This window comes from Ambystoma mexicanum, chromosome 10, assembly GCF_040938575.1.
Source record: "Ambystoma mexicanum isolate Mex_15411 chromosome 10, UKY_AmexF1_1, whole genome shotgun sequence".
Lineage (NCBI taxonomy): Eukaryota > Metazoa > Chordata > Amphibia > Caudata > Ambystomatidae > Ambystoma > Ambystoma mexicanum.
The window spans coordinates 1,436,264,664-1,436,408,842 of NC_090932.1; positions in this window are offsets into that span (position 1 = coordinate 1,436,264,664).

Here is a 144,179-nt window from a genome sequence, read left to right on the forward strand (position 1 = left end):
AGGCGCCATCTCTATCTCTTCATACAATATTTCCCATTGATTTAAAATTACCACAACCCTGTGTACTTAATTTGCCATTCCCCTAAATATACTCACCATTCGGTCGCTTGACTCAAGGCCTTCGGTATCATCTCCTCCTCCAACCGACCACTTTCGCAAAGCGCCTGTGGAAACCACGTAGGGATTTTGTCAAAGAGGGACCCTGCCCACCGTCTCGATTTTCTTGCAAGATTTCTATTTGGCCGCTCTCCACAGGAAACCCTGCGATCTTCCGGCTAGATTGTGGAGGATGTACGATTGTCCGAAGCTCTGGAGCATAACAAGTAGATGGGTATTTAACCATCCAACAGTGCTACCACGTGAACATAAGGTCCTTAATCCGTAACCTGTCATGCAAAGAATGGGATGCAGACTAACTCTGACACAAATAATCAGACCGACTCAGGAAGTTGGCAAAGTCTCATTCGGCTGTTTTAATATCAATTGTCTAAAACAGGGAGTTACAATGGACATCAACGGACGTTCGATCGTGCTCTCAGCGCAAATCACGTAAAAACATACTTAAGTACTAAAAATATGGCAAAGTGATGTCATACTAAGTGGCAAATAGGAAAAACCTATGGGGGATTGTGGTTGGCTCAAGGGGAATATCTAAGTATACCTTCCATAGGGACTGGGAGTGTGATAGGAAATCTACTGTCAGGTGGACAACCTAAGCATGACTCTAGTGCAATCATCCTCAACACTTATTAAGTACACAGAATACTATTGGTTCTTAAACTATAAGGCCCTTCATTATGTGAACCTCTATACTTGGTTGTCATGCTCCTGCCATATCTGGAACATTCAGTTCACTAGTAGCATGTAAGCTGATACCCAGGTGCCAGGTGGGTGAACTTGACTTCACCTACCTATCCAATTATCTCTCACCTTCCATGCCTTCTGCTATGCAGACTGTCTTTGAACTTGGCCTTGCAGTAGATTCTCTTATCTCTGGGAACATAAAGGAGTATGGGTATATGCTTATCACAGTTCATCGCGGTATGGTCACAACTGCTGGTTTCATGCCCAACTCCTATTTTCATCCTCTGCTCACGTGACAGGAGACCGCAATTCAGTTAATTTTATAACATTTAATTGTCTTGAATTAATAAACTTGGCACTTGTGGTGTTCCTTCCTTGCATCCTGACGAGGGACATTTCAGCTTCTCAGGTTCACTGTTCTTTGAGGATAGATAACCAGTTCTTGGCTGCCTTCAGTATTGACACCAGGCCAGCCAGCCCTTCTCGCTTCTTCCATGCTTTCAGCTATTCCTTGCTGCGACACAGAATTTAATCCTTCTTTCTCCATCGGTATGAGTTTACTAAAATTGTAACACCGATGTCCAGTTTCAACATATATAATGGCAGCTTCACCTGCAGTCTATTCACTACATATAGCTCGCATCTAGGATTACTTAATATACTTACGTTGCTGCATCTGTACATTCATTGAACGTCTGCATTTTCTGCAGTGTGTTGCACACACATGCAATCTTCTTTTCTGCATAAGGATGTTCACTCGATTCCTTATTTCGTCATCAGCTTCTATAAGGTCCATACATCATCTTCTTCTTCTTCTTATCATCTTAGTGCATTACTCTCAACTCTTGTGATGTCACCAGCTTCTCTTTCTCCTTTTTTCATATTCCTTCGGGGACCTCTTCCAAGAGACTGTCATCTCTTCGTGCATACATCTGGTATGGCTTTCTCAGTGCATACCTTTCCTCGAACACTCATCGCGGTATGGTCACAACTGCTGGTTTCAAACACGGTGCATTTTCAGGCTTCAAATATACAGGCAGTAGGGGGGCGGAACTTTCTGCAGAGGCTTCCGGCTGCTCCTCTACAGAGGTTTCCCCATACACCCAGAGGTTGAGTAGCATTACCAGGATGAAAGAAAAAGAGCAGACTGCCACATTTATGAGGATGAGGGTGGTGGGTGAACATACAATGGCCACAAAGGGCAACGATAATTTGAGATGCAAGTTGCCCTTGTTAATATCTGGGATGGCAAAAAAGATCTATGAGTTAGAAAGAATGACAGTGGGGATGACGTTATGAGTGTGCAACATCAAGAGCCTGTTGCTGCCATTATTGGGGAAAGGGCAGATGACATTTGGAAGCAAGTGAGGTACCCAGAGGTAACTGCACAGAATACGGCACATGACAGAGCGCCATTTAATCATTGCAATGCAGCAGTGTGGAGGGCGCTTACAGTACAACACCCCGACACTTTAGACATGAGGGTGATAATGACACACAAAATCTGGGAAGATGAAGACCCTGTTGCTTGTATTCAGGAGCATTGGCGCATTGAGACTTGTGAACCGTGGGGCAAAACAGTATTCCTCTTTTATCACATACTGTGTCAAGGACTGCTTGGGCCAGTTCAGAGGCAGTGTAAGAGACTAGTGGGGATGGAAGGGAAATCATGGCGAGAGATACAGTTGACTGTAGTTCACCATTGCCGGTTATAAAAAGACAAAATAAGAAAGAAGGCAGAGGAAAGGAAGCAAAGTTCGTTCAGATAAAGTTATCAAAGTATGCAATGGAAGAGGCTGTGTTGACAAGTGGAGAGGGAGTGGTCAGTCAATGGATGGAGGGAGCTTTGAATGAAGGTAAGAATACAATTCCTGGCCCCATGGAAGAGCAGTTGTGCACAGAGGGTGAGGGAGTGGATTTCAGTCCTTGTAAGCAGGAGGATTGAATGGGGACAACCCAGTCCCATGGGACCACCTCAGCAATGTTGGGCATATGGGGAAAATGGGACACATAGCTCGAGTGTGTAGGAGCAAGGGAGGGATGCATCAGAATTGGCAGGACCCAAGAGGGGGGGACAACCTATCCACCACCATACAACACCAAGCCACCCGACAATTATGCCCAATATCACACACAGTATTCGACGTATGCGCCGCAATTGCAACATGCTCCCCAAACACTGATGCAACCACAACAGCCCACAAGGCAACCACAGCATGCACCCACCCAGGCACAACAGACTCAGATGCAACCACCAACACCAGCACAATAGAATACTGTGGCCATGTGGAATCCAGGTACTGAAGTAAAGACCCCCACACCCAGAATAGGCAGTAGGAGGGACTACTTTCACCGGGACTGGGATGAATTTCAACCCACAATAGGACAGCCCACAGACTGACTTGATGTGTTCAATCCTACCCATTACACCTGACCTGCAAGAGGAGACACAAGTCGGCGTGAACACAGATGACAAAGGTTTTCTTTCCTTGTATATACAGGGGCGACCAGATCATTTGTGAGGGAAGGGTGATACCCAGTATCAGGTGTTGCCATGAATGCACAAGGTTTTTCTGGGGCTACAAATGTGGTTCCATTTAATGACGAATTGCCCATTACGATCAGGGAATACAACCTTATAATGCCACTATTGTACTCCCGCTATAGACTGGTCAACATAATGGGCAAGGAACACAATGGGTAAACTCAACATGACCATATTATTTACTGATCAGGGAATAGTATGCTCCACTCCAGGGATTCACTGCATAAATGCATGAGAGTTTGTATTAGCATTTTGTGGTCAGAGAGCACAGAGGGGCGTGACCCTGGAGTATTCCAATATGGGGTAAATTTTCTCATCTGACTCTCAGAAGTACCTTGTAACAAATAGTGGCCCTCCTCAATGTTATCAAATTTTTACTTCTTTAAAAAAACTCAATTTTATTATACAATTCATAAATGCAATGATTTTACCACACTATACTTCAATGTAGAAAATGTTAAAAAAAACATACATCAATTCTACACATCAAATGGTACCAACATTAGCACCGTAATTATACACTGTTATATGCTTTTCACATTAAATCTCAAGTCGCTATCACCTGATTACTCATTGTGTTAGTAATCTAAACTCCTTTTTTATCTCGACTCTGCCGGACATTCTTCAGGGGCAGCATTGTGTATATCTTTAAGTGGCTTGGGATGAATTCTACTGTTCCATCACACGTATCTTCTTGAGGATCCATACAGGGATAAAGACATGATTTAAACATAATTAAATGGTTTTATGACTAGACATAGTGCAACAACCCTTCACCCCAATGGTAACAGGTAAGAAATACAATAATCTACAGGAGTGGTATAGCAGCTTCTTAATGCTTTGGACTACTATGCAACCATTAGCGTTGCTCTAGCCTTTTCTCACATGCCAGCTTCTCCTCATTCGCCCCCCTATAAGGCAAACAAACCCGCACTTGCAAAGTTGACATTTAAACAGTTGTAGTTTAAAAAGACTTCAAAATATTGCTATGTATATTGCCATCTCTTTCCTCTTACCTTACTCATGGTGGATGGTTCTTATATTTAGATGTATATGGCCCGATCTCTCGCCCAGATCATGGTGTCATTGTCGAATTGGAATGGATACTTCTTATTAGAAAACCCAATGTCTTGGAGCTACAAAGATATATAAATATACCTAATTGTAAAAGCAGTTTTACAAAGTTAGCGGGCGCCCCTCTCTCGCAAGAACAGACATGATAACCTGTTCAGTGGTTATTAACCACTTGAGAGTTCGCAGCCACTGCTTTTACTCACTGTGCCTTTCACAGATGGGAAATATCCATTTGCATATCAGTCTTTGTCCTGCCCAGGGGCAGTCCAGCACCGAAATACAATGGCAATTCCAATCTGAACGAGAGTACCACCAGCAACCCCATACACGTGTTTCACCCTTGTTGGGGATCATCAGTGAGGTGAAGCTGATGCCTCTCTAAGCACAGTGAGAGGGAGACCACGTCTGGTTGCCCCCAGGAGACCTAGGGTTACCAATCCCAGGTTCCTTAAAAAATAGTTTTATAAAGTTAGCGGGCGCCCCTCTCTCGCAAGAACAGACATGATAACCTGTTCAGTGGTTATTAACCACTTGAGAGTTCGCAGCCACTGCTTTTACTCACTGTGCCTTTCACAGATGGGAAATATCCATTTGCATATCAGTCTTTGTCCTGCCCAGGGGCAGTCCAGCACCGAAATACAATGGCAATTCCAATCTGAACGAGAGTACCACCAGCAACCCCATACACGTGTTTCACCCTTGTTGGGGATCATCAGTGAGGTGAAGCTGATGCCTCTCTAAGCACAGTGAGAGGGAGACCACGTCTGGTTGCCCCCAGGAGACCTAGGGTTACCAATCCCAGGTTCCTTAAAAAATAGTTTTACAAAGTTAGCGGGCGCCCCTCTCTCGCAAGAACAGACATGATAACCTGTTCAGTGGTTATTAACCACTTGAGAGTTCGCAGCCACTGCTTTTACTCACTGTGCCTTTCACAGATGGGAAATATCCATTTGCATATCAGTCTTTGTCCTGCCCAGGGGCAGTCCAGCACCGAAATACAATGGCAATTCCAATCTGAACGAGAGTACCACCAGCAACCCCATACACGTGTTTCACCCTTGTTGGGGATCATCAGTGAGGTGAAGCTGATGCCTCTCTAAGCACAGTGAGAGGGAGACCACGTCTTGTTGCCCCCAGGAGACCTAGGGTTACCAATCCCAGGTTCCTTAAAAAATAGTTTTACAAAGTTAGCGGGCGCCCCTCTCTCGCAAGAACAGACATGATAACCTGTTCAGTGGTTATTAACCACTTGAGAGTTCGCAGCCACTGCTTTTACTCACTGTGCCTTTCACAGATGGGAAATATCCATTTGCATATCAGTCTTTGTCCTGCCCAGGGGCAGTCCAGCACCGAAATACAATGGCAATTCCAATCTGAACGAGAGTACCACCAGCAACCCTATACACGTGTTTCACCTTGTTGGGGATCATCAGTGAGGTGAAGCTGATGCCTCTCTAAGCACAGTGAGAGGGAGACCACGTCTGGTTGCCCCCAGGAGACCTAGGGTTACCAATCCCAGGTTCCTTAAAAAATAGTTTTACAAAGTTAGCGGGCGCCCCTCTCTCGCAAGAACAGACATGATAACCTGTTCAGTGGTTATTAACCACTTGAGAGTTCGCAGCCACTGCTTTTACTCACTGTGCCTTTCACAGATGGGAAATACCCATTTGCATATCAGTCTTTGTCCTGCCCAGGGGCAGTCCAGCACCGAAATACAATGGCAATTCCAATCTGAACGAGAGTACCACCAGCAACCCCATACACGTGTTTCACCCTTGTTGGGGATCATCAGTGAGGTGAAGCTGATGCCTCTCTAAGCACAGTGAGAGGGAGACCACGTCTGGTTGCCCCCAGGAGACCTAGGGTTACCAATCCCAGGTCCCTTAAAAAATAGTTTTACGAAGTTAGCGGGCGCCCCTCTCTCGCAAGAACAGACATGATAACCTGTTCAGTGGTTATTAACCACTTGAGAGTTCGCAGCCACTGCTTTTACTCACTGTGCCTTTCACAGATGGGAAATACCCATTTGCATATCAGTCTTTGTCCTGCCCAGGGGCAGTCCAGCACCGAAATACAATGGCAATTCCAATCTGAACGAGAGTACCACCAGCAACCCTATACACGTGTTTCACCCTTGTTGGGGATCATCAGTGAGGTGAAGCTGATGCCTCTCTAAGCACAGTGAGAGGGAGACCACGTCTGGTTGCCCCCAGGAGACCTAGGGTTACCAATCCCAGGTCCCTTAAAAAATAGTTTTACGAAGTTAGCGGGCGCCCCTCTCTCGCAAGAACAGACATGATAACCTGTTCAGTGGTTATTAACCACTTGAGAGTTCGCAGCCACTGCTTTTACTCACTGTGCCTTTCACAGATGGGAAATATCCATTTGCATATCAGTCTTTGTCCTGCCCAGGGGCAGTCCAGCACCGAAATACAATGGCAATTCCAATCTGAACGAGAGTACCACCAGCAACCCTATACACGTGTTTCACCCTTGTTGGGGATCATCAGTGAGGTGAAGCTGATGCCTCTCTAAGCACAGTGAGAGGGAGACCACGTCTGGTTGCCCCCAGGAGACCTAGGGTTACCAATCCCAGGTTCCTTAAAAAATAGTTTTACAAAGTTAGCGGGCGCCCCTCTCTCGCAAGAACAGACATGATAACCTCACTGATGATGCCCAACAAGGCTGAAACACGTGTATGGGGTTGCTGATGGTACTCTTGTTCAGAGAGGAATTGCCATAGCATTTCGGTGCTGGACTGCCCTTGTCGGTGGGACAAAGACTGATATGCAAATGGATATTTCCCATCTGTGAAGGTACAGTGAGCAAAAAACAATGGCTGCGAACTCTCAATGTGGTTAATAACCAATGAACAGGTTATCATGCCTTGTTCTTTCGAGAGAGGGGCGCCTGCTACCTTTTTTGTATTTATGAAAAGAACTTGGGGTTGGTCACCCTAGGTTACCTGGGGGCAACCAGACGTGGACTCCCTGCTCACTGTGCTTAGAGAGGCTCAGCTTCACCTCACTGATGATGCCCAACAAGGCTGAAACACGTGTATGGGGTTGCTGATGGTACTCTTGTTCAGAGAGGAATTGCCATAGCATTTCGGTGCTGGACTGCCCTTGTCGGTGGGACAAAGACTGATATGCAAATGGATATTTCCCATCTGTGAAGGTACAGTGAGCAAAAAGCAATGGCTGCGAACTCTCAATGTGGTTAATAACCAGTGAACAGGTTATCATGCCTTGTTCTTTCGAGAGAGGGGCGCCTGCTACCTTTTTTGTATTTATGAAAAGAACTTGGGGTTGGTCACCCTAGGTTACCTGGGGGCAACCAGACGTGGACTCCCTGCTCACTGTGCTTAGAGAGGCTCAGCTTCACCACACTGATGATGCCCAACAAGGCTGAAACACGTGTATGGGGTTGCTGATGGTACTCTTGTTCAGAGAGGAATTGCCATAGCATTTCGGTGCTGGACTGCCCTTGTCGGTGGGACAAAGACTGATATGCAAATGGATATTTCCCATCTGTGAAGGTACAGTGAGCAAAAAGCAATGGCTGCGAACTCTCAATGTGGTTAATAACTAATGAACAGGTTATCATGCCTTGTTCTTTCGAGAGAGGGGCGCCTGCTACCTTTTTTGTATATAATTGTAAAAGCAGTTCGTCTCAATTTATCATTGCCAAGGAACTGTGTCTGTTTAAAACTTACTGGAGTGGATATATCTCCCAAGAATGTGATATAGAGGACTCCTAAATTGTTTGCCCCACCGCTGTGCCGGCCATATTTAATCTGTAACAATTAAATAATTGTTAATATAATAACATAATATAAATTAGCACCTTGCTCCTGAAGAGGGGGGTGTTTGGCAGATTACAATTACCAACTACTCCCTTAGTTGACATGTCATCAGGGTATTCTCTTATCTTATTCAGTCGGGCAGTATTTCTCTCTAGTGCTCCGCGGTAAACAAGTTGTTCCCTGATATCTGTATTATAAGGACAACACCATTATGATGTAATCGCGTTATGTGGTGCAAGGTAGACAAGACCAAGTTACAATATTGTCAGGAGTAGGTTCTGTACATCGGACAGATAATATAACCTGAAGGCAGGAAGCAATTCGAAATAGCAGAGGCAATTATGAAAACGCCACAGCAAAAACAGAGAGATGCAGCAATTTTAGGGACTTTGCATCTATTGCAGGGCATAGGTCTTCGATTACAGCACATATGTGAGGCCACTCCTAAAGGGACTCAATGAAGTGAAGAGAGATGACAGCAAAATAGCCTGGACAGGGGAAATGATCAAGGTATTTGACAAACTGAAAATAGCAATATGCTTGGCAACCGTTCTAGGGATCCTTGATTACAGTACAGAAATGTACTTGTTCTCACATTCGAATGGGATGGTAATGACAGCAGTACTCACACAGAAAACTACTTTGGGACACAAGCCATTAGCGTACAACAGTGGGATCCTAGATCCCGTGATGAAGGGTCATTATCCCTTCGAGCAAGTGATGGCTGCAGTAGCTTTTGAGATTAAGAAGTAACACTATATGTGGAGCATGCCCCATTCGCCATTCATGAAAAACCCAAAAGCACATTGACAACAGAGAGAGCATCAGGGAATGAAGTGATAATTTCTAATCCAGCAATTAAAATAGTATGATGCAGAGTAGTGAACCCAGCAACATTCATATCAGAGCCAGTAGAGGAGGGAAATTATGCACATGACTCCACCAAATACCATACCAAATACACAGAGTACCATAAGGATATTCCCCAATACTCTTTATTGATGGTTCCTCATCGATTGATCAGAATTGAGGGGAGAGGCACAATGGAACTGCAGTTGTAAAACTGAGACAGAATGGGAGCTTTGTGGTAGTGGTGAGTGTTAGTTTTCCTTTGCATTTTTCAGCGGAAGCAGCAGAATTAGTGGTACTTGTTGTAGCTGTAGAAACACATGAAGAGGTAGAGATCACAGTGTACTCTGACTCGGCCTATGTGACATCAACAGTACACTCAGGACTGTCCCGTTGGAAAGGCAGGGCTTCCTACACGCTGATGGCACACCAGTGGAACACGTGCCATTATTGGACAGGCTCACATACGCACTACAACTCCCATCGGTCATTGCCGTTGTGAAGTGCATGACCCATACAAGGGCGAAGGACCTAATCTCACTGCGGTAACAATGCTGCCAAGACAGAGGCCATAAGAGCACAATATTTTCCTGAAATATCTGAATTTGACCCACCACCTAATAAATACATGCAAGCGCACATGATAATAAAAGAAGGCTTTCATTTTTTGCCCATCACCCAGATAATAGAGCTGCAAGGACATGCAACATAAGAGGAGCAAGAGCTGTGGAAAAGAAGGGGGTGCTCAGTATCCCCCACCAATGCAATGTAATGACAGGACAGCACCGGCAAACCAGGTATGCCTCTCGCATTTCTCAAAATAGCATTAGAACAGCTCATTATCCGACCTATACAATTAAAGAGAGTCTTGCAGTGCAGACTGTGGAAGATTGCTTCACTCCAAATTTGGCAGAGCATGTTGTTGCCTTCATTTCCATTGTATTGTTGCGAGTAGTAAGAGGAGGAATACCCTGCCCTATAGTACCCTTCCAAAATGTTCACATTGTTTATGTAGAGAGGATTCAACATTGTAACGGCCACCAATACTTGCTGGTAGTTGTAAACTCATTTTCCTGATTCATCGAGGCCGGTCCATGCACACACCCCGATGATGCCACCTGTGCTGCAAAATTCCTCGTAAGAGTGGTATTTCCAGGATGCAGGGTGTGTGAAGTAATTTGGTCTAACACTGGACTGCACTTTGTGAACAAAGTGTTGTAGCAGATCACAATCCTACTGGGGATTAGGCATAAGTTCTCCTGCACTTACCACCCACAAGCGAATGGAATTTGTGAACACCTCAATGGCCTGCTCAAAGAGAAAATAGCTAAACTAAGAATGGATGGCTCCACTGCCTGCCCTTGGCCCCATTTGAAACCATCCCGGCTCAGACCACCACTTGACTCCTCATGAGCCGGTGAGAGGATGCTGTATGTGCATACCACTTGCTCCTCCTACTAGAGTGCTAACTGATGCCCATAGCTCCACTGTTGTTTTGGGTTCTGAAATACATGATTACCTGGTGGCAATGATGGCTAGGGTTTCTTTATTTTCCAGCTGCTTCAAGCACGGCACAAGAGGTCAAAAGACCTTCTCAAACCCCCTCCCCTATACCCTGGTGATACTGTCCTTTCAAGGAATTTCAGACGATCCTGGCACAAGCCCTTGCTGGAAAGCCCATTCATCATCGAGGGTGTCACCGCCACACCTGTAAAAGTACTAGGCAGGTGCACATAGATACACATCGGCGACGTCAGACCTTGTAAAAGCTTGACCCCTCCTTCCCCACATCCCAGAAGATGCAGCTGGAGAAGAAGGAAGAGGCATGCAGATGTGGTCCATGACATGGATCAGACGGCAACTCACAGAGAATAAACAAATGCACTGCCCTTTTTTACACATGCTTATAATCTGCTCACACAAAATGAGTCCCTAAGGACCTTTTACCTGCAGCGTAAAAAGGAGTACTTTGATAAAGCAAGAGACAATTAATAGATGCTGCCTTTCCAGACATTTCTCTATGCTTTCCTCGCATTCATAGAGAACAGTTATAGTTGGTTTAAGAAAAGTAGAGCACCAATTTTTGCCTTAATGACAACCCGAAGACGCAGTATATTTTTGAGCCCATTCTCCTAGCAATAGTAATACCATTTTTCTTGTAGGTATTCAGAGTTTGGAAATCGACATGAAAGTATCATTAAAAAAATGAAGAACTTAGTGTGTTTTGCTAAGCACAGGCTTTTGGCTCACAGACAACACAAAGAGAATGCTACTTTGCAGCATATGGACTCATCAGCAAAAAGAATTGTAGCAGTATTTTGTGCACTCTGCTGTCTCTACCTCTTTACCCTCCTGGCATTATGTAGAATTGTTCCCTATCACATGTCTAAAGATGAATATGTTAATGTGACCTCTGTTCTCCTAGTAAATCAACTAGCTACCCAACCCTTCACCAGTACCACTAGAGGCATGAAAAGGCTTAAAAGGAGTATCAATAGCAACTTCAAACACAAACAAGCATGCATGACCAATTCGGCTCAGATGACTAATAATATGCGGTTCCAGCACATGATTAGGGTGAGGAAAGAGACATCAAGGGAGAGCTTCTATGTGTGTTCTCTCATTCCAAATGCCATGACAAATTTCAGGACATTCATGGCCACTGAAATTGCACCGACTAGAGCAGTGTCTAATGCATTTGGTAATTTGCACGACAAGGGGCCAGTTTCAAGGTAAATGGGCCATGTTGCAATGGATGTCACAAAAAATGTTCCCCTGCAAGGATAGCTACATAAAAATAAAAGCAATGATAGAGTACTATTGGAGAAAAGATAAAATGATACTGTCATGGCCACAGGCCCCCAGAACACAAAAACCACACCATCCCTTTGGACCCATAAACACAGAGGCCCTGGCTGGACTCAGTCCTTGCACCAGGCTCATGTAGAGATGTGAGCAGGAACACTTTATTTCAGTGCAGTAGTGCTTTTATTTTACAAGAACTTTCCAGGAGCTGAAAGCCTTTATTCCAGAGAACATCCTCATGTGCTGACTCATCGGGTGTGGCTCCCTAGGCCTGGTCTTCATGTGCTGACTCATCGGGTGTGGCAGGGTGTGTCAGGCAGGCTGAACCTGGTGGGCGTGGCTTCAGAAGCTCAGCTATATAGGCTGCTCCATCCTTAAGGCCGGTGCTTAGAGTTACTGTGCACTCGCGTGCAACGTGACACTCGCCGCTGCTTGGACCAGTTTACTTACTTTGAAACAAGGCATTCTCCTGCATACTCACCTCCAGGAAACCAGTGCTTTATTGCTTCATCTGCAGACTCATCTCCTGACATTCAGTGATCTTGATCCCGACGCTGCAGCACCTCACTCCGCATCCACAAACTCGGACCCTGTGAAGAAGAATAAAGACAAGGTTAGAACATCCGTCCTAGGGGCACGCCGCATTTGAACCCTCTGTGCACCCTAGTTAACAATTTACCAGCTACTGTACTGCTGCAGCTTCGTTCCTCATTCCCTCCAGCTGTCGCCTCGAGCTCTGCAGCTTCTACTGGGCCAGCAACATCACATGCAAGGGAAGAAAGCAAAAGAGCAAATATCAAAAGTAGAACGGACAGCAATGCAAGACAACAAACTTTACAATACAACAAAGACAGACGAGGAAAGACAAAGGCAAACAGGAACACTTACCTGAGGTATAGTGGCTTAGTCGCAGCAGGGCTGGACTACCACGTGAAAGGGACCAGTGAAGGAACTCGGTCCAGATCATACAAGCGCCCCTGCAGAAGCAGCAGGATGGAGTGCTCTCCAAAACTAATCAACAGGTGAGCTTTCCAGGGACAGCACATCCCACGGGCACCACGGTTTGGGAGAAGGGGTCTGGAAGGGGTTCAGGCGCACAAGCTGGCATACTCATGCCCCCTATTCTCCATGCAGGAGCAGTCACGAGCAGCATCACCTATTACCACCAGTCAGCACATAAGCGCAGAGGGTGAAGTCAGACCAGAGCGACCTCACCCCCCGGGAGGGCTGCAACCATGCCCCAAGGCATCCGCAGAGACCAGGTGAGCGTAACAGATCAATATAAACTGGGTGGCCCAAATAGGGGAAGCCACAATAGTAAATCAAAAGGAGTTACAGTGCACAAAAAATGGGAGAAGAGAGATGGGGGAATGCCTGGGTGAGGGAGAGGGTGCAACATCTGGTATGTGAACAGGTATTTACAGGAGACGATGGGTTGAAGGGCTGATGGAATGCAAAGCACAAACACTTTTGACAGTACCTGTAGAAGTAGTGCAGACAGAGTATTATGAGTGCCTCAATGATTGGGCGGAGTAATCAAAGTTGCTCACATGGGTAGAAAATTAAGCAGGCCCCGTGCCCATAATCCCCCTCCCAAGAATGAATTGCTATGTTTCCACAATGATGGGCCGGTAAAGGTTGGAGTGAATGAAGGGTGCAAACGCATATCAAAAATAGATGTTATGAAGCTCGGCACTGTGGTGCTCATGGATCACTATTGGGCCTGTGGCTTCAAAGCATACATGCAGTTGCCTCCAAACTGGGGAGGAATATGTTCCCTAGTACTACCTAACACACCAGCCCTGGCATTACCCTAGAAAGACATACATATAGATGGGTTTCCTAAAATGCTTGCACACCATGGAAAGAAATGATCCCTGGAAGCAACACTGGTAAAAAGAGATAATTATGTCTGTAGCAAGATGGAAGCAGCACTCAATGAGATACCAGAAGAGCACAGACTGTTCAGTAGAACAGAGATGTCCTTTGCTCCTGTTGTTCCTGGGAGACAAGCAATTGTAAATGCCAAATGGTTATAAATCATCAGTTGGGAGCTGTTGCAAACAATTAACTCAACATTCAAAGGCTTCAACGCCATAAAGGAGAAGCTCAGAGGTGTGAGGCTCATGCCTTTTCAAAATAGGTATGTCCTCAACCTCATCACCAACATGGAGGGCGGCATATGCACAAAGATCGGTCCAGCCTACTGTACCTACACAACTTCCCAAAATGAAGAAAATGGGACCCTCACAGTAGGTATAGCATTGCTAACAGACTTGCATGCGAAGATGGAGGAGGAAACAAAGGCAGCTGAGCAGGATGAAGATTGGCTCGCATATCTATTCTCATGGATCCCCTCCTGGATGGCTAACTAATATAAAGTACTTAAAGCTGCACGAGTGTCAGTATTATTTGGATTCTGTGTCCTGAGAATAGCCATAGCCCAATGTAAGAACACTGCCCAAAAGACGGTAGGGATGAAAATCCTGGTAATTGTAGACACTAAGACAGATGAGCAAACACAAACTGGTGACATACTTCTGTTTCATGTCAAACAAAGACCCAGAGAACATTCTGTTATCCCTGCGACCCTCGTAATTAATGGGACATTGGGTGTTTTCCAAACCGGATGGAGAGGGTCCTCCGAGGCGTGTGGTCCAGGAATCGACCAAGGGGGAAATGAAGACAGGCAAATGAATGGATCATTCATTATGTGCCCCCCCCGGCTCAATGCTATAGGAAAGGGATATGCACGTCACTCATGGCATATGACTCCTCCCTGCCCTCCATACTGCAGGTACGAGAGGTGGTACTCACTTAGACAACCCTACCGACCCTACCTAAGAAGAATCACAGAAGAGCTGAATCTGCAAGCTATGGATGATATGAACATGCTATAATCAAGATGACATAAGCAAATGAAGCTGCTGCTGAACACGGATACACATAGGCGCATTAGACACAAAGCACACACACATCCACCATGAAGCTACATGAACAATCGGTCAAATCGCACTTAGACATGAAGAATATGCTTGCATCCAATAGGTTAGACCACATATACTCCATTTATGCTGAAACGCAAGACGCACACCCTATACACCCTATACAACCAAAAACTTGGTGGCCACGGGCTCAATACATAAGAATGATGCTAGGAAATCATTCTGATGATAACCCAGAAAGTATTACTTGCTGAATGATTCCAGACATCCATGGGAAAGGAGTATGTCACCTTAGGCATGGACCCAAAAATCATGTATTTTTAAAAATGGGTATGGGCCTTGCTCAGCATTGATGCTGATGATCCTGCCCCCTAGCTCGTACTGTGCATCCTGTTAACTTTTTTGCTTTTTCGGCCATGTGTAGGGACCTCAGACTCACGCACCCTATTATACAGACCCAGAAATGTTTTTGGACTCAGAGAGTCAATAAATCACACTTAGACCAATAGTTGGTAATACGCAATGGCTCGTTACAGACCTTTATTCACACTTTATATATATATATATATATATATAGACATATATATATACATACACATATATATACATATATATGCATACACACCACTAACACATACCATATAGTCGATTATACATAAATATAGAAAAAGAGCATCACCGTCAGTATGGTTGCAGAAGACACCTTCACCTCGACCAACACAACACTGTTTAGTCCCAGAGCAGTTAGGCAGAGAGATCACTTGCGCTAACGGGGTCTGGAGTGGAGCGTCCTCCCTCTCAGCGAGACTGCATCACCAGGGGTCCAACTTCCCTGTTTTCCATGAGAAATACCTCTTCTCTTTATGGGAAAATCCCTGCCCCTTCATGGTTACCAGACTGCCCTCGGCCGAACGGCAGACAGCAAGCATTGGGAGCAAAGAGTGGAAACATCCAGTCAGAAGTGGAAAAACCCAGCTTCTCTCTCTCTCATTTGTTCCCAGCACCCCTCATCACTGCACCTGCAAAACTCTGACTCCCTTTTTGACTCGTCCTTCAGTGGACAATACAAGAACTATCCTCCAAAGTTAGCTCATCTGAAATTATGTGACCTTGCAACCGTTGCAGAATTCACGTTTGCTTACTGAGCCCACGAAAACGTAGGCTTTCATTGCGGTAATGGAAGTGAATGTCCAAAATGGCCACGCACGCCATGTTTTTTGCATTTTCGCACATGCACTACACGCCACCCCTTGGACATTCAACTACCATAACCCAATGCGCGAAAAGAAGGTTCCCTGAATTTATGAAACATCCCCCATAAATTTGGAACACACGAAATAGAGCAACAAAAACAAATCAAATCAAAAAAACAAAAGCAATAAAAACCCAAATGAAAATACAACACAATGCTTCTGGAATCCATGCAAACACCTGATACCAGCAGCCCCCATCTGGTCTTGAGCGACTTGAGCAATTAGGTCTTTCAACCCACCAATATGTTTTTCAATGGAACGGGAACGATCATCCAAGCTGAAGCAAAACATCCCTTCCACAGCATTGCAACCCAAATTATGCTTCAAAAACAAATAATCATTAGCAGCTCTATTTTGCAAAATAGCCTTTCTAAAATGTTTACTATCTAACAATAGCTCTGTCAAAGATTGAGAAGTCTCATTAAGCCCTTTCACTACTACACAGGTGAGCTTAATCATAGTTTTATATCCTCCAACCGCTAAACTGAAAATCCCTATCAACGTTATAGCCAGGGCCAATACTTCCCCTTCAGATAATAGATGTACATTAGAATCACAATCAGGTGACAAGGCTGTGTAATGACTAGACCGCGTAGAACGCTGAACAGCAGGCTGCAAAGGAAACATCATTGAGCTAAGGCATGTCAAAGCACAGGGGCCACCGAAAATGTTAGCAGGCATATATGAATATGTATAGTTTCCACAGGAGGAAAACCAACCTGTAGGAAGTTTCACATAATTCATGCGACTGGCCATGAAAACAGTATAGTTACAAAACATATTATTGGGTACATCAATACACACACTTGCTGGTCGAGGCAGAAGCATTTTTCAAAATCAGTTCCTCCTTGATCATCGTTCCAATACAGTTATTGACATTTACCCATATAGTTCGCATAACAAGTCATTTGATAACAAACATCAGCAGGAGCAATAGTGCAAGTGATGATGCGTGTCATGTTTCTCCACTTGCGGTCAGTGTCCGCACAGAACTTACTATACTCAAACGGAAAAAGAACTCCTTACATCAGATTCCTCTACCAAGGAGTCCTCATGCAACACCCCAAACAGATGTCGTAGCACAGGATTCGTGTAAAACCGCTAAGCAGAAACATGAGATGTTTAACACCCACCGAGCCAGAAAAACCCATATATTCTTGGGTTGCTCAAAACTGGCTGAATAGCCATGCTGCACAAAGGACACTGAAACTGCAGAAGAGGGTACGGCATCACGCTTATGCCCGGGTTGTTTTCTCAAGGCACCACGATACTCCGCAAATAATGCATCATCCGGTGCAATGGTTGTAGCAAACTCGTTAGTAATCATCCAGATCCCCGATTTCATCTGCAGGATGGAGACATTTGCCACCTCTTCTGGCATATCCCCTGACCCTCCCAAAGATATTTCACACCTGTCTGCATAGGCAACCAGCACACTCAGGATCTAGAAAATCAGAATTCAGAAACAAGATATCAGTGGAGTACATCACTCACGCAAATAACATTTGTCAGCTGGAACATGAGTACATTTCCTCTTGCAGGGTTCCATCACAAGAACCACCTGATCCCTTCCTGCTGCAATTACATCCACCTGGACGGGCTGACCATTAGGCTTCTCCACCCACACCTTAGCTCGTGGAACCATTGTATCAGACGAGCCAAACCCCTTATCCCTGAGAGTTGTTAATACAGTGGGTGGCTCTCCTTTCTTCACCATGGACAATTTTACGGGTACAAGAATCAATTGTGCCACCCTATCGCTCTCATGGATGGGCAACACATCCTCTCCACTGTTATCACTTTTATCTCTCCTTGATAGTCTGCATCCACAATCCCTCCTAATATCTGAATACCTTTTAGTGCTAAACCCTATCTAGCGGCAATTAATCCCATATGTCAGATGGAATTTGTACTCCAGTCCCTGTATTGATTATAATAATGCCTCTGGGCTCAAGTGGAAATTTCTTCCCTCACATGCAAATCCACCCAAGCAGACAAAGGGGTGGCTCGATAAGGAGCCAAAGCCCCAGGAGACATGTCCCAGTACAATAAAGTTTCCGTAGCTCTGTTTGGTTTGATTTGCAAGCTGGCATTACCATGCGCATTAAAGGAGTCATTAGCAATGGGGCAATTGCTTAATGTCTGCACCACATCTGACACACACTCACGCCACCCTTTCAGGGTGCCTTCACCAGTTTTGGACAACTGTTCTCTCAATAATCTATTAATTCTCTCAATGAAGCCTCAGGGGGATATGGGACATGAAAGACGCTTGGCTTGGGAGGATAGCTCAGGGGCAACATGCTCGCCTTGGAAGCAAGATGACTCGGAGCAACGCAGGTTCGATCCCTGAGTCCGCACTTAGAAACCTCTGGGTATTAAGCGAGTTATAAATAACCTATCATATCATATATATCACTCAATGCCTTTCTCCTGGCAATAATCTAGAACCAATTTTCCCTTGAAATGTGACCCATTGTCACTCTGAATCTGTAAGGGTACTCCACAATACATAGCCACTTGATCCAATAATTTAATCGTATTCAGTTGTGTGGCTCTTTTGCATGCCAACACCATCAGGTAACCAGAATACGTGTCCACAATGGTGCATGCATATTGACATCCTTGGCTAATGGACAGTAGACCGATATAATCGATCTGCCAAATCTGTCCGGGCAATTTACCTTGTTTCAATGTGCCTTAAATTACATGCAGAATAGATCTCTGCTTCTGATGTTGACACACAGGCATTGTAAAATCACTGTTTTCACAATCTCTAATGGATGGCTAATCCCCCTATCTTGTGCCCACCTGAAAGTAGCCTTTTCTCCAAGATGCCCACTTTTCTGGCGGGACCACTTAGCAATCCCTTCAAGATCATCTTCCTCATGTCCATGACAGAAATCTTGGCATGTTCATCTGCAAAAGAATTAAACCATCGCTCTGATGAATCTGTTACACAATGGGCGTCTACATGATACACAGTTACTGCGATATGCATCAGCATCTCAACAATATCTTGCCACAGTTCCTTTCCCCATACTTCTTTGGCATGACTCTTCCATCCATTCTTCTGCCATGTAGGCAGCCAAACAGCCAGCCCATTTGCAACGGACCATGAGTCGGTGTAGATATAGCAACAAACAGGCGCCTCTTGCTTCAAAGCCTGATACACAGCATATAATTCCACAAATTAGCTACTTTTCCCTCTTCCGGGTGTGGTTAACACTTTCTTTAATTTAGGATTATACGCTACTGCTTTCCAGTGCCACTCAGTCCCCACATATGTGGTGGAACCATCAGTAAACCAGTCATGTTCAACTTGTTTATTTGTTAATTCCCCATACAGGATTCCTCATTTTACTGGAGACTCACCAATTTCAGTCTCCTCCATGGGTTCCAGATCTACTAACGGAACCCCTGCCACTTGCTCATGTAACTTGGCAACTCCACCCTTCCCTGTCTTGGCACAATCTTAAACGTACCATTTCCATTTGATGATACTGGCCTCTTGTGCATGCCCTATCCGATGTGTCTTAGGGGAGCTCAATACCCACTGCATGATCAGAATTTCTGGTCAGATCGATACATCATGACCCACTGTCATTTGTTCAGTGCCCAATAACAAGCTAATAGCTGTTTTTCAAAGGGAGTGTACCAGTCACCAGCCCCCAGCAGCTCATGACTACAAAATCCTAAAGGCACCCCCTTACTGTCCTGTTTTTTTCACAAACTCCAGTTGGCATAATTATCCTGTACGGATACATTCAACTCCACCTCCCTTTCCCTTAAGGGCCATGAATCAAGCACTCTCTGGATGCTATCTTTCGCTAGCTGGAATGCTTTCTCTTGCTCTTCACCCCATTCAAAATGGAATTTCTTGTCGCTCTGTAAAGGGGTATATTGTCATGGGTATCAAGCAGTTAGTTGGGGCAAGCTGGGTGGAGGCTTGGCAGGCCTGGCATAGGCACACAAAGAACCTATAACAAATCCCTGCTTTCATTCCTTCCTAGTGTCTGTAGTAACTTCCTGGTTACCACTTCCTGTTGCCCAACAGGAAGTGCATGATAACTCATGAGCTCTCTAGTGTTTGGGTGTGGCTGGCTATATAAGCCACACCAAAGATTCTTCCAGTGCTTCGTTTTGCTTACTGTGAGCTGTATCAGCAACACACTTGCCGTGTTCTGGATCAGCCAGCATCTGCTTACCTGCTCTGGATCATCCTGCTTCTGCTTACCTGCTCCGGGATCATCCTGCTTCTGCTTACCTGCTCCGGAGCATCCTACTTCTGCTTACCTGCTCTGGATCATTCAGCTTCAGCTCACCTGGTTCTTATTCCATGCCGCAGCTATCTCCAGTCGAGGGGACTTCTACACCGGCACCTGTAAGAACAAAGAGGAACAGCGTTAACACGTGCACATCAGTAACGCTGCGCATATTCACTGAATCTTCCTGTGATGCTGAAATCCAGATTAGTTGCACGAGCGCACAAACCCCTGTAAGAAAGAAGAGACATTATTAATTGTGCTCGCTCCAATAACGCGGACACTTATTTCACTGCGCTCTCTCTCTCTACACGGTGCATACTTACCAAAAGCCTCAGTGCAAACTTACCTAACCACCAAGTCTCATATAGCGCTGAACCTGGACTCAAGGTGCTAATACCACATAATTTCTCCTGCAAGGGAAAGGGAGAGACATTACCAGGCGCATTCGAATTGAAGGCGCTGCGCAAACCTACCAGCAGCTAGCTTCTACACGCAGCGCTACTCACCAACAAAAATACTGGCAAACAAAGACAATACGGACAATTTTGGACACTCAACATTCTCTGCGCAACTTTCACTTGTGGGTAGGAATTTCTAGCCAGTGAAGAAACTGGCGCCTTGAACTCTCGGCCTCACTGTGAAGGCATAAAACAGCGTTTGGCATCTGAACTCAGCCTACAGAAATTAGCACCAATCACATGAGTGAATCATGCCCCTGCAAATGCAGGATGGAGTGCACACCCTACTAAAGATCAAGGTAAGCCCATAGGGGGACATCACAGCACAGAGTAAATAGAAGGGAAGGGCCCGGGGGAATTCAGGTCTGACAGGTATTCCTCCGAGTGAAACAGGGGAAGTGAAGGCTCGGGGCCAAGGGAGGCTCGTCCATCGCTCCTGCAGAGACACAGGTGAGTGTGACAGAAAACAAAGCCATCCTCAATACCTCTGCCCGACCGATGGAAACCTCTGAGGTAGACCAGCTTTCCCTATTGGTAGGTGAACTACGAGCCGACAACAGGGACAAAACAGACGATTTGGCAAGACAGCTCCTACAGACCCAAGCTGGTCTAGCACCCCTACCAGGTGGAGTTCCACAGGGGCAGCCTACCGTGGCACCTGTATCCACACCCATTCAGGTATTGCTTCCAGGCAACATCCCCTTAGCACCCCCGGAACGCTTCTATGGGGATCCCAAGAAATTTGGAGCGTTCATGAATCAATGCCAGCTACATTTCATATGCAAACCAGACACCTTTCTGAACGACCAAGCTAAAGTAGCTTTTGTCCTCTCCCATTTAGGAGGGCACACGGCGGACTGATCTGTCCTGTTAGTGCTTAGAGATGACCCTTTACTGACAAATTACCGAGGTTTTCAGCGTGAACTGGAAAAACTATTTGCCCATCGGACTCGAGGTCAGGCCCTGGATGATGAGCTACTCTCTCTGCGACAGGGTGGTCAGGATCTAATCTCACATGTCGCCACATTCAATCACTTAATAGCCGAATCAGGTTGGCCAGAGGAGAAACGAATAACGTTATTTTATCGAGGACTTAGAGGAGAATAAAAATATGTCTTGGCACAAGTAGTTAATCCTCCCGAAGATTGCAGTGAATACATCAACCTAACTATGCAACTAGACCAACAGTTACAGGATCCCAAGGCCGACCGAACCAGATCAGAGCATAGGCCAGTGTATGTCTGACCAAAGGAAGCGTCCCATCGACAGGGCTCAGAAATTGTTACGCTCACCTGGCTCCCACAGAGGAGTCGATCTGAACTGGACAGCTGCGGTCTCCACCAATGTGACACATTGGGCCGAGATGACGGACTGGACTGTCCCACATAGCTTTGTTTGCTTGGCCCGTAGGTATATTCTTCTGCAAATGGAGAAAGGGAATTAACCACCCGTGGAGTTGAGTGTAAATCCCCCCACCCCCGCTGTTCTCCCCACAGATCACCTTTGATGTCCCCTCTTATAGTCTCACCTGATGGTTTGAAAAGATGAGCTCTCCATCCTATATTGAGCGCAGGGGCGCGTTGATACCAGTTGCTTCACTGGCTCGAAGGAATTGGTGAGTTCCAGAACAATATTAACTCCGAAAAGTATGCAGTTTGTAAGAGTTCAAATGCCTGACTTTCACTCTTGTCCGATTCCTTGCAGGTTGCAGCTTGACCCTACTGAAGAGTTCCTCGTGCCAACCGGTACTATTCTGTAAAAATGTCAATATGTAACCTGTTGCTGTCTCCCTTATTCAGGCGCTGAGAGAAAGTATGAAGTCTCGGGTAATAATACCTCCGGCGGTAAAATCAGGTAAGTCGATTGTGGTGAGGAGGGTTCTCCTTGATAGTCCCTTTGTTTCACCTTGCTGTCCTTTTGTTTCCCCTTAGGGGCCGGGGTTCGGCGAAGATGCAGTGGAAACTGCGCCGACCCGTGAAGAGGAATAGTACCCCCGGTGGTAAAAGCAGGTAAGTCTATGGGGGGGTAACTAATATTCCTCTGTGTATTCGCTTGGCTCACCTTGCTGTTCTTGTCTTCTCCTTAGGTGCCGGAATGGGGTGGGAACATGCAGGAGGATGCGGTGGAATGTAAAGATGCTGCGAAGGCCGGTGAGTTCAGTGCGGCGCTGCAGCAGGTGAGGCGACTCGCATAAAATAACTTCTTTCCTCCAGCTCGAAGGCGCGATGGATCGGGAATTCAGGTAAGGATCAAAGGTATTGCTCTTGTTCTAACCTTTTCTCCTTCTTTCTCCCTTTTTCTAGGAGCTCCAAACTCGAGTCGGGCGTGCCAGAAGACTGGATGCAGAACAACACGAAGCGTGTGCTGCTCTTCGGGCGTGGTTTAAATAGCCTCCAAAGTAGTCCCAAGTAAGTATTCCTCCCCAACCCCACCCAAGTAAAAAAATAGTCCCTAAGTAAAATAGTCCCTTCCAAGCCTCATTTGGCTTGGAGCTCTTGCAGCATGGTCTGCATCAGGTAAGCTTGCAGCATGGTCTGCATCAGGTAAGTTCTATCTATGAGCCTGGCGCCTATGGCACCAGGACTGACTCTCCATATGAGCCTGGCGCCATAGGCGCCAGGACCGCACCCAAACAGCCCCTAGCAGGGTTTTTTGGGCTTGCTCAAAATAACTTGATGCCTGCTTCCGGGGTTGCTGGACCTGGTCTGGGCCCCCGGGGGTAGGCATCATGACAGCACTCCCCCCCCAAAGGCCCCTCCTAAAGTCGTTCTTCCCCTTGGCTTTGGTTTGTCTGGGAAATTCCGGTGGAATCTTTTCACCAATCTAGGTGCATGCATGTGGTCACTAGGTTCCCAAGACCTTTCCTGTGGTCCACTAACCTTTCCAGTCGATTAAATAAAAAAGTTTTGACTTCACCATCTTGGAGTCCAGGATGTTCTTAACCTCAAATTCGGGTTCCCCGTCTATAAGGATGGGGTCTGGTAGCTTGGTTAGTCTTGTCCCTGGTTGCACTGGCTTCAAAAGTGACACATGAAAGAAGGGGTGAATTTGCATATTAGCAGGTAAGTCCAACTTGACGGCCACCGGGTTGATAATGCCCTTAATAGAGTAAGGTCCCAAATATCTAGGGTTAAAGGTCCGCGTCCCCTTGAGAGGTATGTGTTTTGTGGCCAACCATACTTGATCCCCTATCTGGTACTGTGGAGTATCACTTCTATGCCGATCAGCATCTTTCTTATATTTCTCCTTCGCTTGTTTTAAAGGCTAGTGTAATCATAGCGTGTAGATGGTCCACTGCGGGCATTTCTAAGTGTTGGGGTGAGTCAAGGTCTGAGGTTCGAGGATGTTCCCCATATAGGGTATAAAAGGGGCTTTGTCCAGTTCCAGAATGTACTGAATTATTGCATGTATATTCGGCGATCCAAAAGAATGTCCTTCCAATTACTCTCAGTCTGATGTAACATACAACGCAGGTATTGTTCAAGAGTCTGGTTGGTCCTCTCCGTTTGACCATCGGCCTGGGGGTGGTGACTGGTCGATCATCTCACGTCGATTTGCAACAATTGACAACATTTCTTCCAAAAATGTAAAATGAATTGACTGCCCCGGTCAGAGACCAACACGAACGGAAATCCATGTATGCAAACAATGTTTTCGAGGAATTCTTTGGCCAGGATTGAGGCTGAAGGTAATCCTTTTAAAGGAATAAAGTGGGCCATCTTGGGAAAAAGAGCCACAATAACTAGAATGGTGTTAAATCCACTATAAGGAGGTAGATCAGTAATAAAGTCTAAGGATAAGGTGTGCCATGGTGTAGGCGGAATGTCTAAAGGTTGTAAGAGTCCAGCTGGTTTTTTCTTTTGACTTTTATTTTGGGCGCAAATGCCACAGGATATCACAAATGATTTAATATCCTTTCACCAGGTGGGCCACCAGAATTGTCTTTTAATGTTAGCTTCAGTTTTTGCAATACCTGGGTGCCCCTCCATTAGGGTATCATGATAACGGGAAATTACTAGCTCTTGTAGTTCCTTGTGTGGCAGAAATAGCCGCCCTTGGTAATAAGGCAGATCATTGGTGACAGAGTAGTCCGGGCCTTTCTTTACCCAGTCCTGCAGGGCTGTAGGATCAAAGAGTTGCTGGATCTTTACCTGAATGTCCTCTAGTGCCTGTAGAGTAGTCATGCCAAGAATCCTTTGTTCGGAAATTATAGGTACTGGTTCCGAGTTCACTTCTGCCTCTCCCATCCCTATTCGGGATAAGGCGTCTGCTTTACCATTCTTACAACCTGGTCGATAGGTTATCACGAAATCGAACTCGGCAAAGAACAATGCCCAACAGAGTTGACGTGACGATTGGGCCTTGGCTGTTTTTAAATACTGTAAGTTCCGGTGATCACAGTAATGGTGTGCCTGGCACCGAGAAGATAGTGTCGCCAAGCCTTGAAGGCGGATTTAATGGCTAATAATTCCTTGTCGGTAACCGCATAGTTTAACTCGGGTGCCGAGAACTTTCTGGACCAAAATGCTACTGGGTGAAGCTGGCCAGTTTCAGGGTCCTTTTGAGACAGGACAGCTCCCATGGTTAGACTGGATGCATCAGTTTCCACTATGCATGGAAAGTCAGGGCGCTGGTGCTTTAATACAGGTGCAGACGTGAATTTCGCTTTCAGCTCTTGGAAGGCATTTTCAGATTCTTCAGTCCACATAAAGCGGTTATTTTTTCGCAAGAGTACTGTGATGGGATGTACGACATGTGAAAAATCTGGGATGAATCTGCGGTAGAAATTGGCAAAGCCGAGCATGCTTTGTACTACTTTAACTGAAGTTGGTGATGGCCACTTAAGGATTGCGTCCACCTTTCATGAGTCCATTCGGACTCCCTTTGGGGTCAGGATAAACCCAAGGAATTCAACTTCTGTGGCATGAAAAACACATTTTTCTAGTTTTGCATATAGTTTGTGCTGGCGCAATTTCGCAAGGACTGCTCGGACGTGCTTCACATGGTCAGATTCTGAAGAGGAGTATACTAGAATATCATCGATATATACGACAACGCAAACGTCAATGAGTTCACGAAGGACATCGTTCATGAAGTATTGGAAGGCTGCTGGTGCATTGCACAACCCGAAAGGCATCAAATGTTATTTGAATAACCCGTACTTAGTGCGAAAAGCAGTCTTCCATTCGTCGCCCTCTTTTACACGTACCAGATGGTATGCCCCCCGGAGATCTAATTTAGTGTATATACAAGCGTCCTTCACTTGGTCTAGTAGTTCAGGGATCAGAGGCAATGGGTATCGGTTCTTAACAGTTATCTGGTTCAATGCACGGTAGTCTATGCACGTTCTGAGGTCACCTTCCTTTTTGGGCATGAAGAACAAAGCTGAAGATGCAGGGGACTTGGATGGTCGAATAAAGCCATTGGCAAGGTACTGGTCTAAGTATTGTCGTAGGTGAAGGTTCTCAGGTTCCGTAAGGGCATAGATCCTGCTACAAGGGGGTTGTGCACCGGGTATGAGATCGATTTGACAATCGTACGATCTGTGAGGAGGTAAGGTGTTTGCCTGTTCTTTTTGGAAGACATCCTGGAATTCTTGGTATTCTGGAGGTAGTTGCATGACTGCTGTGGTTACTGTGGCCAGGCCTGCGTTCTGATTTTTCTTTGGGTAACAGGTTTGTGCACAATCCGCGAAGGTTATTCTCTTCTCTCGCCAATCATACAAGGATTATGTGTTTCCTACCAAGGTATCCCCAGTATTATTTGGAACTGTGGGGCTTTGATTAGATCAACGACAATAGTCTCTCGATGCCCATCCTGACCCAATAGTGTCATCTCTGCGGTGGAATGAATTACAGGCCCAGAGGCAATTTCAGTTCCATCGACTGTGGTGATGACATCTGAGGTGGTTTTTCGGCAGAGAGGTAGATTCATCCTGGAAGCCAATTCATAGTCCACATAGTTTCCTATGGCCCCGCTATCAATGTATGCCCTTACTGCGTGCATACCCGATGGCTGCCCTGGATCTACGAGGACCATTGGTATGATGAAATGCAAGGTCTGAGTATCCTTCTACAAGCTCGGCAAGCAGACCTCTACGCTTGTCGGGCGTGGTCGTTCCCCGAGTCTGACTCCATATGGCTTTTATCAGCAGCTCCTACCACCTTCTTGAGTGGTTTTACAGGGCAATCCCGTAGAAAATGCCCAGAAGTTCCACAATATAGACACAATTGCATTTGCCGTCTCCTTTCTCTTTCCTTCTGGGTTAAGGGTCCTTTAACCCCTCCGATTTGCATGGGTTCTGAAGCATCTGCTCCTTTGGGGTTAGCGTGGGTTTTGACCAACACCCGATTCTCAAACTTGGCTCGATCAGCCTTTCTGTTCTGAAGTCTGTGATTTAACTGGACCACTAAGTCTATATATTTAGCACAGTCTTAAGGTGGGTTCACGACTTGAGCCAAGACATCCTTGAGTTCTCCTCGAAGCCCTCAATGAAATAACGTGATTCGTTTTACCTCAGGCCATCCAGTTTCCACTATCAACCTATTAAAGGTTGCAATGTAGGATAGAAGGTCCTGGTCACCCTGTCGTAGGGACAAAAGTTTGTTATCCAGGGCCTGTCCTTGGGAGTGCTGGGCAAATAGTCTTTCCATGCTCATTTGAAAGCCCTGAAAATCCTGAAGAATTGGGTCATCCTGAGTAACTAGTGGAATTGACTAATCAGCTGCACTGCGCTGATATATGACAATACAAAGGCTACCTTTGCTTGATCGTTTGGGAAGGCTCCAGGTCTGCATAAAAAGTGCAAGCGGCATTGGTTGATAAACACAGCAAACCTTTTGGGATCTCTGGCAAAGCGTTCGGGTGAAGCTAATGGAATATTTCCTGGTAGGTTTATTTGCACAGGGTTACTTGATAACACAAGAGCTGGATTTCCCCCGGAACCAGGTAGGGGTGCTTGTCCAGCCTGGCTTTGCAATAGTTGCCTAGCAAGGTCATCAGTTCGCTCCTTTGACAAAATCAGTTCTCTCCTAAGAGCATTGTTTTCTTGACGGGCGGAATGCACTTCAGCCCTCAGTTCCCCTAGTAATTGAGCCAATTGGTCAGTCTCTGAGGTATCCATAACGCCCGGGTGGCAATTTGTGGGTAGGCTTCGCGTTCTGTTACGCTCACCTGGCTCCCACAGAGGCATCGATCTGAACTGGACAGCTGCGGTCTCCACCAATGTGACGCGTAGGGCCGAGATGATGGACTGGACTGGCCCACCTAGCTTCATTTGCTTGGCCCGTAGGAATATTCTTCTGCAAATGGAGAAAGGGAATTAACCACCCGTGGAGTTGAGCATAAATCCCCCCACCCCCGCTGTTCTCCCCACAGATCACCTTTGATGTCCCCTCTTATAGTCTCACCTGATGGTTTGAAAAGATGAGCTCTCCATCCTGCATTGAGCGCAGGGGCGCGTTGATAACCAGTTGCTTCACTGGCTCGAAGGAATTGGTGAGTTCCAGAACAATATTGACTCCGAAAAGTATGTAGTTCGTAAGAGTTCAAATGCCTGACTTTCACTCTTGTCCGATTCCTTGCAGGTTGCAGCTTGACCCTAGTGAAGAGTTCCTCGTGGCAATATTCTGTTAAGGATTTGCATTTTCCAACACAGTTCGATAAAATAATGTCAATATGTAACCTGTTGCTTTCTCCCTTATTCAGGTGCTGAGAGAAAGTATGAAGTCTCGGGGAATAACACCTCCGGTGGTAAAATCAGGTTAGTCTATTGTGGTGAGGAGGGCTCCCCTTGATAGTCCCTTTGTTTCACCTTGCTGTCCTTTTGTTTCCCCTTAGGGGCCGGGGTTCGGGGAAGATGCAGTGGAAGCTGCGCTGACCCGTGAAGAGGAATAGTACCCCCGGTGGTAAAATCAGGTAAGTCTAATGGGGGGGTAACTAAGATTCCTCTGTGTACTCCCTTGGCTCACCTTGCTGTTCTTGTCTTCTCCTTAGATGCCGGAATGCGGCGGGAACATGCAGGAGGATGCGGTGGAATGTGAAGATGCTGCGAAGGGCGGTGAGTGCAGTGCGGCGCTGCAGCAGGCGAGGCGACGCGCATAAAATAACTTCTTTCTTCCAGCTCGAAGGCGCGATGGATCGGGAATTCAGGTAAGGATCAAAAGGTATTGCTCTTGTTCTAACCTTTTCTCCTTCTTTCTCTCTTTTTCTAGGAGCTCCAAACTCGAGGCGGGCGTGGCAGAAAACTGGATGCAGACTTGCAGGCACGGTGAGCATTAGGCTGCTGGATGCAGAATAACGCGAAGCATGTGCTGCTCTTCGGGCGTGGTTTAAATATCCCCCAAAGTAGTCCCAGGTAAGTATTCCTCCCCAGCCCCACCCGAGTAAATAAAATAGTCCCTAGGTAAAATAGTCCCTTCCAAGCCTCATTTGGCTTGGAGCTCTTGCAGCATGGTCTGCATCAGGTAAGCTTGCAGCATGGTCTGCATCAGGTAAGTTCTACTCTATGAGCCTTGCGCCTATGGCGCCACGACTGACTCTCCATATGAGCCTGGTACCATAGGCGCCAGGACCGCACCCAAACAGCCCCTAGCAGAGGTTTTTGGGCTTGCTCAAAATAACTTGATGCCTGCTTCCGGGGTTGCTGGACCTGGTCTGGGTCCCCAGGGGTAGACATCATGACAGAAATACACTCTGAGCCCATGAAATTGGGTGTTCACAGGGGACCACTCACCAAGGCGGAGAGAGAACGGAGGCGTCAGAAAAAACTATGCTTATATTGTGGCCAATCTGGTCACTTCCTACAGAAATGCATGATTAAACCCCCATGGAAGACAATGGGGGTACTAGATAACATAGGGGAAGACACAGGTGCGGTAGCGGAAAACTCCAATGCCCAGCAGATGTAGAGGTTGGTCTGTCGAGCCAGGAACGGATCGCTCAGATCTCACATTTCAGTATTCCTGTGGTTTTGGTAGACCCTTCACAGCCCACCCGAATGCATGCCCTCAAGGCTTTCATAGACAGTGGGGCTATTGGGAACTACCTGGACATAAACACAGCAAAGACCTTGGGATTAGCATTCCACCATAAGGACACCGCAGAAAGCGTGACAGCTGTGGATGGCACACAGCTCATTTTGGGACCAGTAACACAGTGTACTTCCACCATCACCTTAATCTGCCAAGATGGCCACAGAGAAATTATTATATTCGACCTTATCGCTGCACCCCAATTCCAGCTGATTCTTGGGATACCGTAGCTAGAGACGCACAACCCAATGATAGATTGGCGAGCTCGAACCTTACTCTTTTCCACGGAATGCGCCTCTTGTTACGACATCAAAGGGATCAAAGGAAGCCCATTGTTAGCTTCACAGGAAAAGATAGCAGGTTTAGGCTTGGTGGGTACTTTACCAGAGGAATACCAGGAGTTCCAGGATGTGTTTGCGAAGGAGCAAGCTAATACACTACCACCACATTGAGTTTACGACTGCCAGATCGACCTGCAACCAGCGGCACAAGTACTGTGCAGCTGCATTTATGCATTAACCAAGGAAGAAAACACTCATCTACGGACCTATTTGGATCAATACCTGGCCAATGGCTTCATTAGACCATCTAAGTCACCAGCCGCCTCCCCACTCTTCTTCGTACTGAAGAAAGAGGGGGACTTAAGAACGTGTATTGATTACTGGGCCCTAAATCAAGTCACGATAAAAAATAAGTACCCATTACCTCCGATACCAGTACTCATAAACCAGGTGAGACAAGCGAAGATTTTCACCAAGGTAGACTTACGCGGCGCATATCACCAAGGTACGCATGAAGAAAGGGGACGAGTGGAAGACTGTGTTCCGTACCCGCTATGGCTTGTATGAATACCAGGTCATGCCCTTTAGGCTTTGCAATGCCCCGGCTGCGTTCCAGCATTATATGAATGATGTGTTACGGGAACTCCTTGATGTCTGCGCAGTCGTCTACATCAATGACATTCCGATCAACTCCACCACTCCCCAAGAGCACGTAACCCACGTGCGAGCTGTACTCCACAAACTGTGTGAAAACCAACTGTACGCAAAGCTAGAAAAATGCTCCTTCCACGTAACTGAGGTGGAGTTTCTGGGATATGTACTGACACCACAGGGGATCAAGATGGACAATAGAAAAGTGGAGGCAATCCTCACTTGGTCCTCACCCACGTCTGTAAAGGGGGTACAGAGTTTCCTAAGGTTTGCAAACTTTTAACGACACTTCATACCAGTATTCTCACATATTGTACATCCAATAATGTCCTTGCTGTGCAAGCACCGAAAGTTCGAATGGACACCAGCAGCGGAAGAAGCTTTCCGAGCTCTCAAGGAAAAATTCACCTCAGCCCCAATTCTGCAACACCCATAGCCCAATTTCCTGTACATCGTGGAAACGGACGCTTCAAACATTGCCATGGGGGCAGTATTGTCTCAACAAAATCCTGAAACCGGATGCCTTCACCCAATTGCCTTTTGGTCAAGGAAATTTTCTCCAGCAGAATTAAACTATGCAATTTCTGAGAAAGAACTAGCAATCAAAAGCGCACTGTGTGAATGGCGACATTACTTATTAGGAGCAAAACACACCATCACAATAATAACAGATCATCGGAACTTGCAATACTTACGCTCAGCAAAAGCTCAGTCTTCTAGGCAGCTCTGTTGGGCCCTACCCTTAATGGAATACGACTTTGTAATCACCTACCGCCCCGGAGTTAAGAACGGGAAAGCATATGCGTTATCCCGCATTGGCACAGGAGAGGAAGTCTACAATGCCCCTAACCCGGTGGAGATCATACCCAGCCATAAAATTCTTGGCCTATGCATCGGCCCATCTACGTTAAATACTCTGCAGTAAACAATAAATGAAAATATGTCTGAAGAAGACCTACTGGCTTGGGACACGAAGGGAGATTAGTTCTCCATTCAAGACAAACTACCATCTACCAAAAATGCCTCTACGTTCCAACTAAGGATCTGCAACAAGCAATCATATCAGACTACCACGACTCACTGTTAGAAGCCCATCCGGGTATAGCCAAAACCATGAAGAAAGTAAGCAAATCTTATTGGTGGCCAACTTGGCGAGAAGATATTGCCACCTACATAGGCACCTGTGAGGTGTGTGCACAATACAAAACATCCAGGCAAAAACCAGCCGGCCTCCTTCAGCCAATCACCATTCCGCCAGTGCCCTGGCACACAATATCAATGGACTTTCTCACTGATCTACCTCCTAACTCAGGTTATAATACCATCCTCGTAGTAGTGGACCTCTTCTCCAAAATGGCCCATTTCATAGCTCTAAAGGATATTCCCTCAGCTCAGACCCTAGTGCAGGTTTTTCTAGACCGAAGTGTCAAGTTACATGGATTCCCTACCATAATAATTTCTCACAGAGGCAGCCAATTTGTATCTCGTTTTTGGAAAAAATGTTGTGCCTTGGCAAGAGTAGAAGTCCGTCTGTCTTCTAGTCACCACCCTCAAACGGACAGCCAAACCGAGAGCACGAACCAGACCATGGAACAGTATTTGTGCTGTCTATTACACCAAACAAGCCAAAGCTGGACAGAAATTCTATGGATGGAAGAGTATGCCTACAACAACGCAACACATTCATCAACCCAAGCAACTCCCTTCTTTACTATGTATGGTCAAAACCCCAGAACATCGGTCTACAATCCGCCAGAAAAGATTGAAATGCCCGCAGTAAAGAATCTACATGCTAGCATCATGAAAGCAGCCAGAGAAGCCAGCAGGAACCTCCAGCAAGCCAAAGAAACACAGAAAAGAAAGGCTGATCGCCATCGACGAAAAGCTCCAGATTATCAAGTGGGAGACTCAGTCTGGCTGGCAACTAGACACATTGCTTTAAAGGGTCCCAAGAAATGTAAGCCTAGATACATCGGCCCGTATACAATAGAAAAATTAATTGAACCAGCAGCCATGAGACTGGTGTTAGTCAACATATGCGTACACATCCCATATTTCACGTGTCACTATTAAAATCAGCACACCAGGAACCCGAACTTCCACACCTCCCGCACCCATACAAGTGGGTGAAGAAGCACCAGAATATGAATTAAAGAACATATTAGATTCCAAACAAGTACGAAAGACCCTGTATTATTTGATTAACTGGAAGGGGTACGGACCCCAGGAAAGATCATGGGAACCCAGCACGCATGTGTATGCACCCTGATTGGTGCGGAAATTCCTTCGGGACCTTCCTGAGAAACCAAAGCCCTCATACACACCATTGAGAGGGGTCTTGAGGGGGAAGACTGTCATGGGTATCAGGCAGGTAGATGGGGCAAGCTGGGTGGAGGCTTGGCAGGCCTGGCATAGACACATAAAGAACCCATAACAAATCTCTCCTTTCATTCCTTCCTAGTGTTTGTAGTAACTTCCTGGTTACCACTTCCTGTTGGCAAACAGGAAGTGCAGGATAACTTATGAGCTCTCTAGTGTTTGGGTGTGGCTGGCTATATATGCCACACCCAAGATTCTTCCAGTGCTTCGTGTTGCTTACTGTGAGCTGTATCAGCAACACACTTGCTGTGCTCTGGATCAGCCAGCATCTGCTTACCTGCTCCAGATCATCCTGTTTCTGCTTACCTGCTCTGGATCATCCTGCTTCTGCTTACCTGCTCCGGATCGTCCTGCTTCTGCTTACCTGCTCTGGATCATTCAGCTTCAGCTTACCTGGTTCTTACTCCACGCCGCAGCTATCTCCAGTCAAGAGGGTACTTCTACACCGGCAGCTGTAAGAACAAAGAGGAACAGCGTTAACACGTGCACATCAGTAACGCTGCGCATACTCACCAAATCTTCCCGTGACGCTGGAATCCAGGTTAGTTGCATGAGCGCACAACCCCTGTAAGAAAGAAGAGACATTATTCATTGCGCTCACTCCAATAACGCGGACACTTATTTCACTGCGCTCTCCCTCTCTACGCGGTGCATACTTACCAAAAGCCTCCATACAAATTTACCTAACCACCAAGTCTCCAGTAGCGCTGAACCCAGACTCGAGGTGCTAATACCACATAATTTCTCCTGCAAGGGAAAGGGAGAGACATTACCAGGCGCATTCGAATTGAAGGCGCTGCGCAAACCTACCAGCAGCTAGCTTCTACACGCAACGCTACTCACCCACAAAAATACCGGCAAACAAAGACAATACAGTCAATTTTGGACACTCAACATTCTCCACGCAACGTTCACTTGTGGGAAGGACTTTCTAGCCAGTGAAAAAACTGGCGCCTTGAACTCTCGGCCTCGCTGTGAAGGCATAAAACAAGGTTTGGCATCTGAACTCAGCCTACAGACATTAGCACCAATCACATGAGTGAATTGCGCCCCTGCAAATGCAGGATGGGGTGCACACCCTACTAAAGATCAAGGTAAGCCCATGGGAGACATCCCAGCACACAGTAAATAGAAAGGAAGGGCCTAGGGGAATCGGATGAATTCAGGTCTGAGTGTACACCTTGTATTTGACAGGTATTCCTCCGGGTGAAACAGGGGAAGTGAAGACTCGGGGTCAATGGATGCTTGTCCATCGCTCCTGCAGAGACACAGGTGAGTGTGATATATATGCTGTCTCCAGAATCCAAACAACCCGATAAACTGCTGGGCTTGTTTCTTGTTCATAGGAGTGGAAAACCCAAGGATCTTCTGCTTAGCTTTTGGCACCATTTCATGATGCCCATTATGCCACTGAATCCCAAGAAAAATCACGGTCTCTGCTGGCCCTTGGGTTTTTGCCTTATTAATTTCCCATCTTTCCTTTCATGATCCTTCCATGATCAGCTCTAGGGGCATTTGCACGCTATGTTCATCTTTTCCCTGTATCAATGTGTCATCAATGCAATGCACAATTTGCGAATCAGGCTGCAGGGAATCTTGTCTATATGTTCTGCCACCAGCCGGTGACAGATAGTCGAACTATGCATGTATCCCATTAGCAGGTGTTGGAACATGTACTGCCGGGGCGCAATACACCGGCTTCAACATTTCCTTTAATAGTGTCTGAAATCTCTTTCTGCCCCCCCGGGAATCCGATATTGTTTCATAGATACTCATTTTGTGGCTAAAGGAACCTGCACCAGGGGCATCTTCAATTTTCCTATGATAACGGGGGTACAGGACAAAACACTCACCCCAAACTGATAGAATTTACCTCCAACTCTGAGAATCAAACCCTCCAAAATGTCAAATCCAAAAATATATTCAGGTATTGGAACTAACGCTTGATAAATATCCATTTTCAAATTGCAATTTTCACTTCAATTTTGGTCTGAATGGCAGCGGTCTCTTTCCCCCAACCCTGTGATCGTGAAATGCTGCTCATTAAACCTCAAAGGATTGCTGTGTATCAATGAGGCCTCTGCCCGGTATCAATTAAGGCGCGGACCTCTTTTATATTTCCTGATTGTCAAAATAACTTCACATTCACATGAGGCCATCTGTGTACCTTAATTCAGGCAGTTGTCACCGGAGTTTGAGCACAATCCTATTCGTACATTGAATGTGTGTATTTAGATTCTATTTCCACCATCGCACTCACCATTTTCCTCAAATCTGCATAAATTGGCTGGTATTGTGGGGACGTACCTGTGGACTCCTTGTCCACCTCCTACGCGGATGGCGCGGAAGGGATTGAGTCCCTACTGGGCTGCTGGAGCTCCCCCCTTTTTACTTGCTTATATCGCTCCTTCCCTTCCAGCCCTCGCTTCCTATATAGCTGATACATCTCCCGTGTCTCAAATCCATCAATGTCTTCCCGTGGCACCCTGTCTTTTAGTAGCGCCAAAAACATATCCTTTTGGGATACACAAGAGTCTCAGCTGTCAAACCTCTTGACAGGGCTATGCCTTTCACTTCGCCCCTCTTTCTTTCATTCTCAGGGTCTTTACTCAGCCTTTGCCCATTTACGTAGGTCTGTCAATTGCCTGTTTGCATCCACCACCTCATCTGTCATTCTAACGGTCATTCCCACCAACAGGGTCATAAGGACATTTTTATATGTGGGTGGAGCGGTTTGAATGATGGCAGTTCTAACTGAGACCGATAACGCTACCATCCCCATATGTTGGGGGTATCTAAATGAATCACTTCTTTCATGGCATGTTACCTCACTCTTTGTATGGCCTCTCTCAAGGTGTACCACTTGTTCTCCTTGTTAGGCCAGTCTGATGCAATCGGGTACGTGCGGTTACACCCTTGGGCCGCTAGCTGCAATAAAGACATTTGAACCTCTCCCCCATTGGCCACACTAAGGAGGACCTACATGTAACATCTCCTGAATATGTGTTTCCTGCGACAATGGCAGAAACCTGGCAGCATCTGTGGCATCTACCCAGAGACCCGCCGCCCCTCCATCAAATAATCTCACCATCCAAGTTAACAAAGTATCACCAGCCCGTTGTTTCAATCAGCTACTGATTTCCCCAACCTCATGCTGGGATTAATCCTCTAACGTGGTCAAATCCACCAACCCCACTTCAGGATTATTTGTATTGGGACCAGCTCACCTGCGCATCACAGGTTTAACTGTTACCTTCTTCCGACCAGACTCTGGCCTGGACGATACCTCCTGCTCTGAACCACACTGTACTAGTACTGTCAAATACATCCCCATGCCATTGGTCGGGGTCCCAATCAGCCCCTGCCGAGGCAATCACAGTGGCTAGAGTTCACCCTCCCTCTTCTCTTTTGATATTTATATTGAGCAACCCTTACAGCAGCTCGCTCGGCTATCGCTTGATATTTGTCTGCCTTATCATGATATAACTTCATCTGGAGCTGCTACATTAACACAATCTGTGTTTCAGCCGCCAGCTCCTTTTCCAGCCTCAACACACGCGCCTGCAATTCCACAGTCTGTTGATACACCTTTCGGAATGCATGCAACAGAATCCAGCCTCTTCTGCCTAGAGCTGAGCACTCTTTCCCTTTTCCACAGGCACCTGTTGCAGGCAGCCCATCACTTCGGCCGGATTCGCCTCCCCTGTGCTAGTACCCCAAGTCTCACTCAGACTTGCACCACATGCCCAGGTTTGTGCCACTTTGTCATACAGACTTTTAGTCCACCCTGGCATGGTCACTTCAGGACAGTCTTGTTGTGGAGCTTCCTTTTTTCCTAAATAGGGAACTCATGGTATCAAATGAATGTTTCACGTCCCTATCGCCAATACCTCACAACACACCACTATTCCTCTTCAAATATCCACAAAACCAAACTTGTCTCTCGGAGTCCAATACTTCACATTTATTAAATTGGCAGGGCTCTTTGGCATTAATATCAGCACAAAGACCCTGCTCACAGCGCCAAATGTTTTGCTTTTTCGGCCACGTGTAGGGACCTCAGACTCACGCACACTATTACATCGACCCAGAAACATTCTTGGACTCAGAGAAGAAATGAATTACACTTAGACCAATAGTTGGTAATAAACAATGGCTCGTTACATTCCCTTTATTCACACTATATATAAAAGCATACACACCTCTAATACATATCAAATAGTCAATTATGCATAAACATAGAAAAATAGCATCACCGTTAGTATGGCTGCAGAAGACACCTTAATCTCGGCCACCACAACACTGCTTAGTCCGAGAGCAGGTATGCAGAGGGATCACTTGTGCTAACGCGATCTGGAGCAGAGAGCCCTCCCTCTCAGCGAGACTGCATCAACCGGGGTCCAACTGTTTTCCATGAGAAATACCTCATCTCTTTATGTAAAATCCCTGCCCCTTCATGGTTACCCGGCTGCCCTCGGCTGAAGGGCAGACATCAAGCATTAGGAGCAAAGAGTGGAAAAATCCAGTTAGAAGTGGAAAAAACAAGCGTCTCTCCCTCGCCTTTGTTCCCAGCACCCCTTATCACTGCACCTGCAAAGCCCTGACTCCCTTTTTGGCTAGTTCCTCAGCAGACAATGCAACTATCCTCCACAGTTAGCTCATCTGACATCATTATGTGACCTTGCAACCACTGCAGAATTCACGTTTGCTTATTGAGCCCACGAAAATGTAGACATTCATTGCAGTGATGGAAGTGAATGTCCAAAATGGCTGTGCACCGGCGCCATGTTTTTTGTAGCTCATTTTCGCACGTGCACTACATTAACGGTGCATTTTAAATGTTGGGAGTAGCAGACATTTGTTTTCTGCATAGTGCGACAGCAACTGACGGGTGCAGTAAGGAGTTTACTAATAAAAAAAACCTATCTAAAATCGAATGACATGGCTGGGAACTGACCAAGATTGGACGCTTTGGGGCAGCTACTTCGATAAGGTATTGTGAAAAATAGTTGAACCAATATAAATACCTTGACATTCCTTCACAGGTGTAGAATTTAATATACATGGTTTTTAAGAGTAGTGTTTTGGGAGGCCCTCAAAAGGGGACATTATCCTGGTTGTGTCTTCCAGTTTCAATTTGGATGAGCGTTTTCATCATTTGGCGAGTTATGGGCATGTATATCAGTGATCAAAATTACCAGTAACTATTTAGCTCCTGGTTGTTGCTTGGAAGAGTCTAGTTAACTTGACACAACAGCTGCCAGAATTTACACATGACTTAACAGGACAACGGGTCCCATAAACACATACCCATGTGAAATTAACGATAGCTTTGGGATTGTATGTAAAGGAGGATTAAGAGATATCAAGGAGACATTAAAAGGATAATGGATGTTACATAATAATAGAGAAAAAGTTACATTTTGCATCTCATGTGTAAGGTGCATTTGTATCACACCATATAATAGCTAATGGTCCAGAAACAGCTCCTGCTTACTTTGTGAGGTCTGATACCCAGGAGCAACTTTTAGCTCTGGCTCATCAAATCTTTATTTTGAACCCAGTACATGATTCTGGAAAGTCATAGTTGGAGTGGAGATGAGCCTAGGAAAGAATACAACCACCCATAGCTTTAACTGCTCCTTTGTGGAATAGGCTTGACAGAAGAATAAGTTAATTTGTGCATAAATAGAAAATAATTGCAGTAAATCTCTGGGTTTTGCAAACAGGGTAGATTAGGCATTATATTCTAGTCCAATTGGGTAGGTTCCCACAGAGTAGTATTTATTTCTCCAGATGCGCAAGAGATAGCATATTGTGAGATACAAAAACTGTAGTCAAAATGAGCCATTGGGCAGGCTCCTCCATCTTGTCAAAGGTTTGTTGGCCTCTCAAAATATGTGGAGGATACAGGCCTTTGGATGCATAGGGACTTAATTTATTGAGAAATTATTTCTGCAGAAATGGATCATGAAGTCTTATCTAAAACATGCATACTTCTCAATCCCCATTCACAGGCAATATCAGAAAAAAACCTGGAGTATTTGAAGGCAAGAAAGAAGTCACAGCTTGCCTGCCCCGCCTCCAGACTTTCAGTTTGCACCTTGTTAGAAAGATGTTGAGACATGCAGTGGCTTTCCTTTGAGCAAGCAGGATCCTCTACATAGCAGAATCCTACCAATGGACCGACATCCTCTGAGGATTTCTGTGCTTTGGTGCCTGGGCATACTCACACCTAGCCTCTCCTTTCAGCCTATCCTCTTCTAAAATTCTGCATCTGAAGACCCCAGACCCCAATAAAGAGACAGATCAATTATACCCTCACATAGGAAGTTGAACATTGTCCAAAAGAGTATACATTGTTACAAACATTTTAAGTTAGGGTGAGTGTTGTGTAAAGTGAACCAAGTGTGCATTGTGTACTTAATGATTGAAGACTGCGACCTTTCATCAGAGAGACAGATATCTCAAGTATAAAGATCTGTGGTCATTCTTATGTTCGAAAAATACATTTGATTTTATGTAAAGCAGGCAGGAGTTATTGGTTCCCTTCCCCCTTTCTGATAGTGTTACTTTGAAGGAGTACTGCAAGAATGTGCCAGGCTGTCCATCTTGGAATGATACCCTTCTATCACAATATCGTTTCTATGATTGTTGTATGTTTTGTGAATGGGCTTTGCTCAGTAAGACAGTAAGACACGTGTAATGTTACTAATATGACCACAATATATACTGGGAGTGATCATTAGAAATGAAGTTTGTGAAATGTTCAAATGAATCACTTTACAATGTAAGTATGATTAAACAATTTCCATTGTTAACAGCTTCTTTAGCCAAGATCACACTGCTAAACCCGCACATTTGTTGCAGTATGCACAAACACTAATATTTAACAAAAAAATAAAATAAATAATGCAGTTGTGGACCCTGCAGCATTGTTCCTTAGAAGGTTTGTTAGAACCCTTAGCACCTCCTGCAGAGCCTCTCCATATCACTCTCTCCTCCCCATTAGGAAAAATGTGCCCTCACTTGATGGCAACATTCCTGCGGGACACATGTGATGGTCATGTATGTCTCTAAACATCAGGCTGGTCTCTACCCCAGGAGATGCCTCTGTCACTGCTCCCTCCCCTGTCTTCTCAAGAGATCTGTATTGCATCTGTGGTCCCACTGCTATCAGCAGCAGTAGGGATGGTGCTAGCAAATGACCACCCGACAATGACACTTCCAGCCCTAGATATGGAAACAGAAAAGTAGAGAGACAGATTGCTAAATCAGCATATGACACACCGGCCTCTGCTAGTTTGTATGATAATACATTTTAATAAAATAAACGATATCACTGAGCTTCAGATCTTAGAGACTTCGGCAACTGCTTTCAGGCTCTGGTGGCATTCAACTTGTACATGTGATAGGCACTATATCGTTTTCTAAATAGCCCATCTGAGTTTGGTGTTTATGGGTTTCTACCCTTCACAATGTTTCTGAGGATCATTCTGCATGTGATGAGGTGCAGTTACATACAGCACAGAGTATGACAACTTGACTCACACTATCATAGTATCTTCAACTCTTCGAACATTCTAGATTCATTTCAAGTGGACCAACGGAATGCAGAAAAGGCGACCAATCTGGCAATGATCCACGTGCAGTGAAGTAACCAGGTAGGAGTGAGGTGTCAGTGGGTCTTTGGCTGCATATTCAGACGTGGCTGCGCCCGTGTTAACAACAAGTTGTTTGTGACAGTGTTTCCAATAGAATGTCACGATTCTACCAACCGGACTTTGCCAACTACCAGATCTGATTGCTGAACACACCCACTGCAGCCGGAAGGTTCTCCGCTTGAACTTCCCTGCATTGGCGCATAGAAGCAGGGGAAAGTATGCACCCTGTGGCAGACAATGGTGACTGATAATTGAGTATCTCGTTTTTAGAAGACTGTCCTGATGTAAGAGGTTCCACCTAAATGCACACCACTGAAACCAGTAGACAGTGGTTGTTACGTGGTGGAGGCCATAAACTTGCTCTACCTGTACCATGAACAACCTGTTAGATGTTTTTATGTCTGTCCCACTCCCCGCCCTACTATCTAGTATCCTTCTAGGATGGACGGGTGGCGTGGGCATCGTTTGTCTTCATTTGAAACCTAGCTCACCCGTATTAGGTAGTACCCTCTGCAGAATATTAGTTACAAACTGCAGCAGAGTCTTGAGCTTCTTATTAGTTCTTAACCTTGAGCTACCCTGGGATGGCCCGACAAGTCTACGGAATAATAAAGTATTGTTGACCCAGAGTAGCATTTCGGTTCTCCGTTTCTCAGTCTTAGGTGTAAACTCATTTTTAACACCCCTTATGTTTGCTTTCAGTCCCCCAAGAGGACTTCAGTGACCTGGGACATACAGGAGTCTAACAATCTCTACATTGTTATGGTTTTTCAAAAATGGCTTCTCTTTACCTTCTTTTACTGTCCCCGTTTTTGTAAGCGTTGCACCAGCGCTTTCTAAGGAAAGTTTTTCCTACGATTGGGATTAGACAGGGACAGGAAGTTGTTTTCCATCTATCCTGTCTTTCTTACTGACACAGTATCTCCCCCGTCACTGTATATATGCGCACCTGACTGTATTTAAGGGACGTCTGCATTGCCTTTTGTAACTACATACAGTTGTGTGTTGCCCTCCTTTTCTGTGTTAAAAAAAAGTGTCAGTGGGTCTGCCACAAAGCAGACTGCACTAACTGCCCAGGGCAAAGGAAACACAAAAGTAAACCTGTATGTGTAAACAGTATGTCATATGTTCAGTTAGCCTTATGTTTTGCATTGTGCCCATTTCTGTTACGTATCAATGTAAGAGTATTGAAGTATCAATTTTCTAAAACCTAGATGGATAATATCATTTAATAAAGGTTTGCTATGCAGATGCTTTGGGCATTCAAATCAACAGCTTAAAAGGGTAATTCATAGAATTTCGCACAAAAGTGGCGCACGCGGCTGGCGCACAGTATCCCCGTGCGATACACTGTGCCAGCCGCGTGCGATAAAATTCATTTCATCGCACAGCGTATTCATGGATTTTAGCCTCCAAAACCAGCCGTGGCGCAGAGTGGCGCAGCGACCCTGCAGCAGCGCCAGTTATGCCCCCAAGAACGCCCTCGCGCAAGGAAAAGCCATCAAAATCCCCAATTCATCGCAAATGTCTGCGCTAACCCTGGACCAGTTCACAGGGCTGCCAAACAGCAAACACCAAGCGGGGTACGTGTATTCCAGGGGTGCGCGGGAAGTTTCACACGCGATTCCATCAGGGTACGTGTATTTCAGGGGTGCGCGGGCAGTTCCACATGCGAATGTCCTGTGTACGTGTATTTCGGGGTGCCCGGGAAGTTTCACACGCAAATTCAGCAGGGTACGTGTATTTCAGGGGTGCGCGGGAAGTACGCGATTCCATCAGGGTACGTGTATTTCAGGGGTGCGCGGGAAGTTCCACACGCGATTGTCCTGGGTACGTGTATTCCTGGGGTGTGCGTGAAGTTTCACACGCAAATTCAGCAGGGTATGTGTATTTCAGGGGTGCGCGGGAAGTTCCACTCGGGAATGTCCTGGTTACGTGTATTTTGGTGTGCGCGGGAAGTCTCACACGCGATTTCAGCAGGGTACGTGTATTTCAGGGGTTCTGGGGAGTACTACACGTGAATTGGCCGTGTGGGTCCTCCCAGGTGTTCGCTCTACAACCTCCACGGCCCATGCAGGCAGCCCACACCACAGGAGACTACCCTGCACCCCTGCTCATGTCCCGCAGGACGCCCATCCACCATGGGCATGCCCCCCAGCCATGCCACATGTCACCTTGCACTACTGTCACCTTGCACTACTGATCAACAACGCATGTCTCCCAGCACCCCCACCCCCCAGCACTGCAGGGCACCTGCCTCCAGGCCCCCACTCATGTCCCACTCATGTCCCCCTGCACTCCCACCCCCCAGCACTGCGGGGCACCTGCCAGCAGGCCCCCACTCATGTCCCCCTGCACCCCCACCCCCCAGCACTGCGGGGCACGTGCCAGCAGGCCCCCACTCATGTCCCACTCATGTCCCCCTGCACCCCCACCCCTCAGCACTGCGGGGCACCTGCCAGCAGGCCCCCACTCATGTCCCACCCTATGACATCCACCCCACAAAGAAATCACCAGCACATGATGCATCCCAAATGGCTAGTCTGCACATCAACATATATCCGTCAAACCCACACAATGACAGCATGTGAATGAAAAAACACACATTGCGACATGCATGAAACCAAAGAGAGAATACCACACATTGAAGTACCAAATGATAATGTATTAAACAGAAAAGCAAGGCAATGAAATGGAACAGAAGAAAATGGGAATAAACAAAGAAATCCAGCATGTCCAATAAATGAAAAACACGCATGAAATCCAAATGAAACGCAAGTCTACAAAGTGTCAGTCTGAGAAAATAAATCTAAGGTGCAAAAATAATAAAAAACATTGATCCATGGAAAAAAAAAATCAACAATCCAAATCCATTGTCAAACTATGTGCAAAGTGAACATCCAGTGTCCATGTGCCCAATCCTTTAAATGAAACGTATAAAATAAAATCCTACATAATGAAGAAATATAAACAAGAAGTTGGGGCATTGTCCAAGCGCCCCAAAACAAAACAAAACCGAAAGGAAACTTAACAATAAAGAACTATTTACAAGGGCAGCAGGCTAGTCCGACGGCTCACTTCTGGATGTTCCGGGCCAGGGCATCATCAAACTCCTGCTCAATGTCCCGGAGGCGGTCCTCTTCCATGGCCCTGAGGGTCCGCAGGGATGACGACATGTTCTCCTCCAACTCCCTGCGGATTGCCTCGAGGCACTCGGCCCGCCTCAGGGCCCTCCGCATGGAGTTCTCCGCCCTGACCATCGTGAGCCGTGCCTCTTCCGCCCGCTGCCGCTCCGCATCTATGGCATGGCCCAACCGCTGCCACACGGAAGACACTTCCCGTCCTGGGTCCTCCTGCCCTCCGGCCGATGCCTGCCCCTCCTATGTCGAAGGCCCCGAGCCACCATGGCTCCCACCTCGTTGCTGCTGCTGCTGTGCCTGCGCCCGTGCCCTGGCTCCTGCTGCCTGCACATCCTCCACCGGCCGGGGTGCAGTCGTTGATGTGGCCACCCCTGCTGGACGTCCGACTCCCGGCTGTGGCAGGGATGTGTCCTCCACCAGCCTGGCCCCACTGTCAGAGGCAGCTCCACAGGGCACCCAGGTGACAAATGGGACTAAAGATGGCACGGAGGACGACTGGCGCATAGGGTGTTCAGTTGAGGAGGGGATCGGAACAAGCTCAAGCAAACGGAGGAATCCGGCCTGGGTGACCTGTCCCAGTAGGCCGACGCGGTCAACGAGCCATTCGAGATGACGTGCAGTCTCCCCATGAAAAGACTGAAGGTCACCTCGCATGGCCCGTTGACGCAACGCCACACCAGTCAGGACAGGCTCAACCCGTACCTGGATAGCCACGTCCGCAAGCAGAGGAAGGCCAGTTGTTGTAAGCTCATCCCCTGCCTGAAAACAGGTCTGGATGTAGGCATCCCTGCTGGTGCAAGATGATGCAGTGACAGGATCAGGGACAGGATTGCACACAGGCACCTCCGGCCTGTGCTGCCTCCTGTCCCTGGTCCTGCACTGCACCACTAGCACCAGTGGAATCCCCACCTCCAGACCCCGTCTCTGTCGCTTGCACAGCCTCCTCCTCCACCAAACCCCCCACCAACCTGGATGACTCAGTGCCATCTTCCCCCGTTGGGCCCTGTGGGGTACCAGCTGCCCCTTCTGCTGCCGAGGAGTCCAACTCCGACCTCCGCCTCTTGGAGCTCCCCCCGGCAGCTGTGGCCTGGGACGCGGCACCAGACTCCTCACTCCCCGATGAGATCACAACCTGGGAGGGGAGCCGGCCCTTGCGTCTCCAGCTGGCGGTGCAATCCCTGCCACTGTGCTCCACAGCACCTTCTCCGCCCTCTACATCAGTTGACGCTGCAGACAGGGAGAAATCAAAGACAGGCATCAGGGCACTGTACAATAGACACATACACACATGACAGTTGTACATGAGTGGCATTGGCAAACCTCAGACATGGCATCACAATCGCCAACACACATGTCATTTCAACTCGCACACATGAGCCATACCACAGCCATATTGCAACAGCCAGCACCATCCATACACATACAACAGCATGAGCAGGCAAAGGTGAGCCAGACATCACATGCAACACAGGGAGTGCAAAACACATGCACACACACCACCACACTTGCATGCATGTGTACACCTCTGCCAACTGTCGCAGTGTTGAGATCGCCATCCATGTCACATCTGCCAATCAGTCTTCCACATCCCTGGGTCACATGCATCCATGTTGCATCACTGTTGCCCCCTTGTCAAATACACACACATGCACATGTACACAGTGCTGTAACGCTCACCTGATTCCCGTAGAGGCGCCGGTCTTGACTGGGCGTATACCGTATCTGCAAAGGTGATGTGTAACACACGGCTGGCTCTTTGGGCTGGACCTCTGTGCACTGTATGTCTGACTTGAAGGGTAGGATGTCTGCAGATAGAAAATATGGGATTAAGGAACTGGGTTATTGAATGTCTCTCTCTTCTTCCCTTTCTCTTCTCCTGTAGAACCCCAAAGGTTAACGCTCTCACCTTAGGTAAGTGAACGCCGTGCTCTCCATCTGCCTCGGGGCAGGGTGCTGTAACCAGTTTCTTCACTGGATAAGGGGAGCAGGCCTCTTGACTTCAGAGGACTGCTGTCCGTCGTTTACTGCACGAACGGTAAGTTTCGAGTAATTCTAATGTCTTTAAAGTCTTTAGTAATGATGTTTCTTGTTTTGCAGGGTTCCGGCGATGGCGGATGACGGGCTGGAGTGAGTTGAAGATGGAGCCCGTGTGATGAATAGAAGCGCCTGGAAGCACGTAAGTAAGCGCTTGTTGCCTGCTTCACGATGCGCTCTAACTGTCTTTTTATTTTGCAGGTACAAGTTCGGAGCGGCTGCAGGGTGCTGGAATACCCACTGGGTTAGATGTGGAAAGGAGTAATGGCACGTGAGTATTAAAGTTCCCCAATGTCTTTAAACGCACCTTGTTTTGTCTTTCAGATGCGGGATGCAGCGTGAGGCGTTGGTGACAGCCGATGGACCAAGTAAGTGAAGAGCTGTCACTGAAGACCGTAATGCTAACCTGTTCTTTCTTGTCTTTATAGGTGTTGCTGAAGACTGGATTCAGGATGGTAAGCCTTTTTCCTTAGGCCCAGGATCAGATGCAGAAGACACAATGAGCGTTCTGCTGCAGAGGATGCAGAATAACGCAAAGCAAGATTCATCCATCGGGTGTGGTTTAAATAGCCTCCTGTAGTGCTTAGGTATCTCCTTCCACAGCCACGCCTAGGTAAGAAAAGAGTTCCTGCTTTCCAGAAGAGTTCCAGTGTTCTGAATCTAGGGAGTGGCTCCTGCCCCACCCAACAGGAAAAGTAGTTCCAAACAGAAGAGGATCAGAGGCTCAACTGGCAGGCAAGTAAGCAGCATGGTCTGCTGCAGGTAAGTCCACCCAAGCATTATGAGCCCGGCGCTTCCAGCGCTGGGACTGGGCATATTTATGAGCCTGGTGCCACTGGCGCCAGGACTGGGTCCAAAAGGTCCCAATTGGGACTGGTTGGCACTCGGAACCTGGGTTATGGATCTGCTTCCAAGGGAGTTGGGAAAACCCTGACCTTTTGGAAGCAGCGATCATGACAAGTGCAGATACATGTAGCTGAAACCAACCTCCATGTGTGACATCATGAACATGCCTACTTACATACACATTCATTCAAACATGTGTGCCCACACATCTGCATTTGGCATGCAAGCCTACACACACAAGCACCATCCATGTCTCACACATGAGAGCCCTTGCATGTGTTAGCCTCACGGCCCTGTACATACCCCCCCTACTTGGCCCCATTAAAACACATGTGCAACCTGCACACTACTGGCACACGACCACACGCACAGCTTACAATCAGGATGCATGTACACTTACCGCTCGACTCCAGACGGGTCTGCCTCTCAAGGACCTGGACGTGGAGCGCTGGGGATATGCGTTCCAGGACCCTCATCTGATCTTCCGACAAGTGGCCCCCGTGCCCCTTAGCATCCGCTGCCTTCAAGAGGCGCCGGGCCTTGTTGAGGGTCCTGGACCTGAAGTCCTTCCAGCGCTTCTTGACATGATGGAATAGTCGGACTGCCCCCCCCCTCCGCATTGATGGCAGTCACGATGTCCGTCCAGATCCGAGTCCGTCCTTCCTTGTCGGCGCACGAACTTCCGAAGAGGGCATCATACTGCCCCAGGACTTGCTCCACCAGGACACCAACTTCGGTGGCAGTGAAGCTGGTGCCCCTCTGCCTGGGGGTTGCCAGTGGTGCCAGATGTTGCAGTGCCTGACATGACAACCCCAGAGGCAGGAGTGGGTGGGCAACTGGGTCCTGGGGCTGGTCTGTGGAGCGATGGAATCCCAGTCGGGAGTCTTCCGTTCTAGCAGGGGTGCTCACAGCAACAGCACCCCTGGCTGATGTGCAGGCAGCAAATGGCAGGGCACGTGGGCAGTAGGCAATCAGGCAGCAGCAGATGGCAGGTGGGAGCGTGCTCGGAGCTCTGGGGGGCAGTAATTTGGCCTTCTGGGCAGGAGCGTGGTATTCCGTGTGCTTAAGCGTGGCCAGCTTGATACGGAGTGATCTGGCACGTGAAAATCCAGCACGTCTGCGTGTAATTCGAGGAAAGGGCCTTAGCGCGTAAGCGTGTCAGCACACGTACACGAATTCATTGGCCCAAAGGCCCCCAGCGTGTAGGCACGTCTATGAGGTTACGCGCACGTGCTTTTTCCATGGCGCGTAGAAAAAATAAGCACGTCAGAGTGTCATAGCATGTAATTGGTGGAAAGGGCCTCAGCGCGTATGCGCATCTGTGACGTGTGTGCGCGGGCGTTTCCCTGTACACGGGTGCATGTTACACGTCCAATGACTGCACGTCAGAGTGTCAACTTGTGTGATTGGAGGATGGGGCCATAGCGCGTACACGCGGAAGTGACGCTGGACGGCATCTTTAAAAGGTACGTGCAGAACGCCATTTCCTTGTACGTGCTTTTCGTGGAGAGCGAGTGGGTGAAATCTGTACTTCTTGTCGGTTCACACGCGATTTACTTCACAGCGTGCCAAGTTCGTACTCCCTGTTACCTCCGACAGCTTTTTCTCTTCTTGTCTTTTTCCTGGGCCTGTTTCCTCAAACAGCGTTCACTTCTCCTGTTGTCCTGTCTCACACAGTGACAGCGTACAATTCTTCTTTTGGCGGGGGTGTTGCCAACGCGCACACGCGCGTATTTTTCACATATTTCCAGGCAGACGGTGAGTTGCGCACGTATTTGACATCTGTGCTTGCCCCGTGTGTTGCCTAGCCCTTCAGAGGTCAGTCTAGGCTGCGTGTGACATGCATACGTTCATTTTTGTGTTCCTGGGTGCCACAGCATAGTGCAGGGTTTTTTTTTCCACACACGTGGTCTAGGAGAGGTTGCGTGCACATTAACTCCCTTTTTCGTGGTGCCTGTGCGTTGCGTGACCCGTCATCTTCCCCCAGGGGTCACATACAGCCTTGCTAGAGCACTAGGGTACGAATTCCATCTAGTACCCTACCCCTTTGACCCCCAATTGCCCAGGACAATAGTTTACTGCAACTCCCATACGCACAACAACATCAGTGCCATGGTTGGGAGGCGAGCACGCGGTAAGGGTGGCAAAGGTGGGCGAGCCACAAGAGGTGGCCGTGGTGGATACGTTAGGGGACGTGGCCAGGACTTGCAGGGTGCCCCTAGCCCCCATGTGTGGGTGACCAGTCAGGGACACCCATGCCCCCCCCCTGGTTGAGGGTAACGTGGCTGACACCATCCCTGCTCAGCCCTTGTTGGACCAGCCCATTGTGGCACCAGACCTGGCACTGGGTGACTCCATGGCTGACTTCCAGGTCAGCAGGTCTAGGCCAAGTGTGGCGGTGCACGTTGGTGTCACCAGCCCACATGGATCAGGGGCAGCCATGTCATCTGCTGCCCCGAGTTGGCAGGGTGGGGAGGCTGCAGGGGCAGCTGCGGCTCCATCCACCCCAGCTCTGAGTGTCCAGGCCAGGACAGTGTCGGTCCTAGTCCATCCTGCTGACGTTCCCCCTGACTACATCACACTTCAGCTAATGTCTGCACCAAGTCCCATGGTGAGTGTTCATTCCCACACTCCTAGTCCACAGTCCACTGGGGCTCCTGCCCCTAGTGTCCAGAGCGGCGCGGGACATTCAGTATAACCACCACCTTCCAAGCGGAAGAGGAAGAGTGCTCGTCCAGTACAGGCTGATGCCCCAGACATGGCTACACAGTCCGGCCCACCAAGGAAGCCCTGCTTCAATCGGGTCGAACTTGATGCACTTGTGGAGTATGTGTCCGCACATGACAGCGAAATGGTGATTACTGCAGGATGCAAGACCACACCTGCACAACGTCAGGCACACTGGCAGACCATTGCGGAACTCCCTTGGATTCGTGAGGCGCACAGCTAATAATTGCTACAAGCACTGGAATGACCTTAAGCGCAGGGCAAAGAAAAAGCTGGCCTCAAGTCATGCTGCAACTCTAGTGACTGGAGGTGGGTCTCCGGCAGAGGACATAGAACTCACTCCACATGAGTATGTTGCTGGGACCTACGTCACGGAGGAGCAGATCCAAGGCATGGGAGACCTGCTATATTACGAGGCATTGTCCGGTGAGTGCACATGCATGTGTGTGTCATCCATGTGCATGGCGTGTGTGCGAGTGCCTCTGATTGAGTGCCAGGTGAGGGGGTGTGTGCCTGAGTGGTTTGGGTCACCCATGTGCTTCATCCAATACATTCTGCGCTCCAGGATTTGGGTGTTGCAGTATCCCTTCTGGCAACAGTAGACATTCAGCCCAACCTCACGCCAGTTGCCCTTGAATTGTCATCTTGCCACAACATAGTTGCATGTTATTCTGTGTTCATTCAGGCTGATTGTCTGCGTTCCACCACTTTCACTAGGCATTTCTTAGTCCTGTTGTCACATGTGTGACATGGCTAGGGTACATGCCATCTGTGTGATGGCATGTGTCATGTATGTGTATTGGACATGCCAATCACAGGCCAATGTGTGATTGCACTGCTAGGCAGCATGCAGCAAATGTGTTGGTCTTCCATCTTGGGGTCATCAATGTGTGCCATTTGCCTCCCTTTCATACGCAGTGACAGTGCATGCATGGGAGGGTTGTAGTCATGTGGTACATGTGTCAATGAAGTACTGTTTCTGTTGCTTCTCAGCCCGAATTGTGTTCCATGGTGCTAATGCCTGTTCCCATTTCTTTTCTTTCATGTCTTTGCAGGGGATGACGCACTTGATGCTGCTGGGGTTGTGGAGATGGTGCAGACCCAGGAAGGGTCTCAGGCCCGACCGGGCACCAGTGAGGGACGTGGTGTGGTGGTGGGTGAGAACCCACACTTGCTGCAGGCCGTCATCTCAAGGGGTGTCTCTGGGTGCACCTCCCCCGAGCTGTATTCAGGTGTCGATTCGGATGATGAGACCTATGTGCCGTCGCAGGTAAGGTTAAGGGATTCTGTACTGTCAAACCCACCTGCACCAGGGGTAGAACCCTCAATGGGGATGTCAGTGTTGGTAGGTCCGCCTTTGGTGGTTAAGGATGCAGGGACACACTCCGCTACCTGTGATCCTGTTCCTGGACCAGCAGATCAGAGGGGGAATGCAGTCCTGCAGCCTCAGGCAGTGCCGGCACAGCAAGGCGCAGTTTGCCTTGCCCCAGACAGGTGTGGTGCCCGCCGACGCGGTGGCCGTACGCCACCTGTCAATACTGCATGGGAGCAATCCATATACGGTATGGCAAACCAACAGGCAGCATCAACTGAGATGATGGCTCAGGCCATGGGTAGGGTGGCCACTTCCATTGTCCCCCAAGAAAGGATAATTGAACAACTACAGCAGGCAACAGACTCCATTAGCCAGTCACACAGGGAGGACATGTTGGCGTCCAACAGGGACAGGGGCGGCACTGGAGACTCTGCGGGAAGCCATTTCTATTGAGTCCCAGGGCCACAGGGAACCCCTGAGGGTGGAACTCCGTCAGCTCAGGGTAACTCTGGTTGAGCTTGAGGCTTCAGCTAACACGAGGACAGAGCAGCAGCTGGAGCGGCTCACACGTACGCTCTCAGCTAAGAGATGCAGGCAACTAAGGCGGAGGTCCGGGAATCCCGTGAGTTGTTGCATGGGGACCTCCGCACAATTATCCTCCAGAACCAGACCTTCCACACCCGCATGCTTGCTGCCATGGAGGACCAGACAAGGGCTTTGCGCGGACTGCCTCCCATAGTGCCACCACCTCCTGATGCAGCTGCAGAGGGTGAGGAGAGCGACAGCAGCAATTCTCCCACAGTAGGGTAGCCGTGCAGGCCATGAGCCCATGGAGGTGTTTTTTTTTCGCAAGATCCAAACAGGTGCATTTTGGTGTGCACCCTGTCCTCAGACCTCCTGGGTGGCCTCCCCCACTCAGCCCCCCCGGGCCCATTAATGGCCATTTTAGATTTTTTTTTTAAAATTTTTTTTTTAACTTGATTTTTTTGACAGTGTTGCCTTGTGTGGCTCCCGTGGGCATACGCTGTATTGTGGCTGGGCACATGCAGGCTTGTCCTGAATTTGGGTCAGATGCTTGGGTTTGTGTGACACACCCCTCCTGCTTCCCGTTTCCATGGGCTTGCAAAGGGTGTGCCCAAGTGACATTGACTTACACGGTGACGTTGGACTCCCATATGATGTGTGGCCAGTCTGTAGTCAATACTGTGTATACATTCCTAGTGCATATTGTGGTTGTATTGTCCACTGCATGGTGTATTGATATGTGCCTCTGCATCCTTCTCATCCTCCTAATTTGCAGGTCCATTTCTCATGTCTTCACAAGGCGGTCTACTTTGGAACTGGAGTCCATGTTGTAAGCAGTGCACCTACACTCTTGCGTGGCGCTAACACTGTATAGTTGGAAGTGTTCGAAGTGCTGGCATTATCAGGTAGTGAGGCTACCAATTTTTTAAGTCCGTACTGTCATGTTTACGGTAGGTTGGAGGTTGTGTAGGTGATTGGTATTATTGGTAAGTATTTGATAATGTGTGTTGTTGGTCCTGCATTACTGTGAGCATTTCATGTGTGGCCAGTTTCCATTAGGGACACTGTAGTTGGTGACACTTGAGTCATGTTGTGGGGATTCATTTGTTTGGTCTCACATTGCATGACATGCCATGGTGTGTTGTGTGGCCCTGACGGGGAGGGGTTGGGTGACATGGCACTGTTCTCATGTTGTATTTTGCAAGTGGGTATTCATTTTTGCTGCATGGAAGTGTGTCTTTTGATGACACTGCATTGGTGGTGTTTGTGTAGGTAGGGATGCACACATTGTGACACTTCTAGGTGAACAATCTCAGGCTGCTATGGTTCTGACAGTTGACTGTCCCTTGATTCATGAGAATTGTCAGATTGAGTCATCATTGATTGTCAGAAGGAGTGTGCTTTCTATGTGAAGTAATTAGCCACCAGCTGTGTACGGGCTGCCTCACCCCGTGCCCTTTCCTCTCCCATGCGCAGCGGGCGTGCATGTGGTTGGGGATGTGCGGGGCAACACCATGTCCACAGCCAGGCCCCGGCGTGTTGCAACATTGTGCAGGACACATGCTGCCACTATGATCCTGCACACTACTGGGGGAGTGTATAACAGCTGCCCACCAGAACGATCAAGGGAGCAAAAGTGTGACTTGAGCACTCTGAATGTGCGCTCCACTATGCCCCGTGTTGCAATATGGGCTGTGTTGTATCTTACCTCGGGAGGCGTGATGGGGTTCCGAATTGGCGTCATCATGTGTGTGCTCAGAGGGTAGGCACTGTCCCCTGGGGAGGTGGTGATGGGGATCATTACTGGGGTATTGGCATTACTCTGTATCTGTCATGCATGAGTGTGCTCTACTCACCAAGCAGCCATGCATCGCCATGCCGCCCAGCTTCCATGTCCCGGTTTAGGGTTGACATCCTGTAAATGAAGCTGTCGTGGGTGGACCCTGGATAGTTGGCATATACTGAGGTGATGATTCCCTTGGCATCACATACTACCTGGACGTTGATGGAATGCCAGTGCTTGCGGTTTCTATAGATGTGCTCAGATGCCCTGGGGGGACGTAGAGCCACATGGGTGCAATCAATGGCACCTAGCACTTTGGGGAAGTGTGCCACCCTGTAGAAATCCTGGCTTACAGCTTGCCTTTCTGCATGTGTTCTGGGCAGGTATATGTGCCTGCGGACAGATGGGCGTGCAGTGATGATGGCCAACACCTGGTGTAGGCACCGTGACTGCGTGGCCTCTGACACCCCCACCACCCCCCACTATGGCACTTGTCCGCTGAAATGATCCGGTAGCCAAGAAGTGCAGTACATTGAGGAACTTCTCCAGGGGGCTGAGTGCTTGGGAGCACCGGGTAGGTGATGTGAGGTCATCCTCCCACTCACTGACCAGGTCGAGTATTATGTGTGGTTGAAACCTGTACCTCCCATACACCTGGTCATCAGGCATACCAAATAGGGTGGTCCTGGGTGTGAAGATTCTGGCCCTGACTATCCTTCTCCTCCTCCTGCGGTATCCCACGGCCACTGCTGCTAGGAACGGTATATTCATCCTGGCGTCTTAACTTGTTTGTTGTTTGCGCACTCTTTTATGCTGCGCGGGACGTGCGCCTGCTTCATGCTGGCGTACGTGTTTCAGGATTGGACCATTTATTTTTTGGCGCATTGTAGGCGACCGTGTGAATCTTCCCGCCCACCCCAGGAATACACGTAACACGCTCTCCCAGGCCCAGTCGCGAGTAAATATTCCCACCCACCCCTGGAATACACGTACCCTACTCTCACAGGCCCAGTCGCGTGTGGAACTTCACGCGCACCCCGAAATACACGTACCCAGGGCAATCGCATGTGGAACTTCCCGCGAACCCCGTAATACACTTAGCCTGCTGGTATCGCATGTGGAAGTTCACGCGGACCTATAATACACGTACCCTGATGGTATCGCATGTGAGACTACCCGCGCACCCCAGGAATACATGTACCCAGGCAAATCGCACGGCTGGGGGGTGGGGCTGCTGGGAGACAGGAGTGGGGGCCTGGTGGAGGGTGCCCTGCACTGCTGGGGGGTGGGGGTGGGGATGAGTTGGACATGAGTGGGGGCCTGCTGGCAGGTGCCCCTGACTGGTGGGGGGTGGGGGTGCAGGAGGACATGAGTTGGACATGAGTGGGGCCTGGTGGAGCGTGCCCAGCACTGCTGGGGGGTGGGGGTGCAGGTAGACAGGAGTGGGGGCCTGGTGGAGGGTGCCCCTGCACTGCTGGGGGTGGGGGTGCAGGGAGACATGAGTTGGACATGAGTGGGGCCTGGTGGAGGGTGCCCTGCATTGCTGGGAGGTGGGGGTGCAGGGAGACATGAGTGGGACATGAGTGGGGGCCTGCTGGCAGGTGCCCCACAGTGCTGGGGGGTGGGGGTGCAGGGGGACATGAGTGGGAGCCTGGTGGAGGGTGCCCCTGGATGCAGGGGGGGTGGGGGTACAGGGGGACATGAGTGGGGGCCTGGTGGAGGGTGCCCTGCACTGCTGGGGGGTGGGGGTGCAGGGGGACATGAGCTGGACATGAGTGGGGGCCTGGTGGAGGGTACCCTGCACTGCTGGGGGGTGGGGGTGCAGGGAGACAGGAGTGGGGGCCTGGTGGAGGGTGCCCTGCACTGCTGGGGGGTGGGGGTGCTGGGAGACATGTCTGGGGGCCTGGTGGAGGGTGCCCCTGCACTGCTGGGGGGTGGGAGTGCAGGGAGACATGAGTTGGACATGAGTGGGGCCTGGTGGAGGGTGCCCTGCACTGCTGGGGGTGGGGGTGCAGGGAGACAGGAGTGGGGGCCTGGTGGAGGGTGCCCTGCACTGCTGGGGGGTGGGGGTGCTGGGAGACATGTGTGGGGGCCTGGTGGAGGGTGCCCCTGCACTGCTGGGGGGTGGGGGTGCAGGGAGACATGAGTTGGACATGAGTGGGGGCCTGGTGGAGGGTGCCCTGCACTGCTGGGGGGTGGGGGTGCAGGGAGACAGGAGTGAGGGCCTGGTGGAGGGTGCCCCTGCACTGCTGGGGGGTGGGGGTGCAGGGAGACATGAGTTGGACATGAGTGAGGCCTGGTGGAGGGTGCCCTGCACTGCTGGGGGGTGGGGGTGCAGGGAGACAGGAGTGGGGGCCTGGTGGAGGGTGCCCTGCACTACTGAGTGGTGGGGGTGCTGGGAGACATGTATGGGGGCCTGGTGGAGGGTACCCCTGCACTGCTGGGGGTTGGGGGTGCAGGGAGACATGAGTTGGACATGAGTGGGGCCTGGTGGAGGGTGCCCTGCACTGCTGGGGGGTGGAGGTGCAGGGAGACAGGAGTGGGGGCCTGGTGGAGGGTGCCCTGCACTGCTGGGTGGTGGGGGTGCTGGGAGACATGTGTGGGGGCCTGGTGGAGGGTGCCCCTGCACTGCTGGGGGTGCAGGGAGACATCACTTGGACATGAGTGGGGCCTGGTGGAGGGTGCCCTGCACTGCTGGGGGGTGGGGGTGCAGGGGGACATGAGTGGGGGCCTGCTGGCAGGTGCCCCACAGTGGTGGGGGTGCAGGGGGACATGAGTGGGAGCCTGGTGGAGGGTGCCCTTGGATGCAGGGGGGGTGGGTGCAGGGGGACATGAGTGGGGGCCTGGTGGAGGGTGCCCTGCACTGCTGGGGGGTGGGGGTGCAGGGGGACATGAGTTGGACATGAGTGGGGGCCTGGTGGAGGGTGCCCTGCACTGCTGGGGGGTGGGGGTGCAGGGAGACAGGAGTGGGGGCCTGGTGGAGGGTGCCCTGCACTGCTGGGGGGTGGGGGTGCTGGGAGACATGTGTGGGGGCCTGGTGGAGGGTGCCCCTGCACTGCTGGGGGGGTGAGGGTGCAGGGAGACAGGAGTGGGGGCCTGGTGGAGGGTGCCCTGCTCTGCTGGTGGGTGGGGGTGCAGGGAGACAGGAGTGGGCGCCTGGTGGAGGGTGCCCTGCACTGCTGGGGGGTGGGGGTGCAGGGAGACATGAGTTGGACATGAGTGGGGCCTGGTGGAGGGTGCCCTGCACTGCTGGGGGGTGGGGGTGCAGGGAGACAGGAGTGGGGGCCTGGTGGAGGGTGCCCTGCACTGCTGGGTGGTGGGGGTGCTGGGAGACATGTGTGGGGGCCTGGTGGAGGGTGCCCCTGCACTGCTGGGGGGTGGGGGTGCAGGGAGACATGAGTTGGACATGAGTGGGGGCCTGGTGGAGGGTGCCCTGCACTGCTGGGGGGTGGGGGTGCAGGGAGACAGGAGTGAGGGCCTGGTGGAGGGTGCCCCTGCACTGCAGGGGGGTGGGGGTGCAGGGAGACATGAGTTGGACATGAGTGGGGCCTGGTTGAGGGTGCCCTGCACTGCTGGGGGGTGGGGGTGCAGGGAGACAGGAGTGGGGCCCGGTGGAGGGTGCCCTGCACTGCTGGGGGGTGGAGGTGCTGGGAGACATATGTGGGGGCCTGATGGAGGGTGCCCTGCACTGCTGGGGGGTGGGAGTGCAGGGAGACATGAGTTGGACATGAGTGGGGCCTGGTGGAGGGTGCCCTGCACTGCTGGGGGGTGGGGGTGCAGGGAGAAAGGAGTGGGGGCCTGGTGGAGGGTGCCCTGCACTGCTGGGTGGTGGGGGTGATGGGAGACATGTGTGGGGGCCTGGTGGAGGGTGCCCCTGCACTGCTGGGGGGTGGGGGTGCAGGGAGACATGAGTTGGACATGAGTGGGGGCCTGGTGGAGGGGGGTGGGGGTGAAGGGAGACAGGAGTGAGGGCCTGGTGGAGGGTGCCCCTGCACTGCTGGGGGGTGGGGGTGCAGGGAGACATGAGTTGGACATGAGTGAGGCCTGGTGGAGGGTGCCCTGCACTGCTGGGGGGTGGGGGTGCAGGGAGACAGGAGTGGGGGCCTGGTGGAGGGTGCCCTGCACTGCTGGGTGGTGGGGGTGCTGGGAGACATGTATGGGGGCCTGGTGGAGGGTGCCCCTGCACTGCTGGGGGTTGGGGGTGCAGGGAGACATGAGTTGGACATGAGTGGGGCCTGGTGGAGGGTGCCCTGCACTGCTGCCGGGTGGAGGTGCAGGGAGACAGGAGTGGGGGCCTGGTGGAGGGTGCCCTGCACTGCTGGGTGGTGGGGGTGCTGGGAGACATGTGTGGGGGCCTGGTGGAGGGTGCCCCTGCACTGCTGGGGGGTGGGGGTGCAGGGAGACATCAGTTGGACATGAGTGGGGCCTGGTGGAGGGTGCCCTGCACTGTTGGGGAGTGGGGGTGCAGGGGGACATGAGTGGGGGCCTGCTGGCAGGTGCCCCACAGTGCTGGGGGTTGGGGGTGCAGGGGGACATGAGTGGGAGCCTGGTGGAGGGTGCCCTTGGATGCAGGGGGGGTGGGTGCAGGGGGACATGAGTGGGGGCCTGGTGGAGGGTGCCCTGCACTGCTGGGGGGTGGGGGTGCAGGGGGACATGCGTTGGTGGGCAGTAGTGCAAGGTGACATGTGGGTTGGCTGGGGGGCATGGCCATGGTGGATGGGCTGCCTGCGGGACATGTGCAGGGGTGCAGGGTAGTCCCCTGTGGTGTGGGCTGCCTGCAGGGGCCGTGGAGGGTGTAGAGGGAACAGATGGGAGGACCCACACGGCCAATTCACGTGTGGGACTCCCCGGCACCCCCGAAATACACGTAGGCTGCTGGATTCGCGTGTGTAATTTGCCAAGCACCCGGAGTACACGTACCCTGCTGAAATTGTGTGTGGAACTTCACGCACACACCGAAATACACGTACCCTGCTAATTTGCGTGTGAAACTTCCCGCGCACACCGAAATACACGTACCCTGCTAATTCGCGTGTGAAACTTCTTGCGCACCCCGAAATACATGTACCCAGGGCAATCGCGTGTGGAACTTCCCGCGAACCACGTAATACACGTGCCCTGCTGGTATTGCGTGTGGAAGTTCACGCGGACCCATAATACACGTACCCTGATGGTATCGCATGTGAGACTACCCGCGCCTCCCAGGAATACACGTACCCAGGCAAATCACACGGCTGGGGGGTGCAGGGGAGACAGGAGTGGGGGCCTGGTGGAGGTTGCCCCTGGATGCAGGGGGGTGGGGGTGCAGGGTAAAAGGAGTGGGGGCCTGGTGGAGGGTGCCCCTGACTGGTGGGGGGTGGGGGTGCAGGGGGACATGCATTGGTGGGCAGTAGTGCAAGGTGACATGTGGGTTGGCTGCGGGGCATGGCCATGGTGGATGGGCTGCCTGCGGGACATGTGCAGGGGTGCAGGGTAGTCCCCTGTGGTGTGGGCCACCTGCAGGGGCCATGGAGGGTGTAGAGGGAACAGCTGGGAGGACCCACAAAGCCAATTCACGTGTGGGACTCCCCGGCACCCCCGAAATACACGTAGGCTGCTGGATTCACGTGTGGAATTTGCCACGCACACCGAAATACACATACCCTGCTAATTCGCGTGGGAAACTTCACGCGCACCCCGGAATACACGTGCCCAGGCCTATCGCGTGTGGTACTTCCCGCGAACCCCATAATACACGCACACGCTATTTTTCACACAGCGGGTGACCGTGTTTGTCAGTACCCCTTTTTCACCTCATTTGTCCTAGAGGGCCACTGTATGGACCATTCACCATAGCTGTATATGGGTGCTTTTTGTTAGCGCACATTTTGGCGCACATTTATTTCAGACGCAGGGACGCTACCGCCTGCTTTCTTGTGGCGTACTTGTTTGGCCCTGTGCGCGTCTTTGACCGTGCGCTGGTTTGCCCTATTCGATTCCATGAATACGAGTTGTAGGCGAGCGTGTGGGCGTTCCACACACTTGCCTCCTGTACTTCCCCTGTGACGCCCATATTTTCACGCGTTGTTCCCCATTCCGAGTGTTACGCCCCTTGTTCCGCCTACTTTTGTGATGTGCGCCGCGCTATGTGCGATTTCACAGTGGCCGTGGCGCACGCCATTGGATGACTTGTGCGCACATCCAACTTTTTTCTCGCGCACGGACTTCCATGAATCGATGTGCGCTGGTTTCCCTGCGATTTTCGCAGTTGCACTGCGAATTTCGCACTTTTACTGCGAATCGCACGTTTTGGCACCTCTGCGCCGGAATTTTCGGCGCACATTAATTCCATGGATCGGCCTGTAAATTCCCCAAAATGATCATATGGAAGTAATTAGGCTTGAAGCACATTCATTTGGATTATGAGATGGTGGGCTATAAATTAAAGAGAAGGGAGTTTCCACAAAAACAGCTACCTTTCTTCACACCCTCCGGTGTTCGTTATCCACGTAACATAAGTTCGCAAGAATACTGTACATTTTAATAGAAACAGAGGTACATCAATTTAAAAAAATTATGCATATTTTAATCTTAACACTAAACACATAAAAAACATTAATGTAAATGAGTCTTGTCAAACACAACACATTCATGTGTAAATCTAAATACATCCAATTCTAAACATAGAAATTAAATTGGTACTACAGAAATGAGGTGATGGGATAGAAAGATCTAAATTGCTTCTCCCAGTCGTTAATGAAGCAAAAGTGCCTCCGCGACTTTTGGAACATATGTGTCAACACTCATCATGTGTTTCTAGAACCCATGCGTTTCACAAAATATGGAGAGATCTCAATTCAAATAACATATATCATTGGGTCTGTCTTCAAGACACTTCTTTTTCCACCACTTTGTCACAATTGGCGTGCTGTTTAACATGACTTTTTAACATTTCATGACCATCTAAAAACCAAAACATACAATAGACTTGTGGAAACTCCCTTCTCTTTGATATTGTAGTCCATCTTCACACAGCCCCTTAAAAAAAGAGGACAACGCTGCTCTTGTTTAGCCGAAGGGCTAACAATGAACACAAGATCAGGCGATAATAAGTTACATGGCTTTTTTTATTGCCATGTACTACCACAACACAAAAGCAGCATTAAACAGGTTTTTGGTAATTAAACTCTTAGTTTGAAGTGGTAAAACATCCAGTATACTAAAACAATAGAGGGCTCATTGAGACCCGTGTAAATCATCAGAGCGGTTAATACTTTCATGGACAATGGACCAACTCCCGAATTTTCCTCATTTGCACAACAAAGTGTAAAATAGGAGGGGAGGGTAAAAATGTGGTCTACACACTTGTACACTTCTCTTTTGTACTCCACCATGTAAATGAGTTAAACGATGCCTGCCATGTAAGCATCATAGCAGGCAACATTTACAATTAATTTTTATGGAGTCCACCTACCTTTTACTGGTACAAAAAGCCAGTGGACTCAATAGAAATCCAAAGCATTTGCGCCGGCATGAAAATGCATGCCAGCGCAAATGCTGTCATTTTTTGTATGGCGCAGAGGAAGGTAGGACAGAAATGAATTTAGTTATGGTAAGCCCCTCCTCTCTGCTATACAAATTAATGAAAAATGGGGCATGACAAGAATGAAAGGTGTAAAAGCCTTACGCAACGCTTTTACACCTTTTATTTACGTTATGCACCACTCCAAAATGAGCTCTTAGATGTTTCAGTGCTACCACCAAACTGCTAAACAGGCCCATAGTGTTTGGGTGCATGATGGGCTCAGGATTTGTTGCAGCCGCCATGTTAAATCGTGGTGGCTTTTTGGAACCGAGGTGACCTTTCAAGTCACTGGTCAAACTCTGAAATTGAATTTAAGGAGCAAGCCTAGATCCCAGATGTGGCCTGACCTAGAACAGACTGTCTAAAAGGCGAATATTGATGGAGAAGAAAAGGTAGGACGGTCTGCTTTGGATTTAGCACATTTTAGGATAGGTTGCAAGCATGGCATTCATGAAAGAGGGGGAATAGTGTGATATTCTGAAAATATGTTGTCTCAGAGTGCAGTCACTGCACAGCTCAGGATTCCTGTGAAGGGGCTGGGGTTCAGTGTGTTACATGACTGTTACTTGTGATGAATCCTGAGTCATCACTAAACCCCAGCCTAAAGTCTCCTCCCATGTGGCCAGTAGATGGCAGCCGCTACCTGATCCTAACCCTGGGTCAGGGAGGATCACATGGGTGGCGACTGCTGTCAAGGAGAAGTGGTGACTCCTTTTAGGAGAGCTGCAATATACATCCTCTTCTGAGGATGGGATTCCCCTAATGCCTAAATACCTAATGGCATGCTGTCATTGTACAGCTCCCTCTCCCAGAATTACCCAGAGTACCAAACATGAAAACCTTTTTAATAAGCATGAACATGGTACACTAAGGGATCAGGAAGTTAATATTACACCTTCTAGAAGTTATGGTTCTACTATAGATCAAGGTCTTAAACCCAAACGAGAACACCAACTCCTTTAACCCCTTAAGTGCTAAGGAGGAGTATGCTCATCCTTTTTGCATAGACTTTATCAAAGCTCAGCAGTCAAGCGGTTTAATAATCTCCCTTAAGTTTCAACACTCGGTTACCCAAACAGATTGGGTTAACTAATAAACAAACAAACGAATTATGGACCTCAAGTCCCATAATGCCCATAGCCCTGAGAAGAAAAAGGGGGCTCAGAGTCCATGACGTGTTATGAGTGGTCTAGTTGTTTAATTGGGAAACACATCAGCGGGACATTTAAAGCCCTAAAGGACTTTCACGTGCGAGAGCAGCAGCAGGAGGGAGAAGCCAAGTTGATGTCAGCCTTGTGGCGGCAGCAGAAAGATGTGTAGGAGATGTGGCAGAGGTCTGGAAACCATGCTGAAGCAAGCCACGCCATGTGAGAAGCTCATGACATGCAGTGAAATGCTTTGCATTTAATTTGCACCAGAAAGTGTGCAGAGATGCAAGGGCTCCATTGAAGGGTGGCATGCATGGCGACAAACCAATAGGAGCTGTCAAAGGCAGTCGAGGCACGAAGAGACCCGCAGCAACACCAGCGGGTCAGAAGGAGATGAAAAGGCATACCAGTGTGTTGTCCTGAGGCATGTGACTCCAGGGCACTGCGAAGGATACCATTAGGTGAGAATAAGTATTTTCAATACCGAACCGTTGAATTAAGGTGAACTGGGCGCAACTCTCCTACTGAGGGATTCCAGATAGGGGAATATTGTAACCCACATTACCAAGGCCAAAGAAAATTGACAATTAGGTAAATTGGGCATAGTTTTCATAATGAGGGATTCCACATAGGGGAACACGATAACCTGTATTGCCAAAGCCAGAAAAGACTGAGACACAGACAAACTGGTTTTAACTCTCCTAAGGAAGGATTACAAATATGAGAAAATTATAACTCGCATTGTCAAAGCCGGAGAAGACTGATAAAGAGACAAATTGGATGCCACTCTCCTAACCAGGGATTTTAATAGGAGTTTATTGTACCCTCATTGTCAAGTCAGTAGAAGAGTGATACAAAGGCAAATTGGGTGCAACTGTCCTAGAAAGAGATTTCAAGTGGCTATAAGATGCAGCATTCCTTAAGGTAGAAGCAAGTTGAGTGCACCCGCCGCATCAGGAATCAAAGAGCATACATAGCAGCACTCGTTTGACCTCACACTCTCCACCTTGCACATGTGATTATACCACATGGTGTCCATTTTGGGGGGGTGCATATGTGCCACAGTATCCAGTATCACACCCTTGTACTGATTATATTCTATCTCTGTCTCAGTTTTCCTCCTTATTCATGTCATCCACACCTGTTCATCTATGCTATTCCCATTCCCATCAAGAACTGGTGCATTTCCTTAACTGTGGTTGCCTGTGTTGTGTTCTGTACTGCAGCTGCTCTTTCTGGGGTTACTCATTTCCCTGCAGATATTATCTGTCTGAAATACACCACTTCCTTCTGAGAATATTGTTTTTCCTTATCCACTTTGTATCCTTTGTTTGCCAGCAGTGTTACCAGCTCTACATCTGCAGTGTTACGTGCTCTACATCTGAATCTGCTCTAGATAGGTCTTCTGTTGTGCTGCACACTAGGTTATCTACATACTGAATGACAGTACTCTGTATGTGTATGTTACCCATATCCATGTGGAGTTTTCTGTTAAACATGCTGGGGTACTCACAGTACCCCTGAGGAAGTCTGGTGTGTTGGAACCTTTGCCCACAATAGGTAAACGTTCTGAGATATTGAGAATCAGGGTGCAATGGAATGGAGAAGAATGCATTTTTCAACCCAATGACGAGTTCGGCCTCAGTAGGTATGTTGCAAAGGATCGTGGCAGTATTCAGAACTACTGGGAAGTCTGCTTCTACAATAATATTCAATGGGCGCAAGTCCTGTATCATCCTCTAACTTTACCCTTTTGATTTTTTGACAGGATATATATTGCTGTGTTACATGGGGATTCTGAAGTTACTTTGATTCCCTGCTGCAATAACGCTACCATTTTCTCATGTATTCCCTCATCTGCTTCTCTTGACAATGGATATAGATGCATTCTGGGTAACACTGCTCCCCGCTTCAACTTGATACGTACTGCTCCTATGCTCTTCAGGATCCCTACATCATGAGGGTTATCGGTGCATAAAGTTTGGGGACCCTTATCAAGTCCTCCTGTAGAAATGCAGGTATAGATTTGTCAATGAGCATAAGACAAAGGTACATTACTATGTTGGATCATTATTTGACACGGGATACAAACCTCCAATATCATCTCACCATCTTTATCAGCATCTTCAAACAGCTGTCCATCTGACACCACAGTCTGTGGATGCGCTGGTCAATACACAAAATTGTACACAACTCATCTCCCTCTTCGTTTAATCCCAACAAGCACTATGTAGTCAGCAATCAACACCCCCTCCAAGTCTAGTGTGATAATGGTACCCGGTACATGATCTTGGGGAACTGGTGGTCTGAACAAAAATCAGGACGCCACTATCCATGGTTTTTTTCAGATACCTGGGACCCAACTCAACAACATGGTCGTTCCATACATAAACAAATCTGGGTGGCAAAGGTGTACCTCTAGTAGTGCCACCACTGTGTAATGCTTGTGTTTTTGCCAGAATTCTAGCATAACAAATTCTTGGTGTGGAACATACCACCCATCCTTCGATGAATCTGATCATCATGTTTAACTCTCTGAGCAGGTCTCTACCTAACAAGTTCAATGGTGTTTAAGATTGAAATAATAGCACAGCTAACACCTCTTTAGTGCTTACTTTGATGGGTAAGTCTTTCTGTAAATGGAACCGACTTTATTGTGCCAGAGAACCCCTGGTTGTCCATTACCTTTCCTGATGGGGGGGAAGCGCCTTTCCTTTATGCATGATGCTGTTGCACCTGTGTCAACCATTAAAACTAAATGATGTGTTGCTTATCTTTACACCTACCAGGGGTTCCTCTTCCAGGTCAGCAGTGATTGACATGAATGGGCATATCAGAGCTTTCTGTGGGCTGTCCTGATCTGGATATGTGTTCAACCCTGGGAATAGAATGGAGTTACCACCCACCACACTCGCTCCAGTATACTGTATCACTTTGCCATGCGGCAGAACATTTTTGTCCCATACATGTGGTGCTGGCTGTTGTATCTGTTGCTGCACATACACTGGTGTGCTATTAGGCACTGGGGGTTGCATCCGTTGTGCTAATGGTGCTCAATATTGGTGCTGGGGCACTGTTATTTCTGTACTGCTGTGCATTTGTAATCGGGGCCACCGTTCCGCTGGGATAAGCGTGTGGATTGTACGAATACGCTTGCCTTCTCCTACATTGTTACGCAAAATGGCCCATTCTCCCACATGACCAACAAGGTCCAGGTCCTCCAAATCCCATCCCCCACAGCCCAAATCCTCCTCCTCTACCCCCTCCTCCACCATTAAACTCCTCTCTCTCGTTGATAACCTCCCTGATAACCTTGGTACCGTTCTGTCCACTCTGGTGCCATTCTCGTTTCTACCTGCCTTACAGGGGGGCGTCGTAATCACTGCTCTTTCTGTACTCAGCTTTGCTAATTTCTTCTGCACTAACTTCGCTTCAGCCTTCCGTACATTATCAACCATTTCCTTATCTTTCTCCTGCCGCAGCCTACAATGGTGTTCGATAATTTCCTGAAACTCTGCCCATCCCTTAGCCTCAATCCCCACCACTTTGTCCAACTCTTGCTGTACTTCCTTTGGTAATCTGTTCTTTAACATACAATCAAATATTGCTATGTGCTTGTCCCTATCTCTGCCCTCCACATCTCCTGAATTTGAATTATATATTGCGCCGGGTCTTCATCTTCTTTTATTGTGCGTGCCATAATTGAATGTATATCCATTGTGTCATAATAGGCTGCTGACACACTGGATATAGGCAGCCCCCACCTTCACCGAAAATCATTAAAATGCCTTCAGTTTATTTTTCAAGTACATTTATCCACGTCCCTGCTCCTGCTGTGAATGATGGCAGTGCCTTCATCAAATTGTTTCTATCCATGTGTGGCCTGCATTCCGGGACCTTTACATAATGGAAGCTGTGCCAGTAAGTTTCTCCCCCTCAGTTCCCCTTCGCCACCATCATGCAACCTGGCTGTGCTCAGAGTCTTGGACACCCACAAATATATATATATATATATATATATATATATATATATATATATATATATATATATATATATATATGTAGAAAAAAAGGACTGGAAACCAATCCGGATTACATCGGCACTCCGGCTGTGATCGAAGTGAAAGGCTGGATGTCTTCAATAAATCCACACGCAGACTTGTATTCCGTGCAGTCAAAGTGTCCTTTATTGTTTAAGATACATGGACAAAGGAGGCAGCAACGGTCCTAGGTGCAAGAAGGAACGACGCGTTTCACCCTACTCGGGCTTCGTCAGGTAAGTGACATAGAGAGAGGACTCTGGTATTATATAGACAAGTATATGAGTCCTTTTTCAATGTTTTGCACTAAGATAAGGTAACAAGTAGTAGGCAAAAATGCAGCCATGTTGGAACCTACATAACAACACAGTTCAGTGCATTTAAAAGAGACACAGCATTTTCATAGACAGTGTAGCGGTTTGAAACATGTTTGTTTAATCACACCAAATGTCCCAAGTGGGTAAGGGATGGACAGAAAGCCTGAGATTGCTGATATTGAATCACTGATATTAAATCATGTGGTTTCATCTAGGTATTTACCAATGTCAATAAAATTGGGTAAGACAATCGTACACCGTTTTCTATTGTGCTGGGTATGTTGAATTCGGCCCAAGTGGGCTGACACATTGTCTCAACATGGATTGAAGTGTGCTCTCAAAAGATTGTATTCCAACATATATGTTGCATATATCAAAATTGAGATATGCAGGTGTTGTATAGCTAATAAAGTGCTGCATGCTTTGTAAACATTGAAAAACGGTTGTTTGATAAAGTGCTGAGTGCTATCAATAAAGTGCATAGTATAAAGTGCATATTGCAAAATCGTAAGTGATAGGGAATTAAATCTAGAGGCGGTACTTAACCCTTGCGGGTGCCTCTAATATGTATTCTATCCTACTCTGATCTCTGTATATCATAAGTTTAAAAAAATGTTGATATTGATGGGCAGTGTGTTACCCTCGCGGGCGCCCAGATGCTGTGACATGAGGCTGTGTATAACCCTTGCGGGTGCCTCACATATTGGTCGAATCACTATGCATAACTATACATTGGAAGAGACATACAATCCATGGTATATATTATGAATGTTCTTAATGAAACATATAGGTGGTCTAATATGTACATATAGGCAGTGTGTTACCCTTGCGGGCGCCTATATGTTGTGACTATACCAACCTGTCTATTTAGCAAGGTAGTAAAAAGTAATTAATGCAAATGCAAGAATAAATGTTACCTTCTAAAATTGTTGTATGAACATATTAAAAAAGAGTTAAGTTGCTTGATGTTATATGTTAAAATTACTCCTTATAATTCAAGTGCAAACGATTTAAGGTGCATAGTGTTGGATGTCACATTCATGTGTTGGTGTTTTATGCTAGAAAGTTTTTTTAGTGAATGTGGGGCATGAGGCATAATATTTTTAACATTTGAATTATTGCCTTCTCCCATACTTCAAATCCATCGATTACATTTAAAACAATTCTGTGATTAATGCACATTGTTTTGAGGGAACTTGCAATACATTTGACAACTAAATGATAAATGCACTTTACATATTGATAAAAACAGCACTAGATAGAACTTAAGATAAAACATCCTCTCCCTGAACTAGTTGCTAATTTAAAATGATTGGTGATATGAAACAACACACAATCAAAGTGAAAAACTGCTTGCATGAAAGACCGTGTGGGGATGCATAGGCGTCCAAATTAAACTCAATTTTCTAAGAACCTTTTTTCATTGTACATATCCACCAAATAGACAAGATATACAGAAAATGCAAATAATATATATCGAATTTTCAGAAATGCAGAAACGTGGGAAAAATTGGAAAAAGTACAAAAATTACAAAAATTGGAAACATTGAAAAAATTTGGAAGGGCTTAGGTCTATAAGTGATCGAGATTTGAAGTCTTTAAATGTTTAGGATCCCAAAAATACATATAATTCCTCATCACGATTGTGACCTCCCGGATACTTGGTGTTAAAATCTACTATATATCTGGATTCCATTTGTCTAAGTGTTCGTAGTCTGTCCCCTCCTCTTGGGTGGCTTGTGGCTGAGTCAATAACGAAATACTTGAAAGAACTGGTGTCATTTTGATGTACTTCTTTAAAATGTTTAGCAAGTGGATAAGACATATCGTGATTTTTGATTGCACGTAGATGTTGCAATATTCTTAGCCTGGCTTCTAGTTTGGTGCTACCTACATACCATAAATTGCAGGAACAAATAATCACATAGATGGCAAATTGTGTAAAACATCTCAGATCTTGTTTGATTTTAACTTCTTTTTTGGTCCGAGGATGTAGGAATATTTTCATATTTATCCCATGACGACATGCTTTACATTTAGCACAAGTAAAAAAAAACGAAATTTCTGTGGGTAGCCAGGTGTTGGTACTTTGTTTGGGCGATCGGAACATACTCGGTGATAGTTTACTTTGTATCGAAGGTGGTTTTCTGTATGTCATGGTGGCATGTGTTGGCAAGTATGGAGTAATGTCCTGGTCTCTTTTCAAGAGTTGCCAGTGTTTCTTTAAAATTTGTTTGATTTCTTTTGCTCCAGAATTGAAAGTGGTAATGAATCTGAGTGCGCAATCTTCATGTGATTGATCCTTTATTGAATTTTTGATTGTATTTCTTTTGGCTAGAATCATCTCTCGGGTTTTCTTGCAGGTTTGATCGTAGGCTTTGTTGATAACTGTTTTCTTATAGCCTCGATTTAAGAATCTAGCCGCAGTTTTTTTGGCATTTTTTTCCCATGTTTCATTCTCACTACAGTTTCTTTTTACCCGCAAGAACTCTCCGTATGGAATACTGTTTTTGAGACTTTGTGGATGCGCACTGGTTGCATGTAATAGTGTATTAGTACTTGTTTCTTTTCTGTGCAGTTCTGTACTTATGCTGTTTCCAACAATTTTCACTTTAATATCTAAATAGACTATTTCTGTTTTACTATGATGTTCTGTAAATTGTAGATTCTGCTGATTTTGATTCAGAGTATGAAAGAAAGTTATCCATTCAGTGTTCGTCCCGCTCCAAATAATAAAAAGATCATCAATGTATCTTTGCCACATGATTACTTTATCTGTATGTTCTTTATCGTTGTCATTATGAAAAAAGGTCTTCTTCCCATGCACCCATGTATAGATTAGCAAAGGTAGGAGCCACTGCTGTACCCATTGCCGTACCACAGATTTGTTTGTAATATTTGGAATCAAACATAAAGGTGTTGTGTGTTAAAATGAAAGAAAGCATATCCAAGAGCATAATCGAGTGTTCTCGATAACTTAACGATCTGGTTGACAGGAATCTTTTAACTGCTTGCAAACCTTTTGAATGAGTGATGCATGTATAAAGGGAAACAACATCTAATGTGACCAAAAGATAGTTGGATTGCCAAGGAATATGTGCAATTTGGTTCAGAAAAGATGTGGTATCCTTTGTATATGAAGGTAACGTTTCCACAAAGGGAAACAAGAAGTTGTCAACAAATTTGGAGGTATTTTCAAATAAGGAGCCTATTGATGCCACAATTGGTCTTCCAGGTGGTCTAATCAGAGATTTGTGAATTTTCGGTATAAAGTGTATGATTGGTGTTTTGGGATGGTCTTTGGTTAGATAATGTTTCTCTTTAGTAGTGATAAGTTCCAAACCATGCCATTGATCCAACATAATATCATATTGTACTTTGTACTCTGGATAGGGGTTACAGGGCAGTTTGACATAATTACTGGTGTCATTTAACTGCCGGGCTGCTTCTGCTTGGTAGTCTTTGGTGTTAAGGACTACCACATTTCCACCTTTGTCCGAAGATCTAATAATGATCGATGTATCCGCTTGTAAATTTTCCATCGCTGTATGCTGCAATCTCGTCAAATTCTGAACTGTGCTTGGTCTGATCGTCACTTTTTTGAGGCCATCTATAACAAGATCTTCAAATAGATCTATCGTAGGACAAAATAGGTTGGAGGGATTGAATTTGGACTTATTTTTCATACCACTGGGAGCTGCCATACCGGTATCTATTTCTGTTGGTAATTCGATTTGCCACCCATCTTGTACTGCATGTTGAGAAGTCTGAGTAGTCATATTCTCTCCCAGGTTTGCAAGGTCTCTTAAGGCTGGTATATATCACTGATGTTTAAATGTGAGGGAGTTATATTGGGTCCAGGCTTTGGTACGTTGTTCAGATTGGCATAAAATTTAGTCAGTCTTAGTTTGCGGATAAAGCAATATAAATCAATTCTTGCTTGGGAGTAATCAAAGTTGGCTGTAGGACAAAAAGTCAGACCCTTTCCTAGTACTTCCTGTTCGTGTTGAGTTAAGGGTCTGTCCGATAAATTGATTACTTGCATTGTATCCTTTACTAAATATTCTTCTTGGTTTTGCCAGAGCGTGTCAGACGGCCTGTCGGTTGCTCCCCTTTTCTTCCTCTTTCCCCGGCGCCCCCTTGTTGGCCTCCTTTTGCTGATGTTGATTTTTGAAATTGCTTGTCTTTGTTTGTATTTCGCACTTGTGTTGTTTTTCCCACTTGATGTAAAAGTCTCATTTCCTCTAAAAAATTTAACCTAATGGGAGTGTCCTCACTGCTTGAGTTTGAGACATCTTTGGAAGTGCTGGCATCTTCTTCAATTTCTGATTCTATCAGACTCGTGTTTTCATCTCTGACCTCTGCTTTTTTTTTAATGATTTTGCGAACGTTGTCATATTTTCTTGCAAATGTGTAGATACGACCTGTGGCATAGTCTTCTTTATCTCTTAAAAACTTCCTTTGTTTGCGCTCCTTTATTTCTTCTTCATATTTGCTAACATTGGTTTGCATTTGGGTCTTCATTTTAAGTGCTGCTTCAGCATCTGGACCATTGTATATGTCCTGCTCCAGTGTTTCAATCTACTTGAGCGCTTTGGTTCTATCACTTTTAGCATATTTAACTAATATGGTCAACATTTTAAAAGAGCATTCACTGGTGGCTTCACCCCATTCATTTAGCATTGCCGGGTCTGGGTCTTCATATGTTGGTATAGTGAAAATTCTAAGGCCTCTGGGTATTCTCCGATTATCTAAATAATTTTGCAAGGACTTAATTTCCCACCATTTATTTGTTTCCTTTTTATGCAGTTTTTCCAATTTAAACATCTTCTGTTGTATCGTTTTCATTTGTGGAGGCATTGCTTTCTCAGTCTTTTTGGGTAGTAATTGCAAGGTTTCATTAAATAAAATGGAAGCCTCTGCATCTCTGCTGCCTTCCTTGTCTGCCATTTTAATGCGGTAGTGTGTTTGATTTAATAAAGAAACAAACACATGCACATTGCTGCTGTGGATAAGAGTTAAACGCCTTTCTTCCTTATTACATGGAGATTGAACTAAAACTTGGATAGTTTTTTTATTTATTTATTTAGTATCCCATGATGTAAAAGGAGTATTGCCACGTGTGTTTTGATCTCTGAAAAAACGGCGTGTTAATGCCGATCTGTGTTTTTAAACGGAGAAAGTGCAAATAATCAATGTTTTAAACATTGATAACAATGTCAGGAAAACAGCTGCCTCACCTGTGTTGTGCGGGTCCTCCGACTCGAGCAGCACAGAAGGCTGCTGACCTCTGACCACAGTGGTAATCCTTCATACAGAAGCTTTCAGAGTCAAAGCTGCATTTGCGAGCAGGGCTGCGTTCACTTGAAGTTTGCAACTTCCAAAAGGGTGTCTGGCTGGATCGTGTCGCGCCCCTGCTGCAGCTTGTAGATTCAGTTGATAAAGTCCACACGGGTACTCAATGATAGATGCGGCCAGACCGCATTGAAAATATGTAGAAAAAAAGGACTGGAAACCAATCCGGATTACATCGGCACTCCGGCTGTGATCGAAGTGAAAGGCTGGATGTCTTCAATAAATCCACACGCAGACTTGTATTCCGTGCAGTCAAAGTGTCCTTTATTGTTTAAGATACATGGACAAAGGAGGCAGCAACGGTCCTAGGTGCAAGAAGGAACGACGCGTTTCACCCTTCTCGGGCTTCGTCAGGTAAGTGACATAGAGAGAGGACTCTGGTATTATATAGACAAGTATATGAGTCCTTTTTCAATGTTTTGCACTAAGATAAGGTAACAAGTAGTAGGCAAAAATGCAGCCATGTTGGAACCTACATACCAACACAGTTCAGTGCATTTAAAAGAGACACGGCATTTTCATAGACAGTGTAGCGGTTTGAAACATGTTTGTTTAATCACACCAAATGTCCCAAGTGGGTAAGGGATGGACAGAAAGCCTGAGATTGCTGATATTGAATCACTGATATTAAATCATGTGGTTTCATCTAGGTATTTACCAATGTCAATAAAATTGGGTAAGACAATCGTACACCGTTTTCTATTGTGCTGGGTATGTTGAATTCGGCCCAAGTGGGCTGACACATTGTCTCAACATGGATTGAAGTGTGCTCTCAAAAGATTGTATTCCAACATATATGTTGCAGATATCAAAATTGAGATATGCAGGTGTTGTATAGCTAATAAAGTGCTGCATGCTTTGTAAACATTGAAAAACGGTTGTTTGATAAAGTGCTGAGTGCTATCAATAAAGTGCATAGTATAAAGTGCATATTGCAAAATCGCAAGTGATAGGGAATTAAATCTAGAGGCGGTACTTAACCCTTGCGGGTGCCTCTAATATGTATTCTATCCTACTCTGATCTCTGTATATCATAAGTTTCAAAAAATGTTGATATTAATGGCCAGTGTGTTACCCTCGCGGGCGCCCAGATGCTGTGACATGAGGCTGTGTATAACCCTTGCGGGTGCCTCACATATTGGTCGAATCACTATGCATAACTATACATTGGAAGAGACATACAATCCATGGTATATATTATGAATGTTCTTAATGAAACATATAGGTGGTCTAATATGTACATATAGGCAGTGTGTTACCCTTGCGGGCGCCTATATGTTGTGACTATACCAACCTGTCTATTTAGCAAGGTAGTAAAAAGTAATTAATGCAAATGCAAGAATAAATATTACCTTCTAAAATTGTTGTACGAACATATTATGAAAAGAGTTTTGAAACATTTTTTTTAAAAAAGAGTTAAGTTGCTTGATGTTATATGTTAAAATTACTCCTTATAATTCAAGTGCAAACGATTTAAGGTGCATAGTGTTGGATGTCACATTCATGTGTTGGTGTTTTATGCTAGAAAGTTTTTTTAGTGGATGTGGGGCATGAGGCATAATATTTTTAACATTTGAATTATTGCCTTCTCCCATACTTCAAATCCATCGATTACATTTAAAACAATTCTGTGATTAATGCACATTGTTTTGAGGGAACTTGCAATACATTTGACAACTAAATGATAAATGCACTTTACATACAGCACTAGATAGAACTAAAGATAAAACATCCTCTCCCTGAACTAAGTTGCTAATTTAAAATGATATATATATGAGAGAGAGAGAGAGAGAGAGAGAGAGAGAGAGAGAGAGAGAGAGAGAGAGAGAGAGAGAGAGAGAGAGAGAGAGAGAGAGAGAGAGAGAGAGAGAGAGAGAGAGAGAGAGAGAGAGACAATTTGCCACACGTATGTTTTTGGAAGCGTAAGATCTGTGTACGTAGGTCACCATCTGTGGTTTCTGAAGGGATGTTGCAGGTAATGTATTTTTCAATAAACTGTTAAACAGTGCTATCACTGTCATGGCTAAATTTGGGAGCATCTTTTATCCACAAAAGCATGTGAATGTGTGGTGCTCCTCTGGATTGATATTATTTTCTTTAAAATAAGTGATGCACTTTTCTGAGCGGAGGGGTAGTTTTATTGCAGATGAAGTGCAGCATGGCAGAGAAGCAATGGTGAAAGTACCTTGATACATTGACAGGGTCAAGAGAACATAGTTCTCCTGGTGTTTATATATCCATTTGATCTTTATTTTGGTTTGCAGTGCCTAAGAAGTTGTGCAAGTCATCCCATGCGCACTCTGCACAACTTAAAGTAACAAACCATGTGGGTGGGCCTAGGTTCCTGAGCATACTACGTACATCAGCGTGATGTCGGAACCAGTATTGTTTTGTACCACGCATGTTTGGCAAGCGATTTGTGATACAATACAAAACTTCATCTTTGTCTAATTTTTTGAAGGAGTTAGGTAGAGGACATGTTTGAAAAAGTAGTGCCTGTTTTTAATGTGAATGCAACTCCATAACTTAGAGTTGCTAGTTCACTTTCGTAAAGGAGGTAGAACATGTATTCTACATTTTGTCTGAATCTGTGGTTTTTAGAATACATTTGTAAAGAGCGATATTCTGATGCACTAATTTGTGTGGTACTTTCATCATATCTTCCTCCTTTTCCTGTAGGACAGAGTAGAGGAAAAGAACATGCTTCAACACTTTTTTCCCATATGCTAGTTGGAGATCCTTTGGCTTGACGCATTTGATATGTTTCTATTACATCTTCAATGGTGTCTTTGGAGTGTAGTGGGTGAATGGTATACTGATCTAAAATGTTGTCATACCAAACCCAGCCTAATTAATCAAAGTTATCATTTAAATCTCTGCAACATACATAGCTGTATTACATGGCCCTAATACAACTTTTTAAACCTTGCAGAAAAAGAAGAAGAATTATTAGGTGACTATGACTCTTTTGAAGCTGCATTCAAAGCAAATGAAAGCAGTATAACAAATGCCAATTTCAAACAATACAAATACATGTTGGAAAATGAAGCTCAACTAGATAAAGGCACTGCTGATGGCATCAACATTCCTTCACAGGAAGCCGAGAATCACTCATTCTAAATGAAGCAAAAATAGCCATGACTCAGGTACAAAATACCATGTATCAATACAAACAATTTGAAAAAGACTTGGCAGTGCTCAAATCACAGCTAAATGATGAACAACCGAGCATTTATCTAGAAGTCACTGAAAAAATGATCATGGTTTTAAACATGAAACTAAAACTTGTAGCTGTAACAATTATAAACGTCTGCTCCTGTATGTAAGTGGTGAGGCTGGCTCTGGTAAAATATTCTTAATGAAAATAATCATCACATTTCTGCAAAACATTACAAACAACACCCTTTCCACTGTTCCAACAGCCCCCACAGGTTTAGCTGCCTACATTATAGGAGGTGTAACTTTACACGACTACTGCCCCCTCCAGTAGAACACCAAAACAAATTAGAATACTGAAAATTATCGGCAGAAGCTGCTACTGAAGTACGCAGAATTCTGAAACAAATTAAAGTACTCTTAATTGATGAAGTAACAGGATCTACATGTTCAAATTGGCCAGTTGCTTGAGAATCTTTAATTATTTGGGTGTTTTCTCTTAAATTTTCCTCTATGTTTATATATTTGTAGTATTCATTGTTTGCTTTCAGATATTGTAGGGCTTGTCTAACTTCGTTTAAGTCGACTAGTTGTTGCCAAATTATTTTGTCATTTGTTAGTACACCATTAACTAGTATAATCAAATATTGATCTCTTTTTGAGATTTCGCCTAAACCAACTTAAAACAAATGAAATACTCTTTATAAGAAAAAACTCAGCAACGGACAAGTGTCGTTACTGCAACAAAAGCGACCAAGTAGAAACAAGCAGACACCTCCTACTCGTTTGTGAATGGACGCAACAAGCCAGATCTACATCTTTAGGCAAAATCATGAAATCTTTTACAACATTTACAGAAGATGACTGTTGGTCAGTGCTGTCAAGTGGTGATGACAATTGCTGCATGATCGGCTTAACAACCTTCTTTAAAAACATTGACTTGGAGCAACATGACAGATAAAAACGGGAAGGCACTGGCTACAAGGACCAGTACACCTAGGAAAGTAATCCTTCACCAGTCGACTCTGACCTGTCTGCTTTCTCCTTCTTCTCAAAACCCTTTCCTTCTGCCTGTCATCATTTTCATACAACAAGGAACATTTGGGTGGGAAAGGCCTTTGGTGGCTTTTAGCATTTTTGTAAAAATGGTTAATTCAATTAAATCAAATTAAAAAAATATATATATAAATAAAAAAATATTGATCTATTGGTCGTCGTACTCGTAGAGTTTCTACATTTTCTTTACTATCTAATGGCAAATATACTACATTGCCACAGATGCCCTATAGTAATTCAGATGGTGGCAATGTTGATGTTTTCGATTGAAGGCATTTTATAGCTTGAAATGGGTGTACTGTTTGGATTATAATGTTTTCACACAAGTTTAGTTGTCGGAGAGTCTTTGGAACTGGGAATATTTCTAAGTTATTGGTGATAGCACATGACAGAATTTGGTTATCATCAAGCTTTGTTTTGCAGTACATGCAAATTATTGAGGGGTCAGTTATTTTGTATTTATTTTCTGCTGTTAGATGTAAAGCTAATTGGAACCATTGAGATTCCTCATTGTCATCTATTTTGTAGGCCATATCTGCTATTTGTGAGCTCTTTTTTATAAAATGTTCTGCAACAACAGACATGTACTTGGTATGGTATTTCAGCAGATGTGTTTTGAAACTTAGCTATTTCTTTTTTGTATGCGTTTCTTAGGAGGTTGGTGTTCGTGAGGTTTTTGGTAATAGTTTCTGTAGTTACTGATTTTTCTAGTCAACTTCAGTTCCAAAGTATTTACTTTGGAGGTGTTCTATTTTTCTTAAGGATTTCTTTGGCTGTTCAATGTAGGAAAATGTTATTTACTTTTTGCAGTTCTAGAGCAGGACTTTTTGCATAGTATAGTCTAGGCACAAAATTCCATATAGCAGAGTGCTGTTTTGCTAACATTTTGATGGATGGAAGGTATTTTTGCAAGCAGTTCCTAAAATACAGGCCAATGAATGTCATTGAAGTCCACTGTGGCTGCGCACGGGACAAGAGTCCATGGTTTGTAAAGTTTTTATTTGACTTTTGTCTGTTAGTTTCACATAGTGATTGAGGAATTGTCGTAAAGATTTAAAGGATTGTTGGCGTACATTGTACATTGAGCTGCATGTCCATTTGTACACTGGACGGTTTGTTTGGGTGAAAGGCACATTTGCTTGAAAGTTTGTTGGTGATGTTTTTTCTATAAGAGTTTCTTTTGCCATAATGGTGCCTCTTACAATTTCATACCCTCTGCCATTGCTGTCTATGGCAATTGTTTTTTTTTGTTTTTGTTTATAAGCCCCTTCATTGAAATATGGTTCTGTGCTGCTTGTGTGAATCCATTAATCTTCAAAGAAGTTTGAAAAGGTATCTATATTGACATTGTGCATGTTTAGAAGTACTTTTTGTAACATATTGATTAATTTAGTTGGTGGTTTCATTCCGTTTAAAATTAATATAAACTATTTTCTCTTTAGTAGAAATGCGCGGTCAATTAGAGCTTGTAGGGTTAGTCTCCTGCAGGAGTTTTTAAGGGTAGATTGTGACTTTTCAGCAGTTTTTATGAGATTGTGAAGAACTCTATGGTGGAAAATATTTTTGTAACATTCATTTTTTGGATTGCTTTATAGTGGTTATGTTAACACTGGTAGATATAGTGCTAGGTTCATTAGTAGTTCTGCTTCTCTTTGTATATATTTTTTTACTTTTAGTTTTTGCAAGAGGTGCCTTAACATTTTTAGTCGTGGCTGGTTAAGTTTTCTTGCTCTTTTGTTTTAATGTTTTCTATTAACTGTTTTAGAGATCAATGAATATATATATTTTGCTTTTATTCTTATCTGCTCTATTTTTCCTTTCTTTTCTACAGAGTTGCTTTTTAGTAGGCATTTTGTTGTGTCTGTTGGGGAAAAAAAGTTTGGGTTTGAAAGGTGTAGAATGTATATGTATGTATGATGCATATGTGTGTGGGTGTGATTGTAGCGATAAATAGAGTGCTGTTCGATTGTGAAGTGGCCTAATAGGTGTGGTTGGGAAGCTTGAAAGAGTAAGAGTCTGTAGAGGTATGATGGGCTTGGGTTAGTGAGGAAGGGAGTGGTGGTGTGATTGAATATGTAGGGATATTGTGATTTTTTTAAGGAAAAACAGTGGGTGTTGTAATGGTGGTGTTCAGATGGGAATAGAACAAGTGTGAATGGTGCAATATGATGAGTTCGATTGAAATAAATGTTGATTGGGAAAGAATTAGCTGGGCTAATATATAGTGAAGGTATACTACAATTACAGAAGTATACATGGTACATAAATGTACTTACTTTGTAGGATGTGAAGGGTATTCTTTTTTTTGGCAGCTGTTTTCGGCAATGTTCTTTCCTGTAATTGTAAAAGAAAGTTAGCGGGTAAATGTGGCAAAGGTGAAGTATTTTTAGTAAAGCAGGTCATGTTTTATAAAAGTAGGAGGAGGGGGGCGTGGCTTGGAAGCCATGTGAAAGGACGTGCCTGTACGGGAGCTCCCGCTGATCCGTACATAATCCGACTGATACCGCGCAAGGACCGCCGTGATTTGGCAGAAAGTGGGAAGACTGTGAACATGAAGTCCGGCGGCACGCGAGGACACATTTTTACACGGGTTCGTGGTGCGCACGTGTACTTAAGAGCCGAATGAACCACTGGTGGCGAGATCACGACTGACGACAAAATGGCCGCCGCCGCTTGACGAGGGGACAAAGGAGCGGTAGATTGGGACCACAGCATACATGCGCCCTCTCAGCGGAACGAAGGGGGCAGCGCGACCTGGCCCATCTGGGGGGTGTGCCGTACAACAGCGGTGCCTGAGGCTGTGGGGCGAGCTGGGACTCTCAACTGAGTCTTGGTGTATGGGCACGGTGCCTCCCTGGCCTGGACCGGAGCGCGGCCAGAAGGACGCTCCTGACTGGAGATATGTCGAACAAACCTCTGAGGGCGAAGAATAAGCAGCCTACGCTCGACGAATACGCCAAGACGTCGCCCGGCCTGGAAGGTGCCAGGAGCAAGGATAAAGCTCAGACCAAGGAGATGGCCGCCGGGGGTGCGAACCAAGAGGTCCTCGCTGCGATCGCGGACCTGAAGGCGTCGTGGGAGACCAGGCTCCAACTTGCTGTGGTCGAATTGAAAACTGCGTTGGAACTACAGGTCGGGGCGGTGCAGGAGGACGTGAACCTCCTGAGGCAGGATGTACAAGCCCTTGCTGAGCGCACAGAAACTCTGGAAAAGGAGATGGGCCCTACTGTGGTGGACTGCACTGCATATAAGAGCGATATCCATGCCCTGGTGCTGCGGGTGGGTAACTTGGAAAGTAGGGCCGAAGAGGCGGAAGGACGCGCTCGGAGAAATAACGTTCACATCGTGGGCCTGCCGGAGGGGGCTGAAGGCCAGAACCCCACGGAGTTTATTGCGAACTTGCTGCTGCAGGAGATCACTGGGGGAGCCCTGTCGCAGGGGTTTGCGGTGGAGAGGGCGCATAGGGCCTTGAACAGAAGACCACCGTCGGGGAACCCACCTAGGCCTGTGATCGCCAAGATCCTTAACTATCGGGAAAGGATCCTTGAGCACTTTCGTAAGGGGGCACCATACAGCAAGGAGAGGCAACCATCACTGCTTACCCCGACTACACCCTGCAAGTGCAGCGTAGTCGCATGAACTTTGGGGCGGTCAAGAGGCGATTACGGGCAGCGGGGTACAAGTATATGTTGCTTTACCCGGCCAGATTGAAGATATTCTTTAAGACTAAGACACTGTTTTTTGACACTCCGGAGGAGGCCATGGAATGGCTCGATGCACAAAATTGTCCTCAAGAGCCAGATGAGCGGACGGCGGATGGAACGGGAAGAGATAAGTGACGCTGCGGGCCCGATTGGGCGATGAACATTGGGACTGGAATATAGTCGGTGGGACTTTGTTATGGTAGTGTATGCGTTAGGACTTCGAAACATGGTCCATGTGTGCGGATACGGAAGTGTGGGAGGGGAGCCTCCGGGGACTGTTCTTTGTACCCCAGTTTGAGTTTAGGTTAGTCACGGTGTGTGGGGTGACACCCTGTCGGGTTCTCTACTTGGGTTCCAGAGAGAACCGAACACAGGGATGCCTGAGATCCAGGGATGGAGCTGGGCAGTTGGTTGGGTTAGGGGGGTGGGGTGGGTCAGTTTTTATATGAGCCTGGGAGAGAAACTGGGGATGGGGGCCCTTGTGGTAGGGGGGAGGCGAGTGGACCTGGAAGAGGGATGGGAGCTACTGATGCATCATGGGGGACCTTAGGATACTAACGTGGAACGTTAGAGGGCTTAACAGCTACCTTAAGCGTAACAAGGTCATGTTGTACCTAAAAAGACAAAAGATAGATATCGCCTTGTTACAGGAGACACATCTGACACGGGATAAACTGGAACTGGTGGGGAGAAAGTGGAGAGGGACTGTAGTCGGATCTACATATTCTGCCTATGCTAGAGGTGTGCTGATTTGGGTTGCACCACATGTCCCGTTTAAGCTACTTGGGGAGGTTGTGGAGTCTGATGGGAGGCTGGTCATGGTAAGGGGGCTTGTGGAAAATAAAGTAGTGTGCGTTATAAATACCTATGCCCCCAACCGTGACACGGCGACATACTTCAGGACACTGACCACTAGACTGGGTGAGGGGATGGGGGGTCCTGTGATTTGGGGAGGGGACTTTAATTGTGTACTAGATCCCAAGGAGGACAGGTCAGATGACAGGGTGGACAGGCCCAGCCCGGCGGCTAGGGTACTGCAGGCGCTGCGGGTAGACCTTGGCCTGGCAGACGTGTGGAGGACGAGACACCCTGGCGTGAGGCAATATTCGCATTACTCGGCCCCGCACCAGTTACACACAAGGCTGGATTACTTTTTTGCCACTCCGGACGTTGTCGCGGAGTGTGACCAGATAGACTACAGGGCGTGCGCGAATTCCAACATGGCGCCTTAGGGCGGAAGCGCTCAGGGATCCAGTCTTCAGAGAGGAAGTGAGGGAGGAGATTGTTGCTTATTTTGAAGCGAACACAGGCAGCGTCAAGTCGGCTGGTACTTTGTGGGAGGCCTTTAAGGTTGTAATGAGGGGGGTTGCCATTGCTAAATCCAAAGGATTAATGGGAGGAGTCCTGGCAGATCTGCGTAGAGCCGAGATTGAGTTGGAGAGAGAGCTGGGGGAGGGGGGGACGGACATGGAGGAGGTCATTAATCTGCAACAGAGGTGCGCAGAACATTGGGACAGGCTTTGTAATCTGAATTACAGGAAGTACATTGAGAGGTTGCATGCCGGGGGAGACAAGACGGGCAGGCTTCTTGCTTGGCTGTATAAGAGCGAGACCCCAAGATCCCCGATCCGATCAGTTATCACTGAAAAGGGAGTGGAGCAGGACACCCAGGAAGGGGTGAATGGAGCATTCGCAGAATATTATCAAGCATTATATGAGGATCGAGAGGGGGGAAGCCGGGAGGAGATAGAGGTAGTACTTGAAGACATAGGCCTGCCCAAGATAAGTGACGAAGAGCGAGAGGAGATGGATGCTCCGATCACTCTGGAGGAGCTGCAGGAGATTGTGCGGCAGCTGCCCACTTGTAAGGCCCCAGGTGCAGATGGGTTCCCCAGTGAATTTTATAAAGCGTATGGGGAGGAGGTGCTCCCGCCCAAGCTGGAGATGTTTAATGAAGCGTTCGAGGTGGGGCGGCTGCCGGAATCACTCAGGGAGGCGATTATAGTACCGCTCCCCAAACCCAATAAACTGGGGCATGATTGTGGCTCCTACCGGCCCCTGTCGATGTTGAACCAGGACAGCAAGATCCTGACAGCGGTCCTGGCGGCCAGAATGCGGAGGGTAATAGGCAAGCTGATCCATCCTGACCAGACGGGCTATGTCCCGAACAGGAATATTACTCACAATCACAGGCGCATTCACAGGGTGGTGGAATGGGGGGGCAGTGAGGACAGCAAAATGGCAATAGTGGCGCTGGACGCGGTTAAAGCGTTCGACTCCGTCCGATGGCCATGGCTGCTGGCGGCTTTGGGGCAGTTCGGACTGGGACCATGCTACATGAGGTGGGACGAGCTATTATATAGTGCGCCTCTGGCTAGGGTCCGTACGGGTGCAGTAGTGTCAGATAGATGGCAGTTAGGCAGAGGTACCAGGCAGGGATGTCCTTGGTCTCCAATGTTGTACATACTGGCCCTCGAACCCTTAGCAGTTTACCTCCGGCAGCAGTATGATCCGGTGGGCATAGAGGTGGGAGGAGAGTGCCATCTTATATCCGTGTCTGCAGACGATATGCTGTTATACCTGAAACATCCGGAAGAGAATTTGCAGTATATCTTGGAGGTATTGGAGAGGTACGCCTGGTTGTCCGGCATAGCGGTTAACCCTCAGAAATCCGTATTATTCCCGCTGGGCAGTTATGTGGGGATACCGGTGGAGAGGTTGCCGGTGCTGCGGATTCCGTGGGCAACGAGATCCTTCCGGTACTTGGGCATTGACGTGTATCACACGACCGAGGAAGAACACAAGTATAATACTGAACTAGCTGTGGGAAAGATTGAGAGGTGCATGAGGTTCTGGGAAAGATTGCCTTTAGCTATGATGGGTCGCGGAGCTATGCTTAAAATGGTGGTGCTGCCCAGGCTCATGCATTACTTTAATAACATCCCGTATATGATACCTAGGAAGTTTTTCGCTAGGTTGCATAGCGTGTGTAGGAATTTCCTGTGGCACGGCACGCGCAACAGGGTCGCATTATGGAAATTGCAGAACTCTTACGAGAAAGGTGGCGTGAAGCTGCCGAACTTTGAGGCCTATTATATCGCGGCGCAACTGCAATATGTGGCCAGGTGGCTTTCAGATGAAGAGACCCCCGAACATAGGCTGCTAGGGAAAGACTGTTCCCCCTTCTATCTGCGGGAGGTGATTTGGGTGACTGGCTCATGGATGAGAGAGCGTCCTAAGATGCTAGCCCTTGGCAGGAATATATGGCGGCGTGCCTGTCGGATGATGGGTGACCCCTCGCCGTGTATGCCGCAGTTCCCTCTGATCGCCCTGGCAAAGGAGGACGGGCAGCTGAGAACTATTATCCGGACGTATTGGGAGTCAGTGGGATTGATTACAATGGGCGACATCTGGCAGGATGGGACCCTGATGGAGTTCGATGAACTGGAGGCAGGGTCGGGACTACACAGGGGTCAATATGTAACATATCATAGGGTGGTCTGGGAGGTCCGGAGCACGTGGCCCGAAACTACTTTGGCCGATGAACCGGATGCCACGCTGGAGACGATGTATGACGCATCAGAGGGCGGACACGAGGTCTCTAGGTTGTACGAGATGTTGATGACAAACGTTGGGAAGGATTTGGGGCACCTGAGACTGGAGTGGGAAGCGGAGATGGGGGCCCCGATGTCGGATGGGATGTGGGAGCACGCCCTGGGGTACCACAAAAAGGTATCGAGGAACGCCAGGTTCAAGCAGATACAGCTCTATATTACGCACAGGGCATATATGACCCCCCTTAGAATTTCCAAATTCCTAGGTAGTGGGCACCAGGCGTGCCCCAAGTGTAACGAAGAGAATGCGGACATGATACATATGTTCTGGGCCTGCCCAGTGATTGCAACTTACTGGGTTGAAGTGGCGCGGAGGCTGGCAGGGAGGGGTATCACACTTAAGGTGGATTCGGCTTGGGCTTGTCTGCTGGGAGGGTATCCCAGGGCGCGTAAGCTTCGACATGTTGAGAAACTTAAAGATCTGGCCTATGTGCTTGCCAAACGTAGGATAGCTATGGAGTGGAAGAAATGTCACAAGCCGCGAGTGGAGGTCTGGTGGCGGGATCTCCAAAAATGGGCGGATGCCGAAACGACAGCGTGGCAAGATGGCAGTATGGCAGGGGATGGGGAAGAAATAGGCTCTCTCACGGCATGGAAGTTGTTGTTAGCTGAGCTGTTTGGTGCGGGATCGGCCTCGGCTGGACTTGAGAGCGATGAGGCCCCACCGCACGGAACGGACACTGATGGCGAACACTCTACAGGCTCATAGGGGGGAGGGATGGGGATTGCAGTGCCTTACTTTTTGTTCGTTTGGTTTTGTTGTTTGAAGTGTTTTATTTATGTTTCGTTGTAATGTTGTTTGGTTGAGATAAAATAAAAATATATTTAAAAAAAAAATGTTTTATAAAAGTAGGAGGAGTTCTTGGGGAAAAACAGTGAATGGAGTTGTGTCATGGTTGGTGTACTTACGTAGGTTACTATTTTGTTAGAAGAATTGGAGTGTAAGTAGTTCTGTTTTGGACCTTGGAAGGTACAGGGGAAAACATGGGTGTGAGGAAAAAGTGCATATCAAGGTACATTTTTGTGTGACACACTTATATTGAATGAATGAAAAAATGCTAACTGTTTAAAAAAATATTTTTTTTGGAGTATGTACATGAAAGTAAAGAAATGCACATGTGCATTCATAGGAGCTCTGTCCAACCTTTCTGTAAAATAAAATAAAAGCAGATGGAAAAGATTAGTAGCACTTTGTGTTTGTAAGTTTAGTATGTTGGCAGTACATGAATACTTGCCAACATAGTGCATTCCAATCTGTAGGTGCTTCTGTAGTACTAACCTTTTGTTTGCATTCTGGGACTTGTAGTTCCACTTTTCTCATTATAAAACATGCAGTACAAGTTCGAAATTGCAGAGAAAAAACAGGACTGGATAAGCATCTACATATTGGAATGGGTTATGTTAGCAAGTATGCATGTACTACGAACATATTATACTTCCACATACCAGGTGCCACTTACAAATGTTGTAGAAATAAGGTGAGGATCTTAAATCCTCGCTTAGGTGACCATATGATCATCAATCTTAAAGTGAACTTTACATCTATGACACATGAAATTGTGCCTGTTCTAACGTTACCAGAACTCGAGCATTCAAGTCTTTCCGTTCACTGGAATATTAAACTATGTCGTCAGTTGACCCTTACACTCAGGGGGCAACTAAAGAATGTGGATGGAGCGCAGTCTAATCAGTTAAATCTACAAGTTGAGAACAACAATGCCACCATAAAAAACGCTCTTAATAATCTTTCTAAAAAATATCAGAATGCCGATGTCAGTTACAATCACACCTTCAACCTAGATCTTGCCAACCTAAAATGTAAGGTAACTTCGTGCTCATTCACTATAGGTTGCAGATTACCTAATGTGTAAAAACCAAATTATTCTATCTTTTAAGAACAAAATTAAATCAATAAAAAATACAAATGCACATTGATGACAACCAAAAAAAGATTAAACACATTTGCAATCATGACACAAGAGCCATTTGGGCGCTGATTAGGGACCCCCAAATCACATGGTTGTCTCCTTGGATTCATCTATCTCTGTTGAAATATGGGTTAATTATTTCACGCAGACCTATCAAATACCTATGGCATATATTCATGCTTTGAACTTGGTGCAGGACAACTCCATGCTGGGATGCTGTCAATGGTCCACTGAGGATGTGCAGTGGGGCATCTCTAAGCTAAATTGATCCAAAGCTGCTGGTCCTGGAGGCATTCCATCCTGCGTATTGAAGTCAGATCCTCAATTCTGGGCTTCCATCTTAAAAACTAAATACGATTCCTGGCTCCAATCTATAATTATTCCCATCTTCAAAAAAGGTGATCTTTTGAACCCTGCAAACTCTAGGCCTATTGCCCCAACGGATGCTTCCTCAAAAGTCTTCTCCATCTGAATTCTCAAATATCTTGAAAAATACATCCAAGACGACGATATACTATCGCTTTTTCAGATTGGATTTCGTAAAAACATGGGCACCACTCTCAATGCAACAATTTTATCTCACTTACTAGAAACAACAAAGACATCAGCTACTGAACCCATTTACATGGCATAGCTTGATAGGACATCAGCATTTGACTGCGTTATTTGTGATCTTTTATGGCAGAAAATGTCAATGCATGGTATCCTGAACATCACAAAAAGTACAAGTGCCAAGGGACACATACAGAATCTCTTTGCATTTGTATTATGTATAGAACAATGTATGGTATCCCTGCAAGTATCATTTTGATAATTTTGATGCTCCACCACAGTACTTGCTATTGTGTGTGCATTAATCAAGAAGGTGCATTAACAGAACAAATCACAACATTTCTAGTAGTTAAGCAGGGATGTAATTTGGCATCAACCCTGTTTCACTTATATCTTAGTGATCTCAATAACACATGGCATCAACATAACACCTTTCCTGTTAGACTAGGCAAACTACGCATCCATTGGTTGGCGTTTGCTAATGATCTAATATTTTTTGTCAAGATACCATATGGCTTGCAGCGCAAGTTACCAATGTTTTAAATTCATGCTCATAAATTTAACTTCCACCCGAACACAGCTCTGGTAGGAAAGAAAATCAGAACCATGAAATGGAGAATGGAAGGGAATACTATTGAACGTGTGGTGCAACTGTGGTATCTAGGGTACAACCTAGATACCTCTTCCACAAGCATGTGATGAAACTCTCTCATGTACAAACTAATGCCGTTGCTTTCTCAAATAAAAGTCATATGCAATAAATACTGTACATTTTCTCTTATTCCTGTAATAGAATTCTATATCCTAAAAGTTGAATCTATTTTACCATATGGTCTGGACATGTGCTTGATGGATCCTCAATCAACTGCAGGGTCGTATCTGGAAAGAAACCGTGGGACTTGCCAGGTAATTGCCCAATTCAATTATTAGGCATGAGTTGGGGTTGAGTTTGCTTTCCTCCAAATTTCAATGGAGACTTCTCAACAACTATTCCAAGATGCTCAACCCTCCTCAAAATTTGCTGTATGAAGCTATTTGCCTTATGTTAAGTGATGCTGTTCTCTTGTCTATGATGCAATTTCGGGTTAGAATGCAAACCTTACTGACCAGGATAGATGTGGAGGAACAAGATCTTATTACACGTCCAGAAATCCTGAAAAAGAAAACATACTGCTTTGATTGGGCTTGTACTATTGAGGATCTGAGCAAATACAGCTTGGACAAGGAATATGCTTGCTTTGCTAAAAAGAGAACTCCACGATCCTCTTATCTACTGTGTTTCCCTTGTGATAAAGCCTGCACGTTATACATTAGATTTAAACTCAATCAGTTTCACACTAGAGAGTGGATCAAACATTTGGATAAATTAGGTTCCGGGCAATTATTCAGTGCTTGTCGATTTTGTTCTTGCGGCGATCAAACTGAAACACTTAAACATCTCGTTACTATGTGTCCCTTCTTTGATTCTGATAGAATTACATTTTTCTGGCAAAAAAATGTTGGTGAAACTTAATATTTGAGAAACATTCTCCGCTTGAGATGTATGTGGGGAGTAAACATCTGATTGTTTCGCTGACTCTCTTACTGAATGTAGTTAACAAGGCGTTGAATGATGCCAGATGAGAATATCTAGAATTAAATTTGTCTTTTTGCACTCTGTGAAGCCTGCATCTGATTTGCATTTTTTGCTGTGAGTTATGCTTATTCCTTTTATAACATTTTAGAGGAAACTGTGAATACAAACCGACTTTAGAATGTATTTAAAAAAAGGTTTTAGGTTAATGTACGCACAAAGAAATGAATAAATGTTGTAATTGTAATTCTTAACTGTTTACTCTATATTGTAAATGTTTATTGTATTAACCATATGCAATAAAAACATTTTTTTTTTAAATGTAGAGTTGTTTTGCATCTGCTTTTTCTCAGTTTTAGGAAAAAGTTACACACAGTGCTGCTATAAATGCATATATGCATTTTTTTTTTACTTGTTTATTTTAAACCAGCACATAGATGACAATCAAAGCAACAGACATCAAACAACAAATTGCCTCCATTTCCACAGCTGAGCATGCACATGGTTTCTCTCTCTTCCCCCCTCGCCCCCTCAGCTGCTAGCGGGGTCCGGCGGGCCCTGGGCCGGCCCCGACCTCCACCATCACGTTGAAGGGCAATTGCAATCAGCCTCGGTTTATATGTTAGTGCTGGGAAGTTCTGGTCATAGTCTAAAACAGGCGGCCAAATGTTCGAGAAGCAGTGAAGAAAGCCAGCGTTAGCTGCTGTGATTTTCTTGGCTATCAGAACGTCCCAAAGTTTTAGCCACCATAGAGTCAATAGGGGACCCTCGGTGGTCTTCCAAGTGCGCGCCACCATGATCTTTGTGGCCAGCAAAAGCTGTGCTAAGAGGGCAGCTCTTCTGCTGGTCCTAAAGTAGACGCTCAAGATTGGGACCCCCAGGAAGATAGGTTTCGGCTCCAATGGGATTTCCACCTGGCGATGTCCGTGATTGTGGTAATGCATTGAGACCAGAACTTTTTTATCATTGGACATGTCCACCACATATGAAAGTGGGGGCAGGATCCTGGTTAGAAGGCCGTGTTATGGAAAACTGGGTGGGGGGGGTTCCAGGCCTCTCAGGACGCCTTCATGTTTCAGAGCCCAGTCCCATGCTTTCACAGTATGCTTAGTTGAGGACAGAATGCCCGGCCAAGATCGACGTAAAGGAGGGGGTGGATGTGTGGAAGGAAGCGGAGGGGGGAGGCAGACGGGACTGCTCCATCTCTACCCATTTCGGGTGGCCCGAGACGATGGCCCAAGCATGTGTGTGGGCCTGTTGTGCCGCCACTGGGTACTTATGGAGGTCAGGGACACCCAGGCCCCCGAGCCGGGAGCTGCTCATCATGGTCTTCTGGGGGATTTGCGATTTTCTTCCCCTCCAAATGAAGTGGAAACTCTTTTTTAGCTGTTGGAGCGAGGGCTACGGGATTGCAGTGGGGAAGGACGTGCAGGCATAGAGGAACCGTGGGAGGAGATTCATTTTGCAGGTGGCTATTCGGCCCAGGAGCGAGGTCTCTTGCTCTTTGAACAGTGAAGGAAATTTCGCCAGATAGATGTCTCCCGGGCGAGCAGGGATCTGGACCCCAGATAAAGAAAAGCCTTTGCGCTCAGTTGAATCAGGCATAGGGCTCTAAAGAACTCCCAGTCCCTCTGGCCCAACCCAACGCCCAGCGCCACTGACTTGTTGAAATTAATGGTAAAGCCTGATACGCTCCCAAATTTACGAACCTCTGCGAAAGCTGGCTCCAATGAGGTGGAGATGTCTGTTAAAGTTAACAGTACGTCGTCAGCGTAATGTGCGATTTTATGTTGGGGGGGGCCTACATGGAGACCCTTGATCCGAGAGTTTAGACAGATTCGTTGGGCAAGGGGTTCCATGGCTAGGGCAAAAAGTAGGGGAGAGAAGGGGCAACCCTGTCTAGTTCCACACGTCAAAGGAATCGGGTCGGAGAGGAGGCCATTGACTCTAAGGAGGGTCATTGGGGATTGATAGTTAGCTAATACAAGCTTTTGATAGGCGGGTCCGAAGTTGAAGGACTCGAGAGTGAGTCGCAGGAACGCCCAATCAACTTTGTCAAATGCCTTGGTCGCGTCTAGGGCGAGTAAGGCGAGCTTCCGCGAACCTTGGTTCGCGATGTTCATAAGATTCAGAGCTCTGTGAATGTAATCCCCAGTCGACATATGCATTATAAACCCAGTCTGATCTAGGTCTATAATATCAGGAAGGACGCCAGCCAAACGATTTGCCAAGATTTTCGAGTATATATAGGCGTCGAGGTTTAGTAGTGAGATGGGTCTATATGAATTGTTATCTCTGGGGTCTTTCCCTGGCTTAAGGATGAGGACCGTGATTGATTCTTGCATAGAAGGGTTGATCGTTCCCGAGGTAGCAAAGGAATTAAATAGGGTTGTCAGGGACGCTATAAGTTGCAGGCGAACATTTTTGTAGAAACGAGTTGTGTATCCGTCTCGGCCTGGGGCTCTTAATAGCTGCGTCAATCTCCTCACCTGTGATGGGAGCCTCAAGGGTATCTCTTGCCCTGTCTTTGAGGCGAGGAAGAGCAGCACCTTGTAGGTAGTCCTGTTGTTCTTTGAGGGTCCTCAGAGATGCTGACATGGTGTCAGAGAGGTGGGTGACCGCATGTTGTAGCTTGCCCCGGTCTGCAAATTGAACTCTGCCTTGGGGGTCACGCAGGCCCAGGATAATGTTCCCCTTCTTTGCCTTGGCGAGTTTGTCAACCAAGGGTTTGTTCACCTTCTTGCTCTTAGCATAGTATCCTTGTCTGGTTTTAGCCAGCAGCTGAGCAGTGCCCTCGGTATATAGCGCCTCCAACCTCTTTCACGTGGCCTGTAGGGCCCGATCGGATCTCTGGGTCCAATTTTCGCGCTTGCAGATGGCCTCCGCCTCACAAACCTCCTTTTCCAGGGTTAAGCGGATCTGCCGTCTGCGTTTATGGAAGGCTGCGCCCTGGGCGATTAATGCACTTCGGACCACTGCTTTCATCGCATCCAAGGTATTAGCTGGGGACGTTTCTTCGTTCCGGTTTTCCCTAAAGAAGTTTTTGATCGTCTTTGCTATGGAGTCATGACATTACATGTCGTTGAGGACAGGGTCATCTAAGTTCCATCGGCGTCGGGGTGGAGGGTCAGGATCGTGGGCCCGCAGTGTCAGAGCGACTGGAGCATGGTCAGAGAGGATACTTGGGCCAATGGTGACGTTGTCAGCAATGGCCAGGACTGGAGGGGAGGCCAGCAAAAGGTTGATTTGAGAGTAGGGTCTGTGGGCGTATGAGTAGAAAGAATAGTCTCTTTCACTGGGATAAAGCACTCTCCATGCGTCCACCATGTCAAAGGCCCTGAACAGATGGAGGAGGCCTGCCGCCTGTCTGGAGTCTTTGTGGGCCGGGGGGTGTGATTTGTCTTTCAGTGGGTCCGGGACCCCATTGAAGTCACCTCCAATGATAGTTTGACCCTCGATAAACGGGAGGAGAAATGCTTCCAAGTCGTTATAGAACCCCTCTTTTTTGTCATTTGAAGCATAGACCGAGATAAGGGAATAAAGTTGTCTGCAGATCAGGCATTTGACCGCCACAAAGCGGCCCTCTGGGCAGCGCAGGGTGTCCAGTACATGTGGTCTGAGGCCTTCTGTGAACAGTATAGCAGTGCCCCCTTTCTTAGTGCCATTGGAAGCCAGAAATTGCAGTGGGAAGAATCTGCTGCAGAGACAGGAAAAGTCTGCTGGAATTAGGCGAGTCTCTTGTAGGGAGACCACAGAGAATTCCGCGTTCTGTAGGCAATGTAGCATGGATTTTCTTTTGGGGGGTGAATTCAGACCACTGACATTCAGCGTGACAAATTAAAACTATTGGTGCGTCGGGGGCAAGTCCCAGGCTTCCGTGGATTCCCGGGGCGGGGATTGGGCAGAACGGAGGTCAGTCATGATCCGGAGGCATAGTCAAGATGTAGTCATCTGTAGCTGGGCTTTTAACCACCTCCAACGGGCGGCCAAAATTGCAAGGATTTGGGAAGCCGGTTCTTCTGGTTTGGCATATCCCATGGACAACAGGGCTGAAACTGTCCAGGTAGCCAACAGGGCTAGGACAGTGAACAAAGTTTGAGTTAACCTCCAGAGGCAATTGGTGACATACACCTTGAAGGGGGCATGGGCCGCGCGAGGCCCGCAGCACAGCTTTTGTTGCATTGAGTTCCATGGGTGACCATCCCAGGGTTCGAGGTGTGGCAGATTATTTCACGTTTCAGCGTCTCTGTACCTTTGACCATGCTGGGTGCCTTGGTTTAGGGGGAGACCTGTTCGGCTTGTCTGGAGAGCAGTCAGGAGTGGCTACTTTTGTGGCACTGGGGGAAACAGGGCGTAGGATCGTTGCTGCGTCTTCAATATGGCTAATCCTGCGTGGCGTCCCCTGGTAGGAAAACTGTAGAGCCGTTGGGTGCAGCCAGCGGTATTGGACTTGGTGGTCTTGAAGGAAAAGTGTTAGAGGCCAAAGAGCTCTTCTCTTCTGCAACGTTAGGAGGGAGAGATCTTGGGAGATCTGTAGCGGGGCGCCTTGGAAAGTTAACTCATCTCGAGAACGTCCTATCACTGAGATGGCTTCCTTGGTGGTGTAAAAGTGAACCCTCGTTATTACATCAGGGGGGATCCGAGTCCACCCCTCGCCTCGAGCACACCCTGTGGGTGCGGTCCAGAATGAGTTGAGCCTTGTCCACGTGCGGGAGCAACGACTGGAAAAAGTCACCCACGTATTCAGCTAAGTCTTTATCTGGTACTGATGAGGGGGCACCACGAATTCGCAGGTTGTTGCGGTGGGTCTTATTTTTGAGGTCCTCTTGTTTGTATTCAAGAACCTCGCTCCTATCAAGCAGGGTTTGGATTGAGCGTTGCATTTCCACAAGAGTAGCTGCTTGTCCTTGGGTCAGATCTTCGACCTCTCCTAGCCTTTGTTCAGCTTCTGTGACCCTCTGGTCTGTCCGCTTCAGCTTAGTGGTGAGCTCTGACATACATGATCTAAATTCCACCTTAATGTCTAACATGAAGGACTGGAGGCCCTCTTTGGTTGCCAGCACCCCCCTGTCCTCTGGGATCTTCTGAGGCTTGAGTTTCGGGGGGTCGGATTTCTTTCCTTTATCCACCGAGAGCAACAGAGTAGAGAAGTCAGAGCTCTTAGGGGTTTGAGGAGTTTAGCCATTGCTCCAAGTCTTAGTTCCAGGGACCCTAATGCTATTTAGATGCAGGGCAGCCGAGATGAGGGGGACCCAGAAAAGGCTGCTGTTAGAGTCAACGGAGCAGGATCCGCGGATTCCATCCAACACAGAGTAGAGGAGCAAGGTAGCAGATGTAAGAGGTCGGAGTTCAGACGGCGAGCCGTGGGTGAGTCCGGGGATTGGGCGGTTAGACGGGCTCCTAACTGGGTCTTCGTAGGACAGGTCAGGAGATGGTAGAGAATCCAAAGCTAGGGCTCGAGGGACGCTGTAAGCAGGACCAGAAGCACCACATTTCTTATTGTCGAAGACTCTGGAGACTGGCACCTGGTTTCAGGCTTCTAATAGCCCTGCCTGTCGGGTGATAACTTTGCTGGTGAGGCTGCTTCGTAGTGTTGGCGGGTAAATAATGAGGGGGTAAGATTTCCTCCATAAGGCGGCAGCAGGGCCTGTGTCTTCAGGCGGGGGACAGGAGAGCGGGACTGGGGCGCCCCAGGAACAGGCAGCAGAGGAGGTGCGGCCAAACAGGTGGAAGGAGATGGTACCTGGAGGGGCAAGGTTAGGGGGAGGGGAGCCCCCTAAAGGCAATCATGCTGCTGCAGGGTCTCCTGCTGACTGAAGGCTTTCCAGGAGGGGGCCGCTTGACACTGCTAGCGGGTAGAGAATGAGGGGGTCCGTCTGCCATCTTGGATCAAGAGCAGCAGACTGTCGGGGGGAAATTCTGCCGGGGTCGGCCGGGCCGTCTGCAGACCTCCGGGCAGGGAGGCCCCAACTCCTCCCGTATATCCCAAAAGAGATAGAGTATGAGACACACGCAAGAAGCAAGGTGACTCTGCTGTTTATTAGACAAAACGGCAGGGATGGGTCAAGGAGCGTACGCGTCCGCCCTGACACACACATAATCGTGGGGCTCGCAGGCCCTTTTTACCTTAGTATGACGCGCTACTTGCGTCACTTGGAATGTTTAGCAAAAAACCTATCTCCACTCTGGATTGGTTACTCGAGTGGTAGGGTTAGTATAGCATGCATATAGAGAACGGTATTAGTGGTTGAGGGTTAGTCAGGTGGTATACCTGGGCTGTCCCTTCAATTTGATACATGAAAATTGTTACATGAAGACCTCTGAGGATTGGTCAATGTTAATGGAGTCAGTGATAGGAGCCCCATGTTCTGATTGGTCCGCTCGCGAGCCTCCCAGTCTGGGACTATCGCTGTTCCCAGCTCGCGGTGCACCTGTAATTTGCAACAATGTTTTAATATGGGTAGGTGTAAACAATGTGAGGATTTATTCATATGTTGGGAGGTCGACTACTCCCACTGCTGCAGATGTCCAATGAGTCTTTTAATTGTATCTGCCTGTGTCTTGAAACGTGGGATTCAGGCGTCTCCTTCCTCCTGGGCTTGGCATCTTGTCAGGTTTGGCTTTGTCACGTGAGGTGGGACCGTGTTTGAGGCAAAATTCAACACAATTAATATTGTTTTTCCTACTGTGTGCCTGGTTTATCTTGCAGGTGCGACCTTGGCGTTGGCTTGCACCGTGCGAGATTGCAACATCGTGCCCTTGGCGGTGTGCTTTCGCCGGGCTCATTCTGCAGGGTCAGCAACCCAGTTCTTGCTCATTCAATGTTCATGGAAGCTTTTGCTTGCGGCCTACTTGGGCCTGGTGCATAGGTGGAACCGCTTGATGCAGAGCGCTTTAGGTTACGGTATCATATTGCTCTATCCTCAGTATCGTGTCTCCGTTATATTCTTCATTATGGTACATGGTTCTTAGAAGAAGCGTGAGCAAGCTTTTTTAGATAAGTTCATGATGCGTCTTGCATTTCTGCATTTTGAGAGCCTATGTGGAAAATAATAAAGATGCACGTCCGTGAGTATGTCTGTCGCCTAAGTCATAGCACTGAATATATTCTTCGTGTGGATTGGTGTGGGAGTGTCCGGTGTGCATGTTTGCACAGGTGTGCTGACCGCTGGCTAGGTCGTCATGGCATCTCTAACGACGTGTAGGTTTAATCGAGTTGATCTGTGCCGCAGGTGTCGGCATGGACAGGGCGGGCTGCTGGGCAGGTAGATGGGCACATCCGTATGTTCCTGTACCAGGGTATTTGGTCATCTGGTAGATAGGCAAACTCCTCTCGTGGCGGGTGTCTAGGCCGTGATCCTCTAGGCCAGGCGCGAGAGGGGAAGGGCGGGAGCCTGTTCTTCCATTCTCCCACTTCAGGACGAGGGTGCAGTGCTTGCTGGCTCCGTTCCAGGCGTCTAGAGAACAATGGCAGATCCTCTTGCAACTAGCAGTTGCTCCATATCGTCCGATAGCTGCTGCTACCTCGTCCACCACAAAAGAACGGCAGGAACCTTATTTATTCGTTGAATGCTGCGGGCATCACACGGAGGCCATTAAGGGAGCAGCCACATATGCATTTTTTTTAACTTCGATGAAAATGCTCCTATAAAGACATTTTTTTAAACACAGCATTTTATATTCTTGATTCAATATAAATGTCACACTTACGAATATTCCATTCCAGTCCTGTTTTTTAGTTTGCATTGTGGGAATTGTAGTCTGAGTTTTATAATGGGAGAAGTGGAATTACAAGTCACAATGGAAAGATAAAAATTAAAGACTTGATGAGCACCTACAGATAGGAATGGGTCATGTTGGCAGGTATGCATGTACTGCTAACATATTAAACGTGCTCACACACCAATTAGCACTTAAAAATGTTCTGCTTTTTCTTTCTGTTAGAAAAATGTTGCACACAGTGCTGCTATAAAGGGGCATATGAATGTTTTAACTTTCATTCGACTTCTCCTAAAAATAAACATTTTGCCATGCTCGGCATTGTAAGTATTTTCTGGTTCGTGTGGGCAGGTGCTAAATGCTGCAATGCATGGATTTTGCTGGAGTGGTTAAAAAAGAGAATATATTTATTGAAAAGCTTATCACAGGGTAATTAGCAGAAACCATATATTTGTAAAAGAGAGAAAATACTTTAAAAAATATAAGCACACCTGTACTATGTATTGTTAGACGAAGATGTTCTTGAATGCGGAAAAGAAATGTTGGAGAGTTTCACAGTAGTTTTTGATGCAAATGGCTGTGATTAACAGGAGATTTGTACTCCGAGTTCAAGTGTACATCTGAAGTGTTCAACTTTGATGACAGGGTTAGGTGTAGAGTTTTTGGATGTGATTGGTGGATGGATGTGTGACTGTTTGAAAGCAGCCAATGAGGGACTGTTAGAAACAAGAAAAGGGAAAAGGTAGAAGGGCTGCCCTGTGGTACGGCATCCGTGGACACCGGGGGTGCCATCTAAGTTTGTTAAGAATGCCTGGCATGGAAAGGGGACTGTGGGGATTAGCCAATCAGGATTCCCAGGTGTGTGGTAGCAAGAGAGGGTAGGAAGAGTGTTAGTTGTGTGCAGTAAAGTTGGCTATAGTTTTGAGGAAGCAGAGTGTTTGGATTTTGGGAGATTCTTTGATCCAGTCATTGAAGTGGCAAGCTGAAAATCATGGCATCTCTAGAACTATTGGATTGGAAAAAGTGGATGGTTTGTGGGATGCCGTTTATGGGTTAAACTGGGCAAGCTTGTTTTCATTCTGTAAGAGTATGGCTCACTTTAAATGTCCAGACTTGTAATTTTGCATTGTGGAGGGAACAGTTTGGGGTATGTGGCTCAAATGTATTTGCAGTTTGCCCTGAAGGATTTTCAAAAAAGCGTAATGGAACTGTTTCCTGCTGCAAAGATATTTTTTTCTGAAGAGAATCTGAGGCAAACATGGAGATGTTTTCACTACATAAATGGAAGAATTGAGGCAGCTTGTAAATAAAGCTGTATCTGCTTTTTTTACATGCTGCAGGAATGTCATCTTTTGAGAATGACAGTGTAAGGTCTGCGTGCATCTTTTTTCGTGAAGATGAAGTTCATTTCACAGATGTCGGAAATAAAAATGTTCCTTACAATGTTAAGATTTAATTGAAACCGTTTCTGTGAGATCATTGAAAGGGAAGATGTAGACTGTACAGTATTATTGTAGATAAAAGCAAAACAATAATTAAAAAAAGATATTTGTTAACAAATCCACATTTTAAAAAAGAATTATTTTCGAGCCACCATTGCATAATATATTATTTACACTGGGCCTCATAATAAGTTTGCCGGTCCGGAAACAAGGGTGCCGGTAGGCTCACCGGCGCCCTTGTTTCTGGACCAGCAAACTACAAGTCTGCCTGCCGGAGCCGCTGTGCCCGACAGGTCTGACCCTGCCAGGGACAGCAGCCATGGTAGGCAGACTTGCCCCCACTATCAGAGTCCTTAGGACTCTATGGGAATGGGGATTGTTAGGTAAGAATTCCACAGAGCTGGTAAATCTTTCTTTCCTGGTTCAACGCCAGAACTTTTTGCTTTTCTAGTGGGATTTTTCATTAATACCTCAGTGAGTGGGACCCTTTTTCCGCACTCACCTAATCTTTTACTCTTTTTATGGGTGTCATTTTTAAGACTCTCCATAGTGTCTTTTTAAAGTTATCATGTCTAACAACTTATTGCAAATAAGTGCCTGTTGTTGCTGGGTGGCCCTAGGGGCTCCCCATTTAACTTTCTTGTGCTAACCTTGAGTGAACTACAGTTCCCAAGGGTAGAAAGGCTCTTTGGATCCCTTTTACATTTTATTCTGTGAAACCAGCACACCCTACTTATGTGGAGTGCTGGGGAGATACAATCCCCTTTCACATTGAAACTGTAACAATTCTGTTACAGTGACAATCTTACCTTTAATGGCTGATGGCAGTGATACCTTTTACTAATTTGGTGCACCTTTACCGCGGGCTGTAATCACAGCTGCACTAAAGGCACCTATGTGTGCTCATTTTACCAAAATGGCCCCGTCTTCTTTTTCTGCCATTTTAGTGTTTGTCATTTCTTGTTCCTTCCTCTGACATCCAGGGTGGGAAATTCCTTTGTTTGAGTTTGGTCTTTGGCGGGAGTCCCCTGGACACTCCCGCCCAGGCTCCAGTCAGTCTGTAATCACAGGAAGTGGGGGAGGAGTCCAAAACTCCCCATCCTTTGTCTTACACCTTCCTTTAACTGGGACAAATCCCAGTGCGGGGCTGGCTGTCCTGATTGGACAACCAGACGCCCCTTTCTTGTAAAATGCGGGGAGCGAATACAGAGGTTGTGCTGTAGTTCCTGATAAATACTGGAAACCTGGAAGCTGAAGTCATGTCGACCACTGGAACAGAAAACTCAAGAGGATGATGAAGGAAAAGCGGCAGGAATGATTTCCAGCGGCCGGAGAGCCTGCTGTGTAACCGGAGCCTGCTGCAGCACTTCCTTCCAATCAACCAGGGGTGTCCGAAAATGATGACCCGAACCCAGAGCTTGGTGAGACCCACTAGACCTTGCGTTCTTGCAATAACCCAATACCCTAGGACCTCCAGCCACTGTGCGGTGCACAGTCTTCTGAATTCCAAATCTCGCTGAAACTTCGTGGGCATCCTGGTTTATCTCCAGGGACACAAATTGAGTCCAAAAAGTCCCCTCACAAGAGTGCTGGACCTTTTAAACGACGAGAATTTGTCCGTGATTTTCTGTCTTCTTTTGTGCTCCTTGAAAAGGCATCAAACCTGCAGAACCGATTTCAGCCACGAGAGAAATCTTGCCTAGAGCCTTCTCCATCAATCCCTGCTGCAAAGTCCCTTCTGAGGTCTTGTGTTCAGTCTCCAGGGCAAGGAATCCACTGACCAGGTATTTGGCTGCAGTCCCTGAAGTTCTCCTGCTGCAATCTCTTCTTCATTGCTGAGGTACTGTGTTGGCTTGGGTATATACTTACCTTAAGCCTGTTGAGATTTCTGTGTAGTCCTGGGGTGTTTTCTGTGATTGGGAGGCCCCTCATCCAGTGCACCCAGTCCCACTGCTAGAATCCTGCTGGGATGTCTTCTGTGAAGCCCCTGGACCCTCTTCTAACCCTAGAAGTAAAGTACTCACCTGTTTGCCAGTTTTCCTAAGGAAACTCTGACTTTTGCTACTAAATAACTTATTCTAACACTGCCTGTTGGTCACTAGTCCTAGTGACCCCCCTTCTGCCACCTAGTACACTCATGCTCCAAGAATAAGGGAACGACTTTGAAGGTATTGGGACTTCTGCCTAGAAAAGAAATCAAGTGTTTTACTTACTTGTAAAGAGTTGATGGGTAACTGTAATTCTAAGAGTGAACAGTTACAAAAGTTCTTACTGATCTTGAATGTGTGATGCACTATTCTTAAAAGTATGGTTAACATCTTTTCTTCCTTAGCCACTGTTTTGCCAGTCTAATAGAAAGTAGATGTAAAGGTATTTTACTCTCCTCTGATTAGGTTGTGCATCTTTACAAAAGTAATGTGTTGGTTTCACCAAATTATTCCTGAAGGGTAATTGAATGAGTGTCCTCCGACTGTTGGTATCACCAGGTTAGTCCTGCTGGGATAACTCTATGAGTGTCCCCAACTGGGTATTGCTTCCCCTGACTTGCTGCTAGCATGCCCTTAATAAGTCTACATTAGGTTGTTGCCTACCTAGAATAACTATTCAGTAAAGTGTGACATTGGGTTTTACTTTCCCCTTCATTGTGAAGTTAAAGTATGTGGGTTTTACTTACCTTGTGTTAGCTGTGTGCCATCCAAAACAAGTTACCAGAGTTATTGATTACCTCAATCTGTGGTTCCCTGATTTCCAAAGCATCTGTAATTGTGTATTACTTCATTAGGTTTCTACTGCACCTAGAATAAGTGTTTCACTATTCACCAAAAAAGTATATTGCCCAGTTGACTGTTTATGTGATTTATTCCAAGATGCACTGTACAACTGGAAGGGCCTACTGCCCTTGTATTACCAAAAGTAATCTGAAAGTAACCATTGGTCTTTCACTCCCAAAGAATAGGCTTGATCTATACTAAATGTGTATAACAAGGTTTTGACTTCCATAGAACTACTGTTAGGTGTTCCAAATAAGGTTTATACTTGGGCCTGTGTGCTTTCAAGTATAGTGTTGTGTTTTATATTGTGATTTCATATAATGTGTTAGTACTTACTTAACGCCTAGATGTATATGGGCCTAACTGTATTTAAATACATCCTTTATTTTTACAATACATAGTGTTTCAGTGTTTCTTTGGATCATTTGTATGACAATTTCACTTGTACTGTATCTACTGCCCTCTCTCCCTCCTAAAATAAGCCTGGCTGCTCCGTCTATGCTACCCCGAACTCAGGTGGTACAGCCTTATACTAAGAGTGGAGTCTTGTACTGCCTCAGTAGAATGGTTTTACTAAGCCCTTAGTTGGACTTCAGAAAAACTGTCCTAACAGGGATTAACAAAATTACTGTCGTCCGACCTCCCGGCCGCCGGACTTGTAATAGCCTGATGGCACTGGCAAGTCAGGCACTACTACGTTTTTACGGGTCTGGAAGAAACATGCCTGTAGCACCGGTAGGGTTACAGCCGGACCTGTGATTCCATTGAGTTTAAACCTCCCCACCCACTTCAATTGCAAGGTCTGTCTGCAGACACCTAGGTATTTTGAGGGTGCCGGGCATGAAAAAGGGCACTGCGGAAACCGCGGACAGGAGTAGCGTCTACAGAGATCGGGGAAATCAGCTAATCAGGTTTCCTGGATGCGTTGTACAGGAAGAGAAGGTAGCAGGAGTTTTGTTTGCTGAGAGCACAGAAGATGGCTGTGGCTATGTCTTTGAGGAGGCAGAGTAAGGATTTTGAGGGACGCTTGGATCTATTGTGCGCACTGTGGATTGGATGAAAATCTTGAATTTCATGAATTTGAAGTGTCATGGTATGGACTGCGATGAAAGAAGTGGGCGGATTTCTTCCCATTTTGTAAAGTTATGGTTCACTTGAAACATCCAGATATTATTATTGTTCATTGTGAAGGGAATAGTTTGGGTTGCGTTACTGGAATGTCATTGTAGTTTGCAATGAAGGATACATTTGGAAAGTTGAAGCAACTGTTTCCAAATTCAAAAATTATGTTTTCTCGGATTGCTTAGAGACAAATGTGGATACGTTTGAATGTATGTTGTCCACAAATGGAAAAAGCAAGGTGCAATGTGAATAAAGCGGTACATGTTTTTTTGCGAGATGTTGGCATGACATCTTTTCATAATGAAAACTTTACATTTGGAGTGCATATAACTGATGTTGGCAATCAGATTTTTCTAGAAAACATTCAAAATGCATTGAAGCAGTTTCTGTGAACACAAAGTATGGATGTGAGTATTCATTAGAAGTTGCATTAAATAAAAAATTAAAAACAGACAAAACGTGTTGGTGAAAGTTACCAAAAATAATTACATTCTGTAGAAACTTTGTTAGTTCAGAATATAAAACAAAAGAATCCAAAAAATATTTAAAAGTGAAAAAGACAAAAAAAGTTCTTTTAAAAGCCAGCATTTTTCTGTGAAAAAGAATTTAAATGATTTCTATTTCCCCACTCCACGCTTGGAATTTTTCCGATGTCTGTGAACTACAGCGCTGTCCTCTGACTATGCAGGCTGCAAAGGGGCCTGTGAGTTTCTTTTTTCAGTTCTATCTTTTAACTGTGAAAGGTGGCTCCTAAAGGAACCTTTTTTTGTGGTTTTTGCATTTTTTTAATGAGAGGCAAGGTAAGGTGAGGAAGAGAAGGGGCACCGACCACAGAGTTGGAGGGACAGCTGGTCCCATAGGAGTACAGCCAAGGTTTTCCACAACAGAGTACAACCTTGCATTCAGTGCATCTCACCTTGGCTGCCCGAGCCTTTGGTACATCCCCACGAACGTAAAAAACTGCCACACCCAGAACTCCTCTAACTCATCTTCCTCCTCATCCCCATTTGAATCACTGTGCCTGTTCCCCTGTCCAGGCACTTGTGATGGTGGGGGTGGCTGGCAGGAGGAAGGGCCATAGCTGATGCCATTTTGCAGCATTTCCAGGTAACTTTGCAACATGCTCTCTCCTGGACAGGCAGATTGAGAATGACTGAAAGTAATGGCTGGGTCCCTTCAATGGTTGGGTCCGAGCAACTGTCAGCAGATTATCGAGTCGAAAATAGGCCTTGGAAAGTTGTAAAAAGTTTTCAGATCAACTAAGATTGGGTCTAGGAGCTCTGGAAGGGTAAACCTCCAATTTCAAACAACCTAGACTGGCCAGAAATGCTGTTTTAAACTGTCCGCGATGTCGGACACTGTTCACTGACACACCGTCACACTGCACGGGTGTCATCACATGATGATGTCTGCAGCCCCAAAGGGCGTACGAGGACACTCATCAAGCGGGAATCGCAGGGCGCATGCACATTGGTGTCCGTAGAACAGGTGTGCATCCGAGGGGCAATTAAAAGTGCATCATGCAAAACCAGGCATGTCCGGACATCGCAACTGCCCAGGGGCACCTCAGTTTTGTGTGCGGACACCCCAAACATTCAGGGGTGTCCGTCCCAAAAATGGAAGTGTCCCAGGACAGTCGCGGTATCCACAGACTATGACTGGGTGTTGTAAATTTCGTTTTTACTGACAGAACGATATCCAAGACATTTATAGTATACAAGATACATTTATTTAGGAAAGGGATGGGGTATCGGAATAGGAAACACAAATTGGAGCATTAGGAATTTCTGTATAATAATGATCAGGATAGGAAGGGAGTGAGGTTTCATCAAAGTGTTTTTCATTAAAATTTGGGGGATTTGATGGGGATGATTGCTGGGGACAAGGGGGACAGGTGCAAGAAGGACAGTGATAATGAACATTTTTAATGACATGATTTTTTACATACTTTAAAAGTATTTTAAAGTCATTACTGATTTCATACAATTTTGCAGACATGATTACATTATTTACAGTTGGGGATAGGGCTTCTCATTCTGTCTGTTCTCCATAATGAAATTGGGGTGTTTGCAAAAAGTATGTTCTATAAGATTTTTTATTTCAGTGAGGTATGTATGAATTACATTATTTATATTAAAATATGCATTGTATACCATTAGAGATATCACTCATTTCTTCTTTTGGGAAATGTTCTTCCAACCATTCAAGTGTGTTTGCCCTTTCTTTAAAAATAAAAAAGTGCCTTTTACTTATAAGATTTGTTTTTTTTAGACAATTGTTTTAGTTGATACATCAACTTTTTCAATATCGTACTTACAGTAGTATTTCATCAAAATGATTCAGGCAATGCAATACTCTGGTATAGGCAGTAGCACATCATTAGGGTTTGTACACTTTTAGCTACGAAATAGTGGCATAAATTGATTAAACAGAACAATCTAAAACAGTTTAAAACAAGTAAAAAGAAAAAGGTCATAGCATAAGGTACGTTCAAGCATATAAAATTGTCCAAAATAGTCAATAGGTTTGATTAATACCATCTGAGATGGTAAAACCAATTAAAACCAAGTAAACTATTATATAAAACAATGTCGATATATAAACTGTTCCCATCAAATAACCATAAGTCAAGCTCAAGTTGTACCTTCTGTAGGGACAGGTATATTAGGACATGACATTTGTTCATTATGGACCTTATGTACATTCAATGATAAGCCGGAACAAGCCTTCTTTACCACACTCAGTCTTTCAATACAAGCTAATTTAGATTAAAGCTTTTAGCTACAAAAGGAGTAATTAGTTGAGTATAAAATTAGTTTTTAAGAACGAGTGTCGGTAGAAAATACGGTCTTATCTCAGAGATTAGGACGGAGGTTCCAACTCAGGTACATACTAGGTGGTTAAACCAATTCTCTCGGCTCTGACATATTCAGTGATGATAGATTTAAGGCTGCAAGATATTGGACAGGGACTGTGATTAATGAGGTTTTAGTAGCATTAAATACTGCCTCCCAGAGTTGTTCCTTTGTGGTTGAGGTCCTGGGTTTAAAATGTGTGTGGAAGTATTGTATCCTCACGTCTAATAAGACAAGGCATTCAACTATGAGATGCTCAATGGTTTCTTTAGCGCTTTCAATATTGCAGAATCTGCAAATTATATCTGGCGTAGATACTTTATTATAATTTGCTTTTATTACTTTTTTTTTTAAACTAGATTGGAGTGAAATCTCAGAAATGAGTCTGCATAGATGCAATCTGGAAATTTGGTCAAATATTGTGGAGTTTCATTTATGGATTTGATTAGGAAGGCACCTGCCTTAAAAGATGCATATGAGTTACATTTATTCCATGTCGAGATCCAATCTCAGTGCCAGAGTTTGCTCTTTGTTTTTTCAGGATTTGCTAGTAATAGTTCGCATGGGATGCCTGCATTTTTTAGTGACACTAGGCCTAGGTTTTTCCATGATTGTATTGGTCCTGAGGATGAGGATTCTAAAAGGGCTTTAGAACCAGAAAGGGGTCCTGAGAGCTTGTTGAGGCTAGAAGGCACTTCCTGTCTGTTGATAACATTAACCAAATAACAGTTGCAAAAAGTGAGATCAACCCTAATTCAAATCTAATAATTGAAATTGGAGTATTTGACGGAACAGGGAGTATGCTTTTCCAATAGATGCCTTCTAATTCGGGGCCTCAGGCATTGCTTTGGTCTGGCTGCCGTATGTAATGATCGGAACTACTTTTTGTTGGTAGAACATTTTTGCCATGGAAATTGAGAATTTCCCATATTTTGTTTGCAAAGCTTTCCCTTGTGTAGCAAGTAATTTCATCTGAACACGAAGTTCAGTCATGTATGGTTGATCAGAAGGTTGGGAGTTTGTGTTTACCCCTAGGTATTTATATTCATAGATTTTGGATAGAGATTTCTTTGAAAGTTTCCAGTTAAATTTAAAATCTGTTTTTTTTTCAGGTGATGTTGAAAGATCTATTTATTAGACTTTTTAATATTAATTACAAGGTTGTTTTCTTGAGCATATTTACTTAGGGTTGTTCCTTCCTTTGGAGCCCTATTGGTGTTTAACAAGTACGGAATCTCGAAGGAACCCAGTTTTGGCAGAAATGATCGAACAGATTTAAAAACCAGGATAAATATCATTGATTAAAAAGTTTAAAAGAAACGATGCAAAAGGACAACCTTGTTTCAGACCTGTGTTTGTCTGTATTGCTATTGATAGGAGGCCGTCTGTCATGAGTTTCACTTTAAGGCCGGTATTGGAATATAATTGGCAAATTAAAAAGCTAATATAGGCAGGGGGCAGGGCAGTTGTTGCTAAAAAGGACGGACCATAGAATTTCACACAAAACGGAATCAAAAGCTTGTTTGAAGTCTATCAATGTTAAAAACAGGTTGTTTTATTTTGATTGGTCATTTCTTTATTGATGACAATAGCATTATGTTTAAAGTGGTGCCAATGCCAAAGGCAAAGCCTGACTGGTGTATATCAAGTAGATTGGTCAATGCAAGCCATTTCAAAAGTTTGACTTTTGCCTGCAGCATCCAAGAGCGCAATTGGTCTGAAATGGTGGCTTTGTTTCTATTGCCTTTTTTAAAAATGGGAATGATTATGGCTTCTTCATGGGGGAATGTTGCCTGTTAAAATTACTTTTCTGAATATCAGTTCAAGCACAGAGGCCAAGGCCTCAGGATGCGCTTTGAGTATAGCGTTAGTCACGTTATCAGGCCCCTGAACTCTGAACCTACTTAATTTTTTTATTATCATAATGATATCCAAGGTGTCGAAAACAAATTGAGTCAGGTCCAGAGCTACCTGAGAAGTTAGAGTTAATTGGACTTTTGAATTATTTAACAGTGTTTGAAAATGGCTTGTCCATGTGGTTTCCCTTATAGTGTTTAATTGGACGGATATATAAGCGCTAGCGGGAGAGTGGTTGATTTGTCTCCATATGTCTCCAGCGGATTTAGATATGATCACTTTAAGCATTTCCTCAGCCTCATGTTGTTTTTGTGCCAGAAGAACTTTTTTAATTTGTGTTTTAATTTGTGTTTCTGTATCTTTCTACTGAATGGATTGTGTGGGAGAGATGACATAATTTGTGCCTTAATTCTTTTTTAAGCTCTTTAATATTCACATTAAACATATACCTATGCTTGAATGTTGGGCGAAAATTAGATTGGATTGATTGGGTTCATATTGAAAAAAAGTTTGAAAGTTGGTTGAATGTTTGCCTTTGAGCCAGTATTACATTCAATTAACTTTTGCCCTAGAGAGTTTATAAGTCGCGAGTTCCACCGCAGACAGTTTCTGCCATTATTCAGTGTGAGCACTGTTGTATAGTAATATGAAGTTTGCTGGGTATGAGGCGACCAGTGAGTTAAGAGGATGTTATGGTCACTGAGAGTGGAAGTGGTCACTTGAAAGGATGCTATTTGTTTGTTTGCGTTTGCTGATATGTAGACATAATCTATCACTGAGGAGCTCTGTCCTCTGGACCACGTGAAAGCAGGAGGACAGTTGTCCGTAAAGGAGCCATTTAACATAGTACCTTTCCTAATTTTCATTAGGAAGTACCATTTCAATGCTCGGGAGTTCGAATGAATGTCAACTATGTTGATGCAGTTAATATTGAAGTCTCCTGCAATGATAGTTGTTTGTACGCAATGGTCAAGTAGGATTCGATCAAGGATAGCTTCAATCTTGTCCATAAACTGCGATTCGTTTGATGAAGAGGAGTTCCAGTAGATGTTTGATATTATTAAAATTGGAAAAAGTGGGTGATGAAGATTTTAAGTATGGATTCTGACCACTTGAATGCCAGGATCGGGAGATAACCAAGGTTCTATGTGTAGTTCCGTGTCCGAGCACGTTGCTATTAGCAAGCCTGCAGCAAGGCGGCCTCTAGCTACTTTAGTAGCGTGTATAGCAGCAATTTCATGATCTGCCCAGATTGGGGCAGTTGTCATCCAGGTTTCTTGTAAGAGTATTAAATTACATGCGCTTAAGGTTAGACCGATCTTATTCAGGAGGCGAGAGAATCCTCTTGCATTCCAGGAGGCCAGTGAGCAGGCATGTAGCGAGGTTCCCTTGTTATATTATTGGAGAGGTAAACTTTGTAAGGTGGCTCTCTGCTCGCTGACCCAAGCCCATTTGGATGGAGGCCGAATCTGAGGAGGAAGTGGCAGACTGTTTTTGAAATTACAGCAATTTTGTTGATTTGTGAAGGGGTGATCTCGCATATCTAAGTTTGAAGGTCCCTGATTTGTGTTCTGGTGATTCAGGAGACATTCTATAGGCGTGGTGGACTTTGAACTTCGAGGAGCATGCCTTTGCAAAGCAGTTTGTGCCTTTCTTGCCAGATCAGGTTTTTAACAATTTGGGACGGAATAAATTAATAGTTACACACTGTAGTGACCAACATACTCTTAGTCCATAGTCCCCTTTCCTCCATACTGTATGGGCGATTACAACTGAATGTAGCCCTAGGGTGGAGAGGAACCCCTCCTTAAGAAAACAGGTTACTTAGAACCGTCTGTCCGAATGCCGCGTCCGACCTAGAGGTACGGGAGACGGAACCTTTTTCATCAGAAAAATCTTCTTCCCCTTTAAATTGAGAGGCGCGCTGGGGTGTGGCCGTGGGAGCATGCGCTCGCCGGTCTACGCCCACTGGTGCCACTCCTCAGTCCCCAATGAAGCGTCGACAATGATCAGCATTGCCTAATAACACCAGTATTATTAGGGGGGAAGATGGTGGGACGTATGGAGGAAAGGGAACTATGGACTAAGAATACGTTAGTCACTACGGTGAGTAACTATTAATTACTCTAATGTCCCGTCCCTTTTCCTCCATACTGTATGGGTGATTACAACTGAATGTAGCCCCAGGGTTGAGAGGAGCCCCTCCTTCAGAAAACAGCTTACTTAGAACTGCCTGCCAGAATGTCGTGTCCGACCTAGAGGCGGCGTCCAACCAGTAGTGTTAACAGGAAGCCAAAGGGGAAGCCCAGGTATCCGCCCTGCTGATGACCTGCCACGGCACATGCCATTGGAACACGATGTCCGTGGCTTTGGATCTGACTGCATGGGCATGTAAGTTGGCCGACACTAGTTTGTGCTTCCCCTCATAGGCCTCCTTGATAGCCGTGACCATTCAGCTTGCTGTAGAGGCCTTGAAGGCCAGATAACCTGGCCTTGACCCACCTCAAGTGACAAGCAAGGCATCCGACCTGCGGAAAGCTTTGGTTCTATCCAGGTAGTATTTGATTGTGCATCTGAAGTCCAGACAGTGCAAGACACTCTGAGGCTCGTCCTTGGGGTCGGAGAAGAAAGTGGGTAAGACTATTCCTTCGTTGAGATGGAAAGAGGAGGTCACTTAGGGTAGGAAAGCATGGTGCGTCCGAAGGACAACCTTATCCCTGTGACAAGTGGTGTAGGGTTCTGATGCCACCAGAGCCTGGATCTTGCTGATTCTGAGGCGAGGCCCACGAGCAGAGCTGTCTTTATGTTGACCAGCCTGATGCCCGCGGACGGCATAGGCTCAAAAGGTTTGTGCGTCAAAGCGCCAAACACCACATTAAGGTCCCACACCGGGGGTGGCTTCTTTCTAGGCGGTTAAAGACTGTGGAGGCCCGCCAGATATCGCTTGACTTCTGGGTTGGAGGAGGAGAAGAGGCCCTCCTCAGAGTTCCTGCAAGCCCCTATGGGTGCATGATAGGTATGGCATGTATCCACCTACACACCAGAGTGGGCGAGGTGTGCTGAAAAGGAGAGCATATCATCCAAGGTGCACTTAAGCGGGTCGAGCTCCCTAGAGTCGGCCAAATGACAGAATCTAGACCATTTACTCTTATATTGGCTCCTAGTAGCCTTGCTTCTAGCGCTCTGGATGATCTCCAGGTTAGCCTGAGATAGTCTTAAGTGTTTCAGTGCGAGTTGCTCAGGAACCGCGCTGTGAGGGCTAGTTTGTGAGGAGCAGGGTGGAGTACCCTGCCCCCCTGCTGGGCCAGGAGAGGAGATGGGTCCAGCGATAGGTGAATGGGTGGTCTGTCCAATAGGCTGAGAAGCTTGGAGAATCACAGGCCACCAGGGAGCTATCAAAGTGATGCTGAGGTGCTGGAATTCACTCATCCTGCAAGTCACCCCAGGAGGTGAACTGTTGGCCTTTCCCGGTTGTCCCGGGAGGCAAAAGGATCCCCCTAGAGATGCCCCTACCTGAGGAGGATCCCCTTCAGAACGAGGCGAGGTTGTTCAATTGCCACTCGTAATTGTCTGCCCCCAGTCTGCTGAGCCTGTCCGCTTCCAGGTTGGATTCCCCCGGGAGGTGGACAGCCATGAGGTAAATGTCATTCTCCAGATCCCAGTGCCGACTGCAAGGTTGCCCAACGGAGGGGGTCTGCGGCCCCCTGCTTGTTGACATAGTAATTGTGTATTTTCCACACACCTTCTTGCTGTGCCACAATTATGTGTGAGCAAAGTTCCACAATCACATGTGTTGGTGATCCAATTAGTTTTGTTTATTGGCCCTTTCCGATTACACGTGTTTTCAAATCAGCGCATATCTATAATCCTTCAGCGTTATTCATACATGCATGTTTGTAGAGATGTTGAGATAGTACTGCGGTAAAGCCCATCTGCTGAAAATGTTTGTTTCTTGCAGCTCGCATCGTGTGTGACACACGACGCGAGCTGCAAGAAACAAACAAACATGCATATATGAATAACGTTCATGGGTAGATGTGGTGGCCCTGGGCCCTGAGGAGGGCTGCCACTGTATTCATCAACCTGGTAAAAACCCTGGGAGCCGAGTTGAGGCCGGAGGGTAGCACCTTGTATTGGAAATGGAAGCCCATGATCCTGAAGCGTAGAAAGGAGCGATGCGGCTGCCAAATCGGGATGTGGAGGTAAGCGTCGTTCAGATCCAGGGAGCATATCTAGTCTGCCCTGTCCAGTGTTTCCGCAATAAGAGCTGGCGTAACCATCTTGAATTTTTGCAGAGGGAGAGAGAGATTAAGGGTTGAAAGGTCAAACACAACTCTCAGGCCAGCCCGGTTCTTCTTCAGTATGGCAGAAATCCTGGCATAAAAGCCCACACCTTTGCGGGAGTTTGGGACTTCTTCCACAACTTGGCTCTCGACAAGCGACCGGGACTCTGCCAGCAGAGTTTCTGTCCCAACTGTGGGAGAGGAGGGGATAAGGGAGGAGAGGAAGGTACCGGTAGGCGGTACTCCGTGGAGACTACAGAGAGGATCCAGGGGTTCGAACAATTCTGGTGCCAAAATTGCATGTGAAAGGCAAGGCTGCCCCCCACTGGAAACACGTGGACCCGAAGGGGCGTGTCATGCCTTTTTTCCCTCTGAGTCTGTTGCGGAGGAGGGGGATTGGAAGAACCCCTCTCCCCCTCCCCTTTTGTTGTTTCCTCCGATGCTGACTTGGAGAACGTTCAGGTTGCCTGGACCTGCGCCATTGGAAGCCTCGGAACCAGCCAAGCGCCCGCCCCTGTCGGAGCGTAGCTGCGACTGGGTGAGGTCTTGGGCGTGTACTTCATAAGAACAGATTAAGACCTTGCGGTTTGCGAGCTGTTCCTCTTTTTATCTAATTCCTCATTCGTGGTGGAGTGGAAGAGGTCACTGTCCTCGAAGGGAAGGTCCAATATGCGTTTCCTGGACACCGGGATTAAAATAAGAGCTTTAACATAAGAGCTTCAAATATGGGCTTTGAATGTCGGTCTGTAATGCTTTTCCAATGAGAATGACATCTGAAGGGGGATACAGCATTGTTAGGTTATTTAATCCCTCCCATTGCCTGCCCCTAGCCATGCGAACAGCTATGGCTAATCCCACCCACTCCTGCCCATCTCAGAACTCTTTGAGCTCTTCCATGGAGGCAGCCATCTTGGAGGAACTTCTCTAAGGAAGCTCTCTGGAAACAAGCAAAAACTAGCGGCGATCTTTGAATGGGAAAGATACCATGCATCCCATGTGTATAATCTTTTTTGAAATCGCTAAAGTAAATCATAATTGATATTATTCACTTTTATATTTTATTCTGTATGATTTGTTTTTACTGTGACTTGTGTGATTTTCTTTTTATTGCATAAATAATCACGTTCACCAATACAAATTCCAGACCTATTGCGTTTGCCCTTGCTTGTTTCTTAATGCATTCAGAATGAACATGTTTTCCAACTGTCAATAGGTTCATCTATTTCCGTTGAATGATGACATTAACATGCATTCCTATGCAAATCCCGTTGGGGGAACACGCCCCTCCCTTGCAACTAAAGCTCTCTGACTTCCAGTCCCGATTGTACAAAAACCTCAGCAAAGCAATCGCTCCAAAACTCTGACGTACTATTGATGGCACGGAGCGTGAAAACACAGTAAAAGAGTTTTTAAAAAATGAGACGAATAGAGAAGCCTTGGTGCCAGTGGCTGTGGTAAGCATCTTATGTTAAGTTGGACGACCATGTGAGGGTGAGATGCCATTTTAATGTGCGCTTCAAAGCTGCAAACTCAGACAAGAAAACGTACATGTTTTCTGGTATATCCGCTTCTGCATTTAGATCACCATTCTGCTATTAACTGCACAGCATGTTGCAGCTCAGGTGGTATAGGAGCCCGGTGGTGGCACTTAAATTGTTGAGTGGTACGCATCCTCTACCCTGAAAACAAGAAAATGGGTGCTTTCTTTAAGTGTAAAACAGAGATCTGCCTCTGTGAAATACAAAGAAAAGGGTTCCTATTTTGTAAAGCAAGCTGCCCCTCCATCAAGGGCTTTTACATATCATGATGCTGAATTCATAGCAGGGCTTCACAGGCTCCAGGACCTACCCCAGGTCTTTTTCTTTGAAGCCTTGTCTTTCATTACTTAGCTGGGGAGACACAAGTGTGACATGGAGAGTGCTAATGGTCCCTATCCTTGACAAGTAACAGCTCACTGGGAAAGGGCCATTAGCATTGTAAAGCCCTCATCCTCTCTATACCCCACAGTAAATGCTTGCATCGCATAAACCTGATTTGTCTAGCTAGTCTGTGATGTGTTTAATTTGTTGACTTCAAAACAGTATGGTAATAGTGCATGCACATTTTAGCCACAAGATGCTTGGGTGAAACGATTCTGTGATGTGAAGACAAATGGGGAAGTAAATGTGCAAGCATCAGGATTTTGCAATTGTTTTACAGACTCCTTGATTTGGGGAATCAAGCGTGTTTAAAATGAATGTTCAAAACAAGGAGAGGGGGTGTTTTCAAAAAATGTAAACTTGGATGGGTACAACTTTGGACTGAGAGGGTCACCACCGTGGAGAGGAGTGACATGGCAGGACAACACAAAGTGTTCACTGCACGGGGAAGCGTGAGTCGGGGCACTTTGGGAGGTGCAGGTGGGCACTGCAACGGCTTGAGTGCGTAGGTCTATGCACTGCACCAGTGGCTAAGCAGATCAGCCAATGGGTGTTTATCATAGACAGCGTAGAAAGCGGCAAGTGGGCGTTTTAAATGTGCATAATTCAGTTTGCTTGATGCAGTCTATTGAGGCATGTGTTGGAGTACAATGCACTGAACCAAATGCGTATTGAGGACCTTGCTGTAATGTCAGCGGGACGGGCAGTAGTATGTTTGTGACTTGGTTGGGCGCTTTGTTTTATGTGTACTCTCATTAGAACGTATATGCTGTTCTGCTCCAAGGCGTGGTCTATTGGAAGCTGTACATCACTAGACAGGTTTCCCGATCGCACAGTTCTGCCAGCTGCCTTGTACAGCTGTCTGCAGGGCACCTGCACTGCCCAGCTGTAACCTTGTACAGCTGGCTGCGGGGCACTGGTGTAACGGGGGCCCCAGCGGTGCAGGGGGCCACACTTTGTTAAAAAAAAATAATAAAAATTATATATATTTGAATTAACTCTGAATTCATAATTTCTGTAACAGAAATGTTTTCTTTACGAATGTAGAGTGAATTTAAAAAAAAATTGAAGTCCGAAGGCTCCCCCCTACTCCATGACATGGAAGACCCCAGTATCCATGCCTCCATGTCATGGCGTCGGGGCGCCCTATCACTTCAAAAATAAATAGTTTATTTTTTAAGTCACTGTGCCTTCATAAATAAATTATTTCTGTTATGATTCGGTCCTTAACAGAAATAATTTCTTTATGAAGTCAGAGTGCTTCATCATAAGTATGGCTGCCTGGAAATAACGGGGCTGGTAAGCTTACAGGCAACGTTGTTTCCAAACCGGCATACTACAGGTCTGCCTGCCGGAGCCGCTGTGCCCGACAGGTTGGAACCTGCCGGGCACAATGGCCACAGTAGGCAAACTGTCACAGAAGCACTGGCACCGTTAACAACAGTGCCAGTGCTTCCATGTTCCCCATTCCCATAGAGTCCTATGGGATTCTATGGGAATGGGTAATTACAATTTACTGGTCCCTGACTTTCCGGGCCGCCGGGGCACCGGGAAGTCAGGCGCCAGTAAATCATTCTTGCACCGGCAGGGTTACCGCCGGACTCGCAATGAGGCCCAATTTCTTTTTGAAATAATAGGGCTCCCCTCAACCTCATGACGTGTGCATGTGTGAGTGTATTTTGAAAGGGTGTACACTTAAATGTGTAGGTGGCTGCCTGTTTGAGTGTATGGTTAAAGGGTGCACACAAATTTATGGGTGGCTGGGTGTGCGGGTGTAAGGTGAAAGGGTGCACCCTTAAATGTATGGGTGGGTGCCAGGGTGTGTGTGCCTCTATGGTGAAAGCGTGCACACTTAAATGTACGGGTGGCTGCTTGGGAGTTCCTGTATGGAAAAAAGGTGCACACCTAAATGTATGGATGGCTGCATGGGTGTGCCTGTATGGTGAAAGAGTACCCACTTAAATGTATGGATGGCTGGGTGTGCATGTGTGTATATGGTGAATGGTTTGTGCTTGTGTTCAGGGGCACAACAAACCCTACATTTTGGGGGTCTAATCCTTCAAATGTTGGGAGAGGCGCTATCTTCATGGGCAGTGGGGGAGAGGCAAACTGATTTGTGTGAGGACATCTAACTTCTTTACGCATTTTAATGAGACTATTCTAGTGCAGCTTCAATGTTACAAGCAGTTAACTCTCTCATTTGAGTCTGAAAGCACCCACGTATGGACTGCTGTGAGAATGAGCAGTCTCCTATTCCCTCTCTACCCTTCCAATCACTCCCCTGGCATGCAAGTACTAAACCCACATCACAATTTAAATTGCCTTAAAAATGTGGCATTTGAATGCAGGTACTAACAGTGATAGTTAGTAGCCATTTAACATCTGTGTCCTGTTCTGTCCGGCAAATGCTCTGAAGTTCAGCCAGATTGAAACAACATACCCCACAATTTCAGGGGGGCTGGTGGAGTGCTGAAGCCCTGTCAACTCAGTGGTGTTATGCCACTACTTGTTTTTAATGCTTCGATTACTTAATGGTAATCGTCATTACTCCTAGCCCTATCCCTCCTCGTCCCTGTACTTGTGTATGAGATAGTACTTGAGTATGAGGCACTCTGCCTCATACACAAGTACTGGAATGAGGTAGAGGTACATGGAGGTAATGCCTGACTTAGATACCTGTAATCTTCATTACTCCTAGTACCACTCTTCATCATCCCAGTTCTTAACTATGAGGCAAGGAGCCTCCTGGACCATTGGTTTGCCCTGGTGAAGCCCTGCTGCTGTGCTGAAGCTCCCAATTCGCCTCGACTAGAGAAGACCTGCAAAGGATGACTCCTCCACTTGGGTTGGTGTACCAATCAACCCAAGACAAGTTCATATGCACATCCTCTCGGAGCTGGCTAAACTTCCATTGCTGCTGTAGGAACCGAGTGCCAGGGAGAGGAACACCGGAATCGAGTGATTGTCTTTAAGTTGGACCCGAGCTCCAGGAAAATCCTCCGTACTCCCAGGAAGCAGGACTCACCAAACCTGAGCCACCTCAACAGAGTGCTGGACCCCAGATGCAAGGATAGTCCAGAGTGGTATCCGAGAACTGCGGTGGTGTTATTTACGAGAGAAGCGAGCAGATGAAAACGTGAAGTGCCACTGATCTGAAGTTTGCCCATTGCTGCCGCTGACTTTCCATTCGTAGTGCAAGAGCCCCCAGATGTCCTCCCTCTTGTCCCAACGACTGAGGCCCAGGGACACCAGACCTACACAGGAACAGAAGCCAGATGGAACTACTTTCTTCTAACCAAAGGTACTGTAAACTAAGGGGTTGCTTACCTCTTGTCATGTAGCTGTGTAGGAGTCTCGGGAGGATAGCTCAGGGGCAACGTGCTCGCCTTGAAAGCAAGATGATACAGAGCAACACAGGTTCGTTCCCCGGGTGCTCGCTTAGAAACCTCTGGGTATTAAGCGTGTTATAAATAACATATCATATCATACGTAAGCTCGGGGACAAGGAAGAGGGACGTGAAGGTAATTCTGGGCCAAAGGGCAGATTTTGGAGTTTGGGGTAGGTGACAGGAGGGATAGGGGGGCGGGTTTGTGCAATATACCATAATGGTTGTCCATGTCCAGACTAAGCAGGCATGATATGTGGTATTAGTGGCTAGAGAGGCATTTTGGTTCAGCTAGTCTAGTCATTCCTCAGTTTAGTATGACTTTGTTTTAGCTGTGCATTTCTGATAAAGCCGTCCTGCTAAGTGTAATAACTTGGCTAGACTGGCATTTGGGTGCTGCCAGTCTATCCGTTTCTTACTGCTGCATTGTATATTTTTCTGGGCATCTGTGATAAAATGATATGATATAAGTTATTTATAAAATGCCTGTACACAAGTGTTTCTAGGTGTGATAAGACAATCTTACTATGCCTTTGGTCTCTTCTTGATGAGTGTTATTGCTTTGACTGGCATTTTGGTACAACCAGTCTAGGTATGTCTAAATGTGACATGGCATGCTTTACTATAATGTTATTACATGTCTACACTGGTCTACATTGTGCAGCCAGTGGGACATGTTTTCAATGTGGCATGACATTTTTAATGTTCCTGTGCAGTGTTGGTGACGTGCATGTATTGGATTAGTGTTACCCTACAAAACAATTCCAAACACTCTGGCTTTTTAGCCAATTATTCTCAGAAAGTGTGCAGTATATTGCATGAAAACACTTATTTATATATCTTTCTCTTAGTGCAATGCGCGGCTTACCCCTTCAGCAGCACGTTCATACGTATTGTGCAAGCGAGCCGCAGATATTTTCGATGCAGACTCCAGATCAGGATATGCGTGTAGGCATCTTGAAGGTCTACCACGCTGAGCCAATCACCCTTCCAGACACAGGACTTTATCTGACTGGGCGTAATCATCTTAAATTTCTCTTGCGGTAGAAAGAGACTGAAATTGGCAAAGTTGGGATAGTGCGCAGGTCAGCCTGGTTGGGTTTGGGCACTGTAAACTGATGTGAGTAATAGGTAACAGGCACCACTGCCTCTGAGGTCTAGACGTTTCTGTACCTCGGCTCTGAGGGAGGGTGCCCCGATCTGTTGAAGAGGATGATGAGAGGTTGGGATAGGGGGAGGGGCAAGCGAAAGCAAGCCCAGGCGACAGACAAAACCCATCAGTCTTCTGTGATGGTCTGCCACACCTCCAGATGAGACAAAATTCGTCCTCCCACCGGAGTCTTGTGCGATTGATGAAAAAACAATTTAGATGGTTTATCAGTGGGGAGTCCACCCGTTGCTGAAGAGGAGGCTGTTGACTGAGAGAAAACCTGGTCACCTTGCCTTTGCTGCTTGCAGCGAGGGCCACCCGTGCAAGCATCTGCCCGGCGCACACTGCGATCCTGAAAACCTCTGCAACCAGAGAAGGACCTTGTTTGGGACCCCGACCTCTGAGTTTAAGCTGCCTTAGCTGGGGTTTTGGCAAGGACCGACAATGACTTAGCAGTTTGCGTGCTTGCCTTGATTTTGGTGAGTTCCTCATCAGTGGAGGAGTGGAATCGTTCCTTACCTTCGAAGAGAAGATCAAGCACTTTGTCCTGAACCTCCTTCGAGAACTTAATAGCATGCAGCCACGCTTGGCTTGAGAGGTCTACTCCAACCACAGGGCACCGAGCGGAAGTGTCAACATGATGGGCCACTGCCTCCAGCAGGTCCTGCGCCAGAACTCTGGCATCGGATAAGCCGCCCTTGAAGTCTTCAAGCTTGGCAGGAGGAATACAATCCTGAAACTCAGCAAGCTCCTTCCACAGTTTGACATTAGCAGGCGCCAGGATGAGCTCGGTATTAGCCTGACTAAGCCGAAGAGCCGAACTGGAAAATACTTTTTTCACAATGGCGTCAAGAAGCTTGTCCTCCTTGGAAAGGATCTGAAACGCTGCAGTGGAGGATTCAAAAGACGGCTTAGACTGGAGCGTAGTTGCTGCCCCCACCATCGATGAGGGGAGTGGACAAGCAGTCATAGATGTGTCTTCAGACACGTGTAGCTTGTTGCGAGCGTCAATTTTTCTGTATAGGTGTTGCCCAGAATGAGGTTTTTCTCAGACCTTGCATACTTTGGCCAGGATATCCTTTTGAAGGAATGTCGAAATAATAAAGTATATTGTGCCTCCTATTGTAATAAATATATTTTATATTGGCCTACGCCAAGCTGCTCGAAAGTCGCTTGCGAAAGAAATCTGTGTTGCAAGGTCCTGACCTTAAATTTATGTAGGCCGCCATTTTAGGTCAAACCGCCATTTTAGGATTTGTTGTGTAAAAGTCACCCTGTGAGCTAAAATGGTGGACGATGTCATTGTAAAATACAACATGGCTGTCTTGACCTCTGTACCTAGCTAATGTGTAATTTGCCTGCAGGCCACTTGTTGAGGTCATGAACTGAGACCTCGTCCTTCGTTGACCTATGTGTAAAAGGGATTACTCGTGCAATGAAAACTAATCCACAAGCATATGTCGAGACAATATATTCGAATACTGAAGAAAGAACATCTGTCTTATTACATTGTATTAATGTTTAAGAAGGCCTGCATGGAAAACTTTAGAATACACAGCTATTGCATACGCTTGTTGTTACATGTATTAAAAGCAAACCAGTTATATGCGGTTATTTGAGACTTGGCACGTACCCTAGATTGGTGATATATTAAAAGGAATATTAACCCGAAGTGGGGCTGGGCATCGCGCCCACAAAATGTATAAAAAGCAAATGCATTCTAATGTACACCGTCTCTCACTGAACACACTGAACCACGCTGGAGTTCGTTGTGTTGTACTGAGGGCCGATAGCTATCTGACTTTGCACTGTTTTTGTAATTGAATTCAGTAGAGAATAAAGTACTTTGTATGTTCCTTTGTAACCCGTGTTCGGTGTATTTCCTTTTGGGGTACTCAGCCTCGATATTTTATTTCTTTTTTCACAGTTGGCGCCCGAATAGGGACCCTCAAGATTGATGCCGGATTGTTGAAGGTTGACACACGCTATCGGACCGGGATCGGACGGTGTGACAAAAAGAAAGGGGCCCCTGGATGAGACGCAACACCTCAGCAGCGCTGCACGACCTGATCCCTGGACGATTAGCCTGTGGTCTGAGACGGCATCTTGACGAGGGTCCACTTATCGAGGCGGGCAGATTTGCCAAAATCACCATACACGAGGTAAGATTAGTTAGGTAAGATTCTTAGAAGTACCGATCGGCCCTCCTTAGGTTTGGTCAGGTGAGTCGTGACCCGATTCTTAATTCAACCCTGACAATTTGAATTTTGGCGCATTGTATCTGCAGACACAATTATTGACCAGGTAACACCAAGAATTTGAGATATGTCTAGAAAATTGTCTTAGGGGCCTTACTCCGCAGTGATAGACAATCATTAGAATTCAGCCGCCCAGCACCACAGGAGGGGTCGCCGGCATGTACTATGTACTGTAAGCATGGCATTGGAAGTATAGTATTTAATGATATTTGGCACAGACAAACCAGACATGCCTCCGAACTTCAGTGGCCAATCAATGGTAGTTTTGAGATCCCTCGCATTGAATATTTGGAGTCAGTCTTATTAAAGAAAGAGGCTACACCTGCAGCATTTGATGTTTTGCAGAATTGGAAAAAAGAAGCGTTACAACAGCTTAAGAGTAGAGAGAAACATGTGTGCCGTCATAAACCGAATGCCGAAAAAGTGTTGTTATATGACCAGGATAAACAGTGAGTCGGCTAAAAATATGGAAAGGGCTTTCTCACTTGGTATTCAGAAAATCTATCCTTCCAAAGATCTTCATGTTTCTGATGAGTTTATTGATAAAATATTAAATGAACGAAGGCCTGGTGCCTCTGCACCACCTCCGTATGTCCCTCTTCCCGCTGCTGTACCTCTTCCTGCTGTTATTCCTGCTCTTCCTACTCAACCTGTTGTTCCTACTCCTCCGGTTTTTGTCCCTCCACCTGCTCCTCTGCCTCTTTTTATCGCACCAGTTATAGCACCTCCATCGAATTTGCCTGCTCCCTCTCTTCCAAGTGGTCCTGAGCCGCTTGTAATGGATCGTGTTGCAGGGTCAAAGGTTGTCACTCGCAGTACTGTACCACCAGAGAAGAAACATGAGTTAATTGCATGGGCTAAGCATTGTATGGAGAAGGATGATCAAGCTAGCGTTTTTTCCACACTTTTTAATACGGATAATTTTCCTGAGAAAAACGTTTTTATTGAAGGTTTAGGGATTCAGGTATGTATAATGTGGGGAAGATTAAATAATGTGGATGTTCCGCAAGGGTTAAGGGATCTAAATACTTAGCACTTTCCAGAGACACTGTGGAGAAAGTAAATGAGCATGTCGAGAGGTTATTTGGGTATAGAAAGGAGTTAGAAAGGATACAGAATGAGGATGATGAAGAGGGAAATATATATGTACAGAAACGGTTCCTTCCGTGTCGTAAACCGATATCGGAGGAAATGCGAATTTGTAAGAAAGATGCGATTAGATGGATTTCAGACATATCGATAACTCCAGTTGAGGTATATGACACATATCGTCAAAATACGTTGGAAATGCAGAGGAAAGTGATACAGGTAATGGTCGAGTACCTGCAGGATGAATGTGTAAAAAGGAAGATTAGTTGTCCCACAAAGTTATTGAACATTTATAAGAGAGCATTTTCACTTGACACTTCTTCGACTGCTTCAGCGCTCGACTTGGCTCTGTTGCTTAGTAAGCGTTCGGAGTTGCCTACATCTTAGTTGCCTATGAGAGCGGTTCCTCCGACATTTGTCCCGAAGGTTGAGGTTGTGGCCGATGCTGCACGGGGTATAGTCGCTGTGGACATTCCCACACATTATGTATCACAGTTTGTTCACGTCCCGTTTTCACGGCAGGAAGTGAACACCATTAGACAGTCTATTCCTGACATTAGGAAAGATCCGACAGGGTTTTATAAAGAGATGGAATCTGTTTTGCAATCCTCAGTGTTCACCTTAGGTGACATTGATTTGTTGTTCCTGTACTCCTGCCCGTAGATTTATGGAAACAAGTTAGGACTATTGACAATGTACCCGGGTTGGGAGATACATGGGCGAATATAACTAGACTCGGTAGGGAAAGGCCAGCTGGCGAAAGACCACAACAGGTGATACTAACTCTGCCTGATAGAATCATTGCTAAATTAAAAACATAATTCCCGAATAGAGCATTATTTGGGACAAGCTTACGGCCTGTGTCCAAGGAAAGTCGGAAGGTGCTACCGAGTTCTTTAATCAGTTCGAACAGGTATTCTCGGATTTCAGTGGACAAGACTTAGGCATAGAGTCTGGGAAAAGATTATTTGTGGACAAATTTGTATGTGGATTACTGCCTGACATCTAGTCACAGATTATGTCTTCTGAGATTGGCAGGCGAAATCGCAATCAGAAGTAATGCACATGGCTCAGTACTTTGAGAACCGTGTCAATAATGAAAAAGATAGGATTGAAAAACGGAAAGGCGATTTAAAAACTAAAGCGCTATTGCAGCAAATTGTTATGGGGCCCAGAGGGGGTAATTCTCAGGTTAGAGGTCAGTATGTCCCACAGGGGAATGTGCCCTTTGGTCCTTTGAATATTAATCAATGTGCTTATTGTCGTCGAGAGGGTCATTGGCGAGCACAATGCCCCGTCCTTCAACAAAGGTCAAATAATACATTTGGTAATATGGGTAGGCGATCCACAGGTCGCCCAGGAGTAGGGGGCCCTGGTAGAGGTCAGTTTATACAGGACCCTCAACAACCTTTTTCGCAGGACAATCAGACTCCGAGTGCAGTCACTAGGAATATATTTGATCATCCTTCCGCTGCATATTTATCTGAAGAGCTTCTTTTTGATAATATTCTGTTTCGTTAGGATTGCCCGAAGCAGAGTTTGGAACCTACACCTATTCCCGTCAATCAGAAAGGTCCCTACGTTGAAATGATGGTGGGAAATAGGAAACATCTGTTTTTGATAGACACTGGAGCACAGAAGTGTTCCATTGATCATTCACGGGTTCCAGACATTCCACTGTCAGGGCAAACAAATGTTTCTGTAGGGTTTTCCAGTACACCAGTTATTTGTCCGGCTTCTATGCCGGTACCTATTTCTTTGGGTCCCTTTACGGACCACTGTCCTTTTCTGTCCCCTTCTGACAATGTCGTCAGTGTTTTATAGATTGAGCCTGTTAAGATAGTTTTGAAACATGGAATTGAGCTGCCTCGCATTCCCTAGTATAAAATTTCGGTTGAGGGCGAGCAAGCTTTGAAATGTATTGTTTCCGATTTTGCGCATCGCGGTGTGGTAAATCAAACCTGTATTTGATTTACCACCAGGTACGAGAGGCCTTACCTGTGCGATACGAGGGCCCAGGCCACGGCATACGACCAGGGAGCTGGGTGCTCGTAAAATCATTTGAGCACACCTCCTGCCTCGCTGGCGTGGGCCATTCCAGGTCCTGTTGGTCACCCAGACAGCGGTGCGGGTAGCTGGGCGAAAGAACTGGATCCACGCGTCACACATCAAGAAACTTCCTCACCCTGTGCCACACGCTACAGAAGAAGCAGAACCCCTCGCTGATACTGCAACTGATGATCCCAAAGCAGTAAGCAGCACTGAGAGTGTGTTGGAGAATATCTCTAAGCCCAGGAGGCTTGGGGAAGCTGCCATTTTGTCTCCACACTCTTCGCAAATTTTGCACCCGGAAACAGCTGTTTCAAATTCAGCCTCCTCACTTGCCTCACATTGTTTCCGGATCAATCAGTACCAGGAACAGCCAGGTACCACTTACGTTTGAGAAAATAGACATACGGCACGGTTCAGCTGTGCATTCAAGGAAGGAAAAGAGTCATCGAGGGCTTGCTTTTGCCCAAATTTGAGGAAGGGGATTCTGTTGGCTAGGGTTGTGGAAGGACTAAGAAATCGCGTGACCGGGGGGTCGCCAGCAACGAACATTGGGGTTTCCATTTGAAGACTGCAATGCCTGCTACCGCCGCCGCTCGTATTGGACTTGTAAATAAGGGGGTGACCAACCGGGACAATGGACAAAATGCCTGGGCCCCGAAAACGTATTGCTGTATTTTTGTAATGATATTTGGGTTTCTTATAGTCGCTGCCTTAGGATTATGGCACCTTGAGGAAACTCATTCCTTAGTACTTTTGTTGCCTGTTGAAAATGCACCCATTGTTCCTACTCCCTTTGTATATTTGCACACTTTATCCCCTCGGGATTCCCAGCGCAGGTACCATAATAACACACTACTACTTATCATGAATGCTACACATGCCATTTTTAATAAATCCAATTGCTGGGTCTGTTCGCATTTACCGCAACACGGGGATAAGGGGCTAGGTTGGTATATTCATCCTTTACCGTTGACAACTGCCTGCTATGCTTCTCTTAGAGCACTGTTCTTTGGCCGATGAAATGATAGCGTCTCAGGGAACTTTGATGGCACCAATTTGAATAGTTTTGAGAAACGTGTTTTGACTCCCCTGGGATGCTCGCTCTTTGCAAATAGGAGTAAACCGAATGTTGCTTCTATTAGGCTTTCTGATAAACTGTCTCGTCCTTTCCAATCTTTGATTTCCTTTAAAATGGCTCTGGTAGGCAATAAGGATGCCATGCCTCTTTTCCTACACTGTTAACCATAGCCCCAATTCAGTCTCTTTCTGCATACAGAGGAATGGCACTCAGTCAATGGGAAATTTTAAAGGTTGTGCCAACGTTGCAAATTTGACTGGGGAAGACAGACCTTTGTATGTAGGCGAACCTGTCTATTTCGTTTGCGGTAATGTAGCATTCCCATGGTTGCCCAGGGATTGGCAGGGAACCTGTTATTTAGGGATCCTGTTACCTGGGATGTTTATAGCTAGTACAAAAGAAGTTTCGAAGGCTCGTCCATGGCGGGATGAGAATGGTGATACCCCAGCACAAGTATTGGGAGACATAGCAAAATCAGTTGTGCCATTTTGGGGGCAGATAGCGAATTCAGAAGATATTAGAAAACTAGCGAGAGTACTGGAGAGAACCATCAACCGGACCACAGACATACTCTACAATATGACGTTAGAACAAAAGGCGATAGGATTAGTAGCACTTCAAAATCGAATGGCATTAGATGTCATTCTAGCTGAGCCTGGTGGAGTATGCAAATTAGTGGGGTCCGCTTGCTGTGTTTTCGTACCAGATTCCTCCCCAACTATCTTCAAGGCAATACTAAATCTGCACGTCCTTAGTTCCGAAGTGCATGTTCCCGAGGGAAACTGGGATCTAAGCGCTTGGTTCTGGGACTTCTTGCGGTCTTGGGGTTGGAAGGTGCTTTCGATCTTATTGATTATTTTGGGAATACTGGTGTTTCTTTGTTGTTGTATTCAGTGTGTGCCTGGTATGTGTTCGATACTAGGGGGATGTTGCGCACAAGCGATGGGTTCGATAGGACATAAAGTGTATGCCCCAGATAAGACTGCCAAAGAATATGTATTGAAGGATATTTTAGCAAAAGACCTAATGGCAATAGATATTTCTGATAGTGATTCAGGGTGCATAGACAATGATGCATGGAGTTATTTGCAAGGAGATCCAAAGTAGTTTTTAGCACTTGGCATAGGCCAAAAGGAGGGTTTGTCGAAATAAGAAAGTATATTGTGCCTCCTATTGTAATAAATATATTTTATATTGGCCTACGCCAAGCTGCTCGAAAGTCGCTTGCAAAAGAAATCGGTGTTGCAAGGTCCTGACCTTAAATCTATGTAGGCCGCCATTTTAGGTCAAGCCGCCATTTTAGGATTTGTTGTGTAAAAGTCACCCTGTGAGCTAAAATGGTGGACGATGTCATTGCAAAATACAACATGGCCGTCTTGACCTCTGTACATAGCTAATGTGTAATTTGCCTGCAGGCCACTTGTTGAGGTCATGAACTGAGACCTCGTCCTTCGTTGACCTATGTGTAAAGGGATTACTTGTGCAATGAAAACTAATCCACGAGCATATGTCGAGACAATATATTCGAATACTGAACAAAAAACATCTGTTTTATTACATTGTATTAATGTTTAAGAAGGCCTGCATGGAAAACTTTAGAATACACAGCTATTGCATACGCTTGTTGTTACATGTATTAAAAGCAAACCTGTTATATGCAGTTATTTGAGACTTGGCACGAACCCTAGATAGATGATATATTAAAAGGAATATTAACCCGAAGTGGGGCTGGGCATCGCGCCCCCAAAATGTATAAAAAGCAAATGCATTCTAATGTACAGCGTCTCTCACTGAACACACTGAACCACGCTGGAGTTCGTTGTGTTGTACTGAGGGCCGATAGCTATCTGACTTTACACTGTTTTTGTAATTGAATTCAGTAGAGAATAAAGTACTTTGTATGTTCCTTTGTAACCCGTGTTCGGTGTATTTCCTTTTGGGGTACTCAGCCTCGATATTTTATTTCTGTTTTCACAGGAATAGGCCAGTGCCCTCTGTGTCGACAGAGTAAAAGCTCCAGAAAGTACACCTTCTTGTGGAGCTGGAGGCTCGTGTATTGGGATGTCTAGCATAGCCATCATATCCACAACCCGGTCAAGAAAAGCTCTAATAGGGTGGGGCGGGTTGTTTTGTCCTGGTCCGCTTGGTCTTCATCCAGTGCGGTGGGGACAGAATCCTGATATGCAGCACGTGGCACCTCAGGCCCCGAGGGCAGGATTGACTGTGCAACAGGAGTCTTTAGCACAGGTGAAAGTGGAGGCAGTGGAGGAGGAGGCCCCACTGGAAGTGGTGGAGGCGGTGGCACTACCTGGACCTGCAGAGGGATTGACGGACCAGGGAGTGGTTCAGGTGGCTAAGGATACATTTCCTTGAATAAATCCTTAAAGTATGCCTTCATTGGATCAGAGTGCATAAGCGGCTGAAACGTGTAAAAAACGCATCCTCAGAAGGCGGCCTAGGCTCTGGAGTGGGTAGAGGCCGCTCTGAAGGGGCATATCCCAGGATCACAAAGAGGATGGTTGCCAGGATGGTCCGCCACCAACTGGATCCACATAAACCAAGAGAGCGGATGTAGGAGGGAGCGAGACTGTGTGTGGCAGCGTAGAGCAAGCACACCAATCCATTGTAGGGTGGAACGGGTTATTATCCACAAAACGTGGAAAAGACTGCTCAGCCCCGGAAACAGGCCTTTCAGTACCAGCCGTTGAGAACATTGGTGTGAGAGAGTTAGTCAACATGGCCGCCATAGACCGCAGGGGTTGGACCGCCATTTTGTTATCGCCTGAGGTGAACTGCATCACGGATGTCATTGAGACCGTGGCCACCATAGACGTATCAGGGGACTTATGCTCCATTTTAGCCTTGTGACAAGGAACCTCAGCAGAGCCTGTGCTAGCAGATCTAGAGTTCTTTTGCGACCTCTTAGAGACTGATGATGAATTAGCCCCAATTAGGGAACTTCGGCGGAGCCGGTACTCGAAGACTTAAGGTGTTTAACCATCTTCTTTTACCCCTCCGTAGGATCGGTTCGACCACAGGTCTGAGTGTGGGAAGGCTTAAAGTCACCCCCTGAAGCCAGGGCCCTCTAACGGGGCCCCTCAATCTTGATACTCTTAGATAAATCCTCAAGACGGGGATCCTCGGGTGTAATCCTGGTATGTTTAGTCATCGTAACAGGAACCTCGAGACGAGACTCGATACACTTAGTTGCAGATTTGGAAACCCTGAGAATGATCCTTGTGACAACAACCCCAGAAGTACTTTGCTTACCTTTAGCCCTCAAAATGGGAAACTCAGATGAAGATCCAGTCCTGGTAGCCCCTTTGCAGGAAACCTCTGAGAAATCTCCAGAGTGCCGGTTAGATCCCTTTTGGGCACCTCAGGGAGATCCCTGGTACCAGAGCCACTTGGGCCCCTCCCCAATCCAGAAAACCCCGGGAAGGAGTCCTGCGGCAAGGAAGCTATAAAAAGAAACAAACTTACTGGTTGCTTCCTTTTTTCTTCAATGAACTGCTGTAAATGTGGAGGAGGAATCCGCTGGAACACCTCCTCCCACCTGACAAGCCGATGCTGGAGTGCCCAGATGGAAAGGGAGTTGCAGTAGAAGTAAGAGTCCCACCGGGGTTCCGGGCCCAAGCACTACAAGCAGAGAGAGTGGGGACCGGCCCACGCGAAACGAATTTCGCACTAAGAACAGGACATGAATCCCAGACAATTGGGCATAGACGGAACCGGAGCAGGAAAATGAAGGACAAGGGAACAAAAAGAAAAATATTCCCTGAGATTCAAGTGTGTTCGGCCCGACCGCATGGAGAAAAGGACTGAAAGGCGATGCGCGGGGGGAGCTAAGGAAGGCGTGGCTGCTGTCATGTGCAGTGGCCCCACGTAAAAATAAAAAAGGACAAAATATTTGTTGATGCTTTAAAAGTGCTGCGGTCCGGTCCCGATGGACGGAATGTCTCACAAGTATGGAGGAAAGGAGACGGCACATATGAGTAATTGGGATATATAAGTGTATTCTGTTGGAGCCCAAAAGATGCTCACCTTTGACTCATGCCGCTCACAGTAGCGTGTCGCTGTCTCAATAGTTAAGTACTCGGGCTATGATTGGATGAGGTAGAGCGCCGGACTTGGGCTTCAGTGTGCGATGGGCACGTTCTCTTGCATATTGTGGGGCATCCAGTAAGGAGAGTAAGATGCGCTCAACAAATTCCTCCATTGACCCCGCAATGTTTTCCCCCGGTATACCCATTATCCACAGGTTGTTGCGTCGTGATCGGGATTCAAGAGCCTCATTCTTTTTACCAATGGATAGTACCTGTTTCAAGCGCAAGGCGACATCCGCTCTAAGGGCAACAACCTCATCTTCAGTTGTACCCATTCTTGTTTTCACTTCCGTTACACGGGCATCAGATTTTTCCATTCGGGATTTTATTGAGCTAATTGTGCCGCTCATATCCATGGGCGTAATTTTAGGGGGGACAGGGGTGTTTGTCCCCCCCAACTTTCATGGCACACCATTTTGTCCCCATTGATTTGGCTGGGGCACCTTTTCTTCAGATGTCATGTCCCCCCCCAACATTTTCAGCAAAGTTACTCCACTGCTCATATCCTCCAACTTTGTGTGCATGGCAGTGAATCCCTCTCACATGTACTCATCACCTGGTGAAGTTCGCTGGGCTCATCTAGCTCAGACACCCCACTGGCCACGCCCTCCATAGCATCAGCTCCATCCGCTGCCTTGGCTTTGGCGAACTTCTTTATCGAGCTCTGCTTTTTCATGGTTCCTTTCGTCATCGTTACTCTGTTATGCAGACAGGGAAATTAGGTGTGGCAACAGGTAGGAGAGATGAGCCCAGCAACAATGACAGTGGTACTAGTCTGATGACAGCAGGAACTGCCGGGGCGGCATGAGTTACAGGTGTGAATTTCAGTTGCCAGAGGCAGTAGCTGGGAAAACAGGGCTCCCCGCACAGTGGGTGCAAGGAGCAATCAAGATGTCACGCAAAGTGTTCAAGAAGAGGGGTGCTAGAGCTGGTGTGAATGAGAATTATACTCCAGCAGGGTTGTAGTGGATGTAGGCCGTATTCTGCTATCACCTGTGGAATTGATGCAACATTAAGTGGTGAGTGGGGGTGAAAGGTGTAGTACAGCAACTCAGCCAAACGGTGACCTGGGTGTGGTTGCCACTGCTTGTAGAGTCTCCCCACCCGTCAGGTCAGGACAGGGTAGCGGCCTACAGTTCTGTGGTAAGTCAAAGCATTCGCAACAATGCACCTCGCAGGTAAAAGTGGTCTTGGAGACCTTGTGGTAGATTGGCAGGAATCAGGGCTATTCACCAGGACGTGCTAGTGTCCCTCGCAGTAAGCAGACCTCACCTTGCCCATTAGGATTGCTACAAGCGGGGAGGGTATAGGAGGCACTGTTTGGTCAAAGGCTTGAGATGATGATGCAGCAGTGTGGTCATAGGGTGCTCAATGCCGTGGGCATAAGAAGCAGTCAGGTGGCCATGCAAGGTGTTCAAGAAGGGAGGCACCAGGGAAGATTTGAAGAAGTATTGCCCCTTGTGGGATGTGATAGCTGCAGAGGGTATCTCGCTATCGTTTCTTGATTTGTTGCAGCCTCGGGTAGTTTAAAGGGGCAGAAAGTTTAGTGCAGCACACAAAGCGAGGTAGCAAACTACACATGTCCCAGTCCAGATGCAGCAGCACGCCACACAGGCAGCAGAGGTCCGTGGGCCCCTGCAACGGTTTAGCAGGTATTGGGGCTGGTGGCCAGAGCGTTTTACTGCTCCTTGCAGTGAGCAGGCTTTACCGTGCCAACAATGAGTACTTTGAATTCGGGAAATGCAGGAGGCACTGCGTGGCCCAGAGTTTGTGGTGATGGTGTGGCCGCATGCCCATCTGCCGCGGAAGGCTCCCGACTCAGCCACACAGGGTCAGGCAGCACCATCCCGGACCGCGGGGTGGGTGGCAGCAACAGTGCAGCCTGGTGCAGGGGTAAAGCGCTCAGGCCGAGGGGTGGCCAGACTGACATGGGGGATCCCTTGGAGGGTATCTGTGGTAGGTGTGCGTCCCCTGGAGCTGGTGTTCTCCTCGATGAGGGCACAGCAGCCAGGGACCTCAGGGCAGCCCCTGCGTCACGCTCAGCAGCTCCGGCGGGTGCATGCTGTGGGGGAGGAGGGGCACACAACCATCTGCGTGCCTTCAGACCCGCAGGGATCCAGCGAGCTCTGCGGGCAGCCAACCACAATCAGACCAGGACGGTTCGATAGTGTAGGTGTTCCGCAGCATAGGCAAACCCCATCTCATGCAGAACACACCCTCAAGACAAGGATTTAAGGCACGTATCGATGCTGGCCAACTGAGCTCCTCTTTCAGGTGGCCATCTTTGTCTTGAGCAACAGCGCTCCCCGAAGTCAATTTTTTAAATCCCCCCTTCAAGGATTCCTCCTGACCCTCCTGTGTGCTTTGGTGGATCCACTTACCCTGGCCAAAAAAGGACACGGGACAGCAAGCTATCTTTATGAGCAGTGCCAAAGCGTGTAACACAATGAACTTTGGTGTTTCACCAGCACATCAATAATTGAAAGCCGTAGCTATCAAAAGTACATCACGGTGTTTGTTAATGGTGTAAACCAAGGAAAGGAAAATACATGATGCCAAAATAGTGACTTATTTCAGCCCCCAATATATGAAACGATTGTAGCATTGCGAGATGCACATTGACACTGTCTGTTTGGTCACCGCCCCTGCCAGCACCGGTGCCAGCATACCAACAAAAAGCTGGTCATCTTTCCTAGCGTCCCTCATCCGAGAGCCATAGTAGCTGAGACCCCACACCTGGTCAAGACCTTGGAATCGCTCCTCTGGAAGGGTATGGCGGAGGAAAAGCACTGGATGGTCTTTTAAGAGAGATGAATGCCCAAGCCCACTTTCAGGAGGAAAGAAGATCTCACTCAGCATGAATTTATATACAGGAGGAACAATGCTCTTTTGATCACAAAAGAACATACAACAGATAAGAAATTAGATTTGACTGGAAGCAGTGAACTGCTTAAAAAGGGGTGAGTTTGAGGGACATTATGACCAGGTTGTGGAAGGGAGTAAATGGAACAGTCACCAGGGACAATACATAAGTGGACATGCATAGATTAAGGACAACCAACATTGGACATTTTTAAGTGCAGGTAGACTGTATGGCATCGCCTTCTCTCAGGAGAAAACTAAATAGGGAGTTTTAACAGATAACGCCTAGAGCTCACTTACGTGACTCAGGAAGTTGATGGCAACCACAAAAATCATCTTACGGGTGATCATTCTATGAGAACATGAATGTGAAGGCTCAAATGAGGCACTCTTAAGGAATATGAACACAAAATGACAATCTCAAGATAGAAAATGGCATAAACATGGGAATTGTGAAGAAAGGGCCCTGCTCAGGGTCAGTTCAAAAACCGATATAGCAGCTAGGTACCCCCTTTGACTGTGCTGATCTGCAAGCCCTTCCGGTACAGAGCGATCAAAATCCAACGTTTACCCAAACAGGCATAGTCTCCTGAGAACCAGCTGAATGACAGGGATCAGCAGGGCAACATAGTGGAGGTCGAACATCCATTCGACAGTCGGTGCATCCCCCACTGCTACGCGCTGCGAAAAATTCCCTGGGAAACAAAACACAGGAAGCAAATTGGTCCATGTGATGTGTCCCTTAAGGGGCAAAGATATCCTTCAGAATGTCTGACAGAGCTCTGACTAGTGGGAGGTCCAAGTCTGCCTGCTCAGGCATTCGCAAGGACATTGTCTGTTCCAGCAAGATGAGCCACCATCACAGATGAATCATTTTCCAGAGCCCAGAACCACAGTTGCATTGCTTCTCTGCACAGAAGCAAGGACCCCACACCATCTTGCTTGTTGAGGCAGTGCATGGCTACTGTATTGTCTTTCAGGACCAGTACACACTTGCCGTTCACCGAGGTGAGAAAGGCAACCAAGGACAGCCTGATCATCCTCAATTCCAGCAAGCTGATGTTCTCTTTACTAATCAGAGGGAAAGCGCACTCCGCTCAGTGTCATATCCAAAAGAGAAGCGCCACAACCCTATAAGGACACTTCAGTGACCACCACAAGCTAAGGCCAAGGTTGCCAAATTAAACCCCTTTTCAATAAACTGTCTTTTAGGGACCACGACACAAAGTCTCAAGAAACTCTGATGAAGACGTGCAAAATGTCTGACATGTCCTCATACGCAGTCAGGCCTCCAGAACCACCGGAATTCATGACCCAACAAGCCCAGAAAGACTGAGGCAGGATAGCGTTCCTGGGACTAGAGGACTTGTACCATCCGAAAGATGTTCGCCACTCGATCAGATATGCCCTGACCAAGCAGGTGTCAAATCAGAGGTACTGGAAATGCAAAACATGAGACTTCTTGAAGTTCTGGGAGAAGCCTAAGAAGTGCAGCAGTCTGCACATATGGAACAGATGCGCTAATGCCAGGTCTGGGGAGTGAAGTTTGACAAGTCAGTCAACCAGGTACGGAAAGACATGAATGTCTTCCCTCCGCAGGCAAGATGCAACCACTGCTTGGCGATTACCCTGGATGCCAAAGACAGACCGTCCGGAAGGACTATGAGCTGGTAGTGGCAATGATCTACAAAAAATTCCAGATACTTTCTGTGTTTGATGTGAATCGGCACATGAAAGTAGGCATCCTGAAGATCCAGGGAAACCAACCAGTCCTATCAGTCGAGGGCTTTGATGATCTGGGCTAGAGTCATCATTTTCAACCTATCCTTGAATTTGTAGGTATAAATTCAATAGCCTCAGAACCAGAATGGGATCAAGTCCCTGTCCTCCTTCATAATCAGGAAGTAAATTGAATACCAGCCTCAGCCTCGTTCCGCATTCGTTCCTGTTCTTTCTATCTATCTATCTATCTATCTATCTATCTATCTATCTATCTATCTATCTATCTATCTATCTATCTATCGTGCCTGATGAACCGCCATAAGGTGAGGTTCAGGAGGCAAAAGAGCGCTGGAAGGAGGATGATCTGGAAGGTGTTCATTTAAAGGCAGACAATATCCCTGCTAAACGAGCTGTAAGGACCAAGTTTGTGATGTTGTGCATCACCATTCTGAAATGAAACAGGAAATGCTTCCTCCTACTGGAGACTGATGAAAGAAATGGCCTTCAGAGGGGCTTAACACCTGGGACATTAAAGAGCACTGCAAAAGCAGAGACCCCACTCCTAGGCGCCCCTCTGGGTAAATGGATGCTGCTTGCCCTCTTCCACAGTGGGCATAGGAGGTGGAGGGCCAAAATCCCTACCTCTGCTTGCAGGAGCCAAATGGTGTTGTACTGACAGACCCAAAGACATATTGTCATGACCACTGTGAGGGGACACAAGTTGTGCCACAAGCAGACTCCCACCAGAACCCTGAGGGCCTTAAAACCACTGCAGAAGGGCTCCTGGAGCCAGTCCTGGCGCCTATGGCACCAGGCTCATATGTAGGAAGGAAGGGCTGTTCAAACTAAGTCCATTTATGTACATGGGCCTTTAAATCCAACATGGAAGCACCCACACAGTCTAGTTCTAAGAACCAAGCCATGTGGTCTTGTGTTTTGGGTGTGGCAGCCCTGGAACTACTTTCCCTGGTACTACTTTACCTGGGCTATATAAACCACACCCTGACTGCAGAACACCCTTCATGTTATTCTGCAACCTGCAGCGTGATGCTCACCGTGTCCAGCTCCTGGTCTTCAGCATCTTCCTGTAATCCTGCAAGAACAAGATTATTCGGTCCTACCTGAGAAAACACCATCCAGCACTCAGCATCTCAACTGGGCTGCAATCTGTGGAAACCGAGAGAAGAAGAAACATCACTCACCTGTGAGCGCTACCACAGCTGCTGTTCGAACATTGCGACCTGCAATAACGTGAAAGGGAAAAATAATATTAGAACGCACGCTTCCAAAACATCGAATTCCATCAGTCTTACCTGAATTCCATCGAGCTACACCATGCTTCCATCCGGAGCACCACAGCAACATCTGCAAAGGAAAAGAGACATATTCAGGTTCGCTTTCAATATTAAACAACCGCACAGCGCTGTACTTACCTTAACGGATTCCAGGGGCCTGTTTTTCATCACGCTCTCTTTCACTCGCAGCACCACAGCGGCCTGTGAGGAGGAGAAGAAGAAAACACAGGTTAGCTTTAAAAGACAATAAAGGCGCTGCGCTTTGCGCTTTCTCTTACCTAGAAAACGTGCCTCCCCATCCGGCACGCCAGCATCAAGACCTTCGCACCTGAAAAGAAGGAGATAAAGACATTAACGAATTCCCACCATAGACAGAACAAAGACTTACAATTAACAAACCTACCTGCCTACCAGCAGATTCGGGGTCACAGCAGGCCTTGGCCCAAGGACGGTGTACTGCACCACTGAAGCAACTCGGCAGCTCGTCAACAAACGTCAAGCGCCCCTGCACAAGAAACGCAGGACGGATAGCTCACCCTACAAATAACTAAGGTGTGGGAAGGGAATCGGTCAGAGGGAGGTGGGAGATTCACCCATTAGAGACAGTTATCACAAATCCTCCCTTCTGTAATTGCAGATTCATTATTCAGCACTGGGCAACTACGCATCCAGGGTCCCAGATCTCAGAGCCTTCCAGACGCCCCCAGGGATATCAGGTGAGCGTAACATTTATCTGTGGCCTTAGAGGACAGCAACCTTTGCCAGGAGTCTTGGGCCTTAGTCCCCAAGAGACTATGCTCCTCAAAAGGAACATCCAGAAGATTTGCACGAATATCCCGTGCAAAACCTGAGGTTCTCACCCAGGAGTACATCTCATCACGATGCCCTTAGCCATCACCTGTCCCACGCAGTCAGCCATGTCCAGTCATGACAATAATATTAGTTGGGATGTTTGCCATCCTGGACTAGGACCTCAAAGCCCTCTCACCCCTCTGTCAGGTAGGTGTTCAGCCGCACCAGAGACTGCCGCCCAGAGGCCGAAGGAAAATTTAGCCAGGCCACAGGAAGCATTTAATGCTCTAAGGGGAAAACTGGCAAAGGTGAAAACCTTCTCCCATGCATCCAAACTCTTGCTCTCTATGCCTGGACGCAGGGAAGAAAACATGGACAATTTTAGGTTAGCAATTGCAGCCTGCACTACCAAGCTCTCAGGAGAGGCGCTGGTGGAAAGAAAGGCCAGGTCTGAAAGCACCAGGATGTGTTCCTTTGCCAGGACCCAGTCAACTGCGGATATAGAGGAAGGTTTTTCTCAGACTTCTAGAGCATCTACTGCCAGATTAAAAGCAGTAATGTCTCCTTCCAGGAACCATCATCTAGAATTTCTGGAAGTTCAAACCAAATTTTCAGACTGAGAGGGGCTGTCAAGCCCAGTGTCTCCACCACTTTGGCTACCAGCTGTTGGCATAAAACTTGTGGCTTTGCACAGTCGGCACCAGTAAAATGTCCTAATCTGTTTCCAGACCACTTGTCTCCTGAAAGTCTGAATCCACCATCTCACCAGTCCTTCCCCCTCACCATATAACTCCTCTGGAAAGTCCCTCACTTGGAGAGCACAAAGGTTCCATACCAAAAGGGATAGGATCTCCTCCTTTATTGAAGATTTAACCCATCTTCAACATGAAAGCCTCCATATGGAGTGGAGGGTTCTCCACAGGAGTTTGAGTTGTCGGCACATAGCGAGGGGGACAGGGCCAGCACCAACCAATTGATGCCCAAAGACAGAGTGTCAGCACAGGGACGGCACCTCGCCTGTAGGAGTTGGGAAAAGTCACTGTCCTTCGCAGGAGCTGTGCCAACTTGTCCGAGCACAGAGGGTCTTGATGACATTGCTGGGGCTTTGGGGAGAATGTTAAGCATCCTCAACTGGAAAGCTTCCCATTTCTCCTGGGTGGAGGATTGGGTGGGAAACGGTACCCGCTGAGCCATTTCTATGGAGACCCAGGAATAGCCACTCCTCCTCTTTGATGGGGAAGAAGAGTGGTGTCTAGAGTAACTGCTCAGTGAATAGGACCTCTTGCAGTGCTGATTTTTCTTCTCCTTTCAGGCTAGAGACTGGAGTTACGACCTCTGCTCCATGCCCTGCTACCTCAATTGTGCTCTCGTAGTCTTTTTCCTTGGGGGAAAAAAAGGTGAAGATTTTCACAGCTAGCACATGGAGAGCCTTCAAATGCAATGATTGACACTACCCATAATCTTTGGGGTCATGCTTCTCCCGCAAACTAGTAAAGAGAGATCCTGTGGGGATTGGAAATCAACATTTGTCAATCGCAGTCTTCACGGGGCTTGATGGGAGAGGCCGTTGCGGATTTAGGCATTTAAGTGAATACTTAAAGTAGCAGTGTTACTGAAACTAACAGAGTGTGTAGTAAAATTGAACCGAGGTCAGAGGGCGCTGTGCCTCAATATATACTGGTCCCAACTTCATGTCTGGTGCAGAGGCAATGGGTGGATTCAAAATGGAGCTGGGCTGCACCTCCTGGTGTCAGAAATGTTTCTGAAGATCAGCGGTATTGGAGATAGAATATCACAGGTGAGGAATGTGTGGAAGGAATCCTTTAGACATTAACCCTTTCATGTCTTCAAGATCTGTGTTTTGCAATTAAAATATTGAATTCAAATGTAGAGCTGTTTCAGCTTCATCAGATCTTCTCCATCTCCTTCGTAGTGAACATGTTTTCTTGACCAGCATCATATGCAATTTCAAAGGGTTTAATAATTGTTTGTGTCTTACTTGTGCTTGTAAACAAGAGATGCCAAAACCAATTGTGAATATCCATAATAATAAAAAATAAAAAAAGTCGTCCATTACTTTAGTAAGCTGCTCAGTTTGACACAGTGTAGTACAACAAAGTAAAGCAGCACACAAAAAAGGTCAAATAAGTGTGAAAGTTACAGGGTCCAATAGTGCATGGGTGAAAGGAGATGGATTTCAGTGTCTACGGGGGGTGAGGAAACCCAGGTATGCCTCCCTTGGATAGTAAAAGCCTCCTTAAAGAGGAGTGTCTTCAGCATTTCCCTAAAAAGTAGATGAGTGTCCAATGATTTCAGGTTCATCTGAGATTGGTCCAGAATGAGACTCCTGCTGTGTTTGGCAAAAAAAACACCACATTTCATTTCCTTGGCAATAGCTGGCATGAGATAAAAATATTTTCAAAACGTTGACACCCTTGAAGAGCAGTATTTAATGATCTTTTGTTGTATGTATCTTGAACCCATGCCCCAATAGGCTTGGTGAATGATGCAAAGTTTTGGAGGATATCAGTAACTCCACTGGTAGTCGGTACAGCAATTAAGCAGTGGTATAGCCAGGATTTCCTGAGTGGGTGGGCCTGCAAAGAATACAGGTGGGTCTAGGGCAAAGATCAGCATAACTAAAGAACATATATTTATTTAATCATGGCATTTTCTTAATATGGTTGGTGCAGCTTGTGAGATGTTTTAACCCACTAGGCTCTGCCCTGCGACATCCCTGTGTGCTGGTGGCACCAGAATCAGCAAAATGGCTGCAGAAACCCCATGCGTGCCAAAACCTATGAAAATTGTGATTTGAAACCGGAAAAGATGGCTGCCAAATCTACTTTGCCTGTTGTCAGTGGTGGAAGGAGACTTCACTGCTGAAACCTATCACTGGGCTGCCCAACATGTAAAAATGGAGCACAGATGAAAATCAGTGCTTGCTGAAAGAAATCCAAAATCTGCTTTTAAATGTTTTCTTGGTTGATAAAAATACAGAATGCTGGTCCCAAACACCCGCAAACATCCAATCTTCTTGTTGGGTGTCCCATGCTATGGAATACAAGGAACTATTGTGCATTTGCAATCTCCAGGAAAGTTGAATTGGTCACAAAAACATCCACAGCCAGTTTGCCTGCCTGGGAAAGCTGTCAAAATCAGGGCGCAGTACCAGCGGCCGCCTGAGACTGTTTCTAAAGCCTGTTTTAAAACTGTAAAAGTTGTACCACTAAGAGCTAATGTCTCAAATCGAAGTGACTTGTTATCAAGAGCAAACTGGTTGTCACTATTTAAACTCCATGAATTAGAGCCTAGAATCAGTGTTCTAGATGTTTGTTTTAAAATTGTAAGTTTATTTTCAACAAAGAAAAATGTAACAAATGTACTTTTAAAGTAAGCCTGAGTCAGCCAAAACTACAAACAAGCTTCCCCCAACAAAAGGCACTGCCCTTCTTCTTCCTACCAAAATGCCAGGAAATCACATTCAGGTGTTGATGAAGAGGGTAGGAGATTTGGGCTGCTGCTCCCGGGAGAGACAAAGGACCTTCCTGGGCTGAAAGGGTATGCAGATTAAAGTGTCAACAGTGCTCTCTGCCAGAAGGAAGAAGGCAGGGATTGCTCTCGAGCTACAAGAAACCTTTGGAGACGGAGAGAGATCGTTTTGTTGATTCACAAATGGACAAAAATCAAATTTCTAATAAGACTGATAATTTATTGTGGACAATTGTTAAACATATAGAAACCCCAGACTTCTGAATCTAAATTTTGGGTGCACATTTTAAGAGTTGCCAGAACTGTGTGCTATGTTCTGGGACATAACTGTAGACCTTGCTTTTATAGCAAATGCATTGATTTCAGAAATATGAAACTTCATACATTTATACCCATATGCAATGCGCACATGTGTACCAAGTTTGGACAAAATAGATATTGTATCCCGGACAAAAAGTGCGAAAATGTGTCAAATCCAGACCCAAGATCCTACAGAGACGGGGCTTGGATGAATACTTGCTCCACAAAATATGTGATATATATATGCTACTGCTATCAAGTTTGTAAAATTGTAAATATGTATTATATGAAAAGTAGATTTCATGTGCAAAAACAAAGGGGAGGGTGTTCCTGCCTCATAAACCACATCATCATGATGACGCTCTGTTTTCTTCTCCAATCAAGGAAGAGGAAAGACCCTAACCAATAGAATACCTAGGGGGTGTGCTCAGGATAATTCAACATACCCACCCCTTTAATAAATGCATAAATAGAGACAGCTGAGGGCTCACACACACACATTCACCCACCAACCGATTGCTGGCAGAGAACTTTGCAAGAGAAATCCATATTCCAGACTCCAGAAACTTTGAAAGCAGAAAGGCCCATTTCAAACGCTGAACCATTCTCAGCTTGGCCTTAAAAATCCAGAATCCAGAATTCACCCCAGACCTCCAAGCGGAACCAAAGAACAGCCTGGCTGTGCGGTAGCTGCTTTCCTGCTAATAATTATTGGCAGAATTCAAAGATCCAACCCAGTAGAGCCGTGCTGTGACCAGATAGCTGTGAACCAGAACCAGAGCAGGTTAGTCCAGTCCCACCGTGCGGTGTACAGAGCGCCTTGCTGATTGCAGACCAGAGTGCCTTGCTGTCCAGTCCGGTGTGTCCAGCAGAAGTCCTGTCCATAAATCATGACTGACCTGAATCCCTGATGGTTCTGTGCAAACATTGGTAGTGAGTATCCATAGCATAGGATTGTCACTAGCATATGTACTGTCCATAAGTCATCCATATCCAAATCCATTCTCCATTATACTCAGAACTGCATTGTTGGAATATGTTGTCTTGTCTGAACTCTCCATCTCATCCCCATTATCTTCTGTACTAGTAGTGGTAAAATCATCTTTGCGCTGATCTATTTTCTGAAGAAGGCGAGCGTCTCGGCAGGCAAAACCATCCAGAGATATCCTGGGCTGGTGGCTGTGCTGTCATGTAATTTGCATCTTCATAGTCTACCCCTAGTGTAAAGAAACCTTGTTTGTAATTTTAAAAGTGCATTCTTGTTTTGCAATTTTGCCTCTTTCTGAAAAAAAATCGACCTCCACAAAAACCTCCATAACTTCTTTAAGTGTCTATTTGAAGCTAACATCCTAAGATTTGCAATGAACCCAAAACCGCATCTCAACTCCTTATAGTTGTTCCGTAATTGCGCTTACCGCACGCAGAAAGGTTTGCTGCAAATTTTTCATTTGGCTCAAATCTGTAACGTGTGAAATAGCTTTTCATTGCACCCGACCTTAAAAATTAAGTTTTCTAATTGCTCCTTACTCTCAAATCATTGCTAGTGTTTGTCTGAAACCATACAAAGTGGCTCCCATTTGTATTTCAACAATTTTAGGGATTTAGACCATTTTTAGTGTTTTCCCCATTCATTCAAGCCAACCTTAAAACCATTTTTGACAAGTTTGCAATCATTCCTGTTTCTCTCTCTGTGTTTGCTGGGGGAAATTGGGATTGATATATTTGATTGATTTCTACATTCCTGAAACCTGTTCTCTCTCTTTCCATCTCTTTATATTGCATATTGGGGGGATTGAGGGGTGTGCAGGTGGAAGGAACAAGTTACTTTCCTGTAACTGTTGTTCTCCAGCATGGGTCTGGCATGGATTCACATGCTCATGAATATTCCCCGTCATCAGGCTGGGAATCCTCGGTAAAGAAAAATTCAGTATCAGTTTTGTTTCTGATCTGGCTCTCTTAGTAGTAACCAATCACTGGTCTCTGGGTCATACTGCCCTCTCCCTAAGCCCCACCCCCGGCAGCCATCCTCAGATTTGGTAGCACGATTTGGCAGTATGACCAAGTGAAGGGCCGCAGAGGGGACGGAGGAAGGGTTCGCATGTGAATTCATGCCAGACCCATGCTGGAGAACAACCGTTACAGGTAAGTAACTTGTTCCTTCTCCAGCATGGGGTCTGCCATGGATTCAAATGCTCATGAATATAAAAATACATAGCAGTACACACATGCACAACCACGGGAGGTGGCAAGGCTCAACGTTGCATATGATGCCTTCTCAATGACTATTGTTTTGTGATTGTCCCTAATGATAGGTTGTTGACTTTTTTCTTGTACTGAAATATGGAGATTATGGGCCTTTCTTACTGTTTTCATTATGATTAACATTTAGACATTTTTTCTGAAACTGGTGTAGCTAAATGCTACGTGATGTTTGTGTAACAACTATAAATTCCGTAAGTAAGGGGAGGCTGATCACTAAGATTACTCATTGTGTTAAGGGTTGTCATTACTTTATGTCCCTTTCTCCAGCAGCACACTGAGATGTTGAGGGTACCTTTTGAGTTTCTCACGAGTATCATATCTCTCCACTAAATCAATGGAGAATCATCTTAAGTGATAGGGATATGATGGCATACAATGTTATCACTTTGAGAACTATTTAATCTGAAATAAGTAATGCGGGCAACCTGAGAACTAGTAAACATCTTGTGTAGGTTTTGGGTTGGCCCACAAGTCCCAGAACAGCACGGGAGTCCTTTTCCGGAATCGCACGTGTGTCCAGTCACAAACAAGTGAGTTATTTTTGACTTTTTGTCCCTCACTGCACTAGTTTATTTCCCCATATTTAATGACTTGTAACAGAGTGTATTTACTCTGTTACCCAGGATGGCGACCATCTATCCTTATCCTGAATTGGGAAAAGCCAGAGAAAACTAGACGTTTGGATCTGTCCAGATAGGTACACTTTATCGTCTCGTACTGACCTGACACTTTCAGGAAATAGATATGGGAAGATGTAGATGTCCCAAAGTATTAATTGGTCTTTATTGTACACTAGCGTAGAGAAGAGAAGAGGATACGCGAAAATTCCTCAAGAAATTGGGAATCTGCAGCAAGTATCAGAACAGGCCCCAGAGTTATTAATGGGAAAAGGAGGTATGTAATAATAAACATATTAAATTACCCTTTGAGGGATGAGGGTGTAGTCTCTATACCAAATGAGATTGAAACTTTGTTACCTAAGACTAATAGGGTGTCTATCTTTGATTGACGGGGTTCTCTCCCCAACAAAAGAAGATTTTTAATTCCGGCACAAGACACTTTCCCCTGAAGAATGTCCTACATGTTTGTATAATAAGGACAGAAACTTGTATAAGTCGGGTTGTTTGAAATACACTAATAGGAAATAGGCTGAAAGTAGTGAGGCATAGGAATTAGAGTGTGATATGTACACGTTTTGTGATCCTTAAGAAATTATTGCAACGTTATTCACCCATGGTGTTCCTACTTGTGTTGTTTTAACATAGTGTATATGTTATATGCACTATGATCATTTTTATGATTGTTTTATGAAATGTATTGATTATTAACTAATAGAATTTTGAGATAATTAATTCCACCTGATGTGGGAAGAGTGTTAGATGACACCTAATAAAATATCGGACTTTCTTTGTGTATAAAAAAAGTATATGCCCACAGAGCAAAAAGTCTGTTGATCCCTTTCTGTGACTTACAACCGTTTTGAGAATAGAAAGGCTCAACATTAAGCATTACATAAAACTCAACATTAAGCATCTCTTACCTCCTCACCAGGCTCACCTTAAGCGAACAGGTTGCGCAGCACTGCCTGGCCGACTCTGGACTCCTCCCTGGAATTTCGTTCGACGCAGTAGAATCTTGTGAAGGTGTGCGTCGACCTCCACGTAGCAGCCCTGCAGTTGTCTAGCAGGGGCACACCAGAAAAGAATGCTGTGGTAGCAGCGATCGCTCTGGTCGAATGGGTTCTCGGACAGCCGGGCAACGGTCGGTTTGCCAACCGATGACAGTGCATGATGCAGCCTGAGAGCCATCTGGAAATGGAAGCCTTCGAGAGAGCATTCCCTTGGTTCACAGGTCCAAAGTTCACAAACAGCTGTGATGTCTTTCGAAAACTCTTCGTTCGGTCCACGTAGAACTTCAGCGCTCTAGCTACATTCAGCGAGTGCAAAGTCCTCTCGGCCGGCGACGAAGGCGACGGGAAAAAGACTGGTAACACCAAGGGCTCGTTGAAATGGAAGTCCGACGGCACCTTGGGCATGAAGGAGGGGTGCGCCCTCAGCACCACCCTCGTCTCGTGGAAAGTCAAGTATGGAGGCTTGCAGGAAAGGGCCTGAATCTCTCCCACGCGTAGTGCAGAGGTGATGGCCACAAGGAACGCGGTCTTCGATGACAGAAACTTCAACGGAGCCGAATGCAAGTGCTCGAATGGCCGGCCCATGAGCCTTGTCAGCACCACGTTGAGTTCCCACGCCGGGGCTGGAGCCTTCACCGGCAGGAACGATCGGAACAGTCCTTTCATAAAGTCCTTCACCAGGCGATGAGACCACAGGGACAACCATCCTGCAGTTCTGGTGTATCGGGAAATCGCTGCCAGATGTATCTTGATGGAAGCGTGAGCTAGTCCAGCTTTGGCCAGCGACAGTAAGAACTGTAGCACTTGAGGGGCTGTAATCCGTAGAGGGTTAATCTTCTGTGCACGGCACCAGACAGAGAACCTCTTCCACTTGTGTCTGTAGCACTTGAGAGTTGAGGACGCCCTGGCCTTCGCAAGAACCTCTCTGCAGTCAGCCGGGATATCGTACCCTCCAAACTCTAGTGCTGCAGGAGCCGGGCCTGCAAGTTCAGCGACTCCGGGTCGTGATGAAGAATGGCGCCTCCTTCTCTGGAGAGAAGATCTGCGTCCATTGACAGTTTGACTGGTGGGGACGCTGACAAATCAAGAAGGTCCGGGAACCATATCTGTCTCGGCCACCTCGGTGCGACGAGGATCATCCTGCACCAGGACCTCTTGAGTTGGTTGATGAGCCTGAGCAGCAACGGCAACAGCGGGAACGCATATAGCAACAGGCCGTCCCAGGGGAACGAGAAAGCATCGCCCATGCTCCTCGGCTGGGGGAACCTGCTGGCGAACCTCTGGCACTTGGAGTTCGTCGCCGTCGCAAACAGGTCGATTTGGGGTTTGCCCCATCACCGGAAGAGTTGATCCACTTGATCCTGGCGTAGTTCCCACTCATGGCAAGAGTGCAACTCCCTGCTGAGCGAGTCGGCGATGGTGTTTTTTATCCCTGCTAGATGAAAAGGCACCAGAAACATCCCCTGGGCAACGGCCCAGTGCCACAGATCCTGGGCCTCCTTGGATAGGGCTGGGGATCTGGTTCCTCCCTGCTTCCGGATGTAGAACATCGTGGTGGTGTTGTCGGTGAAGATCCTCACCACCTTGCCCTTGAGGGACGGGAAAAATGACTTGAGGGCCCAGAAGCCCAGAACACTGCTCGGAGCTCCAGTATTTTGATGTGGAGCAGCCTCTCCTCCGGGAGCCACAGGCCTCTTGCGTAAAGATCTCCGGTGTGCGCTCCCCACCCCTCCAGGGAGGCATCCGTCATCACTGTCACCTGGTATGCTGGGGTCTGAAAGTCCATGCCTGCGGCGAGATGCGCGCGGGCGCCCCACCATCAAATTGCCTGGCGGAATACTTCGTTGAGCGAGATCTTGTCCTCGAAGCTGTCCGTCGCTTGTGTCCAACGGGCGTCAAGAAACTCCTGCAGAGGACGCATCCGAAGCCTGCACAGGCGCACCAGATAGATGCAAGAGGACATCATCCCAAGAAGGGACTTGATGCACCTCACTCTGGCCACGTCCGTGGCCAGCAGATGGTGTACTTTGCCCAGGATGCCCTGCGTTCTTTCCTCCGACGGCGAGGCCAACTGCGCTACTGTATCAAGCTTGGCTCCCAGAAACAGCGCGACTTGTGACGGAACCAGGTGGGATTTGGGGAAGTTGGAGAATCCCAGGTCCGTGAGCAGCTGGACGGTCTTTGCTGTGTGTTCGACGGTGAGTTCCCTTGTCCCTGCTCGGATGAGCCAGTCGTCCAGGTAGGGGTAGACATGGATCCCCTGCAGGCGCAGCCGTGCCGCCACTGCTGCTAGGCACTTGGTGAACACCCTGGGCGCCGACTTCAATCCGAATGGGAGGGCCTTGAACTGGTAGTGCTGCCCTTGGACTATGATCCTGAGAAACTTTCAGTGTCCTTTTAAGATGGGGATGTGAAAGTACACATCCTCCAGATCCAACAACGCTAGGAAGTCGCCTTCCTCCAGCTGTCCCAGCACGTGCTGGAGGGTAACCATCCGGAACTTCTGTGCCTTGATGTATTTGTTTAGCCGACGCAAGTCCAGGATGGGACGCCAACCTCATGTCTTCTATCTGACAAGGAAGTATCTTGAGTATACTTGAGCAGTTGAGGGATGTGGTTTTCCTTCCTGGCCACGGGCGGAATTCGGGGGCACTTATTTAGAAATTCCAGTGTGTGCCGTGGGCCAGGGCATCCAGCACCCAACGGTCGGTGGAGATGGGTTCCCACACGCTGACAAACTTTGTCAGCCAGCCTCCCACCGGGTTGCTTCGGTGGGGGCCCGACGCGGCGGCCGGTTCAGTCTTGCTTGGAAGCAGCCTTGCTGCCTTGGCCTCCCTGGCGATGACGGCGAGATCCACCTGACTTGCCTCGTCCCCTGTAGGCTTCTTGCGACGAGGAGCGGGCCGCCTAGCGGTAGGTCGAGGAGCCGCCGCTGAATCCTTTGGAGGCACCTTACTTGCCTCCGGAGTTCCGAAAGGGTGGCTGCCGCTGCTGCAGAACTCCCAAGGCCCGAGCCGCCTCTGTGTCGGTCTTGATGGCCTGTAGAGACTCATCCACAGTCTTTCCAAACAGATTGTTCCCATCGAAGGGCATCGCCAAAACCTTGGCTTGCACGATCTGGCGGAAATCCGTCGCCTTGAGCCACCCCCACCGTCGAAGGCAAACACTGTTGCCCAACTGGCGGAAACCGGTGTCGGCAATGTACGTGGCCACAGTTATAGCGTGGTCCGACGCCACCTCACCCTCCTGTAGGATCGCCAGGGCCACTGCCCTCTTGTCATCCGGGAGGAAGTCCAACAGGGGGGGCGATCTTGTACCACAATTCCCTGTCGTAGTAGGCCACAATCGCTAGGGCGTTGGCCGCCTTAATCGTCGCCGCCGCCGATGAGATGACTCGTTGTCCCACGGCATCCAGCTTCTTTCCCTCGCCGTCCGGTGGGGAAGTTGAGGATGAAGTTGATGCCCCTGCTTTCTTCTTGGCTGCCGCTGAGACGATAGAATCCGGGGTCAGCTGCGCCCTAAGGCACAACGGGGCGGTGTCTGGGAC